We start from the raw sequence: 144179 nt of genomic DNA on the forward strand, positions 1-144179 counted from the left end.
TCATGTTTTGCTTATTTTAGTAATATAAGGTCATAGGTTATATTTTAGCATTTTTGTTAAAGTTTAAGCTACGTTTTAACAAGGTACGTGTTACTGCGTCGGTTTTCAAACACAGGATTTCAAAATACTGTAGAAGATGTATTCTTCTTTTTCCGAAAATGATAGGTAACAGGTTTAGAAGACATGATTCCGAGAAAGAAATAACATACATCAACAGATACCAAAAAGAATGCTATTACTTGATTTTTTTTTCCTTTTTACTAAAACTGCGCCACGGGCTTATGATAATTAAGTACCTATAAAGTTTTAAATTACCTATTGTAGCTCTGTAAGTTTGCATGATTAAATATGTCTGCTGTATTATCGCCCATCATTTTTTGACACATTTAAAGCTGTGTTTACACTAGCAAAACTCCCTTGCGAAAGTCGCTCAGGTGAAATTTCGCACTACCCAATACAGAGCTAAAAATAGCGCGAGTGGGGCCAGCTGCCTTCGACAAGCCTGAGCGCTTCTGACAAATACAGTAGAGACAATACACGACGCTTACGGATTTAGCCTTGTTAAAATGGGAGACAATTCGACGGTGGCGTTCCTAGTGACTTGACCTGAAAAGTCGCACTAAATTCAAATATCAATGGAAATGCATATACGAAAATGGATAAATAAATTACGTCTAGAAAGAATTATTGAGATATTAACTTCAAAGTTGCTAAAGCAATTCTGGATAAATGAATGAAGAATTATTTAAAAGGTTATTATTTCATCATCATCATCATCTTCCTTCCAAGTATTGGGCCATGTGACCCGTTACGGTCTTGCATTTTACTTTTTGCAAGACTTGAAAGCAGTCAAATGTCCTTCCGACAGGTTGCTAGCCTGAAGGAAGGGTTATTATTTAAAGACTGAAATTAGACATATAAACAAGATATGAAATGGTCTGCTGTGAAATGGGTTGATCTTTCATGTATGCATTACTTTTTTTGCTTTAGCATTCCTGCCTGAACTTTTATAGTTAGATTTGTCTTTTTTTCTCATTTAAAAAACATTCCTTAGACACATGATTTAATGAATTAACATTTAAAAGCTGGACAATTTTCCTCTTAACATGAAGCCTACTAACAGAAAGAAAATTATAAAATCCCGGCTTTAATCTGAGAAGAGGGATAAAAGAAAGAAAAGTGATGCTTTGAGGAATACTTACGTACAATTAGAGTAAAAATGTAACATACCCTTGGCTGTATAGTCGAGGATTTTTAAAGTCACTGGCTGGAAATGATCTGAACAAATCTTATAATTCTTATATAAGCATAACGTCCCTTCTTTCTTGTACACCTTATCCAAATCACTTCTGTGACATTTCAAAACCCACAGATCACACCTACAACACCACATCGGTATTGAAGGTTAACTGCTGCACTATACAATAAAATATGCATATTATATTTTAAGCCAGTTAAAATATGGGTCGAGCAGGTCAGAAGATTATGAAGTACTATAAAAATCTCTTTGTCACTGGAAGAATATATATGCAAACACAATATTACTTACATTTTCTTGTCACGAGGGTAGCGAAAGAAAGACGTGCATTCTTCTCTACTTCATAGTTACTGCAGCCAAACACAGCACATACCTTTCCCCTCATGTTGAGAGGAGATATCAAGGAATGACACACGCTACTATTTAATTATGTCAACTCACTGAAAACGCATAAATAACACCAAAAACTTCACACACAAACACGTGCTCTTATGGCAGAATCAGTAGTTTTCAGGTCAACACGCTAGAGAGAGCTCTAATAGCTGTCCCTCGATATCTCGCTGAGTGTCGGGTATTGTCTCTACTGTATTTGGTGATAGCCAGTGCATCATTCGGCAAAGGTCATAGCAAAAGTCCGTGCGCTTTCTGCCAGTCTTGCTGTATTATTTCCCATCACTACATAACGTAATATTCTGTCACTATGTCAAGCCGGACAGGCCCATTGCCTAGGACATGGTGACTATTCACTCTTTCATTCCACAAGAGGCACTTTGTGCTGCAACAGTGAGATTGGAATCTGTTATGAAAGTTGTACTGATGTGTGTAAATTTTGTCCGATTTCACGGTGTTAATCATCGTCAGTTCAAAGGGTTCTTACAAGATCTCGAAACGACTTACGGTGATATACCCTACCACAGCACTGTTCGCTGGCTAAGTCATGGAAAACTTCTTAACATGTTTTTTGCCATTCGCGAAGAAATTGCTCTTTTCCTGGAAATATGCTATATCCGCCTTAACAAATAGAATATACGAAAATCTTAATTCTTCTCTGCTCTCCACAGGGATATTTCTCGACCTTGAAAAGGCATTCGATAGTGTGTCACACCGCTTGCTCCTCCAGAAATTGGAAAAATACGGCTTTAGGGGTAATGTGCTGGATTTGCTTGAGAGTTATTTGACAGATCGAGTACAGTATGTCAAAATTAATCAACATCTAAGCACACCAATGAGGATAATAAAGGGTGTCCCACAAGGCACAGTATTAGGTCCTTTATTGTTTATTCTATTTATTAACGATCTAGAGAAAACAATAGCAAATGCCGAACATACACACGTCGTAACATATGCAGATGATACAGTCATTTATGTTGAGGGTGATAGCTGGAATCTCGTCAGACAGAGAGCAACTCGAGCACTGCTTAAAGTTAAAGCATGGTTAGATAATAATGAATTATTTCTAAACATTAAAAAGACAAAATTTATGAATTTTTCTGTAACAGATACACGAAACGATTTTAATGAATTAATTGTACACAACATCAACTGTAAATTTAATTGTAACTGCTACAAAATTTATAAAGTAAATAATGTTAAGTATTTGGGATTATTAATTGATTCGAACATGAAATGGAAAAGTCATATTACCGATTTAAGAAAGAAAATCAGAAGAACTGTTTATATATTTCATAATTTAAAATACATATCCAGTATAAAATTGTTAAGAGAGGATTATTACGCTTTAGTTCAGTCTATTCTTAGCTACGGAATTTTGGCATGGGGAGGAGCCTACAAAAATGTAATCAATAAAATACAGGTTGTTCAAAACCTTATATTACGAATAATGTACCAGAAAGGAAGATTATACCCAAGTAGTCAATTATATGCTGAAGCAAATATATTTAATGTAAAACAGCTCTATGCCCTTGAAATATACAAATATATTAACAAAAACAAAAATATAATTGAGAACATTAAACATGAATATTCAACACGCAGTAAGATGAACCACCGTTGTATGTTATACAAACCCAAACTTAGCATAACAAAGCGCAATTTCTTGTACTTCATTCCAAAATTCTTTAATGTCCTTCCCGGTTCTTTACAAACTACTTTATTAGGTCAGAAAATGAGTCTGAAGTGTCTTAAATCCTTTGTCAGGGATAATAAAACTGTTATGGAAGAAATAACTAAATGAGAATATCACGTCACCATATCCAATTTCTATTCAATGCTCCACCATGTGCTGTTGATCATATCCGTCATTCACTCATACCCATACTCGTATTTCAGGCATCATTTAAAATATATTTCTCACTATGTAATTAATATTCTAAATTACCACACACAAGGTTTCACCTTACGTGGTATTTTACTGATATCTACTCGACTCTGATGAGGTTGGTGTGATTTTATATAATAATAATAATAATTTATTTAATGTGTGCAAGAGATAGTTAGTAGTTCAATTTATTTTAAGTATTAATATGTTGATAATATGTCCTACTACTTCTGTAATATATGTGGTTTAGTTATAAGATTAATATTTCTCAAGTAATAATGTTATTAGAAGAGTTATGTATATATAAAACAGAGTCCTGTAAATATGTAAACGACATGATGAATGAATAAATACTACTACTACTAAAAAAAAAAATATGTCTGTCTAATCCAACATGGATAGCAGATTTGGCATTTCTTGCAGATATAACAATGCACCTCGACCACCTGGATACGTCAATGAAGGAAAAGTTCATCGCAAATATGTACGATAAGCTGTTTGTTTGAGCGGCAGATTCGATATAGAGATTTAACGTTTTTCACTCATCTTGCCGCTTTAAGAATGCCTCCTGAGACCTCTTTGGACAAGTATCTAAAGAAGATCATAAGGCTTCTCCAGTCTTTTGAAATGAAAATCCAAGAGCTCACTGTCTTTGAAGAAGAAATGCAATTATATTAAGCACTCCTTTCTTAGTTACCTCTGATGACTACTCGCCGTCAATGCAGTTGGGAAAAAAAAGCATGGCGCAACAGCCCCGAAGGGCCATGCCCTACCAAGCAATCGCTGCTCAGTCCGAATGCCTGCAGATTTGAGGTGTCATGTGGTAAGCACGACGAATCCTCTCAGCCGTTATTCTGGGCTTTTTAGATCGGGTTGAAATAATAGACTTACAGAATTCTACCCTACTAAAAGACACATATTACAACACTTTGGATCTATCATGATGGTATCATTCACTTCAAGAAACATTTCGCAGGCTGCACAATAACGCAGCACAGCTCATGAGTATGTTTGGGTCCACATACTGTTGCGAGCAACTTTTCTTGGCCATGAACTGAATAAAATGCAAAGACAGATCAATGCTTGGAGATCCAATATTGAAGAATGCTCTGCGCATCATGTCAGCAAATGTTTCTGATCAACATAGGTCAGGTACAACAAGCTCTGGAGATCCTCTTCTTCACAATCACTGGATTGATTGGCTTGCATGGTAAACCACTGACTTTCTAACTCAAGGATTTTTCCTTTTTGCCAGTGATTTAACGTCACACTAACACACGGAAGGTTTCCCGGCAATGTAAGTATGGGAAGGTTAAGTACAGCCCCAGCATTTGCCTGGAATGAAAATGGGAAACTGCTGAAAATGACCTTCAGGGCTGCTGACAGTAGGATTCAAACCCACGTTCTCCCAAATGCCAGCATGAACCCAAGGTGGCCGGTTTGATCCTGCCTCAGTCTTGTGGCTAATGAAGGTGCTCAGATACATCAACCTTGAGCTGGTAAATTTACTGTACCAGCATGTGAAAGAACTCCTGTAGGACAAAATTTCAGGCACAACTCTGTCTCCAAAAAAACCATAGTAGTTTGTGAAACATAAAATAAGACAATTTATAAAATATATCTTCACAGTCAACTATTTACAAACAAACAACAATTGTTTTACTAAGTGTCTGGCAACTTTTTCATCTTAATATTTTTCACCACCTTTCACCCTAATTTACATTTCTTACTGTGTCAGCAAAATATTATTATCGAACATTCTTCCATTGATAAGGTAAGTAAAGCTGAGTGAGAAGCTTCTGGCAACTTTTTCATCTTAATATTTTTCACCACCTTTCACCCTAATTTACATTTCTTACTGTGTCAGCAAAATATTATTATCGAACATTCTTCCATTGATAAGGTAAGTAAAGCTGAGTGAGAAGCTTTTAAGTTTAAGGAACTAATCTTACAGTGACATAATTCAAATGTTATTACGTGTCAATACAATACATTTTTAACATACATTCTTCTGTTATTCTAAAGAATGAAATGAAGATATTAAACTTTAGCTTCACATTCACTTCTGTGGGATGGCCAGTGTTGTACTTGACATTCCCTGAAAAAACAAAAGAAAGAACATTTTTTAAAATGTTATATATTAGAGCTGCACAAAAGGAAAACAGGAAAAATAGCACTCCAATAAAATATTACAAGCCCAGGTGTTAAGTATTTTATTAGTATTATTCTACAGTAGCATAATTAAAATATAGTTAAGAAATGACTTACACTCAGCAAGGATAAAGTCTAAAAATGGCTAAAGTAAAATTAAAGGCCCTGGAGGAGTCAAAGCAAGGCTTCTATTATCCTTAATCTCAGCACTAAGCAGGATGTGATAGTCAGCTCTATTCATGCCCGTCTTTGTCCCCCAGGAATTAATTTGGTATTCTTGTCTCATGTACACTGAATGAGCTCCAGGGCCATGTGTGTATCTAATAGCAGAAGTCCCATTTCTAAGTTTTTTGACTTCCTGACAAGCAATTGGATGCCTTGCTATCCCGTGAGATAATTTACAGATATTGGAATATCATGAAGAAAGTGTGATGATTTCTTTAGCCATATTACATGGCTTTCTCAGTTTGGTTCATTGTCTCGCATACCAAGCAGCTGTTCTGTTGACCTCATGAAGGTGTACCCTGTTCCAATGTTCAGACCAGGACAAGGCTTGGATAAGTTGTAAATTAAATCTGGAGCCAGAGGTAGAGGCTTAACCCCTATAACACCAGCCTGGCGTATACAAGGGTGAGTAAAATAAAAGTCTTAAAAGAGTAGTACAGATTTGAAATGTCACACCATAGTTCTGTCCGTTGGTAGTTCTGTTACAAAGGCTTTAACAAATATTTTATAGGGGGCAGCACCATGCAAACAAGCAAACACCATCAAAGTACCAGTGTAGCAATGGCTGCACTACTTCAGACAGTGGTCAGTTTTTCAGTACTGAAAGTGTGAAACCTATTGAAGTTCATTGAGGATGATGATGCATGTTTGTCTCAGTAGCATCATGACATTGCTTGGCCCCATATTCCCCATGCAAACAGTTGCAACCTCCCAACACCTGCATTTTGAGCGTCTTCCATATTGACTGGACTTTGTCTGTATTGATTTCCATAAGTTTGAGCCAGTCAATAAGGCACTGGAAAGAAAAACATTCCATTCGGATGAAGATGAAAGAGGTGCACAAGTGGCTGTGCAGATAACCAAAGGATTTTTCTTCTAGAGGAATCCATGCACTCTAAAAATGCTAGAAGACTTACACTGAATGTAACAGCTGCTGCACAGAAAAATTATACTTTATATCAATCAATAAATTGAATTTTTTTAATGGTTTTCATTTGACTTGCCCTTGTATTCATAACTATAAAGAAATAAATGAATATCAGAACTGGTGATACTAGAATTTTCTATTCATTTCTTTTTGAGGTTTAATGTTACTAGCAACTCTCTGCTCTAGCAATACTATTCGAAGCTGCTGTTCAGAAAGTTTTAGGTTCAATCCCCAGCTTTGCTCGTGAGTTTAAGATTGATTTGAGTTTCTGAAATTATGTTCTCTCACCATCATTAGGACAGCCGAGGAGGAAGTCACTTAGCTCCAAGTCTGATAGTGTGTGATCCATTTGATTCCATTCAAATGAGATTTTTAATTCATTTGAATTTGATGATTGTTGTTTGGGTTGGTGGTGGTGATTATTGTTTTACAAGGAAATACAACTAAGCAACCATCCTCTATTAACACTAATCAGAGAGGGAAAAAATTGAAGGGGTCCGACACTTCGAAAAATAAAGGTAGGCCTATCAACCAAAGGAAGACAAGGGCCTCCAGTGCTGTAATACCGTCGGGGTCAGAAAAGAACAAGAGTTGACCAAGGCAGGTCGGATATTATCGATGAAAGTGAGGAGCCTGGCACAAGTAAGTGGAAGCAATGCCAGGACTCAGCTAAGGCCTCATGGTTGCCAACCCAAGCTCCCCAAGTTAAGAGCCCCTGGGGCCCCTCTTAGTTGCCTCTTACAACAGGCAGAGGATACCTTGGGTGTTATTCTACTGCCCCCACCCATGGGGGATGTTTTATGGGGTAAACTAACAAGATTATCTACAGAGTGCCTGGGAGTGATAATACCGTATTGAAAGAAGAAGGAAAGTCTTACAACCCTACACATAATGATGTTGTCAGACAGTGAAAGAGCAGGTCTGCGAAATGTAAGGCAAGAATGAGACGTTTTCAAAAGTAGTCATCTTGTTTGAGCTTGAGCCAATAAATTGTTAGGAATTATTTAAAGAGCCTCTGTGACTAATTTTTATGTTTTACAACGATACCTAGTTACCGGGCGAGTTGGCCGTGTGGTTAGTGTCGCATAGCTGTGAGCTTGCATCCAGGAGATAGTGGGTTCAAACCCCACTGTCGGCAGACCTGAAAATGGTTTTCCAGGGTTTCCCATTCTCACACCAGGCAAATGCTGGGGCTGTACCTTAATTAAGGCCACGGCTGCTTCCTTCCCACTCCTAGGCCTTTCCTATCCCATCATCTCCATAAGACCTATCTGTGTTGGTGCGACGTAAAGCAAAATATCAACAAAAAACCTAGTTCCACATATATTTTACAGTCATTCTACCACATCATAAATATCATGAAGAAAATACATGTCTACTATCTATATGAAACTTGCCAACGGGAGAAGTGCCACTTTGCCCAATCTCACATGCAATATTTTGGCCATGTCCTAACATCTGAAGGCTTAGAAAGACAACCGGAGAAGTATCGAGCTATCGAAGAAACTGAGCACCCGTGGACCAAGCGACAAGTATGTCAGTTCCTTGGCTTGTGTGGATGATATAGCAGCTTCGTGCCACACTTTGAAGAGAAGGCAATACCACTCACTGATCTTCTCCATAACAACTGCCCGTTCCGATGGACCAGCAAGGAAGAGGCAGCATTCCAAGGCATTAAAGCTGCGATGTGCAATGCTCCCGGTCTAGCCCATCCCGATCCTCAATGGAAGATGTGCCTGCAGGTGTATGCCAGCGACTCTGGCCTAGGAGCAGTGTTATTCCAAGAGAGGAGTGATGGCGGAAACGACATCATCGAGTATGCCAGCAGAAAGATATCTCCAACTGAACAACACTACTGCTCTGCCAAGAAGGAAGCCTTAGCCATGGTGTGGGCCATGGGCAAATTCAGAGGCTACTTGGAGGGAAGGAATTTCCAGCTCTACACAGATAACGCCACTCGCAAATGATTGAACTCGGTCTCTGGCTCAAAATCTAAATTGATACGATGGGCTGTGTTAATCGCAGAGTTTGTTTTGATGCATGTCACGTCCCAGGATCGACGGACATAGGAGCAGACAGTTCATCTAGGCACCCGGTGATGGAACCTGAAGCTAGGAGCACCATTGTCGACAGGGAGTTCCCACGAAAACACCAGAGTGAGCCCAAGAACCTGTCCTTATGACCATCAAGAATGAACGTGATCTGGAAGTAATTAAACAATGGCAAGAACAAGACAAGCCCTGTAGGACCATGACACAGTGGATTAGGAGACAGAACACCGATAGTCGACTTGTCCTGAGGGAATTCAAGATGTGCTACAAGAACTTCCAGGTTGACGGAAGACTCTTAATGTACAGATTGCACCTCTCCGACATTCCTGCAGTAGTGGTGATCCCTAGACAGCACACAACGGACATCCTCGAGAAGTTTCACGACAGCACAGAAGCCAGACATCCAGGAGGTGAAGAGACATATCAGTCTAAACGACGAAGATTCTACGGGGTCAACACGTGGAAAGGCATCCTGGACTATGTGAACGGGTGCTACACCTGCGCCTGCACCAGGGTGAACAACAGGAATGCAGATTCCACACAGCGAGGAAGACGGCCGCAACGCCCATGGGAGGTCATAGCCCTGGACTTGATGGGTCCTTACCCTAGAACACCAAGGGGTAAAACAGGACTCCTAGTAATCACCGACATCTTCACAAGATGGATTGAGGCCTTCCTACCAGGAGCCACGACGGGGCGCAGCACCAGCCTTCTACAAGATGAGGTGTTCAGCCACTACGGTTATCCACGGTACTTTCTGTCTGACGGCAGAGAGGCAACCCTGACCCCCGACATGGCACGTTCCGGTCAAATTGATGAAAGCACATCCAGCGATGTCGAGGAAGAGAGAAGATACAATCTATGACCAAGGCAAAGTTGATGAGTGTGATAGACTGTTGAAATTGTTTCAAGTTATAGGGGGTATACTGATGCAAGTGTAATACACTGATATAACTTGAAAGCAATATTCTTTGACCCATGGGTAAATTAAGGAATAAAAGGACTGGATCTTTAATAATACTTGAGGGGTTGCCAGGTAGAGACGAGATTAAAATTTAAAACATTTATTTAAGGAGTTAGAATTTTTTTTTTCGTGAATGATACATGAGATTTAAAATTTCTTGCAATGTATTGAAAAATAAGAAAAATTGAGAATAAATAATTTAATGATTAAATTAATTCACAGAAATAGGCATACAGTATCTATTTTTAAAATAATTAAAATTATGGGTGTACATTCAGATAGCAAGGTAAAGTAATTCTTACAATGTAGCCAAAAAATAAGCAAGTTCAAGAACTTACAAAAAAAAAAAAATAAATAAATAAATAAATAAATGAATTCATGTTAAATTAATTTATTGAAGTAAGAGTCAAATATCTATTTTTAAAATAATTAAAATTACGAACACACACTCGGATAGCAAGCTACTGTAATTCTTACAGTGTATTGAAAAATAAGCGAAGTTGGGAGCTCACATCAAAAATAATAAATGTTAAATAGATCCATTCCTTAAGAGTTAATTGTACTACTGGCCAGTAAGTTTAACTAGGTAGGCTACAGTTAATCTGGTTGAATTGAAATTTGTTTCCAGTCGCTCTACATAAGCATTTGAATCATCCCGGAAACACGGTCACACACAAAATTTAAAATGTAACAATGACAGCAAATAAAATTTTACACGCATAAATAATTTAAATGAACAGACGAGAGAATTGTTGGAAACAAAAAATAATATTCCCCAAATAAGTTACAGATTATGAAGGGAAAACAATATTAATATTCCACAATTAATTGAACAACGATACACACAATGAAGCCTACAGCTTCCCAAGCCAAACTATCATAATTCATTAACAACTGGCAAAGCCAACAAAAATATAGCATACATGGGAGATAAGATAAAATTAATGTGATGCAACAAATAAAGAAAGGAAAAAGAAAAGAAAACACAGACATTAATTAGACAGAGGAGTGTAAACAGATGAATAATTAAGGAAAGGGAGAAACAAATTTCAATTTGCTATGACCACAATATTACAATAATAATGTATAGTTGATTGAATTTATCATTTCATTTAACAAAATCTTAATAGAGGACCAAAATGCCTGTTATTAAATTTAAAATTTAGGAGACCTTGGAAGTATGGTAATGGCGCTTGAGTCAGAATATAAACCCATCCCTGAAAGGAGTAAAAGAATGATCCCATAACGAAAAATAAACTAGCACACGGCATCATTCAATTCATAACTGCGCAATAGAGACTACAAAACATGAACCGGGAAAATAGAAAGAAATCCACTAACCAAAAATTAATAATAATAATAATAATAATAATCCCAACAACATTAAGAAACAGAAAAGTTAACACTACGATAATCTCAATTAAACAAAACTAATGGAATAATTTTATTTCTTATAGGCGGATATACCAAGTTCCAGAATATCCCCATTATCAAATTACAATTAGAATGTTGAATTTTATAAAAATCTTATTACATTTTGTAAAAAATCTTGAGGATTCAAATTATGGTATTAAAATGTCAGATGCAGAAGAGATCCCAGTTTAATTTAATGAATGAACCGTTGCCAACAGGTCCATGAAAGGTAGATGTAATTTCAAATTACAGTTGCGAGGTTGACTTGATACAATCCTACTTAGATTCTTCTTCTCCAAATAATTCCCAGCAGTAGAACAGTTTTGAAATAATTAAAAGGTATCAGTACTTACATCCTTAGGTATCCAAATTTATGTAATCCAATAGCTTACATTCTTAGGTCATGTTTGAAATGAAGCACACACTCCCAGTAATTCAGAGGTCAACGTTTCACAAAATAGAATAAATAGTAACATTTCAACCACAAAAGAATTAAGGCAAAAGCCTTAATTTACATGGCTACTAGCCTGGAGTGTCAGACTCAATCATGTCTTCCACAATAGAGTACAATCTACCTCTATCTTGTATGATGGCTCGAGGACAAGTTCTGCTACCCGGAAGTAGCTGCAGAGCACAGAGCAGAAGTGAGTAATATACATGCGTGCACTTATTGATCCACATATTGAGCTAATAGAATGATCACAGCTTGAACGTAATAATTGCGCATAACAGTTTTAAATATAGAGTCATTGTTCGGTCACACAAATTAACGGCTATTCAAACAATGGATGATGAGGGTACATAAAATCTCCATACACAAATAAATATGTCCAAATAAGTAGGGTTGCTTATATGCATGTCACAGAAGAAAGAAAGACAAAGACAAATCTCCTTCTCCAAAATCTTTCCAATGAAACTAGCTCTGCATTGAGATTTTTACTGTAAGATGTTTTACACAGTAAGTAAAAGTAACATAATCTTCAAATTCTGCATTTAGAGCATTTATAAAAAGTATGTAATTTCAGTTTGATTTGGTATAAAATCTCTTAATAAAAAATACCAAAGCAAGTATTCATACTTTTCCAGAAAAATAAATATATGTAGAATTATGAGACCAGGTAAAATTATTTGTCTACTAAGGGTTAAAACATAATACTACAATACATAATTGATGCACGTACCTGCCACAGTACCAAGTGACTTTGCAACGTGAACAACGTTTGGTTGCTTTATCCCCACAGAAGGAGCAGTTTCGCTTATCCTGAGAGAGGGCTTGAAGAACATCAAGATCATAAGTGGAGCAGAAACTGCAACAGATTTAAGTTATTACGGATACATAATAGAAATTGCAATAATCAAAAACTAAAGAAATTACTAGTGAGGATTTTAAAACTATTATGGTTGCTCATAGCACATTACAATACTCGTCTAGTAATATCAGATTTTAATGTTATATAAGGCTACCGACGACAAATGTATGTCACAAAGGGAACATGGAAAATATTTGTCATGACTAGAGACGGGAATTTGCCTATTTTATTCCTGTATTCATAAACGTAGGCTTTTGAGATATAAATCCGTTTTAGGGTGTTTTTAGCTATATTTCGTTGGTTTTATTGTGCCTATAAATGCCTATTTCAGGGGTTTGTGCCTATTTGGAGTATAATTGCCTATTTGATGCCTTTTGGCTGTATTTTAAAAAGGCCGATTTTCTTCCAGTGCATTATATTGTAGCTAGAGTGCTTGACAGAATTATCTTCTCTTTTCTCAATACCTGTCTACCCCACGAACAAAAATGGGAATTCTCAGAAGTCACCAGAAACTGTTCTAGGGAAATTTCCATCAGGAGAAACAAGGAACAATTTGACCTCGAAGACTTCAACTCCTCCAACCTCCTAAGACATATGCAACAACCAGTCAATGTCGAACTACTGTATGTTGCACAACCCAAATGCCCTGTATCTGCCTTTCGATGCGAACTGTTGTACGCATACGCTTTATGTTCAGAACGTGTTGTGGTTTATTGTGAAGAAAAAGAAGTGTGTTTTTGGCAATGCCCAAAGAAAAATAGTCGAAGTCCTACTGGCTGAAGCCATAGATCACAGGGGATCCCAATTTCACTACGGATGGAAGGGTAGTCTGTCAAGCTTTCTGTAAGGAGGTAAGTTCCTTTGTTCCTTTTATCTCTTTTGTGATTGAGAACTACGATCGCATTTCATTCTAACATTTATAGGCCTATTAATCTACGTATTGTGGCAAGTTGTTTTGTTGCAATGCTGTATTAGTTGGGAACTTTCAATAATTTATTTTGCTAAAATATAAATAATCGTTAAATTACTGAACGAGGAGTTAGAACGCCGGTGGTCTCTTGTTACAAAACCCCATGGCACTATAGCCCTTGAAGGGCCTTGGCCTACCAAGCGACCGCTGCTCAGCCCGAAGGTCTGCAGATTACGAGGTGTCGTGTGGTCAGCATGACGAATCTTCTCGGCCGTTACTCTTGGCTTTCTAGACTGGGGCCGCTATCTCACTGTCAGATAGCTCCTCAATTCTAATCACATAGGCTGAGTGGACCTCGAACCAGCCCTCAGGTCCAGGTAAAAATCCCTGACTTGGCCGGGAATCAAACCTGGGGCCTCCAGGTAAGAGACAGGCACACTGCCCCTACACCACAGGGCCAGCTCGCTTGTCACAGAATGGATGAAAATTAAATCGGTATTTTGTACTGTGATTCATTTCCTGTGAAAATAGAGATTTACAACTGAATTGCAATTTTTAAAACTGCCTTTAAAAAATAATTAATTCTATTACACGCTAACCCTTCGCGAAACACAGGTTGCAGATCCAATGTAGCCCGGCTAGGACAATACCACAGCGTGTTTTACAAGGTTGCCAAGACTATCTTTACAAAACCAGGCCAGTGAAAAGACCGTTGGTCTGGATTTTTGAGGTCCGGTTATTAACCGTTGTGCTTGGGGGGGAGGGATGGAGGGGGAAGCAAAGAAAGTCTGAGGAGTGTAAGCTCCCAGGTTAGCGCCGCAAGGTCACCAACAAGCCTCTAGCATCCCCTCTAGAGTTATACTAAACTGTGACAAAAATCGCATGCCACGACAATTTCAAATTACGTGGTTTTTAATTTTCAGCCGAGCTGAGTGGCTCAGATGGTTGAGGCACTGGCCTTCTGACCCCAACTTGGCAGGTTCGATCCTCGCTCAGTCCGGTGGTATTTGAAGATGCTCAAATACGTCAGCCTCGTGTCGATAGATTTACTGGCACATAAAAACCTCCTGCAGGACCAAATTTTGGCACCGTAAAAGTACTTGGTGGGACGCAAAGCAAGTAACATTATTTATTTAATTTTCAATTAGGGTGGCGGCCTTGTGGGCACACATGATGCAGGATCTATTCTAGACAACAGAAAATAGTCTTCATGCCAGCTGACCTGACTGACCAAAGCCGGCGAATAGCAACAAATAAAATGTTCACAAATCTGAGATTTATAGTGCCTCCATTTTCATTCTTCTATATAAGTAAAAATACTGCTAGAGGCAGCTTGGTGGGACCTTGACAAGCATGAAGGACGGATCTCTCCGCTACGCTACTCCAGTATCGTTTCACATCTTTTTTATTATATTTTTCACCCGGTGAATTCAACACGATACTGCCAAATTATAACTGAAAATCCTTGAGAACATATTTCCATGTAAATTACGAATTTCCTTGTTTCTACTTTAAAGTTTTTTACTTCTAGAAACATCATCTCTAATAGCTTCTTTTTATGAAACAAATGCATGGTATATACTAAGCATTATTGCCAATTATCCCAACTGTAGAAATTTAAGATATAGGGACAGTGTAATTTATGTCAATTTTATTACTTTTCAGATTAAATGTGAGAAAAATACCAAATAGATCAATGTAGAAATACTGCAATGCATCTGATAAGAGTACAGAAATCTGTATCAACGCAGCCTTTCTAACAGTCCACTTTGGGCAGCGATCAACAACCATTTTCTTCAGACCAATGCACTGTAATGTTGGAAGCTAATATGCCCCTGCATAAACAGGAGCATCTTCAAATTTCAACAAGCTGCCGGGAGCAATCACCAAGTTGGAGAAGTGTGGCATGCCCCTGGTGGGGTCATTTAGGGTTGTGGAAGAAGTCAGGGGAAGTTCTGACCGAACCTCTTGGAAGGCAGCCGCTGTCAGCAAAATAAAACCTGATGAAGTGACTTTATTGAAGTTTTGTCCAATCACTTCTTGTGATGTTGAGAGATCTTTCTCTCAGTACAAAAACATTATGCATGACAGGAGAATAAGATTGTTACCAGAAAACATTGAAACGTTGCTTGTAATTTCCTTTTATAGTAATTGCGTGTGTTATTAGATTATAAGTAATTTTTCATGCCTATTCTGTTGCCTATTTTACACATTAGTGCCTGTTTAAATGCCTATTTTGGATAATTTAGGAGCCTATATGCCTGCCTATTTTAACTGTTTTTAGTGCCTATAATTCTCGTCTCTAGTCATGACTATAAGGAGTTCATGGTCCATATAGTAGTTAATTCCAAACAAAATTAAAGATGAGAATATATTTAATACATAGAGTACATTTGTGCACATGTGGCAGTATTGGTTCTTTATTGTGATTTAAGCTCAACTCAGCCACCATTCTCTCTTTAATTAGAGGAAGCGATGGAAGAGGTCCAACACTTCAAAAAATTAAGGTATCAGCGAAAGAAAGAGAGGAGTCCCAAAGGATCTGCAAATGAAAGAGTTCCTAGACCTCGCAAAACTAATATCATCGAGGTTGGAAGAGAAGAAGAGTTGGCTGGGGAAGGCCAGATAGGAAAGATAAAGGTAGGAGACTGGCACAAGTAGAAAAATGCCAGGCTTAACTACAGGCTCCATGGTCACCAATCCACTTTCTCAAGCCAAGAGCCCATTTTATTTGCCTCTTATGACAGGCAGGGGATACTGTGGATTCTATCCCTCCCATCCACTCTCAAGCATGCAAAGAAACAAGAACATGCTATTTTGGACACCAAATTCATAGAGAAAAAGGATACATTTGTGAATTGGATAAAATGTGGGAAAAGGGAGCATGAGAAAGAAAATAAAAAAGACAAAGACAACCTTTACATCATTATACATTGTCATCTTCACATAGGTGAACACTCTCCCCATCAATCCCAAAGTAACATCTGCTTCCCAGCATCATCAGTATGACAGGCATCAACAATCATGGACCATCTTGACCGATATTCAATCTTTGTGTGGAAAGTATAGGATATAAAAGCCATTTTAACACAGGGAAACAGGAGGGGCAAAAAGATAAAGGTGAGTACAGATGGTAAGAAATTAGAAACATTAGGACAAGCACAGAAGGAAAAAAAAAAAAGCCACCTAGCAAGTTGGCTATGTGTGGTATGGGCCATGTAGCTATGACAAGCACAGAAGGAAAAAAAAAAAAAAAAGCCACCTAGCAAGTTGGCTATGTGTGGTATGGGCCATGTAGCTATAAGCTTGCATTCGGAGAGACAGTGAGTTCAAACCTCACCATAGGAGACCTGAAGGTGGTATTCCATGGTTTACTGTCAGATAAATGCTTGGCTTGTGTCTTAATTAAGGTGAAGGATGCCTGATGATCTGGTGAAGGTAATGTGAATGATTCGTTCATGATGTGATGGGGAGTGGGTCCTGAGAAACATTCTCATCTCCTGGATTACTAAATCAGCAGCATCCCTCAATTAAATTCACCACTATATACAGGTGGATATACATATTGTTGCTTGTTGTTTTAAGGGGCCTAACATCGAAGGTCATCCCCGGCTATTTAAACTGTACATCTTCTCTATAGCCATCTATGCCAACGAACTTGAACTTGTAAACTCCCAAAGAATTTCGTCTTTTACAGGCTCTACCATCAATTTGTTAGCTCACTCTCACGGACTAAAGACAAACTGAGAGCTGAGGAAATTTCATTTTTGTTATTGGTAAACCATTTTCTGAGGATTGTTTGTTTTAATGTACTGAAGTTGTCTATATTTCAGTTAGTTCCTCCTCTATTGTAATCTATCTATCAGATGCTTGCAAATATGTTCGCTAGCCTATCAAACCTGGGGGTGTGTACAGGAATCCAGCCTAGTTGCAAAGTGTAGTTACAATTTAATCTGGAAGCTTCCCCCACGGAACTATAAAATCAGGGCACTTTAGGGCCGTCTTGTCTGAATTGCTCCAGTGCTCAAGAGTACGACCTGATGAAGGCCTAGGAGGCAGGGGCACGGCCTGCTTGAAGAACATCCAGTGATACATGGTAATGGCAGAATTTACCTAACATGTGATAGTACCTGCAGGTAGTTTGGGCGGAAGGTTTCAGCTATTTTCTTTTAATCTAATTTTGTAAACTGGTGGTTTAAATGTAGGATTTTCAGCAAAGTCTGAGGACTCTGTTTCTATTCCCTACTGGGAAATATGTAATGTAAGGGAACGCAGAGTGGTGACCCTGCCATTTCCCATTCAACCTTGCAATTAGGTGACTAAAGGATTTCAACCTCTAAATTTTGTAAATCCTGCCTTGGCTTTAAATATTCCTCCTTTAGTCAACCCCTTGTAGTATGGGATTAGCCTCTGTATCTTTGAGCCATAAGCCCACTTAAGGTTTTAGTAATTTCTATAAGGAGTGTTGGAGTTTTGCCTCCTTGCCTTTTGTTAATGGCCAGTTATGTGCAACCTTTTCTTTTACTCTTAAAGCCATGTAGTATGGATAATTGTGCCCATGTTTGTCCTGTATTATTCATAAAGTAACTGTTCTTCATTTTAGTTCCCTTTTGGAACAGTGTCTACTATTATTGTTGAACAATAATGAAAACTTTGAAGTGGGGTCACCCTATGAGTTGCCTATGGAGTGCGTCATGCGAAACTGATTGCCTCTTCGAGGCTAGACTCTTCCATTTTGGAGCTCATACTCCTGTGCAGTGTACCTGCTTGGAGCAAATCTTTTTCTTGTAAAATATTGTACCTGTCTGGAGCAATAATGCTCTTCTCCATGTAATTTAATGACTTGGTAATTATCACAAGTTTTTTAATCTGATTTCAGGACTTCTAAGTCCCCGATATTGTTAGAACTGACAAGCTCATTATTAACCTGTTCTATTGTTTTGTTATTCATTCAGATTTTCTATCTCTAAATTTTAAGAAATAAAATTTCCCATTTTTTAAATGTTAAATGCTGCTCTAAGTAATTCCTTGTCCAGCCATTCAACCCAAGTGCTTCCTAGTCCTCTGTGACACGGAAACCCTGGAACAAGTGGTAGCACAGCATGGTTGAATGGGCCTGGACAAAGCCCCTTTCAACTATATTTCCTAAATTTAGTATTCAAACATTAGAAATTTTTCAGTTTTCCAAATTTTCTAAATTATGTAGCCCTTCCTTTCATCATGTCTGGCACCAGAGATGTTCTTGCTCCTTGATATTTACACAAGAAAGAGCTTATTATTTTATGAACTAGCATTTAGAAAGGCTCAGTCTGGTGGCACGATTGCGACGGATGCATCAAGATTAAAGAATTCTTTAGATCTACCTATGTTTATGGAGAGAAGGAAGTTGGTGAGTCTTTATCCACAATCACCATCAACATTGCCGACCTTGCATCTGTCGTTAGTTTTTTTGAAGCAGGTGAACCTTCCGGTAACCAACTTAAATGTGTTCAGGCTAGGTTGTTTCACTTCTATAATAGAGTGGGGGATCTGTTGTCTCTTAAGCTGAGCGAAGAACATTGTAGTATGGCTAACTCCTTGTGCCAGCATATTTCTGAGCTGTCTAGTAAAGTGAACCAATTTTGTTGTCTGGGTTTGTTAGTGGGAAGAGTGATTAAGTTGCCCCATTAACTATGAATATGGAAGAGGATCCTAATAAGTCTTCCGATAGTGGGGAATTGGTTGAACAACAGCAGGTGTCTGCCCCATCTGAACAGCTTTCGTAGCAACTCACCCTCTGACTGCCTCATCAGTATTATTCCCAGGCTTCAGCAACTTGCCACATCCTTTAACCATGTTGCTTAAAGGGATTTCAAGATTTCCTGTCAACTCCACTAACAACGTCATTTCTTTTTTAAGATTTCTTATAGAATTCCAAGATCACACTTTGGTATTTACTCCTTCACATTCTCAAATCTCACAACTAATCTATCCCTACACCATTGGTGTCTTGTCAGACAAGATAGTCAAAGCCATATCAGAAAGGTGTTCCATTGAAACATTTCATGCACACTTGCTGGCTAACTGTATCCCTTTAGAGCCTTGTCATCATTAATTTGGAAATACTATTTCACAGTTCAGAGGCTAGCTGAAAATCTAGCTAATTTTATTCAGGATATCAAATTCTAAACTCGGGTATTTGCCTTACATTATTCTGAAGGTCAAATAGTACATACCACAATCCAAGGGATTTCTCCATCTTATCGCTCATATTTGAGTTGTGGTTCCCATCCTCAAACATTTAGGGAACTTGAGGCCATGTCAGTTTCTGCAGAGGGACTGAAATATGCTGACACACTAATAGTTGCACGTGATCCATCACCTTCTTCTAATATTACTCGGCCACCCCCACGTAGAACTTTCACTCCCTGTAAATGTTATGCTTGTGGGATCTGTGGACCACTTAAGGAATAAGTGCCTCCTATTAACTGCCAAAGGTTCTAAAGATAGATCTTCTGCCTCTTCAGGTTGTTTTTAGTGTGGTTCATTCATGCACTTGGCAAAGAATTGTAATTCCTCAAATACTACACCTTCTTGTTCTACCTCAGGAAATAACAGTAACAGGATTTGACTAGAGTGCCTGGCTGAGTCCTCTTCCCAGTTTGTGTCTCCAGGCTCAGCCCAGTTTAATTCCGATTACACCATTTCAGGTATTGAGAAACTAAGTCCGTCTAAAGCGTTCTTTGAAGGTCCTAGAGAATGCTTGAAAAATGCTTCTGATGCTCCATGGTTTGTGCCATTCCTCAAAATTGAAAAAAACAATGAACCTCCTCAGCTGAGTGGCTCAAACGGTTGAGGTACTGGCCTTCTGACCCCCAACTTAGCAGGTTCGATCCTGGCTCAGTCCGGTGGTATTTGAAGATGCTCAAATATGTCAGTCTCATTTCTGTAGATTTACTGGCACACAAAAGAACTCTTGTGGGGCAAAATTCCAGCACCTCGGTGTCTTGAAAAACCGTTAAAGTAGTTAGTGGGATGTAAAGCAAATACCATTATTATTAGCAATAAACCTGTCACTGACCTCTAGATTATGGAAGTATAGCATCCATTATAGCAGAAGAGTGGTATTCTAATTTAAAGTACTGTTGTAAATATCCTGAATATGTTTCCTTCAGTGTACAATGTGTTTCGGCCAACTCTTCCCCTTTAGACACTTTAGGATTCATCCATGGAAAAATTCATATTTCTAAGTTTACCTGGAAATTTAAGTTCTTTGTTGCTAAAAATTTGTCATGCCCTGTGATATTAGGGGCAGATTTTATGTCTCATTCAGGTCTTGTGTTTGATCTTCACAGGAAATCATGTACTTTCAAGTTTGATAGTAATTTCCATATTCCCATTTTGCTGTGTAATTCTGCATCATGTTTGCGTGTTTTTCCTCCTCAGAGTGAGATGACGTTAAACCTTAGGCATCTACCTGAGGATCAGGCTGTCAGCATTCGTAAATTATGTCAGTCATTTTCCGACATATTTGCGGAAGATCTAGGTGTGACTGACTAGATCGTATATAAGATACAAGTCACGGATTTGATCCCCATAAGATTTCCTCCTTACAGGTTGTTGGAATGATGTATGGACCACTACTTCAAAAGGATCTGTTACAAGAGAATTATTTTTCCCTGAAATCCAGCATCGACTCCAGTGTAAAAATCTTATACTGAACATTGTGCTTACTCAGTACCTATCAGGCCATGGTAAATTTAAGTCATACTTCGAGCCATTTGCGATTAAGACAGCAGATGGTTACTCTTGCTTTTGTGGATCATCTCAAACTGTGCATCGTCTTCTATTTGACTGTCCTGTTTTTGGAAGAGCAAGATTTATTCTAGATTGCCATTAAAACTTGTGCAATAATGAATTGGCTTAACCTCTGTACTCTATCTTTCAAAGACAGTGGTGTTATTCTCACTTTCACACAGTCATTAATCAAATTTTCAGTAAGCTTTCATGACAATACTCTATGTGTGTAAATAATGTATATATTGATTTGGAAATTGATGGGAAATTCAATAATAATAATAATAATAATAATGATAATAATATAGGTTGTTACCTCCTAAGATGAAGTCCCTCAAGAAAATTATTGATAAGATGTTGAACGATGGTATCATTTGCCTCTCTACTTTGGCATATTCATTGCCTATTTTTCTGGTGCCAAAACCACAAGGCGGCTTCAGGCCAGTAGTTGATTACAGGGCGTTGAACCATAAGTAAGTTCTCAGTCAGTACCTCTTCCTGACTTTCATTCATGCCTTTTCTGGTTTTGTAATGCTAAATTCTTCACCATATTAGATCTCAACCAAGCCTATAATCAGATACCCCTTGCCGAAGAATCAAAACATCTGACGGCTTTTGCTACCATCTGGAATCTGTACGAATACAACCGTGAGCCCTTCAGGCTCGCCATGGGAGTGGCAATTCTCACTAGATTGCTAGATAGGGTCTCCTCTGACATTAAATTAGAATATCTGTACCATTAGTATTTAGATGATGTTGCTATATTCTCAGAGACTTTTGAAGAACATCTAGCTCATCTAGAGGAAGCACTCAAACACCTTTGTAAAGCAGGTTTGATGGTTAAGTTGTCAAAAGTATCCTTTGTTAAACCATCATTGTCTTTCTTGGGGCATATAGGTTCCCCTGATGGGGTTTCGGTAGATCAATCTAAAACTCAGGCTATCCGTAATTTCAAGCCTCTGAACTCGGAAGGCGGCCCATCACCTATGCATCTTGTATTATCCGCACACTTTATCTTGGTGCATTTGTGTACGGGGGTGAGGAGTAAGGAAGGAGCTGTCCCGGTATCGATAGTGCTGCCTGGTGCTGCCAACTGAATGAAAATGAAATCTGAATTGAATCAAGAATATGATCGATTGATATGAAATTTCTAAACCGTTATCATCTTAAGCCAACAACTATGTCACATACACATTATATAATATTATAAAACATTTCTCGATGGGAATCTTGTTCCTAGCATGAATTCTATACTTTGGCTTTGTTGTGTAAACAACAACAGTACTAGTACGTAAAGTGTACGCCAGATGTTGCACAACGATGCTTAAGCGATTCATAGTTTGTGTTTCAAAGGTTGCCAGTACAAATCTCGAAGATCGCCGAGGTCGACCGATTCAGCACTAGGGTGTAAATGCACCAAGATAAAGTGTGCGGATAATACCTTGTCACCTCAAGAGGCGTAATATTTCATATATGAACTAGAGGGACTCGCTGCGCTTTTGCCTTGGAAAAATTCCTTCTTTATCTCAAGCATGTCAAGTTCGAACTAGAGACCGATAATCAGCCTCTAAGTTGGGTGCTTGCTAGGCCCCGTCCTACCGGGCAAATTGCTCGCTGGGCATTTAGAATTTCTGCATTCCAATTTGAGGTGCGGCACATTCTGTGACCTAAGAATGTGGTCGCAGATGGGTTAAGTAGGATGTTTTCTAGCGATTCCATAAGTTTTTCTGATTTTGAGGAAGGTCCTCTGCCTTCTCTCCCCACATCTTCTGGTGTAAGTGCCATCCTTACTGATGCCCCTATGTTATACCATGATATTGCTAAATACCAGCGTGAATATCCGGTGTTGGCTCCCATCATTGAAACCCTTTCTTCTGGGGAACATGTCATCCCTTATGTACTGAGGAATAGGGTCCTGTGTTGTCCATCAAGGCATGACCAAAAGATGAAAATTGTTCTTCCACCTATTCTAGTACCTAAGATCTTCAAATATTACCATGAGACCCCATTGAGGGAGCATCTGGGCATTTTCAAAACCAGACAGAAAATAAGAGAGCTGTTCATCTGGAAGGCCATGGATGGCAAAATTAAAGAACTGGTTAAGGCATGTAAAACTTGTCTGATTAGCAAGCCCACATTATCTACCACAGTAGGCCTGTTGTCAATGCACCAAGCTTCTTGCTCCATAGAGTGATTGTACATTGATTATGTGGGACCCTTCTCATAATCAAAAGGGAATGGCAATAAATTCACTCCTGTGTGTGGATGGTTTTACCTGATTTTCATGGCTGTTTCCTACTAGGCTTGCTACTGCACAAACTACCATTTCTTGCCTTAATTCTATATTTTCATCATTTTAACCACGTCAGTATATTGTTTATGATAACAAGTTCCCACAAGTTCTCGACAATTTCTCTTTATGTTCAAGTCGTCCCAAACAATCCATCATCAAATTTGTGGTCTATTAATGAGCTCTTACCAGAGACAATAGATCCAGAGAATATTCAGGATCTATGAAGGGAAGTTAGGAAAATTCTTAAAGCCTCTCTGCAAGAGTAAAAATGAGGTAAGACCGTGGACAAAAACCCATCAATTTAAACGTTGGAGCAGGTCATAGTTAAAAATTTTGCTCCTGCGGGCAAGCTTGCCCCCAGATTTCATAGACCTTATGTTATTTTGGATTTTCTACTCCTGAACCCTTCTAGTGAGTAATCCGGAGATTGAAAGGATTTTTCGTGTTCACCTGTCTCAAGTATACAGTCTGGTGAAGGCCTTTCTCATTGCTTCTTAAATACCACCAAGTGATTAAATTACTGAATTAATTATATTTCATTCCTTAGGGTATTATATAAGTTTAAATATTACAGGAAGCAAAGATAAGGAGGACTTCTGCTCCTTTTGTCCATCAGAAATTCTGTATGTAAACATGTACTTTCTCATATGATCAAGTTCTACCCTTAATTTTAACTATTGTTTTCTTGTAAATATTAATTTGTAAAAACTTTCCCTTCTCTGATTTCAATGTATTCTTCCATAAACCACCTCTGCCTCCAAACTTGATCAGAAACTCCGTGTTGCCCCTCCTCCAAAGTCACCAGCCTTGATCTATACTACATGTAGCACCTTTGTACGACAGTTACTTTTGCCACAAAATTTGCATGTTACAATGTCCAACATGACACCTGAGGCCATGTGAAATCGACCTGGGAGAGATGCTGGTGCGGGGTTTGGGCCCGTCTCATTTCGACCAAGACTCCAGAAACTACCTCCTTTCGGTCTGTCATCGTGTTAAGATGCTGGGATGCAGTACTCAGCCTCCCACTCTATCCATGGTGGGACCTTAATCTTTGGTCTTGGCCTCGCATCACCTCGGCTTCAGGCCTTACTGTATTGGGAGGGTAACCAAGGGGTCCGAGCGTCCCATTCACACGTCGGCAATGGCGGCCGCTCCTGCCGTCAACCCTGGGCATTAGAGCCCGGACTTGGACTACTTTGATGGTGTTATAAAAACAAATCTTCAAGAAACCGAAACTAATAAACAAGAATGGACTCTTAAACAAGATATACTCCAGGTTACCAATGTATTTCTCAAAATGAATGTGCTATGTACTTCAAGATTTCAAAACTGCTCACCCCACTGTAAAACCTTAGGGGCTGGACGTCTGTACCATGGGTACACCTTCCCCGGCTATTTAAACTGTGCACCTTCTCTACGGCCATCTATGCCAAAGGACTTGAACTTGTAAATTCCCAAAGAATTTTATCTTGTACAGTTAGATGGCTCTACTGTCGATTTGTTAGCTCACTCTCATGGACTAAAAACAAACTGAGAGCTAAGGAAATTCATTTTTGTTATTGGTGAACCTTTTTTTGAGGATTGTTTTTTAATGTACTGAAGTTGTCAATACTTCAGCTGTTTCCTCCTCTATTGTAATCTACCTATCAGATGCTTGTAAATATGTTCTCTAGCCTATCAAACCCAGGGATGTGTATAGGAATCCAACCTATCAGCAAAGTATAGTTACAATTTAAACTGGAAGCTTCCCCTACAGAACTATAAAGGCAGGGCACTCTAGGGCCGTCTTGTCTGAATTGCTCCAGTGCTCAAGAGTACGACCTGATGAAGGTCTAGGAGGCAGGAGCACGGCCTGCTTGAAGAACATCCAGTGATACATGGTAATGGTAGAATTTATCTAAACATGTGATGGCACCTGCAGGTAGTTTGAGGGGAAGGTTTCAGCTATTTTCTTTAAATGTAATTTTGTAAACTGGTGGTTGCAATGTAGGATTTTTGACGAAGTCTGAAGACTCTGTTTCTAATCCCAACTGGGAAATATATAATGTAAGGGAACGAAGAGTGGTGACCCTCTGCCATTTCCCATTCAACCTTGCAATTGGGTGACTAAAGGTTTTCAACCTCTAAATTTTGTAAATCTTGTCTTGGCTTTAAATGTGCCTCTTTTAGTCGCCCCTTTGTAGTATTGGATTAGCCTCTGTACCTTTGGGCCATTAAGCCCACTTAGGTTTTTAGTAATTTCTATAAGGAGTATTGGTGTTTTGCCTCCTTGCCGTTTGTTGATGGCTGGTTATGTGCAACCTTTTCTTTAACTCGTAAAGCCATGTAGTACTGTATGGGTAATTAAGCCCATGTTTATCCCATATTATTCATAAGGTTGCCTGCTGTCATTTCTTGATGGATACAGCACTTTTGCATCCATCCCTTGGCACAGGCCAGAGTAAAGTGTGGCTTCCACCGAAGTCCCAGTCAACATCCATGGCTGTGACAATATGGAAGTTGCTGGGGTATGGGTAGTGCTGAGTAATGACATTCAGAGCATGACTAGTGCATCTGAGTGTTATGAAAGGTGCTGCTCATAGGGTCAGTCGTGCTGCAATAGTACTTTCTGACCGAGTGAGGAAAGCAATGGCAAACTACCTCACTCCTCATCTTGCCTAGTGTGCCTCATTTTGGTGCTGCCATTGGTTTTTGGGGTTTCCTTATAACCGCATAACCTTTGGTGGTGCTATTTGAGGATCCAACCAGCCTCTGGGCTGATGACCTAACAGACAGACATTCATAAGGTAACTGTTCTTCATTTTAGTTCCCTTTGGTAACAGTGACCACTATTATTGTTGAGCAATGATGAAAATTTTGATGTGGGGTCACCTCATATGTTGCCTAGTGCAATTTTAAGTGCATCATACAAAACTGATTGCCTCTTCAAGGCTAAACTTTTGTATTTTGGAGCTCGGACTCCTGTGTAGTGTACCTGCTCGAAGCAAATCTTGCTCTTGTAAAATATTGTACCTGTCCAGAGCAATAATGCTCTTCTCCATGTAATTTAACGACTTGATAATTATCTGAAGTTTTGTACCTGATTTCAGGACTTCTAAGTTCCAGACATTGTTATAGCTGATGAGCTCATTATTAACCTGTTCTATTGTTTTGTTATTCAATAAATTTTTTCTATCTCTTAATTTTAATAAATAAAATTTCCAAATTTGTTATGTTAAATGCTGCACTAAGTAATTCCTTGTCGAGCCATTCAACCCAGGTGCTTCCTTTTCCTCTGTGAGCCACAGAAACACTGGAATAATAATAATAAAATGAAGGTAACTGAGGAATGCAGAGTAAGTGTGGTAATAAATTCTGTTATTATTGTATAGGATGGTTATGATCTTTTTCTGAAACATATGCTTTTGAAATATGTGATTTAATGAGAATGTTGAAGTTTAAATTAATGGTAAAAAGTACGGTAATTTGTTAATATTGGACCAATTGATTGTTATAAGCTTACCTCTTGGCCACTTGCATGAGCTCTTTTTCATCAGCATTGTAAATTATTTCTGCTTGGTTCTTTGCAATTATTTCCCATTCTTCCTTCTTTCTGTTAAGGAGTGAATTTCTAATCTATAACAAAAAAATTTGTTCCAGTAATAATGAACATAATACATGAAGGGAATATGAAACAAAGTTCAATAGCATTCACAACAACAGTTTACTCTTTCAGCCCTAACAAATGCACCTTCATTAGCAAATTTGTTCAGTGACCACCTGTTTGCTTCCAAGCCCCATGCACAGCAGGGTTTGGTGAAATGTAATTTCAGTAACACATCTAGTAGTCCCTGGTTTATTTCAATAATGAGCTACTCCACTGTACTATATCAGTTAACCCTTGTGAAGCCAAGGTTCACCTTTCACATCAATGGCATGTGGTGTTTTGCAGTTTCCACATCTGTTAGTTGCAGAGTTGTCATTTGTCCATTTATAATTGTAACCCCTAAATAAGGAAGGTTACAAGTAACAGGAATAAAAATAATATTAATGTTTGCTACCGTTGTGCATTCACATAGTTGCACACTAACACGAGACATGACAATATGTACGAAATTAAAACTATAAGCACATTAAGCACAGAAAATAATAACAGGATAACCAACATGACGGCTAACAAAGGATAACAGGGAAGCGGCTGGGAACCATATCCAGGCGGTGGAAGGTATTGGCAATGCTGAAGAAGCGAAGTCAAATGTAATCCTAAACTTCACTTAACAAATTTAGATAAAAATTAAAACGTAAATAAATAACAAAATACACCATTAACATTTAAAAACAGAATTCCAGCAGTAATTACAATTTACCCCAAGGGTAGCATTTAGTTATCTAATCTTATACCGGAACATCGCACACAATGTTCCACTGTTCGTGCCAACACTTTTAAAACACATGAAACATTCGGAAAGAAAGAAAAGGAAGGTAACGTTACACAATTATGAAGATGTACATGTAAGAAAGAGAGCAACGTTTAAAATATAATCTTGGTGCAGAGCACCTTCAGTAGGTAGCCCCGTCAAAAGCACTTCTGAGAAAGGGTGCCCGTCCAAAAGGTGAATACTCCAAGATGAAGCGGAATTAATGAGACAGCCCCAGGGTGAAATTTACATATTATGATTACATCGAAAGGCGTCGAATATCTAATTTACAAAACTCAACAAAAGGGAATTGTCTCTTTACAAATGTGACACGACTTACCGAAAAGGCTAAGTCATTCTAATAAATTTTGGAAGCTGAAGGAAAACACGGGTAAGCTCCGGCAAAAGAAATTAAACGGGATACTACATTTGAAGCCTCCGTGGCTCAGATGGCAGCGCGTCGGCCCCTCACCGCTGGATACCGTGGTTCAAATCCCGGTCACTCCATGTGAGATTTGTGCTGGACAAAGCGGAGGCGGGACAGGTTTTTCTCCGGGTACTCTCGTTTTCCCTGTCATCTTTCATTCCAGCAACACTCTCCATTCTCATTTCATAGCATCTATCATTCATTAATAAAAATCACTTTGGGAGTGGCGACGCCATCGTACTAACAGCCTATATCTGCTTCATTCATTACATCCCTGACCCGGACAATGACTGGAAAACAGGTTGTAGGTTTTCATTTTTCACTACATTTGAAGATAACCTGAAAAATAAAAAACAACTAAGTGCTTACCTGTTGGAGGGGCCAAGAAGACCCGTTACCTTGAAGGCAACCTTTCCCTTCACTGGTCAAACAGAAAAGACGCCTAGGAAGAGCAAGGCTCTAGCGAAATGCTTCTCTCCGGAAATTAGGAAGCCTTACAACAGCCAATGAGCGTCCGGTCTTTTTCCTTCACCTACCAATCACATTTAAGTTTATTTTCTCCAATTAGGGCCCAGAAATTAATGCTGACCAAGAACACTGAGAAGCATCGCGAAGTTATGAAATTGATGCAATATCCGGAAATATCCATGCCGATCTGGCATGTGTACACTACAGTATGTTTCCAAAATATTGCATCTTACTTTACTTTTCTCATGATAAAGAAACAATCTTGAAGCCATACAAAAATCAAACAATTCCAAAATTCACATACCGAGGAGGGACAAACCAATGCATAAATGCCAAATTAACCCATAAAATATATACAATTCCTCGCCATCTTCCGAGTCCAAGTAATTAAGTCCAAATAATCACTACAATAATACACTTTTCCCATAGCAGCATGCTAACAGCCCACACACTCTGCTGTTTCATAAATACTTTTATCTTTGGCGTGATAGCAAATAATCAACCCTTTTTATAATTCGGATGACCGAGCTCGATAGCTGCAGTCGCTTAAGTGCGGCCAGTATCCAGTATTTGGAAGACAGTGGTTTCAAGCCCCGCTGTCAGCAGCTCTAAAGATGGTTTTCCGTAGTTTCGTAATTCGAATGAATTGTCCCTTTTACACAATGACAGCACTGAGTGACATGTGTGCAAACGGCCTCTTGCACACCTCATATACCCATGATAGCACCAATGCAATCTTTGAAATCATCATGCATTTTCTAAAATTCAAGATTTTGTTTTTCAGCAATGTGTACCATTTGCATTGAGTTACAGTGGAGTTATATTTTCTAGTAATGCCAGCAAGAACTCTAAATTAACTGGCTGTGTACCCACCAATGAAGTCAGTAGCAGTGATTATTTGAAGTCGTCCTCCATTGATTTCTATTTACTTCTACAGATAAATAAAATCTGAATATATAATATTGTGTGCAATTTTACTCTTGAGGAGAAAGTACAAAACTGTCACTCACCTGAGGTAAAATTTCAACAATTATTGGCCGATCAGAACTTTTTGTTGGATTATGTATTGCTATATGACAAATCCACTGTTTGAATGGGATTAATGGAGAGAGCTGATCTAGTAGTATGTCATTGAGATAACCCTGCAACTAGAAATTAAATTTAGTATTATTATAAGCAGAGTCATGACTCTGTTAAGTTATTAAAGAATATCCTAAATGGAGCTTACTTTGATGAACTGGTTACGTCGATATTCAGTTAATTCATAATGCGCAGCACAGCGTGGATTTATCAACAGCTGCCGAATCCCCAGCCAAGCCTGTCCCTCAGTTCTAGTTAACTTCACTAGGTCATCTCCTTCAATTTCTTGCCATTTGCCATCTAAAATTTTTAAGCAGGAATGTTATTATTCAGTTAGTTAACAAGCAAATTATTGATCAATTTTGTGTGGCTACTGCTAGTCAAGTGCAGCCCTTGTAAGATAGGCACTCCGACAATGACGGGTGGCATTTGCCATGTATGGGAAACTGTGAGATAATGTGGTGGAACTCAATATTGTGTGTTAGTTGCAATAATGTTGGGGAAGGCACAGATACTCCATCCCTGAGTCATGGGAATTAACTATTTATGATCAAAATCCCTCAACCCAGCCAGGAATCAAACCCCTAGACCTTAAGAACCGAAGGCCAAAACTCTGACAACTCAGCCTTGGAACTGGACAATGAGCAGCTAGGATCATAGGATTTGGCTTAAGAATATCAAGATGTGATTTTAGAGAAATTCTGAATCACTGATGACAGTTCCGTGAAGAACAAAGAGTTCAGAAAAATGATGCTAACCTGAGAGTCACTGCAGTTCAATTTGCTGTAAAAATTAAAAGACATCCAAAATTGTAAATATTTAATTCTAATCTACAACAACAATATAAATGAGAATAAAAAGGGATAAGATGTACCAGCACTCTGTTTCTCCCACATTCAGCATAAATCTACTTTTCTAGGGAATAGAGAATATCTACCAGAATATCAACAGTCACAATGAAACCCCAATAAATAAAAGTCTAAGTCAAAGTGGAGTTCTGTCTCCTCTTCTTTCTTCTCTTCACAGCTGTGATGAATGAGATTCAATAAAGAGGTGGTCTTGTCATTGATGATGGTAAAAATGAAGTCATTATTTCACAGCAAATTACAAGACTAGATCAGAAATGACAAAGAAATAAAGCTGCATAGTCAATCAGAAAAAGTGGAGTAAACAAATGTTATAGCTTTATAATAGAATTATAATTTAACGCTTAAGCTGTGACATTTGACTATAGTTGAACTAATTTTATAGATATTAACAGGGCCTATACAACTGCGATTAATCATCCATGTATACAAGATTTATAATTTTAACCCCTTTTTACCATTTAGTGATATTTGACTTTAGTCCACTTATGTCTTGTGTTTGTTCCCTTTTCCTATAAATATCTGGCTTTCTTCTTATCCTAGACTTATCCCATTTGACTATAGTTGAACTAATTTTATAGATATTAACAGGGCCTATACAACTGCGATTAATCATCCATGTATACAAGATTTATAATTTTAACCCCTTTTTACCATTTAGTGATATTTGACTTTAGTCCACTTATGTCTTGTGTTTGTTCCCTTTTCCTATAAATATCTGGCTTTCTTCTTATCCTAGACTTATCCCACATCAAGACTGAAGATCTGTCAAGATGGCCCCTCAATGAGAGTTGATTACTGATGATGCTGGGAAGCAGAAATGAGCATGTTGGGGGCTGAGAAGAGATGGATGCAGAAAAACTGATTGATGAGGAGAGAGACTATATATTTGAAGATGGCAGTGTGTGAAGATGTGGAGATTATCTTGTCCTTTTGTGTTTCCATGTTTGTCCTCAACTCATACTTCTGTTGCTCCCTTTTCCCACACTGACCTTCCATTGTGTTCATCCTATTATATGTCTTCCTTTCTTATAGCACACTCTTTTGGTCCGCAGTTTTTTCAAATTTTTTGATATTTAAAAAAAGTGACTATCTGCTGAAATGTATTTTGAATAAATACATTTATAAACTACCTGAAAAAGAAAATATTTTGTAATAGAACTACACCTGAAAAAGAAATAACTTAATTAAAATAAAATGACATATTCGTTCATGGTTCATGGTGTGGGTTACTGTAGTCACGTCCTAGTTCGTGAACCATGGGCAACAGCAGATTGGCCTAGTAAGTGGTACTGAGAGTCGGGATACCAGTTGCTATGGAATGGGAGTGAACATCTCAGACATATTCTGAATCATGGCCCTCCTTGTGCTCAGGCAGCTAGGGCTGTACAATCTGCCGGTGGTCCCTAACCCATTAAAGGAGAGATCCTCACTTGGACTATGTGTAAGTAGGGTAGCACCCTGCTTCATGAATTTACTGAGCTCAGAACATTTTAAGCAAGCCTCGGACCTATGGGAGTAACGGAGTGGGTGGGGGCGGTAGAATAACACACACGGTATCCCCTGCCTGTCGTAAGAGGCGACTAAAAGGAGCCCCAGGGGCTCTGAACTTTGGAGTGTGGGTGGGCAACCACAGGGCCCTTAGCTGAGTCCTGGCATTCCTTCCACTTACTTGTGCCAGGCTCCTCACTTTCATCTATCCTATCCGACCTCCCTTGGTCAACTCTTGTTCTTTTCTGACCCCGACGCTATTAGGTTTGCGAGCGCTAGGGAGTCTTTCATTTCACGCCCTTCGTGGCCATTGTCTTACTTTGGCCGATATCTTCATTTTTCGAAGTGTCGGACCCCTTCCATTTTTCTCTCTGATTAGTGTTATATAGAGGATGGTTGCCCAGTTGTACTTCCTCTTAAAACAATAATCACCACCACCACCGGAGAGTACGGGTACTAGATCTGTTATGTTTTCTATGTTCGTGTATATTTCATCATTAGATCTTAATTTCCATACTTCTGTTGTTCAGTCAATCAATCAATACTGATCTGCATTTAGGGCAGTCGCCCAGGTGGCAGATTCCCTATCTGTTGCTTTCCTAGCCTTTTCCGAAATGATTTCAAAGAAATTGGAAATTTATTGAACATCTCCCTTGGTAAGTTATTCCAATCCCTAACTCCCCTTCCTATAAATGAATATTTGCCCCAGTTTGTCCTCTTGAATTCCAACTTTATCTTCATATTGTGATCTTTCCTACTTTTATAGACGCCATTCAAACCTATTCGTCTACTAATGTCATTCCACGCCATCTCTCCGCTGACAGCTCGGAACATACCACTTAGTCGAGCAGCTCTTCTTCTTTCTCCCAATTCTTCCCAACCCAAACATTGCAACATTTTTGTAACGCTACTCTTTTGTCGGAAATCACTCAGAACAAATCGAGCTGCTTTTCTTTGGATTTTTTCCAGTTCTTGAATCAGGTAATCCTGGTGAGGGTCCCATACACTGGAACCATACTCTAGTTGCGGTTTTACCAGAGACTTATATGCACTCTCCTTTACATCCTTACTACAACCCCTAAACACCCTCATAACCATGTGCAGAGATCGGTACCCTTTATTTACAATCCCATTTATGTGATTACCCCAGTGAAGATCTTTCCTTATATTAACACCTAGATACTTACAATGATCCCCAAAAGGAACTTTCACCCCATCAACGCAGTAATTAAAACTGAGAGGACTTTTCCTATTTGTAAAACTCACAACCTGACTTTTAGCACCATTTATCAACATACCATTGTCTGCTGTCCATCTCACAATATTTTCGAGGTCACGTTGCAGTTGCTCACAATCTTGTAACTTATTTATCACTCTATAGAGAATAACATCATCCGCAAAAAGCCTTAGCTCCGATTCCACTCCTTTACACATATCATTTATATATATAAGAAAACATAAAGGTCCGATAACACTGCCCTGAGGAACTCCCCTCTCAACTATTACAGGGTCAGACAAAGCTTCACCTACTCTAACTCTCTGAGATCTATTTTCTAGAAATATAGCAACCCATTCAGTCACTCTTTTGTCTAGTCCAATTGCACTCATTTTTACCAGTAGTCTCCCATGATCCACCCTATCAAATGCTTTAGACATGTCAATCGCGATACAGTCCATTTGACCTCCAGAATCCAAGATATCTGCTATATCTTGCTGGAATCCTACAAGTTGAGCTTCAGTGGAATAACCTTTCCTAAAACCGAATTGCCTTCTATCGAACCAGTTATTAATTTATTAATTTCAGAGGGCCTGGGATTTTTCTCATGATTCTCCTTTCTAGTACCTCAAGCTTATCTAATCTATAGTTTAGTATATCATATATATATAGTAGGCCTATTATCATTTAAAATTGCATTGTAAACTATGCAGGGAATCTTAATGAGTATCTAATGGGCTGCCTATTCTATCAGTAATTTTCTGTTAAGTCATTTTTGCTAATGTCAACACTTTTACTTGCATTTTTTTTTTCTTTTTTTTTTTTTCATTGGTAATTTTCTGGTATATTATTTTCACTTATGTCAACTCTTTTGGAACTGTACTTGTAGGTTTTATTTAATCTGGTGCATAAATTTAGTTTGGCTTGGCCTACGGCATTGTAGCTTTTTACTTAACGTTTGAGTTCATTCAAATTAAGCTATTATATTTACTGTTATTTTTATTATTGTTATATTATTATTGTGATTTAAATTCATTTTGAAAATATTCAGGGATTGTCTAATGAGCTTTTAATGGGTTGGCTCGTTTTCCTTTCATTTTTCGTTATGTCATTTTTTATGTAAACGCCTTTCATGGAACTATATTCATATTATTATTGTCGTTGTTGTGTATTCTGGATTAAATTTGTGTTAAAGTTCTGATTGAGTGAAGTAAGAATCAAATTAAAGTGTAACAAAATTATTTTTGTTGATAAATGATATTATTTGTAGTGATTATTTGGACTTGGAACGCTGTGGGGAATTTTATATATTCATGTGTTAATTCATGTGTTCATTTATTTATTTGTTTTTGTGTCTCCTGTGTGTTGGAATATGTGGAAGTGTTTGGTTAAGAAACCGCTTCAAAATGACTTAATTATTGTGAAAAATTAATTTTTAAAACATTTAAATGTAAGATGACGAGGTTATGCATATGCATTATGCTTTATTGGCCATAATGCATTATGTAACCTCGTTGTTACATACAAACACAAATGAAATAATGATACATGATAATAATGATAATTATAATTAAGGTAGACTTAAAAAGTTTGGACACAATCAAAAATATTAAAAACAAGCGTACATTTGCACAAGAAAACAACAAACAGTAACGATCAGGTTAAGCAACATGACAGCTAAGGAAGGAAATGGAAAATGGCTAGGAACCCTATCCAGGTGGTGAAAGGTATTGGCAATGCTGAAGAAGCGAAGATTCCATTTCAATAAATAGTTTACTTAATCATTTAAATCGAATTAACACGCAAATGTGGTCAAACAAAATTACACTTTTAAAACGGGAAATAATTCAAACAATAATTACAAAATTACCCAGAAGGTTCGAATTCAGTTATGTTACTTTATGTAACTTTAGGACGGAACATCTCACACAATGTTCAAATTTCATGATGTAACATTTAAATCGCATAATACTGTCAGAAAGAATAAAATGTAAGTAACATTATACAGTCAGAAGGATATACCCGGAAGAAAGGAGAACACAACATCAAGATTATTATCCTTGTGCAGAGCATCTTTAGGAGGCAGCCCCCTCAAAAACACTTCTGATGAAAGGTGCCCGTCCTAAATGTGAATACTCTAAGATGACGCAGAACAATGAGACAGCCCCAAAGGGGAAATTTACAGTTTACAATTACATCGAGAGGTGTTGAACACACAATTTACGAAAACAAAAGAAATGGGAACTGTCTCTTAACAAATATGACGTGACTTGCCGTAAATGCTAAGTCATATTAAGAAAATTTGCCGACTGAAGGAAAAGCAGGTAAGCTCCGGCAAAAACAGAAATTAAACGGAACACTACATTTGAAGATTACTAGCCGAAAAATGAAAAAGCTAAGTGCTTACCTGTTGGAGGGGCCAAGAAGACTCGTCACCTGGAGAAGGCAACCTCTCCCTTCAGCGGTCAAAATTACAAGGCGACTTCGAAGAGCTCGGGTCTCGCCAAGAGCTCCTCTACCAGAAATGGTGACATCGTGAAACAACCAATGAGTCCCTTATTTTCCTTCATCCGCCAATCACAAATAGTTTTATTATGGCCAATAAGGGCCCAGCAGATTCTGCTGATCAAGTACCTCTTGTAACATAGAGAAATTTCCAAACTAATGCAATATAATGCAACCGGAAACTCCTGGAAGCATCCTACCTAATCTGGCATGTGTGCCACAGTATGTCTCACAAATATTTCATCTTACCTTAAAACGTTTTTAAGATTAATTTTTCACAATAATTAAATAATTTTGAAGCGGTTTCTTAACCAAAACACTTCCACATATTCCCACACACAGGAGACACAAAAACAAATAAATAAATAAATGAACACATGAATTAACACACAAACATATAAAATTCCCCACAGCATTCCAAGTCCAAATAATCACTACATTATTAACAAATTTAAACACCGTCCCAAAACCACGTTAACAAAAGATAAAACCAAAGCCACTGCATTTTCCACTTTTACTTTCACTCAAGATGCTTATAAAGTCACCAACATTCTTAAAAACACAACATGAAAATATCTCTGTGGATTAGCGGTAGAGTGTCGGCCTCCGGATCCCAAGATAGCGGGTTCAAACCTGGCGGAGGTAGTCGGATTTTTGAAGGGTGGAAAAAGTCCATTCGACACTCCATGTCGTACGATGTCGGCATGTAAAAGATCTCTGGTGACACATTTGGTGTTTACCCGACAAAATTAATTAAATCTCAGCCATAGACACCCAAGAGAGTTTTGGTTTACTCGGTCTGCCATCTAGTGGGCCTAGAGTAAAACGGAATGTCAAAATTAACGAGCAGACAACCAGATGGCGTCAACTTGAAATGTCTGCACACGGTAGCTGAGGCCATACGATTATTATTATTATTATTATTATTATTATTATTATTATTATTATTATTATTATTATTATTATTATTATTATTATTATTAATTAGAACCAATAACAGAAATCTTGATATATTACACTACTCTAACTCATTAAATAAATCTAATGCTTTTTCTAAATCTGTAATATACAGATTCAAATGCAACAACTGTAGCTCTTCGTACATCGGACAGACCGGATGTAACTTTACTATCAGATACTCCTAACATGTCAATGCCATAAAATACAACAGATTCTCTGCAATAGGACAACACATACAAGACCCTGAACATAATTTCACCAAAATTGAACAGGAAATCGAAATTATTAACAAAAGCCCCCTTCTAAACACAACTGAAAATTGTTTTATTCACATTGACCAATTCGTCAACCCTAATTTCAATTTAAACAACATTTCTGAAAAACCCAATATTCTATACGACTTCCTCATTCTCATTTTCAAAAATTCTAAATTTCCAAACACAAATTCGCATTTCCATGCCTTACACAGTTTCTACCCACGTTTTCTACCTCCAATAACCCATCCTCCTGCCCCACCTTAAACTACTACTCCTCCTTTATTTCCCTATCCTATCTTTTCCTTTCTTCTTTCCATTTCCTGCTCTATTAATCAACTCCTATCTATTTCAACCCTATTTATAACAAAAAAAAAAAAGAATCTGATCCACAACTATTTATCTTCTATTAACATCTTTGTTTTCCTGTTTTTCTTTTCCGTATTGAACTGTGTATTATAATATCACTTATGGTTCAGATCATTACATCATTACATTTAAGTTTAAATTTATACTTTATATACTTTATACCACTTCAAGAACTACTGGCAAAAATGAGTGCAATTGGACTAGACCAAAGAGTGACTGAATGGGTTGCTATGTTTCTAGAAAATAGATCTCAGAGAATTAGAGCAGGCAAAGCTTTATCTGACCCTGTAATAATTAAGAGGGGAATTCCTCAAGGCAGTATTATTGGACCGTTATGTTTTCTTATATATATATATATATATATATATATATAAATGATATGAGTAAAGAAGTGGAATCAGAGATAAGACTGTTTGCAGATGATGTTATTCTGTATAGAGTAATAAGTAAGTTACAAGATTGTGAGCAACTGCAAAATGACCTTGATAATGTTGTGAGATGGACAGCAGGCAATGGTATGATGATAAACAGGGTTAAAAGTCAGGTTGTAAGTTTCACAAATTGGAAAAGTCCTCTCAGTTTTAATTACTGCATTGATGGGGTGAAAGTTCCTTTTGGCGATCATTGTAAGTACCTAGGTGTTAATATAGAAAGGTCTTCATTGGGGTAATCACATAAATGGAATTGTAAATAAAACCTATAGATCTCTACACATGATTCACATGATTATGAGAGTCGTTAGGGGTTGGAGTAAGGATGTAAAGGAGAGTGCATATAAGTCTCTGTTAAAACCCCAAATAGAGTATGGTTCCAGTGTATGGGACACTCACCAGGATTACTTGATTCAAGAACTGGAAAAAATCCAAAGAAAAGCAGCTCGATTTGTTCTGGGTTATTTCTGACAAAAGAGTAGCGTTACAAAAATGTTGCAAAGTTTGGGCTGGGAAGACTTGGGAGAAAGAAGACGAGCTGCTCGACTAAGTGGTATGTAATATAGATGTTGATTCCCATAGGGAATCTGAAATATTTGTCCTGAATGAGTAAATTTATAATTTATAATAAGTGGTATGTTCCGAGCTGTCAGCAGATTGATGACGTGGAATGACATTGGTAGACGAATAAGTCTGAATGGTATCTTTAAAAGTAGGAAAGATCACAATATGAAGATAAAGTTGGAATTCAAAGGGACAAATTGGGGAAAATATTTTAAAGGAAGGGGAGTTAGGGATTGGAATAACTTACCAAGGGAAATCTTCAATAAATTTCCAATTTCTTTGAAATCATTTGAGAAAAGGCTAGGAAAATAACAGATAGGAGATCTGCCACCTGGGCCACTGTCCTAAATTCAGATCAGTATTGATTGATTGAGTGACCTCCTGTGGGATTCATTAAGTGCTAATGGAAGTTAAGTAGTGCAAATAGGAATGAATTTTTTTATATGTGTTTAGTTTAGTCACCATATTCTTTCTTTTTCAGGTAGTTTACAAATTTCTTTATTCAAAATTAATTATTTTTTCTTTTGCTAATTGCTTTACGTCACACCGACACAGATAGGTCTTATGGTGACGATGGGACAGGGAAGGGCTAGGAGTGGGAAGGAAGCGGCCGTGGCCTTAATTAAAATACAGCCCCAGCATTTGCCTGGTGTTAAAATGGAAAACCACGGAAAACCATCTTCAGGGCTGCCGACGGTGGGGTTCGAACCTACTATCTCCCGAATACTGGATACTGGCCGCACTTAAGCGATTGCAGCTATCGAGCTCGGTCAAATTTAATTTTGGAAAACTGAAGAACCTAACAGTTATAAATTAACTGGGTTGAAACTGAAAAGAGATGGCTTCAGATATCACAAAACAAAAACAAAAGTGTTTTCATGTTGCATATTGTATATAATTATCTGTAGCAGTCATCTCTGTTGTTATCAGATAACAAAGTCTGTCACCACTGTCTTATTAATGCTGCTGTTTCTTTGTTAAAATATAATTCACAATTTTTATTATTGAGTCAGTTCCTATTACTCGATGGAACAAGTAAAGCACACAAAATACAATATTTGAAAACATTACTTTCTTTCCTTTCATTTGCAAACAAGTCCAAAAATACTTGTACAGCATAAGGGTTAAAGAGCTTCAGATTTCAAATTTAAGAGTGAAAATTAAAGAGCCTATCTTAGAAAAAGAAGAAGATCAAAAATCGAGGAATATAAAAAAGAAATAAATGTTACTTTGCCATCTGTCAACTCTGTTCAAAAGTACTGTCTAGAAACATGAAGTTTTCTATTTATAACAATTATTTTAGCAGTTCTTCTTTATAGTGCAAAAGACTAGGTAATGAGCGAGAAAATCAGCTGAGCTCTAATTAACTTCAAAAACAGAGTCTTGTGCAGGATCCTGGGCCCAGTTAATGGCTTTGACAGGAGGATTCACAGCAATCAAGAGATTGGAACTTTATTTAATAAACTAGATGTAACTGCTCTAATGTGAAGCAGATGTGTGGGATTTGATTAGCACATGTTATCTTTTAGACTTCTCTACAAGTAAAAATCACATGGTGTGAGATTAGAGCTTTGAGGGGGCCACAAGACTTTACTTATCAGTCTTTTTTCAAACCCTTCACTCATTGCAGTTACATAATTAGCTACTGTGTGAGATCTTGCAGAATCTTGCTGAAACTAAACATAATCTTGCTCAGCATCAGTCAGTTCTGTGAAAAACATCCTCAAAATTTGTGTTTTTATGGTCTCTGTGGAAAATATTGGACTGATAATAATTTTAGAGCAGAACTTCCTTAAGAAAATTATCTAATTTTCAAAGCTCCAAATGCAATTGTTATACCTGGTAACTTGCCCACTTACATTTAAACCAAGGTTCATCAGAAAATTATAAAAGTATTGGGTCTACTAAGCCATCATTTACTAACTGGAATAATATTTGCAAAATTGCACTCAGGAAGCCAGATCTTGAGGTTTCAGCAAATGAACTAGTGTTGCTTTACATGATTTTATGTGCAACGGTTCGGTACCATGTAGTGCAAGTTTGGAAATTGATTCCTGTGGAAAATGAATCAGACTAACTCTGATTTTGTCTACCTTTTCTTGTGTTAGTGCTGTACATCTACACCTGTGATCTTTATTGAGCACTGAATGTGTAGATTTGCATTTGCTTACCAATATTTCAATTGCACTTTTTGAGGGTGAATTAGCTTCAAGAAATGTTTTAGTAAATTTCCTTAAGAGTCCAGTGAGTGGAATCAAGTTTAAAATACACTTAGCTTAGAAATACATGATCTTCCTTTATTAATCGTCTAACCATCCTGAAGCAGGTAGCAAACTCAACCAGAAACAGAAAGGAGACGGGAAATATTTGTCTATCATTTGTCAGCACCCAGTTCACAGAGCCCACTCAGAGACAGGAATCATTTGTCTGTCATTATTCAGCACTCACAAGGAAAGTCTTTGAGGTGTTAAATTTTGCATGCTGGTAGCTGAGGTAGAGTATATTCCAAAAGAGAAAAAACGTTTGTGATGATTAATATTTAATAATGTTTATTTAACATTGAAAGAGACTAAAATATGCATGGAAACGCACTGTGCAGTAGCTTGTAGCTGAGGTAAGGTTGAAAGGGACAGTCACAGTCATACAGTTGACTGTTAGTTTGTCTTCACTTTCTGTACACTTCTGTTCCCTGATTATCCCTAGTGTTAATAAAGCGAGGATCAAGGAAGACTACAGTGTCATCATTTTCAAGGATGAAGTGTTTGCTGCTGATATGGCTTACGATTAAACCTGTAACAACCAGATTCAACATGTGATTACACCATGCTATCACCGAATTCCAATGGGTAATTTCTACAATCATCCTGAATATACAAGGGCAAGTCAATAAGTATCTGAAATTTTGCTCCAATTGTCTTCAGGTTGGCTCTGTGGCGTTGTGTGATCACCAGCTGCTAGATGGCACCGTTGTGTTTGTCTGTGGTAGGTTTCAGCGTCATCAGATCAGCACAGCTTGAGCTGTATAACTTATATATCATATATAGTAAAAGCCTATTTTGTTTCAAAGTTATGATAGTTGTTTCCTTCCTGTCACTTTGTAGGCAACAGTGTTGTAAACAGTGAGCAATGTTCGTTGGATTTAACACCTTCATCCCTTGGGATACCGTGTCTGTGAGAAACAACTACAGGCTGTTGTGAATATGGAACTTCTAGCTCTATGCTAGTTTATATTCACTTCTTTTGTGCAATATTACCTGCCACAGAGTATTAAGTTGCTCATCAGTGAATGCTCTGCTGGGTGAGTTGGCCAAGGGCACACAGCCATGAGCTTGCGACTGTGAGATAGTGAGTTCGAACCTCACTGTCATCAGCCCTGAAGATGATTTTCAGTTGTTTCTCATTTTCACACCAGGCAAATGTTGGGGCTGTTCCTTAATTAAGACCATGGCCGCCTCCTTCCCACTCAAGGCATTTTCTATCCCTTTGTTGCCATAAGACCAATCTGTGTTGGTGTGACGTAAAGCAAATTGTAGTGAATGCTTTTCTTTTACATTACAAGATATTAGAATCTGTATTGACGGTTTTCACTTTACAAAGGAAAAAATTAATGTATCCTCCTATTCAATACATAATTCCATCATTAGATGGAGTAATAAAATTTAAACATGTTTTGACTCATTTGAGCCATCTTCAGTGAAATAGGGAGGTTAAAGTTATTTACGTAATACATAATACAAGCTAAAAATGTGCTAAAAACTTTTTTTAAATTCCTTCGTAAAGTGAATGCTCTTCTCCTGACTGAACCTATGACATGAAATAAATAGGATTAAATATTAATCTGTGCCCATATGATTTTCACTTTTGGAGTGTACAAGAGCTACTAGCTTGCATATTATGAATGGAATTGGAGTGTAACACCTTGAAGCCTTCCCTTGTTGGCTCACCCAGCATCACGTGGCTGCTTTGCTGCCTGGAAATGCTCACTCATTATGAGGTCTGTGTGACTGGCAGCATTTTAATTTGAAAGCCCTGTACATCTCCATTTCCTGTTGAAGGTAGAAAGCAGAGATTAGCTGAAATATACAGAACATTAAGATCTAGGATTGATGAGAAGATCTATGAAAATAGAATCAAGTAAATATGTACAGTTTATGCTTGTTCTCTCCTCTGTATATGTTTGTCCTTACCTCTATTTTATTAAGTTCCCTCCAACCTGTCATTGTGCTTATTTTGTGTATAGGTTCATATACTCCTGCCTAGCTTCATATCTTTTTTAGAAATGTCAACACTTCAGTTTTATCCTTCTACTACCTGTATTTATATAAATCTATACTGCTATCTTAATTAAAAAAATAAAAAATGGTGAAACATGAAGTTGTAGCTTTCAACCTGATCAAAGAAAATTACACAAATCTTACCAATATACTTTTGTATTTTTCCTTTTGCTGTCTTTCTGGTCCATGGAGATGTTATAATGAGATGTTGGAATAACATAGGAACATCATGGGTAGCATACATTCTTGATGTAGCACTTAGTGGCAAACTAGAAGGAAAATAAATTCTTAACTTTCATTTATAAACTTTCCATAGGTATACCCTAATTACTAGTGAATGAGTGTCATCTCATAGAAGTTTAAACATTTTGTGGTAGTTACAAAAATGAAAAGAAAAGTAATGGAGTGCAGTCGTACAAAGTCAGGTGATGCAGGAAATATTGCCTCTTGGGTCCAAACATAGGTTGATAGAAAGTAAAATTTATACTGGATGTGGCAGAGGTAAGATAAAATTCCTCCAGGATGTCCTGTTTTCCACATCACATCAAGTCTAATATAGCTCTACTACCATTTGATTTATAAAATAGGATATAGAGATATGACACAGAATATTGTTTTTAAAATAATTTCAGTCCTATTAATTCATTGAATATTTGACTTTCTTACATAACATTTAAAATGTTGAACACATTTCTTTTATCACCATACATTACTTCCTTTGAAAAGAATATCTTGTTAAAATTACATAATCTGAACAAATATATTAGGGTGGAAAATCTGAGGTCACCATAATTGGTTTTGCAAGAATAGCACAGAGAGATAGAAAGATAGATACATTATACCTCATTTATAATGAATTTACAGCTAAAGCACCTCCATTACACAATTGCATTGCAGTATAAATCTATATGTAATAACAACAACAACAACAACAACAATAAATAATAATAATAATAATAATAATAATAATAATAATAATAATAATAATAATAATAATAATAATAATAATAATAATGAAAGATGAAAACAAAACAAAAGTAATGGAGTGCAGTCGTACGAAGTCAGGTGATGCAGGAAATATTATATTAGGAAATTAAGTCTTAAAGGAAGTAGATGAATATTGTTACTTGGGTAGTAAAATAACTAATGATGGCAGAAGTAAGGAGGACATTAAATGCAGGCTAGCACAAGCAAGAAAGGCATTTCTTAAGAAATTTGCTCACTTCGAATATTGATATAGGAATTAGAAAAATGTTTTTGAAGACTTTCGTTTGGAGCATAACAATGTATGGAAGTGAAACATGGATGATAACGCTCTCAGAAAGAAAGAGAATAGAAGCTTTTGAAATGTAGTGTTACAGAAGAGTGCTGAAGGTGAGATGGATAGATCGAATCACGAAATACTGAATCGAATTGGTGAGAGGAGATTGTTGTGGCTAAATTTGATGAGAAGAAAAGATAGAATGATAGAACACATCTTAAGACACCCAGGACTTGTGCAGCTAGTTTTTGAGGGAAGTGTAGGGGGTAAGAACGGTAGGGGTAGACCAAGGTATGGATATGATAAGACAATTAGAGCAGATGTACGATGCAGCAGTTATGTAGAAATGAAAAGGTTAGCACAGGATAGGGTGGAATGGAGAGCTGCATCAAACAAGTCTATGAACTTGATAACTCAAACAACACCAACAATAATAATAACAATAATAATTATAATCATAATAATAATCATACTCATAATAACTCATTTAGGTGACCTCAATAGTCAGTTGGTGAACCATAGGTGAACATCCAGGTCTTGTCCGAACTAATTTGCAATGGGGAACACTTCATCAACACCTACAAGCAGATGAACCTTAAAATTATTTTGTAACTGTCTTCAGTCTGCTGAAACTAATTTTGAGTAATAAATGTATAAACTACATGAAAAAGAAAACATATGGTTACAAAATTATACCTAAAAAAGAAACAACTTAATTAAAACAGAATGACATCTTTTGTTCTTGAAAGAACATCATCAGATTCTACCAAATCACTCAAATATTTAGAAATATATAAACATTTATATTTATGAAATTTCTATTATGCTAGAGTGGGGAGAAGTGAGGACTTCATTCCACATTTCGAGTTTTTAAGGATTTAAACAGAAATACACATACATGTTTATATATTCCTAATTATTTGAATGTGAATTGATAGAATCTGATGATGTCCTTTCATGAACGAAACATATTATTCTATTTTAATTAAATTGTTTCTTTTTCAGGTATAATTCTGTTACCATATGATTTTTTCAGGTAGTTTATAAATGTACTCATTCAAAATTAGTTTTGGCAGATTGAAGAGCCTAATAGTTATGTATTAATTAATTAAAAACAATTAAAATATGTAAAAATTATGACCACCTGCTTCAAAATTAATCCTTGTAAGTGTATAATCTAGTACTCACCTAATGAACTGATTGGTGAAAGTCAGATAGATCATATTGCCAACTCCCACCACATTTTTTTTTTTTTTTTTTTTTTTTGGGAGAGATACAGAATGTGAAAGTGCGAGCCCGCCTGGTGGCCATGATTGTTAAGGCGCTGAAGTCTAAATGGTCTGATACCGAGGTTAGCCGGTTCGAGTCCCGTTGGTCGAAAAAAATTTCACCATCAGAATGTTGGCCAGCAGGGTAGGGGAGGTGGTGGTATACAATTTGTAATCACTAGATTGCGTGCAAAAAGCCTGGATTAAATTCCAAACCTCTCCGCAGTGCTCATATGGAATGAGGGCATATGACGCTGTTGATGGCGATTCGTCCGTCGGATGGCGACGTTAAGCCTTGAGCAGACCCCTTGGTGCTATTCGACAGCAGTAGGCTATGTGCTGGCACCGGGTTTCACCCTCTCCCTACTATCATATATTATGTCATTCATTTCATCTCATTAACTCCTCTGACGACAAAAACAGAATGTGAAAGTGCTCAGATGTGCTAATATTGATTTGGACCATTATCTAAGGTTAGAGTGGTGGTGATGGTGATTATTGTTTTAAGAACTACAACTGGAAAACCATCCCCTATTAATGCCAATCAGAGCATGCAGTTTGTACCAAAGTCAATCACAGATCCCAGATGCAGCAGATCTATTGAGTTTGGATCAATGAACTCAAAATAAATCAAAATGTCATTCATGATTACCAGAAAAAAGTTTGAGTCTCTAGAATCACATAAGTGAGAATATATTTCCAAGAAGGTTCAGGATGCTGCTACTCTAATGATCAATTTAGGACGAAAAATAAAATACCCACAGTGGACTGAACAGTGCGATGAAACTCTAAAAAAAACTATCTTAAGTCTAGAATCACTGGAATGAGCCAGAAAAAATTGAAGAATTCCTCATCCAACAAAAACTGACTGCTAATGTGATCCATAAAAAAAGAGCATACTTATGAAAAGGCTCAGCTTGAGCCCACTGAAGAAACCTTCAGGAGGGATAACACTTATGATTTTTACCATACTTCCAAATCTGAACTTGCCAGCTACCGAACCCCCTCGCTATGTTTCCAGGATGACAATGCAATCTTATTCTGAATAATCATGACAATTGTGAATGATTAACTCAACATTTTGTGTTCTTACTCAACTGCCCTCCTCCAGTATATAAGATTGCAATTTCTGGTCCATCCTTCATTTCACCTGATTCTCTTCCTCCTAATTAAGAAGTAAACACCCAGAAATAAGACATCAGGCAATGATTCCATAGTTTCCAAACTTCTGATAATGGCTGTTCCCAATTTTGTTGCTAAAATGGAAGAACTCTTTCACGATATATGGGAATCGGAAACTATTCCTAAGGAGTGGCAATCAGCTCTTATATGTACTCTCCATAAAAAAAAAAAAAAGGCAATAAGGCATATGTGAATACTATAGAGGCATATCTCATTCATTTCAGTTGCTTGTACAATCCTTTCAAAAGCACTTCAAAGTCGAATTGAACTTATTGTTAGTCTGCAGATTGATTCTCGATTCACATCAAAATTCTGAGAATGAATATCATCTGAGGTCAAATGTAGAGCTGGACTCTGTATTTGGAAAGCTCTATCATGACAATGCACACATTGCTTTTTAGTGTCTTCAAAAATGTGATTCTCCCAAACATCATGGGGTCTTCCTCTAGGTCTTTTGTCAGTGACAGTATGCTCTTAGGTTTCTGTTAACAGCCATTCTCTTCATATGACCATACCACTGCAGTCTCTTTTGTTCTGGTGTTTTAATCAGACTTCTTTCCAATCCAACTTGCTCTCTTATATCTATATTAATATGATCCTTTCTTGTCTTTTGTAGACCAGAATGAAGAAACTTCATTTTGGTATAATAATTTAATATGATATCTAATGTATACACTACTTAAATTAAGGAGCTACTCTAAGTCCATTCATTCCCCCACCTGGTGGCCATGATCAGGTGTCAAGTCTATATGGTCTGACACTGTGTTTAGCCAGTTTGAATCCTGTTGGTGAAAAAAAAATATATATATATATATATCATCAGAATGTTGGCTGGCAAGGCAGGAGAGGTGGTGGTATAAAATTTCTAATCACTAGATTGTGTGTCAAAAGCCTGGGTTAAATTCCAAACTTCTCTGCGGTGTCCATGTGGAGTGAGGGCATATGACGCTGTTGATGGTGATTCATCCATTGGATTTGGATGTTAAGTCTTTAGCTGACCCCTTGGTGTTATTTGACAGGAGTAGGCTATGTTACAACACTGGGTTTCACTTTCTACCTACCTCATTATCATCATCTTGCAATCAGAAAGAGCCGGAAGGACATGAAGTTCTCAATAAACATTATAAAATTTCCTGAAAATCCTCACTGGTGTAATGTGGAGATAATCCCATATCGCCAAGTAGTATTATAAGCTTTCTCCAGGTCAAGAAACATGGCAACTAGGTGTTCCTTCCAGAGAAAGGCTTCCTGAATGGCGCTCTCCAGTCTGACCAGGTGATCAGTGGCAGACCGATGAGAGCGAAAACCACACTGCTTTCTTTTCCATGGCCCACACAAGTCGCTGGTTCACCATCCCTTCAAATAGCTCCCTTCAAATAGCTTACAAAGTCCATTTGTAAGACATATTAACATATAACGATCCAGAAGTTTTGGATCTTTACTTGGCTTGGGAATTGGTATCATAATTCCCAACAGAGGAAGTAAGCAGACGTGGGAAAAATCCCCATGACAGCTAGGAACCGAACCCGGGACTCTCTAAATGAAAGGCAATGGCGCTGACCATTCAGCCTAGAAACTAGAACAAACATGTCTCCTTTAAAAATTATCCATATGTGGTTATAATCTGCCTGTCCCGTAGTGTAGGGGTAGGTGCCTGCCTCTTACCTGGAGGTCCCGGGTTCGATTCGCAGCCAGGTCAGGGATTTTTACCTGACCTGAGTGATGGTGAGATAGCAGCCCTGGTCTAGAAAGCCAAGAATAACGGTCGAGAGGATTCGTCGTGCTGACCACACGACACCTCGTAATCTGCAGGCCTTTGGGTTGAGCAGCGGCCGCTTGGTAGGTCTTGCCCTTCAAGGGCTGTAGTGCCATAGGGTTTGGTTTGGTTATAATCTAATATTTATGCAACAAACTATTTGGTCAAATCAATAAGTAACCACAAAATAGTGCTGGTAAACTTATATAAAACTGTCAGCCAGTGATTTCTTGTACTTCCCCAACTGAAGCAATACTGAAAGTAAAGTAGGATAAGGAAATTTCAGCTATCCAGAAAGCTGCAACTGATTGGTGTTAAAAACCACACTGCAAGTGGCTTTCTCAGGCTCCATCCAAAACCTTCTGAAACAGTTACACCAGTATATTGACTGAAGAGAACTCTAGTGTGAACGGATCAAGAACCATTAGTTGGTAAGTTAAACACATTTTTTTCATGCAGTTTCAATCCTGGAACTTTTATGAAAAATGCTGTATTACCATAATATGTCAATCCACAAGTTCAGACAAGTACAGAACCAAAACTGAAGTCATTTATTGATCGTACAGCAGAACTATATAGACTTTCTAGCTTGTGAGATATACCACCTTATCTGAAACAATAAATATACCTTTCAAGCTTATCAGCAAGATAATTTAAGATGGAAATACTTCTTATTCCAATATCAAAAGCAATTTCCAACTGCTGACGTTGGAGTTGTTCAATGATGCTTCTTTCCTTTATATCTTCATCATCAGATAGTTTCTTTGACAACATTTCCAAACGTGCAACAGCAAATGCACAATAATCTATTAAGTCTACGACGGTCTCCTCCAATGCTTCACAACTATCATGATGGAAGAGGATGACTTCCAGTAAGGCTATAGCTGTTGCCTCATGATAAAGCTGAAACAAAGTATTAAAAAATGTTATACATTAGTTTTAAATAGGATGCTCAAAGAGACAGTATGCCTACTGTGACACATAGAAGTTGACAAAAATATGAATCCTCTTTACAAAAACTCTAAGTTCAAGGCTCAGTTGACTTCTGTTTTCCTTCTCGTTTTCTAAGTTACTTGAGTTCAGCATTAAATAAGGATTAAGCCCAATTTTGCAGTTGGAAGGTAGAAAGGAAAGGAGGAAATTAATGGTAATAAAACTTAAAAGAGTGTAAAAGCAAAACACAGCAGCTAAAACAACTTCATGGCTGCCATTCCGCTTTGTGTCGATACAACTGGCTTTTGCAAACATGTGTACTAATTTGTAAGACTTGCCATTCCCTCTAATTTACAGAGCAGATTGTACCATTAGGGATTCTTGAAAGTAGTTAGATAATGTGCTTGAGTTCCATTGTGCAATCTCAGAGGAAATTTTAAGTCAGGTTTACCTGTGAATATCTGCAAACCAGAGAATGTTCCCCAGTAATTGTCACTGCCTGGTGAAATGGTTGAGTTATCACACAATACAGCACTAAATTCTTAGCTAGTGTCCTCACTACAAAAACTACTGTCCAATTCCATCTCCTAAAAAGTGGCTTCAAATTACACCTTCAAAATTTCAGTATCACTTGATTTAACTCTCGATCCCTTTTCAAGTTCTTCTTCCATCACTTTACCGGTAATCACGGCTCACTCAGCACAGAATACATATCACTTGAATTAAATTCTTATCAGACAACTGCAAACTATCATGAAAATGTTGAATGGAGCATAAACCAATTACTCACAATACAGAGAACAATGTGCCACAACAACAAAGACTATACACCTGTAGCAGTGACATGCACTTTCTTAATTCAACTGCGAACCTAATACTCCAGTATAGGGACATATAAATGGTAACTTTGAAGATAAAATATATCTATGCTTATCATCTCAGAAATTATGCACAATTCTAGCCCATTACAACCTGAAATATGTATATCGTATTTCTGCAGTTTTCCTGTAAAAAACAAATATAAACCTCAATATTAATGTGTTAAACCACATCAAACCAATCAGATCTAGATTACTCCAAGTTACATCCAAGTACTGATTATTCTACCTTATCATACAATCAAGTAAAAAATGTTAGGAACATGAAAAGGAACAACTAATAGGATAAACACAATAACAGCTATTATGGGAAGAGGGAACAATAGACTATCCTTGACCCCGTATCAGGAAACAGGACTAAAGCACTCATGCAGGAGAGAGAGAGAGAGAGAGAGAAATAGACACTCATGCATACGCACACACACACACACACACAGAGAGGGAGCAATAGAAAGAAGAGACAAGAACAAAAAAGGACAATGACAATCTTCGCATCTTCGTCCACTGCTGTCTTCAAATAGATGGGCTCACTCCTCAACAATCCCAGTTTGTTCCGCTTCTTCCCAGCACTCAATATCAGCTCATTTCTCCTTCCCAGTTTCATAAGATGTTGACAGATCTTGAGTCCTATTGTGAGAAGTGCAGGATAAGAAAAAGCCAGATAAATTAGGAAAAAAGGAAGACATAAAAATGAATGTTCATCTCTGCTCTTCTGATGAAGCTGGGAAGCAAACACAAGTGTGTTGGGAACCGAGAAGAATTGGATGTAGAGAAAAGAACTAGGATTGATGAGGAGAAATTTCATCCATTTGGAAGACAGCAGTGTATGAAGAAGAGGGGATTGTCCTTATCCTTTACTGTTTATAAAAGGAAGGCTTAAAAGTGGTCTTATGACAAGAGTTGCAAGTGTGACATATGCCAACCAACTTGTAAGAAATTTACACATACCAAGGATCATTTTCAAAGCCAGTAGTGGTTTAATATATAGACTTATGGAAAGGAAGGAGTTAGCACTTCTAAGGTGCACTGCTATCTGTCAGAAATTGCCCACCAACTTTCCAGCACTATCTGATCATGTTGCAAAATAAAATATGGTAAACTTTTCACTAGGGCAGATTGGGGATGTTGATGTTTTGGTTTGATTCAGCATGAGGTGAGAAATAGTATATCACTGTCACACTAGCAGCGACTGCAGTTGGTAAGAAATTATCACCTCATCTTATAGTGAAGTGGAAAGGAAGATTTCTCAACAAAGGTGGTTATTAGGGTACAGAAAAGCACCTTGATGACAGATAATCTAATGATCGATTGCCTGAAGACCACCTGGGGTCAACATCTGGTGCATAGCTAAAATTACCATCTGTGTTAATCTTGGGATCTTTTAATGATCATCTAATCTACAAAATGAAGGATATCAGAAATAGGAGAACAAACTAGCAGTAGTTCCTAGTGAAATGACATCTATTCTCCAGCCCTTAAACATCTCAATCAACAAACCATTAAAGGATGGTGTAAGGAAAGAATACAAAGCAGGGATGGCAACAGGCGACTTCAGAAATATGCCTTCAGGTAGGGTAAAACAAAGCTTCTTATGGGGTACTCAGCTATTGGGTGCCAAGGACAAGAAAGGGTATTCCTGAGGATCTAGTTGCCTGGGTTTCCATGAAGTGCTCCATTAGAACACCCTCAATAGTATGGGTGTGGGCTTAAGAAGAAAACAGCTTCAAGTGTAATGAGGCTGCAGATGATATTCACACTGACAGCAATGCAGACTCCAGTGGCAAATCAAATGACATCACAGAGACCAGAGTTGATACCTGGTACAGAACTGTTCATTCTACCTATTGTTTAAAAGAATTTTCATTTTGTGGTATTTCTCGTGATTTAAACAGACCGTAAGAAACTGACATGTTCAGTTGTTATAGATAATTAATTTCGTATGGCTATGTCTAGCCAGGTGCAGCCCTTGTAAGGCAGACCCTCCGATGAGGGTGGGCGGCATCTGCCATGTGTAGGTACCTGCGTGTTATTGTGGTGGAGTATAGTGTTATGTGTGGTGTGTGAGTTGCAGGGATGTTGGGGACAGCACAAACACCCAGCCCCAAGCCACTGGAAGTAATCAATGAAGATTAAAATCCCCGTCCTGGCCAGGATTCGAACCCAGGACCCTCTGAACTGAAGGCCAGTACTCTGACCATTCAGCCAGAGTCGGACAGTTGTTATAGATGTGAAATGAGGAATAATGTTTATTATTATTATTACAATATAAACAACAGTTTGAGAATGTTCATTTTGAATGTGAATAAAAAGTGCACCCTGATTATGAGCAGCCAATAATTAGATAAGAGGTGAACCTTAAATTGGGAAAAACACAGTAACCTTTATTATTCATTCTTCACTTAACCCTGCAGAGATCATGCTCATTTTTAGGACACAAAAGCTTGCACTGGGTCTGTCAGACCCATCTAAAAAATTAGGAATATGTTATATTAGAATCACAGTGCATTTTTTAGAAACTAGCATATGTACCGGTTCTTCACATGGGAATTGGTAATCGATTTCATGATTCCTTAATGAATTTATGCAAAGTTACATGCCTGTATTCAAACATTTAATATGGCATGTTAAACTGAAATTTTTCTACGAAAGCACGTGGCAGTAACATGAATTACGATAAAGCTGAACAAAGTGGAGACAGAATGGTGTAGATCAGAGAGTTTTTTGAAAGATACAGTCCTAGTCCCAGGTCCCTATTTCTCGGTTACATATTGTTATTCATCTGAAACCGGGAGTGGCACTGAGGCTGAACAATCAAGAAACAAATCGTTGACGATAACCTCCCTTTTTATCTATTCTATTGAAAAGAATAAAATGGCTCTATAGTTAAACCATGTAAGCCAACTTCAAATGACATGACAGCTTGTAAAACAGTCCATTAATGATAACTCCCTTGTTATCCTCCTACCGAAAAGGTACACATGTGAAAAAACTAGAAATTGATTTCCATTAAGGTTGGTCATGTATATTTTGTGGGAGGGTAAAATAACTCTTTCGACTTCCAATACTCTCCCAAAGCAATCCAGGATTTAGAAATAATATTGACCCAACTACCTACCCAAGGACAGATATAAAGTTAGGCAGAAATATATAGAGCAGTTTTCCAGTTATAAGAACTCAACAAACAAACAAACAAACAAACTAACAGACAAATCGACAAAACAGCTAAAAAAGTCCCCTTGAACTTAGAGCGGAAAATGGTCTGTTAATGACATCTCTCTTATCAATCCTTGTATCAAAATGACGCACATGAGAAAAAAGTTTAAAAATTGATTTCCATTAAGGCAGGTAAATTCCCATTAAGTTTGGTAGTGTATATTTTGTAGGAGTGCAAAATCAAGGTTAGATTTCATATAAACCCCCAGTCAGTTCAGGGATTTATAAAATATTGGGCCTAAAACCTACCCAAGGACAGGTGGATTCTAAATATGAAGTTTGGTAGAAATATATCCAGTAGTTTTCAAGTTATAAGAACTCGGACAAATGGTCAAACAAACAGACGAACAAACAGACAGACAAACAGACACCAAAGCTAAAAAATATGCAGATGATCATTATTACACCTGAAACAGATAACTGAATGAAAATTTCACCAAAATAGTCAATGTACAGACACGCGGTCGTTACGATTTATTTATAAAGAAGATAAGGAATCTGCTCCACGTACAACACCTTTTGGGCTTTGTCCACAGGACTTAGCCTTTAGAACAGTCCGTTAATGATATCTCCCATATTAATCATCCTATCAAAAAAGTGCACACAAGGAAAAAGTTTTAGAAATGGATTTCCATCAAGGTTGGCTGGTTCTCATCCAGGTTCGTCTGGTATATTTTGTGGGAGAGTAAAATCACTGTTTTGGTTTCCTGTAATGCCCTAGTCCACTCTGGGTATTTGAAATGCTATGGACCTTAAAAGCTATCTTTGGACAGGGGCATGGTATATATGAAGATTGGTTAAAATATTTCCAGTAGTTTTGCATTTATAAGAATTATGCTTTACACGCACCCAGTTTTAGGCTAAGTCCGCTCGAACTTAGAGCGGAAAGTGGTTCGTTAATGATATCTCCCTTATTAATTCTTGTATCAAAATTATGCACATGAGAAAAAAAGTTTTAGAAATTGATTTCCATTAAGGCAGGTCGATTTCTATTAAGGTTGGTTGTGTATATTTTGTGGGAGTGCAAAATCAATGTTTCGGTTTTGTATAAACCCCCAGTCATTTCAGGGATTTAGAAACAGTATTGGCCCTAAAACCTACCCAAGGACAGATGGATTCTAAATATGAAGTTTGATAGAAATATATCCAGTAGTTTTCAAGTTATAAAAACTCAGACAAACAAACAGACACACAGACACCAAAGCTAAAAAATATGCAGATGGTAATTATTACACTTGAAACAGATAACTGAATGAAAATTTCACCAAAATAGTCAATAGACACATGGTCATTATGATTTTATTTATATAGATAGATAAATATTTTCTCCGGATATTTTACACACTTTATCCTGTATTTTCAAAATTATTAACATAATATAATGGATGCATAATTTGATGAATTATGGCTATGTTATTAATATAACAAAATGTAATACTGAACTTCAGAAAGGAGAAAAATGAAGTATTGCAATAGAACATAGAAACATGTGGCTACTTCAAAGATGATCAGTGATATGCTTCGCAGTTATCCTATTCACTAAACATTGGCATTCCTCAGACATTCTTGACACAGAACTGATGTCTTCTCCTAATACAGGAATGTTTAATACCTTCTGCAGAAATAAGATTTTCTGTCTTTCTCATGCCATTCTTGACTTCTGCTACATTTTAATTTTTCAGGCTGCTCCTTAAGATGGGTGTAGTGGTTTGTCCAGCTATCGAAACTTTCAAAATCAATCAGAGAAAAGGGACCATCATTGGTGAAGGAAACAATGAATGAATATTTTATTTCCTATATTCATAAAGAAAGAAATATTTTATTCAATAAACAGAGATTATTTACAAGAATATGCAAAGGAGGTTGCATCCCTCTTGCAACAGTTACAACATGAAAGCTTGCAGCAGGTCTCCAAGACCCAATCACTCAGCAATGGCTTCTTTACTCTGAGCCATCAAAACTCTCAAGACTAATGGCATAGAACCATGTCAAGAAGCAGGTTGTTTTAGGAAGGTATGAAAGAAGGAAAGTCTGTAACACGAAACAATCTGTGGCAAAGAATGTAAACTAATTTGTCTGGGTCTCTGTGACCAGCACGAGCTCTGCAGGGTTATGGATGTATCAGCATATCTAATCATACAAGGAATAACTAAAAATCTACAATAGCACCATATTTCAAAGAGACTGAACTTCTACTCTATTTCTTTCAGTGTCCACCTCCCTGACCAAGTAGGGAAGCAAACAGTTTTGTAGCTTTAGTGACTACGGTGCTCTTTTATCAATTTGATGTCAAAAGATCCACAATAAATTACTTCAAACCCACCTATTTTGAGTATTGCAGGAAGATCCTTGTAAGTTATCATTATGCTTGACATTTTAAAGAGCGGCAAGGCAGGAACAGTGTGTTGAAAGTAGCTAGCAAATAACGTGAACAACAAAACGGCAAAGATCCTCAAACTAAACGGAAATAGCCTAAAGGTGCACGAAAGAGGAGTGCTACAGGAGTACAAAGTATGTACCAATGGACACCAGTGTATAAAGTGAATTTTGTCATAAAAATTCAGAAATGGGCTAGCCCCGATTAGTGAGGTTAGGTAAGTACAAATACATATCGCTCACCAAGAGAGGTAACTCTAGTAACCTTCTTTTTTTTTTTTTTTTTTTTTTTGCTAGTGGCTTTGGCTTTATATCTCACCGACACAGATAGGTCTTATCGTGATGATGGGAAAGGAAAGGCCTTGGAGTTGGAAGGAAGCGGCCATGGTCTTAATTAAGGTACAGCCCCAGCATTTGCCTGGTGTAAAAATTGGAAACCATGGAGAACCATCTCCAGGGCTGCCGACAGTGGGATTCAAACCCACTATCTCCCGGATGCAAGTTCACAGCCGTGCACCCCTCACCGCATGGCCAACTCGCCTGATACTCTAGTAATCTAGGAAAGGGAAAGTCTAACTGTAACAGAAGTGGACAAACATTCAATGCCTTTGCCCAAATTGACCCATACCAGAGAGAAAAAGTATAGATACAATAACTGCAGATAGACATTTACTGCTATCGCATGAGTTGGTCCAGACAGGGAAGAGAAACTAGCTGCAACAGAAGCGAGCAGCCGTTCACAGAATTCACATGAGACAAAGTAAGTATATATGTAAGCTGTGCTTAAAATCTTTTAGAAGATGCACACATATACAGGAAAGCAGAAGAATAACTGTACTATAGGCAAAAAAGTCATTCACAGAACACACACGAGGTAAAATAAATGTATATTTAAGCTGTGTGCAAAATCATTAACACGAAAACACAATTAAGAGTTTGCCATGACGCTCAGTAAGGCTGGTCACAATGCATGCAAGGGGTGTACAACAATACTCAAGAAAGATGAACTGTCATCACATGCAACGGGAATTGTAAGACACTTTATCACATAGAGTGCATGGCTGTCTCCATGTCTGCATGTAACATGCTAAAATCAAAGAAGAACAACTTCTTCTGGTTCTGCTCAAAGTGTAGACACCAACTAGGTTGCCTATGGCATCAACACAGCACCAAGGCATGCTGTTTTAAAAACAAGGAAACATGTTCAGAAATAAAGAAGGAGGTGACCAGGTGACCAAAATAAGAACTATCATCAACTCCCTCGGAGAAACGCTATTAAACAAAGTGGCTCTCATGCTCGAAGTGCAGGTAAAGCAGTCAGAATTCCTGACAGACCATTCAAAATCTTCCAAGACCCATCATTCCCCAACAATCAACCAGAATACAGAAGAACACCAACTAACATACTCAGAAAAAATCCAAAGCCAAATACAAGGCATAATCCATCCACAAGCTAGCGCATACAAACCGGTCTCCCAAAATCATACTGATTCTGAACAGACCGTGAACGTGCTGAGAGCAGCAACTGACAAATAAGATAGTTGTCCCAAATATAAGTCAGACAATATGGGAAAGGAATAAGTACAGAAAGTAATACTCTGAGAGTTCCAGAGAAGCTGGCATGATTTTATATTGGAAGATTAGACAACACCACACCTTATGAAGATATAAGGAAATGCTTCTCAGAAAACCAGCATAGATGATGTTCGAGAAATCATGTCCTTAAACTGCAAAGTACAGAACAAGCCATTTAGAATCACTGTCCCATTTACTAAAAAAGGACACTGTAGACAATCCAAATTTCTGACCTGAAGGGGTGACTTTTCACCCCTACAAATTCTACTAACAAGCCAACTAGCTCTTATACCAGTTCACTCATTGACCATACAAGCTTCAATGATAAGGCAAATGACTCCAACCTAAATATCTTGCTTAAAATCATATTATAGAATGTGGAGGGACTTAAATCATTACTCTCCATAGAGACAACCACTAGATGAGATGTGTATGATGTGATGCTTACAAAGACCTTTACTACTGATGAAGTTGGAATCGATGAATATTAGGGAGCCCACATTCTAGCAAGAAAGGGAATTAGAGGGTGTCCCTAAGCAGATGTTAGCTGTTTTGTTAAATAATACCTACAGCCAATATGAACAGTCCTCAAATCACAGTTCATAATGTCCACTCAGCTCATCAACATAGTAATAGCCTACTTCAACCCAAATACAGGTGCAGAGAATATAATTGATAGCCTTGGAGAAGCCATTGAAGCATTTAATGATGACAAGACTCTTAGGGTAGCCAGAGAATTTAACTGCTGAATCAACAAGAGAGACATGAAAACTGACAGCATTATAGATTTCGTAATGAATTTCGGCCTGAGACTAGTAAATGCAGAAAAGGAGTACACATATATGACACACAATGAAAAAAGCATGAATGGTTTAGTATTCTTTAGCAATCAAAGGATTGGCCAAGTGAAACAAAGGGTTGTACTCAATAAACCAATCAAGAAGGATCTCCCAGTCCAAACCCACCTCCATCATATACAGCTATATACGGACAAACTCATGAAAGGTCTGGAAGCACCAACAAAGTACTCAAGAAAAATTGACAAGGAGCTCTAGGATATGGAGAAAAAAGCCATTCCAGAAATAGAGGTGTTAATTAAGCTAGGAAATCTAGATGAAGCTATGACAAAATTACAGCAAAGTCTACTGTCATCAACTGTCAAACCAAACATTCAAAGAACAGTTAAAAGATTGTTTGACAACAAATGCTACACCCTAAGACAGGAGATACTGATGTGCCTTCATGAAGCTAGATCTAGATCTAGATCTAGATCTAGAAACAACCAGTACTGTTTTCAAAAATATGCTGAGACGAGAAAGATTTATGAAGAACTAATAAGGATGAAAAAGAAGGAATACATCTTTTTAGAAGAGAAAAAGCTGATCAAAGGAGTAGAAGAAAAACCCTACAGAATATTGAAACCAAATAAAACTATACCTTATACATCATATACAGCTATATACGGACAAACTCATGAAAGCTCTGGAGGCACCAACAAAGTACTCAAGAGAAATTGACAAGGAGCTCTAGGATATGGAGAAAAAAGCCATTCCAGAAATAGAGGTGTTAATCAAGCTAGGAAATCTAGATGAAGCTATGACAAAATTACAGCAAAGTCTACTGTCATCAACTGTCAAACCAAACATTCAAAGAACAGCTAAAAGATTGTTTGACAACAAATGCTACACCCTAAGACAGGAGATACTGATGTGCCTTCATGAAGCTAGATCTAGATCTAGATCTAGAAACAACCAGTACTGTTTTCAAAAATATGCTGAGACGAGAAAGATTTATGAAGAACTAATAAGGATGAAAAAGAAGGAATACATCTTGTTAGAAGAGAAAAAGCTGATCAAATGAGTAGAAAAACCCTCCAGAATCTTGAAACCAAATAAAACTATACCTTAAACATCTCTAATCGGTCCTCAGCAATGGATGGAACACTTCCGAGACCTGGATGGGAAGGCATCACCAAACGACTTCGAGATAACAGAATTACCAGAACAAACAATGCAGCTTATTACAGTAGATGAGGTGAGAAGATGTATGCAGGAATCCAAAGACAAAAAAGCCTGCAGGTCCAGGTGGGATACATAACAAGCACTTAAAAGTAATGATGGCAGACACAATAAGTACACTGGCATTACTGTTTCATGAATGTCTGAAAAGGAAAATGATACTCAACATTTGGAGACAGGCAATATAAAGGCAAAGGCAGTAAGGATGACTCAAGCTCATACCAAGGAACATCACTGGAGTGCAATATTTTCAAATTATTCTCAAAGACCATTCTACACCGTTTTAGGCCAAGAACAATAGGAGAGATACCATCCAGCCAGTATGGATTTGTGGAAGGTAAATCGACCTTACAAGCCATTGAAGAAGTCAAAGTTGAAATAGATAATGCGCTGGCACATCCGTCTTCACCACTTTACACCATTTTTATCGACTATGCCAAAGCCTTCAACAGCATTAACAGGATCAACGTTTATAAGTAACAGGAAAATACTCGTACAAAAACTGGAAAGAACACTGTCCACCTTACAACATGATCTGGAAGCCATAAAAATTATACCTAATATAAACTACGTGAAATATGATGATGGAATCTCTTCCTCACCACTTATAATGCAGATTAAAGGAGTCCTACAAGGGGACCCAATGAGCCCTATACTATTCAACTTGATGACAGCTGATATCATAAATGTTCTAGAGTCTGTAGAGGTGAAACTCATAATGTATCCAAAAACCCCACTGACATCCAAACTGCATTTAACAACCTCAGAGCATTGATATATTAACAATTTGTTGGTTATTTTGATCCACCTTTTCAATACAAATTACAGTTTGTGTTGTTAAGTTGTAATGTTACAACACTAATTTACCTGGACATGTTTCGCTTTTATTCATAAGCATCATCAGCCTATACAATTGTCTCAAGGTTTGTCATATTTGGATTGTTGTTACAAATTTCATTACATTGAATGTAAATCTAATTTCATTGATAACAATATTTAAAACACAAGAATAATATACACATTAAAAATTATGACAATATGATTTGCAATGTTAAAATGGAGTAACTCTTAATTCTAAAACACATTGACGTCCAAAACACAGTTTTTACAATTTGAAAATTTGGCTAAAAATTGTTTGCAATATTAAAATAAAATTGATTCAGCTATAATTTTGGTATTAAAATTTGAGTCATAAATATAAATATTGGATGTTAATATGTAGGAGCTATAGTTTCTGAAGTGCGTTGGTTTCTAGAATACAGTAACATTTCAGTATTGAGAATTTTAGTTAAGAATTGTGCTCTCTAAATAATGTTATTTAAAAAGACTGTAATTTTGCATTATGCGTGATTAGTTTTGATGATAATCTAGAATTGAAGTCTTGGGTTCGTTGGAAAATGGCTTCTAGATTTGATGAAGCTTGCTGCTGCAGTTTGGCAATTTGATCAGAGGAAATATTGACATGTTTAATTCTTGTTTGTAGCGGCCAGACTCTCCGTTGGAAGTTGATTGTTTTGATGTAAGTTATGGTTAAAAGGGGCTTCAATCCAAATTTTGAGTATCTGATTATGTTTCTTTCAATTTATAGAATGGAAGAAGCATCTGGAACAAATGGAAATGAACTTAAGTAATATTGTGTGTATGTTGTGCTTGTAATGTGAGTGTTGATGTTGCATTATCACTTACCCCTTTGTCTGCTGCTACAGAATCTTGTGGACCTTATTGCGTTACTGTGACTATTGTCTGTTGTGGCTCTACTCCTTGTGTTGTACGTATGAGAGAGTTTTTGTGAAGGGCGGGTAGGGGGTTGAGGGGAAGAGATGTTGGGCGGGGCGTTTGCTATTGACGTGCTATGTGGTAGGGTATTCTTATCTGTTGTCGAGGTGGGGGTAGAGGACCATCCTGCAGGCGGGGCGTTAAGCTTTGGCGTGTTATGCGGAGGGGGACTTTTTTGCGTTGTCGAAATGGTTTCAGTTGTGAGTGTATTTAGATTGAATATTTTAAAGAATTTGCTTTTATCTGATTTGAGATTTCGTAATAATGTTGGCAACTGTTCTATTAATGGACTTTTTATTTCGATCGCGTCATTCAAGTTTTTACCTTTATTGAAATATTGATCCAAATAAATATATATGTTTTCGAATTCTGTCATTAACTTCCCCTTTTCGATTCTTTTGATTATTGTAAGGTCTTTGTCTATTGAGGTGTAATGATGGCCGGTTTCTTTCATATGATTACTCATTGCGGAGTATTTATTGTGTTTTAAGGCGTTAAAGTGTTCCATGTATCTGGTTAGGAAACTGCGTCCAGTTTGGCCAACATATGAAGATTTACACTGTGCGCATGTTAGTCTATATATTCCGGAGCCTTGAAATTTGTTATTGTAGGCATTTACTGTGTTATGGTTAAAAAATAAGTTTTTGTTAGTGTTGTATGTTTTAAAGGCTATTTGCATATCCCGTTTTTTGAGTGGGTTTGCTATTTGGTGAATCTTTGAACTGGTGTAAGTGAAGGTTGCGTATTTGGATTTTTTAGTCTTTTCCGGTGTGAGGTTTGTGGCTATTTTGAGTTTTACTTTGTTGATGATTCGATTTACTATGTCTGCTTTATATCCATTGGCTAGTGCTAGTTCTTTTATAAAATTTATTTCTTTTGTAAAATTCGCGGGTGATAAGGGTATTTTGTAGGCTCTGTAGACCATACTGAAAAAGGTTGCTTGTTTGTGGGATTTGGGGTGGAGTGATTCTTATTGTTATTGGCGTGTGTGTTGGTTTTCTCTATATCTGATAATCAAATTTGGATTTCAAGCGTGTTACAGTAACATCTAGATAATTCAATGAGTTGTTTTTTTCGTCTTCTTTGGTAAATTTTACGTATCTATTGATGTTGTTTAAAAATTCAAGGATTTTTTCGCTGTTGTTTTTTCGGCTGTCTATTATTACAAACGTATCGTCAACAAATCTCAGCCAAAGACAGATTCCTTCTATGTTTAGTTTTATTATGCTACGTTCTATGTTATCCATATAAATATCTGCTAATATTCCTGAGCTGGGGTCACCCATGGCTAAACTTAATTGGTGGTAAATTTTATTGTTAAAGGTGAAATAGTTGTTATTTAGTACGAATTTAAGTAGTGTAATAAATTCTTCTACTTCTAGTTTACTTAAGTTGCTATATTTGGAAAGGTTTGAGTTAATAATTTCGATCGTTTCTTTAATGGGGATATTTGAATACATATTGGAAATGTCAAACGAGCTCATTCTATGGTGGGGTTGTAAGTTGAAGTTTTTTAATCTTTCGCAAAATTCAATTGAGTTTTTAATTGAGGAGTTACTCTGGAACTTATAATGCTTTTTGAGGAACTGATGTATAAATTTTGATATTTTATATGTTGGGCTATTTCTGCTGTTTATAATTGGTCGAATGGGTGTATTGTTTTTGTGTACTTTAGGTAGTGCCTTTGCCTTGGGTAAACTGGACGCAGTTTCCTAACCAGATACATGGAACACTTTAACGCCTTAAAACACAATAAATACTCCGCAATGAGTAATCATATGAAAGAAACCGGCCATCATTACACCTCAATAGACAAAGACCTTACAATAATCAAAAGAATCGAAAAGGGGAAGTTAATGACAGAATTCGAAAACATATATATTTATTTGGATCAATATTTCAATAAAGGTAAAAACTTGAATGACGCGATCGAAATAAAAAGTCCGTTAATAGAACAGTTGCCAACATTATTACGAAATCTCAAATCAGATAAAAGCAAATTCTTTAAAATATTCAATCTAAATACACTCACAACTGAAACCATTTCGACAACGCAAAAAAGTCCCCCTCCGCATAACACGCCAAAGCTTAACGCCCCGCCTGCAGGATGGTCCTCTACCCCCACCTCGACAACAGATAAGAATACCCTACCACATAGCACGTCAATAGCAAACGCCCCGCCCAACATCTCTTCCCCTCAACCCCCTACCCGCCCTTCACAAAAACTCTCTCATACGTACAACACAAGGAGTAGAGCCACAACAGACAATAGTCACAGTAACGCAATAAGGTCCACAAGATTCTGTAGCAGCAGACAAAGGGGTAAGTGATAATGCAACATCAACACTCACATTACAAGCACAACATACACACAATATTACTTAAGTTCATTTCCATTTGTTCCAGATGCTTCTTCCATTCTATAAATTGAAAGAAACATAATCAGATACTCAAAATTTGGATTGAAGCCCCTTTTAACCATAACTTACATCAAAACAATCAACTTCCAACGGAGAGTCTGGCCGCTACAAACAAGAATTAAACATGTCAATATTTCCTCTGATCAAATTGCCAAACTGCAGCAGCAAGCTTCATCAAATCTAGAAGCCATTTTCCAACGAACCCAAGACTTCAATTCTAGATTATCATCAAAACTAATCACGCATAATGCAAAATTACAGTCTTTTTAAATAACATTATTTAGAGAGCACAATTCTTAACTAAAATTCTCAATACTGAAATGTTACTGTATTCTAGAAACCAACGCACTTCAGAAACTATAGCTCCTACATATTAACATCCAATATTTATATTTATGACTCAAATTTTAATACCAAAATTATAGCTGAATCAATTTTATTTTAATATTGCAAACAATTTTTAGCCAAATTTTCAAATTGTAAAAACTGTGTTTTGGACGTCAATGTGTTTTAGAATTAAGAGTTACTCCATTTTAACATTGCAAATCATATTGTCATAATTTTTAATGTGTATATTATTCTTGTGTTTTAAATATTGTTATCAATGAAATTAGATTTACATTCAATGTAATGAAATTTGTAACATCATCATCATCATCATCTTCCTTCCAAGTATTGGGCCATGTGACCCGTTACGGTCTTGCATTTTACTTTTTGCAAGACTTGAAAGCAATCAAATGTCCTTCCGACGGGTTGCTAGCCTGAAGGAAGTAAGACCATTGGTGGGGCTGCCACCTCTCAGCTAATGGACTAGCTGAAATCACAGCATTTCCTCCATAATGGATGTAACGGTTATACCGCCGTGACTCTGTCAACAGGGCTGGGAACAGGTTTTTCATCTCGGGAAGGTGAGGTTGGCGTTTGGGCAGGAGAGGTTATGTCATAATCATCATCATCATCCTTCCAAGTACTGGGCCATGTGGCCTGTTATGGTCTTGCATTTTCTTTCCATCGCTTCATTGGACGTCCTATAGATCTCTGTCCTCTTGGTTGATAGCGTAGGATCTCCTTTGGTAGTCTTCCAGATTCCATCCTTTGAACATGACGTTTCCAGTTTTCTTGGTAATCATAGATGTAATTGATTACTGATTTCACATTCAGTCCCTTAAGCACATCTTCATTTCTTATACGATCCCATTTCGTATAGCCTGCTGTTCTGCGCATGAATGTCATTTCACGTGCTGTAATTCTGGAAATGTCTTGAGTTCTTATTGTCCATGCCTCACTGCCGTAGCAAAGCGTTGGTCTGGCTAAAGTGTTATAAAGACGTAAGCGAGTGTGTTTTTGGACAAGAGATGGCTTCATGATATGATTTATGATTCCTGTTGTTCTGGTAAATTTGGTTATTTTTGCAGAGATATCAATTTCCCCTTGGTAAGATAAATTGTATCCCAGATAATTGAATTCGTTGACTCTTTCCAAAATTTTATTATCTAAACAGATTTTACTTGGGATAGGGTCCTTCCCCTTAAAGGCCATTATTTTGCTCTTTTGTGGTGAAATGATCATGTCGAATTTTGAAGAGACTTTCTGGAGATTAAATACTGACCACTGAAGATCATCTTCTGATGATGCTACCAATGCAACATCATCAGCAAAGAGTATGGCATCTAGATGTGTGAGATATCTGCTGACTGGGATTGATCCATGCTTTTCATGTCTCCATTCCTGTATTATGTTGTTCATATAGATTATGAACAACAAAGGAGAAAGTCCACAACCTTGTCTCACACCTCTGCTGATCGGTTTCCATTCAGTCTGATGATTACCTAACTTTATTGCAATAAGGTTGTCACTGTACATGTTGTATATGTTATCTATTAACTGTTGTGGGACATTATCTTCTGCTAAGATATTAAGAAGTCTGTTCCTATTAACTAGGTCAAAGGCTTTCTTAAAATCAACAAATGCTATGTGAGTTTCCAAGTTAAATTCCCTGCGTTTTTTGACTAAGATTTTCAAGGTAAAGTAAGCATCAGCACATGAGCGTCCCTTTCGAAATCCATGTTGTTCATTTCCAATCACATTTTCATAATACCTGAATAATTTTTCTCTGACAATATTTGAGTAAATTTTGTAACCTGAGTTGAGTATACTTATCCCTCTGTAATTTCCACAATCTTTCACACTGCCCTTCTTATGAAGAGGAATAACTATAGCTTTTTGCCAATTCTCTGGTGGTCTGTTGCCATTCCAAATTAAATTGATGAATTTGAGAAATCTTTGCTTGAAGGTGTCACTGGAATACTTGAATAATTCTGCATTTATTGAATCTTCTCCAGATGCTTTTCCATTTCTAAGTTTTCTGAGTATTAGCTCCAGTTCTTCGAGTGTAATGATTTCCGAAGACTTGTTAAGAGATGTTGGCAGAAGAAATGGCTCAATATTTGAACCTCTCCAAAGGTTCCAAAAATAAATGAGCCACTCCGTTAGAGGTATTGCATTAATGCGTATGTCTTCTTTTACATCATTATTTAGTTTCTTGAGTATTTTATAGGTCTGTGGTTGTGGTCTTGTTATATCAGTCTCCAGTTGTGAAACAAAGTTTTCCCAACTCTTTCTGTGCTTTTTTCGCACTTCCCTTTTTGCTATTGCTCTCTTGTGGTGATACTCTATTTTATCTTCTAATTTGCCAGTTGACAAAAATTTTTTATAAGCATTTCTTTTGTCTGAAATAACCTTTTCAATCTCTTCATCCCAGATTCTTAAACCCTTTTTCCTCTGCCATTTTTTCTTAACTCCCAAACTCTCAAAAGCAGACTGCTTTAAAATTGAACACAAATTAGACCACTCCATTTCCACATTGTCACTAACTGGTGTCATCTGTGTAAGTTCGTTAAGTCTGTTCTGGTACAGCCATTTTATACTGGGGTCTCTTAATAGGTTAACCTTATAAGAAGTTTTAATTTCTTGTGTTGTTTGTGTGTTTCTTTTATACCATCTAGGCCTCAGACGAATAGGTGCTACTAATAGATAGTGATCAGTTTCCAATTCAGGGCCTCGATAGACTCTTGTATCCAAGACTAAATCTGCCGATTTACTATTACAAATTATATAATCTATAATCGATTTCTGATTTCGTGCAGACCACGTATACTTGTGGGTGTCCTTGTGTGGGAACATTGTGTTCATAATCTTTAACTGATTGAAGACAGTGAAATCTATTAATTTCGTTCCATTGTTATTACGGGTTGTTTCTCCGTGGATTCCGATGTGATTCTGAATTTTCTCATTACCAACTCTGGCATTGAAGTCTCCCAGTAATAGTAGCATATCTTGTTTGTTAATTTTATTGACTATCTTTTGCAGATCATTATAGAACCCATCACTTTCGTTTGAATTGCCCTCCACTGGAGCGTATACCCCTATAACTGTAAGATAACCCCTGAATAGTTTTAGTCTTAATTGGATAATCCTTTCATTCCAAAAAGTGTAGTTATCAATTGTTGATCTTAATCTTTTGTGTACCATGAGCAGTACACCCGCCTGTGCTCTAGTATCTCTGTCAACCCCACTGTAAAACTGTAAATAATTTACTGTCTCTTTTGATCCCTGAAGCTTTCTTTTTGTTTCTGAAATTGCCGCAATTAAAATGTCTTTTTTTGCGAGAATGTCGTCCAGCTGGTCATCTTTGTGTGAGATACCTTGTACATTCCAGGTAGCACATCTAAAAGTATTTTTCTTCTTCCAATCTTTGTCCATTTCACTGTCCTTTTCAATGCCAGGAGAGGTTATGTATTCCACATAAAGTTAATTTTAGATAATATACAGAACAATAACAAATAGGTAATATGCCAAGTTCTTCATGATATAGATAAAATACATATAAAGTGTATAAAATATCATAATTTTAAAATATTCACCGTATAAAGAAACTTCAATCTTCAAAGAATATAAAAGACTTGTTTATAATAACCATAGCAACTGTCACTAATCCTTCACAGCACCATAATTTTCATATTTTCCAAAAAAAACTACTATAAAATTCAGGACACCAGTAAGTGTATATTACAAAGATGACTTTTAAGTTTCATAACAACAGCATCAAATCTATATCAATTCAGAAAAAACAGAATTATAAAAGTACTAATACAGAGCTTCTCATACATGTAATGATATAGTCATGGCCACCAATCCAAATATGACAAACCTTGAGACAATTGTATAGGCTGATGATGCTTATGAATAAAAGCGAAACATGTCCCGGTAAATTAGTGTTGTAACATTACAACTTAACAACACAAACTGTAATTTGTATTGAAAAGGTGGATCAAAATAACCAACAAATTGTTAATATATCATAGCATAGTTCAATACGGGCCTAAAAATGAGATTAGTTACATGTAACTCAGAGCATTGCCCAACAAGAAATCATTAAACATTAACGGTGCCAAAACAAAAGTGGTGAAATTCAGAAAGGGAGGAAAACTGGCAAAGGATGATGTATTCAGAAATGGATATGATCCACTTGAGACTGTGACATCATTCAAATACCTAGGTATTACTATTACACTGCAGACCACATATACAACATTATACTCTGAACATAAAAGAAAATGCGGTGGCAGCAACCAAAGTAATGTACGAGATCCCCAAACCAAAGAACTTCTCAGTAGACGCTGCCATAGAATTATTCAAGCTTAAAATTGCTTCAGTTGCTACATACGGTATACAAATACTATGGCACAATACTTTATAAATAATTAAATCCATTACCAGTCAAATTTTTCTTGAATTTTCTTCACAACATGTTTCAGAGTCTAGACTCCATCATCAGGTTGTGAAATGGTGACATTCAATTCCTAAAAAATGACATACCGGTAGATATTGGATCTGATAGTTTGCTATTTAGTATAACCTTCACTGTTGTTTTGCATATTTTTATGCACCTAACACACAAACATTCATCTCAAAGAACAGTTCTAATAATTGACAAAGCAAAGGAACAGAAATACTTTTAGATCTGATGCTTTCTCAATTACTTGAATTATATTCGGGATCTCTTCTGTTTCTCTTGTTGACATTAAAATCAGTTCGCTCTTCTTGAATCCAATACATCAAAGAAAAAGAAAGAAAAAGAAAAGAAAAAACTAAGTGCTCATTCAGTATTTGTAACATCATCCTGTTGGCATGACTTATACCATACCTAATTGCAACCTGTCAGTTGCTGATACATTTAACATTTATTTTTCACACTCTTGTGCAAAGGCATGAATTTTGACCAGACCATTCACAGGACTACTGAGAATAATCCATACATCCATACTGTCTGACATATTTTACTTTCATCCAATATTTTTAGTACTTCAAACAATTTTCATTACATAACATCAAAAATCAAGATTGGTATGAAAAACATAATCATATGTATTCTGAAAGTGAATATTGTTCTTAGCTGTAATGACTAATGTTAAGTGAAGTGAAGCGAAGCTGTCCAACTCTTGAGATGAATGATCAGCATAGTGGTCTTCAGTTTACAGTGCCCCAGGTTTGATTCTTGTTCAGGCAGAGATTTTAACTGCTTCTGGTTAATTCCTCTGGCTCAGGGGTTGGGTTTTTTTGGTCGTCTTAATACATATCTTCATTTACATATAACACATCATACTACAAACCACCACAGAAAACCAAGTGAGTTGGCTGTGCAGTTAAGGTCGCGTAGCTGTCAGCTTGCATTTGGGAGATGGTGGGTTCGAATCCCACCATTGGCAGCCCTGAAGACAGTTTTCTGCAGTTTCTCATTTTCACACCAGGCAAATACTGAGGCTGTACCTTAATTAAGGCCATGGCCACTACCTTCCCAATCTTAGCTCTTTCCCATCCTTGTGTCACTGAAAACCTTTGATGTCTTAGTGCAGCGTTAAACCACTAGCGCGAAAGAATTCATCATAGAAAAACACAATTGGAATACACACATGGGGTTGCCATTAGGAAAGGCGTCCAGCCATAAAACTAGGGTTAGTCCACATGTTTGGGCCGATGTCCTAGATGTTAGGCCCCTTTAAACAACAAGCATCATAATCAAGTCCACATGTTGTGCCGTCCCCAAGTACAAGTTGGGAAAGGTAAAGGAGGAGGATGAGAATAAGAAAAAAAAGAAGAAGAAGAAGAAGAAGTGAATTGAAGTGAAGCTGCCAATTATATTATAGAATAGCCAGAATGTCACAGCTCAAAATGCTTACAAATCAACAACAACTACAGATTACTTCAAATTTTTCTCATGTCCACAAGCTATGATCAAATACAATAAGTGCGGTATTCAGTACCAGTAACATAAAGGGGCAATGTTAGTACCAGCAGTTTTGAAGCTCTAATGCAGGGCTGTTCAAATACTTTTACATGCAGGGTCAGTACTTAACTTAAGTGAGGACACGGGTCACATGTAGAGTTTTAAAAAAATTATATAAAATATAATATTTAAGAATGTCAAAATGAAGAAAGAGGTTTTACCCATTTTTAAATGAATTTATATGGTACTAGCTGATGTACCCGTGCTTCGCTACGGAATTCTACATTGTGTACAGGATTGTAGGTTAGGTAGAGTACACGTTGTGAGCAAGACTGTATTAATTGCATAGCTCTTAACGTTACCCTGGAAACGTAACGGAGATATCACCAAACGTCTTTTCTCATATGACGACCGCGTTAGGGAATTTTCATTGTAATGGTAGGCCCACTTGCCTACCATCAGTCACAATGAACATAGGTCATTACAATGACGTCAGTAGGAATGGCACGAGTAAAAGCAATAATTTCACATGAAATACTCGATCAAATGAAAAACCACACATTTTTTCACTTTTAATGAACAGTACTACACTGCTGATCTAACAGTCCAAAGTTCCCAAGCTGGAATGACCGGGCTGCAGACAGCCGTGATCCGTGAACACTCTTAGTCATTTTTCGGAGAGGGGTGTTGGAATAGTGGGGAGTCCCAGGGCAAAAACTATGCCCTTTTACTTATCTGTTTCCTAGGAGTACCCGATGAGTCGGAAAATCTAAATTCACCACACTGGTGGCGGAAAAATCTGTCTGACTTGGAGGCAATTTTTTCCTCCAACCCAGAGGAGAAACCACCTCTTCACTGCTAATTTTGAATAAAATGAATGCAGAATTCAATAAAAGTGAAGACGAAGAAGTTCTTTTTAAGAAACAGCTCTTTTCAGGATTGAATTTGAATTATTTAGTGAATTGTGGTGCTATAATTTGGAATATGCCTAAATTGTAATTCTAGACCAGGTCATACTACTACTACTACTACTACTACTACTACTACTACTACTACTACTACTAAGTGAGCCTTTGCCTTAAGAGTGCACACTGCTCAGAAAATGTATGAACCAGAGGAATGACATGCTAAAGAAGAAAGTTTTCTAACTCCCCAGCTATTTCCTGTCAATATTCAGTCAGGCTGTTATACTCGGTACGCAGCAGTAATCCCATCTCTCAGAGTTGAGCGGCAGCATAAAAGACAAAGAACATCACAACAAACAATGGTCAATGTAATGTTATTGTTGATGAATGTTATGCGCTTTCAATATTGTAGGCCTTCACATTTAGTTTTCTTCCGACTCTGAAATACCACTCTTATCACAGTCAGTACGGTAAAAGAGAATAAAATATAAATGGTCTTTTGCTATGTAGTACTTTTCGATAGGACCAATAACATAGGTATTTAAAAATTAAATTTTAGGCGCCTTCCCCTAAACTACAATGTTATACAGGGCGAATAAAATTGTTCATAACTTAGACTGTAGTTTCTCATTTCCCAACTCTATATACAGACTTTCATTAAATTCTGTTAACCCATTTTCTCGTGGCTCGGCATTGATATGGACTTGGCAACAAAAATACAAATTCATGAATATCTGTGTTATCAAAGCCGGTACGGTGACAATGTATGAAACAAATGATCATAAATTTAATTCTATATAACTTTAGTTATGTAGTATTTATCGATAGGACCACTAATAATCTAATAATTCAATTTTAGGCCTTTCCCTAAACTACCGTATCACTCAGCGTGAGTAAAATGATTTATAGCCTAGATTGTAGTGGCTCATCCCCCGCCTTCACATACCAATTTTCATTAAATTCTCCTCAGCCGTTTACTCATGATGTGTGTACATACATACATACAGACAGACAGACAGACAGACAGACAGACAGACAGACAGACAGACAGACAGACAGACAGACAGACAGACAGACAGACAGACAGACAGACAGACAGACAGACAGACAGACAGACAGACAGAAATTACGGAAAAGTAAAAAGTGCATTTCCTTGTTACTATGAACATGACCGATACAGAAATACCATTCTTTTCAAATTCTGAGCAATGTACAGACAAAACTCTTATTTTATATATATATATTAATCAGTTTTGCTAAGCTAGATGTTATAGGTCTAAAAATACATGCATAATTACTCACTTAATGAGAAGTGTGAAACTTGTGTTTTGAACTTAATAAGTTGCTTGTGTCTGGTGATAAAGTTGACCATACAGAAGTAGGGTAATTAAGATGGGGTTAAACATTAGCTAGATTCTTTGGTCTGTGAGAAGAAATAACACATATTTATACAAGAGGAAGATCACACTTATGAATAGATCACACTTGTGAATTGTTAGGAGACCCCAATTCATTGTCCTGCCCAGCATTTCTAGTTCACATGTCTTGAACCTGGTACTATAATGCAAAGATAAACTTACTGATGGTGCATATAATGAAGTTAAATATTTTTTGTTGAAACTGAAATTGCCTGTTATAACCACTAGAAACGGTACTCAAAAGTCCATTATAGTAAAATAAGAGCAGTTCAGTCGGGCCACAGAAAGAGCCTTGGCAGGCCAGATGTAGGTGGCCTTGCTCTAATGTATTGCTTCTACCAGTGTCTTCTCCTCACAGAAAGCTGGGGACCATCATGGAGTAGTTGTCCCAGTTTTGCGTTTCCCATATCAGGGTTATCTTAATGTGCATGTCAAACCACTGTATAGGTTTTGAGCCCACGATAATCTTCTCTGCCCACAACCAGATTTCTCTTTTGTATTGGATTCCCTGCTTTCTTAAGATGTGATTGAGTAGGCTGCTTTCCTATTTTTCATGAAAGTTAGGACTTTGCACGATTTTGTGGTATGTTAGAGTATTTCCTTGTTAGTGACGTGCTCTACACGACTGATTTTCTAACATGACATGTTTAGCCCATTTTGTCAACTTTGAACATTTTAAAGATATTAACATTAAAAGTCCCACCTTTACAATACTTTCAAATACTTACTGTGTTTTTAATGTTAATATCTTTAAACTGATTTTCTAAATTTTTAACTTCTGGAAAAAAAAAAAAAAAAGTGGTAAGTTGTAAGACTGATTACATTATACTGTGGCATAACAAGATCTGTTTTAAAAGGAAAATCAATAATATACAGCTATATCACATACTTACAATGAGATATGGCATAAACGCTGTCTTTGGATTAGGTTCAAATTTTAAAAGTAAAGGGAAAACTTCCTCTCTCCACACAGAAATGCAGATGGCTTCATACACAAGGAAGGAAACCTGAAAGAAAAATGACAACATATCAGCAAAATTCTTGGATGTATTCTTCTCTTCTAGGTTATTACTGGAGTTTTTGTTGTTCTTTTTATTATAGAGGCCAAGAAATGATTTGAAATTAACTCTGGTTATGTAGGATATCTAATAAATTGCTTTGTTGTAGTGTCTATCATAATGTTTAAAGCATCTATGCCTGAAGTTGAGACAGGTGCTCTAGCACTTGAAACAGAGTACTATTTCAGCTCATGGAGGAAAATTGTTATGAATCATTTACTCAACTTCTGACTTCCCACTGCAATGGGAAAGTACTTCTGAGCGTATTGGTTATTAATCTGGCAAAACATATGCTCTTCACAAGAATGTTGATAATTATCTCTTATTCAGACTTATGATCAGGGTCCTCTTCATGTATGGTCATGATGGGCAGGTGGCCAGACAGCCCATGAGCTTAGTGGTCCCATGAAAATCTATGCACAAACCAGAATTTAACACTAATTTTCTGATCACCAGTCTCAACTTTCATATTTCTGCATTTTATATTGCTTGCAATGTTATGGAGGTGGAATAATGCAATGCAGTTAACGTCTGCCTGTTCCAGTAATTATACACTGCCTGACAAAAAAAGTTAAGCACCCAGAAGGAGTGGTCCAATATTATCCCATTCTGGTATACATGATGTGTAAGTAAATGATTAGATTTACAAGAATCTGTAAGGTGTAGAACACCCACCAGAGTGCATTCGTGATGGCACCGTCTTGTTATTGATAAGTTGTTACCAGTCAACTGCTATGAATCAGACAGTTAAGCAAGATGTGCAGAGAGGACTACGTACAGTACGAAGCACCCGCGATGCCTCGCAGACGCGTTAGACAGCCTGTCCATCAATTGACAGCACTTGACAAAGGGACTGCATGAGCCTGGTTGGTCGTATCGTGCAATTGCCAGGCGTGTGGGCCATTCAGATGTCACAGTGGCCCGATATTGGACTCAATGGGTACATGAGGGCACCCAATCACGTCGTCCAGGTTTGGGTCAACCATGAATCACCACTCCATGGGAGGACCGTCTTATATTGTGCCAAGCATTGCAATCCCATAACTTTGGCACCCGCCATCCGCGAACATGTACTGGAGACTTTACAACATCCTGTGAGTTCCCGCACAGTCTCGACGACTCGCATCCTCGGATTGGGGTCCTACCGCCCCATGTGTCAGTTGCCATTGATACCAAAACACCAATGCCTGCGTTTGGAGTGGTGTCTTGCCCGGGAGGCATGGACAGAGGATGACTGGTGTCACATCATGTTCAGTGATGAGTCCCGCTTCTCCAGAACCTCCGATGACCATTGTGTGCGGATTTGGCGGTGTCTAGGGCGGAGGGCAGATCCTGCCCATATTGTGGAAAGACACACAGGTGTAATCCCTGGCATCATGTATGGGGAGCCATAGGATATGCATTCAGGTTATCTCTGACAGTGCTTTGGCAGACTTTGACAGCACAACGATACATCACAAACATTCTGCGTCCGCACATCCTACCCCTTATGGCACAACACCCAGGGACAGTGTTCCATAAAGATAATGCACGTTCACACACAGCATGTGTGTCTGTGGACAACCTAGAGCATGTTGAGTTCCTCCTGTGGCCAGCAAGATCCCCGAACCTCTCCATTATTGAACACGTGTGGGACGGCATTGGAAGAGGACTCCATCCCAGTACCAACCTGGGGGATCTGGAGAGACAGCTGCAACAGCTGTGGATGAACTTGCTTCAGGAGAGGATCCAAAGACTGTTTGACACCATTCCGAACCACATAAGGGCATGCAGTGCGGCCAGTGGTGGTGCGACATCCTACTGACCTGGTGCCAACATTCCACCTGTAACTGCCAATGCCTTTGTCTCTTTCATCCTGTATTGAAATCAGTTCAATAAAGGCATATGATCTTTCAGCATATGTAGTTTCATTCACTTTCAACCACTCCTTCTGGGTGCTTAACTTTTTTTGTCAGGCAGTGTATTTGTGTGGTGAATACTTAGGAGAAGAGAGGAAAAAGAACTGTGATTTATTATATATTGGTGATATTGCTGTTAGCCACTTAGCAGAAATTAAAAATAATATTCTGAGCTGAGTGCAGAAGAGAAAACAAGTTGCAGAGGAGATAGAGAAAATGAGCAAACTTCCCGAATTAACTTTAACTTCTTGGTTCAATCCAAGTGCAATGTACCATCCACATCGACCAATTCTATGATCACTCCTGCACCCAGTTCCAGCAGATATTCCAATAATTGTACCATACTTTTTTTTTTTTTTTTTTTACTTAATGTCACACCGACACAGATGGGTATTATGGCGACAATGAGATAGGAATGGCCTAAGAGTGGGAAGGAAGTGACCATGGCCTTAATTAAGGTACAGCCCCAGCATTTGCTTGGTGTGAAAATGGAAAACCACAGAAAACCATCTTCAGGGCTGCCAACAGTGGGGTTCGAACCTACTATCTCCCAGATGCAAGCTCACAGCTGCGTGACCCTAACTACACAGCCAACTTGCCCAGTTGTACCATACCTGTTCCTGCAGCTGAGGGCATTCTATAATAGGAAATATGCAAATGTGAAACTGTAAATGAGTTTTTGATCCAAGGCATAGATCTGGATTTATGGAACATTAGCAATAATAAATCATTCATGGTAATTTCACAATGTGGGTTTGTTTTATTTCTTGATTTACCAACGAAGTTCTTTTTTTTTTTTTTTTTTTACCAAGGCTCATTTAATACTGACCAAATGTTTGTGCTGATTAATATTTGCTGTTCATCATGTTTGCTGAATGTCAAAACACTTATTTTGTTGGTGGTGCCAATTTAAATTAATGTTATTGATAATTTACACTTTATTCCTGTGAGTGATTGTGCAGACAGGACCCAATGGATTGCTTTGCCCAGGGGCCTTTAGTGCTGTTAAGATGGCTTTGCTTATGACAACAATCATTTGTAAGAACCAACTAATATTACTCGCACATAAATATTTTTCTTAAATCTGAAGCATAATTATTTAGTAGAATATATTTTTATTTATACCAATTAAAGTAATTTGTGAAATATAAAAGTTTTATCATACTATTGGTAACATTTAAGATGAATACTATCCAAGCAATGTTCACTCCCCTTCAGGCATCCACAGGTGGTAGTGGGACCAGATAAATTTCATGAACAGTGACATTGGGGATGTTAACATACAATACAGACCAAAGATGAAGTCTTCAATATTAAGTGGGGATGTTCATAACGACAAATAGTCATTTGAACCAAACATTAAATCACATCATCACTTTCAGTCTATTGCTTGATTTCTGGTGTCATCTTAACTTAAAGCAGTGGTTCCCAAACTGGGGAATGTGAGAGATTTACAAGATTTACAGTTAATTTAATCATTAGAAAAAATAAACATGTGTTCTAATAAACAGAGAAAATCTCTGCAGTGACCAATGAATGCTTAAATCTCCTCAAACTTGCATTTTTAAAAAAATCCAGTTTCTTCTTTACAGTCATGGCACTGGTTTTGTCTGATTGTCTTTTGTTCAGTTTTGTTTTATGCAGTGTAACTTGTTTTGTTCTTTCTGATTGTCTTTTGTTCTGTTTTACGTTATTCAGACATTACAAAATTATATATTCATTGAGTGAAATGACAGATATACGGTACACTATATGTATGGCCTAGCAGATGGGAATGCGGTAGCAGCATGTCAACTTCATGCAAAAAGGTACCCTGGGAGGCAATTACCTTATTTAAAAAGGTTTGCACAACTCCACCAACGCTTGCGAGAGACAACACATTTGAGAGCAGTGCTTCAGATGTTGGGAGACTAAAAGAGGTATGAAACTGTGCGTTTGAGGAACGAGTTCTTCGTATTGTGGCCAAAACCTCATCATCTAGTACAAGAAGAATTGTGAAAAGGGAAGCATTAGTCCCATGGCCATCTGGAAAATTCTCTATGAAAACCTTCTGTACTTGTGTCACCGTCAACGGGTGCAAAGATTAAATATGGCAAACTTTCAGCCAAGAAGAACTTTCTGCCAATGCATGTTACAGCAATGTGCTGTGTTCATGCATTTCTTAGCATTTACCGTATTCACTGATGAGGCTGACTTTACACATGATGATATCTTGAATTATCTTAACCCTCTTGGAGCCAGGCGGTAGTGCGAGCACCCGCCCTTAAAATTGCCGAAGCCGATCAGGTCGGCCTTTAAAAATCCAGTCGTAAGTTGCCAGAGCCGATTACATCGGCCGGCTTAAAATACTGTGATATACCTTATTTTGTGGCAACCTATAGTGACGTGCATACTTTTGTGACAACCTATAGTAAAGGGGCTACAAGGTATTGTGTGCCTGACCTTGCTTTGGCAGTTCGAAGAGGGTGTTCTAGCTTTCACAAGAGTCGTTTCCTGTGTTTACAAATACCACTAACTGGTCAGTAAGAGATTGCTCCTTGCAGTGAGTGGATTTGTGACAGCAAAATGGCAAGTGGTTCACGTGATATTTTTTCAGCAGGTATTGATGATGATAAATTAATGCAGTTTTTGGAACAGTGCAAAGTTAACGCGGATGATTAATCGGATAGCAATAGTGAATTTAGTTCAGAAAGTAGCAACGAAATTATACTGGACACGACCCCCGGAATCACCGCAGCTAAAGAAGAGACGTTTATTTGTTTCTAACGGTACTAAAGCTACTGTTAATATGGTGATAGATGAAACTAGTGATGATGATGATGATGATGATGATTATGATGATGATGATGATGATGATGATGATGATGTCCCTGGAGATTATTTTCTGAAAATTTCTCCCAATGAACCCGACAACATTCCTCAACCATATGTCTCCTTCATGGAACTCCTTGAACCTAAACATGCCCCTCTGTCTGATTCTCTGCCCATATCATACTTCAGTTTACTTTTCACTTTCTCTCTCCTAAACCTTATAGTCACATATAGTCCTCTATCATTACGTAAATGCCGGTCCCCTCGGACCAAGTGTAGCATGTCTGCCTCTCACACGGAGGTCATGGTTTGATTCCTGGCCAGGTCAAGAATTTTTACCTGGGCCCGAGGGTGGGTTTGAAGTCCACTCAATCTAAGTGACCATAAGTGATTGCAATTGAGGAGATATCTGAGGCTGAGAGAGGGTCCCGGTCTAGAAAACCAAGAATAATGACCGAGGAGATTCGTCTCACTGACCATGTGTCACCTCGTAAACTGCAGGTCTTCGAACTGAGCAGTGGTCGCTTGGTAGGCCAAAGCAAATTAGGGCTTAAACGCCATAGATTTTTTAATTACCTATATTCTGTTGTATTGTAAAATTCTTTTTTCAAATAGATTCTTGAACCGAAAACGAGAAAAGCTTTTTCGGAAAACAAAAACTATAATATTAACTATTATTTTTTATTTTTTATTTTTTAATAATTCACAATTATTTTTTATACTATGTAGTCCGCACATAGACAATTTCTTGTCAGTATTTGCCATAAATCGATACATATATGCGAATTTTATTGATGAGTAAAATTAGTAAAATTTGAATTTTTATTTTTTATGTTTTTATTTTTCTTGTTCAAAGTTCTATATAATTGTATTCAGAAATACATTAGACATATTTACATATATTCTTTTGAATCGTAAATTATTTTTTCAAAGTAGATATTGAGAGAGAAAGTATGAAAATGTTTTTCTCTTCCTAAAAATATTTGTTATCGGTAACTATAATATCAACAATAAAACGTTTTTCATTCTTTATATCACTCTAAATCAGTAGTTTATTCTTTGTAGTCGATATGTAGAAGATTTCTTGCTGGTATTTACCATACACTGGTAGATATACGTGAATTTTAAAATACAGGTATTTCCACTAAAAATGGCCTGGCACTTTACAGTAGTAGAGTGGAGGCAGAGCTCTGGCCTCTTCCAGCTGATGGTGAGTGGCCGACCAGATCGGCTCCTGGCTTCAAGAGGGTTAACAATCACATCTGGGCTCACAAAAACCCTGAAATGTAATGTTGTATGGCTTTTAGTGCCGGGATATCCCAGGACGGGTTCAGCTTGCCAGGTGCAGGTCTTTCTATTTGACGCCCATAGGCGACCTGCACGTTGTGATGAGGATGAAATGATGATGAAGACAACATTTACACCCAGCCCCCGTGCCATTGGAATTAACCAATTAAGGTTAAAATCCCTGACCCAGCCAGGAATCGAACCCGGGACCCTCTGAACCGAAGGCCAGTACGCTGACCGTTCAGCCAACGAGTCGGACACAACAGAACAAACATCAACAGAGGTTCATCCTCAATGTGTGGGATGGAATCATTCATGATCATCTTACTGGTCCCTCTTTCTTCCTGCAATGTCTTACTGAAAAAACATACGTGCGATTTCTCCGAAACAAATTGCTTCATGTACTTGATGACGATGTAGCTCTAGACATCATCCAATGAATGTGGTTTATGCACAATGATGCTCCACCTCACTTGATTGTGATATTTCTCCAGTATCTTGATAACCATTTCTGAACAGATGGATTGATCGAGAGGGATCCATTGAATGGCCTGCCTGATTGCCAGATTTGAATACAATGGACTTTTACCTCTGAGGACATTTAAAATCCTTGGTGTCATCAACTCCTGTACCTAATGTTGATGTTCTGAGGGAGCACATCCAAAATGGACTTGTCCAAATACGTAACACTCCAGGACTTTTCAATATAGTATACCAAACGCAGGCTCAGGGGATGCATTGAAGCAGAAGGAGGTCACTGAGAGCAATTTCTGTTAATGTATGTAGTTAAATGTATCACATGTACCATTATCAATAAACCTATGCAAATCCCTCACAAATTATTTTTGAATCCATGTTCATATGACCTTTTTGTAATGTTTCTATGTCAGAAATATATCCTGAAATTTATGGACACCAATTTATATGCACCCTGTGTAAATCTTTAGAATTCTTCGTGTGGTCATTTTCTGCATATCAGTACCAATTGAGATGAGAAGGCACATGAAATTGGAACGTCAGCTAAGTATACTGTTTGAGATGATGATGAAGAGGATGAAAGATTGCCAGAAAATGATGGAGAAGAAGATGGAAGAAGCCCAGAAGGAGATGATGAAAAGGCCATAATATGATGGAGGAGGAAATGAAAGAAGCTCCATGAATGATGAAGAAGAAGGAAGATAGTTCAGAAGAAGGTAGAAGAAAGCCAGAAGATGGTAATAATGGAGGTGAAAGAAGGTCAGAAGATGTAGAGGACAATGGAAGAAGGCTAGAAGAAGATGGAAGAAGGCCAGAAGAAGATAGAAGAAAGCCATAAGAAGATAGAAAAACACCGCAGGAAGATGGAAGAAAGCCAGAAAATGACGGAGAAGGAGGAAGGCCAGGAGACAATGAAGAAGATGGAAGAGGGCCAGAAAATGCTGGAAGTGAAGATGGAGGATTGGAAGAAGGTGGAAGATGGCCAGAGAGAGATTGAGGAGGATCTTCATGAGATCTGCAGGTCAACACTCTGTCCTAAAGGCCTTGTCCAGAAGACTGCAAGTTCTGCTCCAAGAGGGAAGGCAGGCTCAAAGTTTCATGTCAAAAGACCACTGTGGAGTTCAAGAGAAAATGGAGCCATGACTCTGGATGGAAGTGCAGAGGGACTGGCATCATCATCATCATCATCATCATCATCCCCTGCTCCCCTTGGCCTACTGGCATCTACCCTTCAGTGCACGAGGCCACGAGATGCTTACCAGCCAGGACGCTGTTTGGAAGAGAATTGTACCTCCCGGTGAATGTCAGGTTTGGCCGACCTGAGGACCATCCAACACTAACCGACCAGTACTGCCTGGATCTGACAAGGTGATTGGAGGATTTACATGCCACTGTCCAGAACAGACTGAGGGTAGAAAAAAAATGAAAATGAAGGCATGATACGACCATCAAGCGGGTGCCACCAAAAATCATGAGAATGATCTAGTGTGTCTGTATAATACTGTAAGGAAGAGAGGTTTGTCTCCCATGCTCTAAAAGGTGTAGAAAGGCCCTTACCATGTTCTGAAGAGAATAAATGATGTCATCTATTGGATGCAACGGAGGCCAAAATGTAAAATAAAGGTGGTACATATGGACTGATAAGCACCTTATCAAGGAATATAATTGATCGGGTTGAATAGATCTCAAAGGGGGCAATGTCATGCTCATGCAGCTCCCTTTGGTATTTCCTAGAAGGGATGAGTGAGTCAGGCTGGAGACCTCCCACCCATGAGGGTATGAGCTGGCCTCTCCCTCTATTATGCCTTTCATTTGGTGTCTCTGTGGATTTTCTGGAATGCAAAACTTGAACATTCTCATCCTGGCTGTTCCCCAAAGATATTAGAACTTCATCACCAGGCATACATAGAGGAAGCTCACTGCGAGCAAGTGAGTGGTCAGTGTTTTACCAGAGAGTTGGTAGTTGGTGGACTGTAATAGTGTTGTTGGAGCAGAGATGTGAGTATTGAGAGAGTGTCATCAAGGTAAAGGGTTGGAGCAGTTGTTGTTGTTGTTGTTGCCATCATTGAGTGTGTCATAGTGGTGCTGGAGAGTAGCTGAGTTGGTCTTGTGTTATTATCGAATGTTACATGTGGAGTAGTTCAGTGTGTGGAGCAGTAACGTGAACTGATTGTATGAAGTATTGGACTTGCCTGGAGTTGAGCCAGGCGTACAGTTATTGTATAGCCAAAGTTCATGTGTTTGAGCCTTGTCTGCATGGAGCAGCTGAATGAAGAGACTGGTGCATGTGTAGCCAAGTGAAAAGTGAGAACCTCAATCAAGATTATAGAAGGGTCACCCATTCCAGGTAATTATCAGTCAGCTTGAGACCTGCTGTGAGGCAGAATGCAGACTTTTGCAAATAGCCACTAATTAGCAAACTATTATCATTCATTTTCAAGTATTATTTTGCATATGTATGTGTGTGTACTGATTAGGTCATCCTACATTAAATTATATCAATGAAACAGACAGTGTTTTATTCATAACAGTATAGATGCCCATTCTGCAGATGAAGCTGGGAAGTGAAAACAAGTTGGTCAGTGGTTATGAGGAAATGGTTACCCCCTATGGGTGGGAGTGGTAGAATAACATCCATGGTATCCCCTGCCTGTCATAAGAGGCAACTAAAAGGAACCCCAGAGGCTCTTAACTTGGGAGCATGGGTTGGTGACCATGGGTCCATTAGCTGAGTACTGGCATTGCTTCCATTTACTTGTGAGGCTCTTCACTTTCATCTATCCTATCTGACCTCCCTTGTTCAACTCATGTTCTTTTCTGCCCGGAGGGTATTAGGTTTCTGAGGCCTAGGGAGTCATTAATTTTCCTGCCCTTCATGGCCCTTCTCTTTCTTTGGCTGGTACCTTCATTTTTTTCAGACCCCTTCAATTTTTCTCTTTGCTTAGTGATTGCCTAGTTGTACTTCCTCTTAAAACAATAATCACCACCACCATCACCACCTAAGGAAATGGTTCTAATATACAGTAAATTAGATTAGTGATGACAGAGCCTGTCTTATGAAGTTTGGAGTGTGTGTGAAGAAGTAAAAGTGTACTCATGTATGTTCTTGTCTTTCCCTTCTGTTCCTAACTCAGCTGAATAGCTTGTCGCTCTGTTCTTCCCTTCTAAGTTAGACACCTATTTCAATCACCATTCTAATCATCTATATATATAAAATAAGAGTTTTGTCTGTACATTGCTCAGAATTTGAAAATAATGGTATTTCTGTATCGGTCATGTCCATAGTAGCAAGAAAATGCACTTTTTACTTTTCTGTAATTTCTGTCTGTCTGTCTGTCTGTCTGTCTGTCTGTCTGTCTGTCTGTCTGTCTGTCTGTCTGTCTGTCTGTCTGTCTGTCTGTCTGTCTGTCTGTCTGTCTGTCTGTCTGTCTGTACACGCATCACGAGAAAACGGTTGAAGAGAATTTAATGAAAATCGGTATGTGAAGTCGGGGGATGAGCCTCTACAATCTAGGCTATAGATAAGTTTACTCACGCTGAATGAAATGGTAGTTTAGGGGAAGGCCTAACATTGAATTCTCAACTATTTATGTTATTAGTGGTCTAATGAAAATCGGTATGTGAAGTCGGGGGATGAGCATCTACAATCTAGGCTATAAATCATTTTACTAACGCTGAGTGAAATGGTAGTTTAGGGGAAGGCCTAAAATTGAATTCTCAACTATTTATGTTATTAGTGGTCGCATTTTAAAGAAAATGGGTATGCAAAGTTGGGAAATAAGTTGCTACAATCTAGGCTATCAATAATTGTATTCATGCTGAGAAAAATGGTAGTTTAGGGGATGGCCTGAAATTTAATTCTCAAATATTGTTGTTATTAGTAGTCCTATCTTGATGAAAATCGGTATGCAAAGTCAGGAAATAAGTCGCTATAGTCTAGGCTGTAAATTATTTTATTCACGCTGAGTGAAATGGTAGTTTAGGGGAAGGCCTAAAATGTAATTCTCAAATATTTCTTATTAGAGGTGTAATCGATGAATGCTACATAACTAAGGTAATATAGTATTAAATTTCCTATTATTCATGCCTTATACATTGTTACCGTATTGGCTTTGATCACAAACATGTTCATGAATTTGGATTTTTGTTACTAAGTCCATATCAGCGCCGAGTAACGAGAAAATGGGTAAACAGTATTTAATGGAAATCGCTATGTAAGTCGGAGAATAAGAAACTACATTTTACAGTATAAAATATTTTACAAATCACAGAGTTGAAAGAAAACTAAATGTGAAGGCCTACAATATAGAAAGCTCCTAACATTGATCAACAATAACATTACATTGACCATTGTTTGTCGTGATGTGCTTTGTCTTCTGTTGCCCCCCATCTCCGGTAGATAGGACTACTGCTGCGTACAGAGTATTTTTTATTTGATTTATGTCGCACCGACATAGATAGCTTTTATGGCGACGATGGGATAGGAAAGGGCTAGGAGTGCCTTAGGCCTTAATTAAGGTACAGGCCCAGCATTTGATTGGTGTGAAAGTAGGAACCCACGGAATACCATCTTCAGAGCTGCCGACAATGGGGTTCAAATCCACTATCTCTCGGATGCAAGCTCACAGCTGCGCACCGCTAACCACACGGTCAACTTGCCCAGTCGTACAGAGTGTAACAGCCTGCCTGAATATTGATGGGAAGTAGCTGGGGAGTTAGATAACTTTCTTCTTTAGCATGCCATTCCCCTGGTTTATAAATTTTCTGATACTACTGGTACGTAACACACTGGATCATCATAGCATTCGGGCTATTCAATCCCTACTCTGAGGCACTGATTGGAATGAACAGTGTGCATATTTAGCGGAATAATGGCAGATGAGTGTTCATGGCAATCTGCGGCCTGGTCATACCAGCTCTGGAACTTTGGGCTATTAGATTGGCACCGCAATCTAACCGCAGCACTGTTCGTTAAAAGTGACAAAACGTGCGGCTTTCCATTTGATCGAGTATTTTATATGATAGCATTGCTTTTAATCACTACATTGATACTTACGTTTTTTTAATGACCTATGTTGATTTCAGTTAAGAAAACCACAAAGTCAGTCTTTCTGAGAATCCCGTAGCGAAGCACGGGTACATCAGCTAGTAATTAATAATTAAACTCAACCTTCAGTAGTAGTAGTCCTCATCAATTTGTACTGAAAAAGAAAACACGTAATAGGAGAAAGCCCATTATTGCAGTGAAATTTAATTTGTATTCTTATTTTTACAAACCTTAGTGTGAGATATAAAAGCTTCTTTCACAGATTCTTCTCGTAGGGATCCTGCCTCAAGGACAGCCTGTTGGTGTAATTTCTGCAATCTTTCATGAACACCATACCACCTGGAAATACCAGAATCAGTTACATACAAGCCTCTATTGGAGTACTTAAAAATAAATTATTAGACCATTTTAATAAGTGGTCCCAAGTTTGTTATACTGGTTACAAGTCTGAAGATTTACATGACAAGAACGACCCACAGAGAAAACAGCATATACTTTTTATTTAAGTGGTAAAGTAAGGTAAATAACCTTAATATGGATATAATTATTTATTGTCCTCTGAGGATAAGACATTTACAAATTCATATGTACTTGACCTCCAGCACAGGTGATGAGGATGATCAGATCAGTATCAAGTTTCGACTGGCCTTAACTGCTAGAGGACATACTCAATGGAAGTGCTCATTTTTACAGTCATTAAAGGAATATATGGAATATAACCTAGGGGATAAGGTTGAAGTTCAAACACTAACAGAAATCAACCTTCAATAGGCCTACCTCCAAACAGGAAGATGATAATTAGGCACCTGGCTGAGACAAAAACACTGATATAATGTCCGGCTCCATGGCTAAATGGTTAGCGTGCTGGCCTTTGGTCACAGGGGTCCCGGGTTCGATTCCTGGCAGGGTCGGGAATTTTAAGCATAATTGGTTAATTTTGCTGGCATGGGGGCTGGGTGTATGTGTCGTCTTCATCATTTCATCCTCATCACGACGTGCAGGTCGCCTTGGGAGTCAAATCAATAGACCTGCATCTGGCGAGCCGAACTTGTCCTCAGACACTCCCGGCACTAAAAGTCATACGCCATTTCATTTCACTGATATAATACATACAGATGTTGAAAGCCCAAGTATTGGCTTAAGTTAAAGATTCTAGCCTTTAATTTTGAATGAACAGAAAGTTTAAAGACAAATGATTTTGTTAAATTAATACAAGAGTTAGGGCAAAAGTCATGGCAACTATTTTTTTCTTGAAGATACCAGTCCAGTTGGAAAATGTAGTAGTGGTTCCTTAAACTTTCGAATGAGATCATTGTCACAGGGCGAAATGTCTGGAGAGTACGGTGAGTGCTCCAATTCTTACCATCCCCAACGTCGCAGTAGCTGCCCTACACACTGCTTTATGTGGTTTTGCATTGTCGTGCAGGATTATTGCACTGTCCACAAGATCCGGACGTTTCTCCCGAGCGCCACGTTGTACCCGTCGCACCAGGAAGTCCCTGTAGTACTGTGCGGTCACTGTTCTGCCATGTGGAACAAAGTGGCAAACAATGACACCCCTCACGTCATATGCGATGATCACCAGCAATTTGACTAGGGAAGGATTCTGACGGACCTTCTGACTCCTTGGTGATCCAGCATGTTGCTACTCCGCGGACTGACGTTCCAGTTCTGGTTCATGTGTCCTGGCCCAAAATTCATCGATGGCGATTATTCATGACAAGAATTGATCTCCATCCTGTTGCCAGCATGCAAGGTGGTCGGAGCATATTGCATAGCGCACCCACCTTTGAACTTCCATCAGTGCATGCGGTACCCACCACGATGCGATTTTGCGCAGTTGCAGCTCATTACGCAATATCCTGTGGACGGTGTGTTTCTCGATGCCACTTGCCCTGTCTAACTCCAGTAGCGTCCATCGTCTGTCTTCATCCAGGAGCTGCTCGACGACGGCACGTGCCACGTCGATCCGCACACTGACAGGTCGTCTCAAACGTTGCTCATCACTGGTTGACACACGTCCTTGCTGAAACTTTCTTACCCACCGTGCTACTGTATGGTATGGTAGGGCATTATTCCCAAGGGTTTCCACTAATTCACTGTGACATTCCATCGCATTCCTCCCTCGGAGAACGGCTATTTTGATGTAAGCACGTTGCTCAACACGGATTACTTTCATATCGCATGACACTCACCAACTGACTGATTTCACAGCCCTTGCTGCGCTACTACCAGCTATCACAGAGCCATCTGATGTTCTGCTTACACACTATGCCTGCAGAACTTCCACACGACACATATACGTTTGTGATCCATTCAGATATCTACAAGAAAAAAGTAGTTGCCGTGACTTTTGCCCCAATCCTCATATATTTTTTTAAAGCAAGTAGTTTATAACCTACAACATGGGATGCATATTCATTGTACTTCAGCACTCAACCAAGCAGGAGATGATGATTGGTTTATATCTTAGTATAAAAAACAAAGTCATCTCCTTACTGGCCATGAACACCCCTGGAGGGGTGGAAGGAAAAGGCTTCCACCATCCGTAATCTCGGCATTTGGTGGGGTGGAGTGGTTAGTTCTATGCCCGGCCACCTTTGCCCCCAGGAATTAACCTGGTACTCATTTTTGGTGTAGGCTGAGTGAACTTCAGGGCCATGTGCATCTCCAGAAGTGGAAATCTTGTTTCTTAAATACACGACTTCCTAACGGGGAATCGAATCCACGTCCTTTCGGGTGAACCGAGCACACTTTTATCACCTCGACCAGGCAGCCCCTTATATATCAGTGTAAACAGTCACAATGCTTGACTTACGACAGATACTACAGTATCTTTGTAATTTCTATATTTTTAAGGAACTATGGATATAATTGTTTGAGCTCTACACTCTTTTCAAAACTTCACAAAGTAATATGAAATGTAGGCCTATTCTAATCTTTCTAGTAACTGCAATGCATAAGAGCAAAGACAAATCAAATCAAATCAAAATCTCTTTATTTGCAAATGAGGTGTCTACCTCGGTGGCAAATGGTACACTAAAATACATTATTGTCAAGCACTAAATATTAAATTAACAAGAGAAGAAAATTTTTCCTATAATACAATATTATACAATTTACGCTAACAATGTTTACTATTAAACACACAGCTCGTCCTTAATAAATTTATATTGTTTACAAAATTCTACTTATAATATCTCCTGTACTACTTACAAATATAGTCAACTGATATACAGTATGTGGAATTACTTCTTCAAATGATACTATACAACTGGTATAAGATTAATATTTACATTGCATTTATTTATTTACTTTTTTTTTTTTTACCCGTTCTGGATCCTAAGTAGCATAACGACCAGCTGCGTCTTAACCAGAGCCCCTTTTGCCACCACTTTTCAGAGTTCCTGAAGGGCCTTCACAGCTACCGTAGCGGTCCCAGGGCCCTCGAAGTCCCCACTGTACTTCACCCCTACAGGCAGTCCCCTACTTTGGCTGTCCAAACTCCTTAGACCAGGGGATGGAATTAATTTATTCACACACATTTTTTTTTTTATTTACAATAACCTGCACTGGTCGAATGCCCTCTAACACTTCATTTATTTTCTCTGTTGCTGTTTATTCTCTTCTTGAATATCTGTACAGATTTTGGAAAAGGATCAAACACTACCCCTGGTAAACTGTTCCACTCCTTCACACCCTTCCCAATGAATGAAAATTTACCCCAATCGCTTCTGCTAAAATTCCTTCTAATTTTATATTTGTGGTCAGTCCTGCCGATATAATTATTTTCCAACTGAAGCCTCTCACGGATATCTCCCCATGCTTCTTCTCCTGTATAGGCTCTGTATAATCCTGTAAGTCTAGTTTTCTCCCTTCTCTTACTTAAAGTTTCCCACCCAAGTTCCTTTAACATTTCTGATACACTACTCTTTCTCCTGAAATCCCCTGTTACAAATCTTGCTGCTTTCCTCTGCACACTATCTATTTCTTTTATTAGGTATTCATGGTGAGGATCCCAAACACTGTTTGCATATTCCAATAATGGACGAACCATACTCAAGTAACTTTTTTCTTTTAATTCTTTGTTGCATCCTTTAAGTAGCCTCATTATGACATGTAATGATCTGTATGCTTTCCCAACAATGTCATCAATATGATCCTTCCAGTGCAAATTACTTTCAAATCTCACACCTAAGTATTTGCACTTGCCATCTTTTGGGATAACTACCTCATCCAAAGTATATTCAAATTCAGTTTTAAAGCTCCTGTTTGTAAAAGTTGTAACAGTTGATTTGCCTCCATTAACCTTCATTTAATTTAATTTTCTTCAACCCATTGTTGGATACTTTCAAGGTCCCTTTGCAATTCTGAACAATCCTCAATGTTATTTATTTCTCTATAAACAATTATGTCATCTGCATACAATCTTATTTTTGATGTTATATTGTTCCCTAAATCATTTGCGTATATTAAGAAAAGTAACGGACCGATTATACTACCCTGTGCAATTCCCTTCCAAACTTTCTCTTCCTGAGATACATTATTTCCTACTTTGACTTTCTGAACCCTTGAATTTAGAAATGCTTTTATCCAACGTGTAACCCTTACGTCCAATCCTATTCCCTCCAATTTCTTTAATAATATTCCATGTTCCACTCTATCAAAGGCTTTGGAAAGATCTATGGCTATGCAATCTAACTGACCTCCTGAATCCAACTGATCTGATATGTCCTGCTGAAATCCCACCAGTTGTGCCTCACAAGAAAATTTCTTTCTAAATCCATACTGGCTCCTCATGAACCAATTTTTATCATCACATATCCCTCTGATGTACTTCGATATTAAACTCTCCAGAATTTTACAAACTATACTGGTCAGGCTGATTGGTCTGTAGTTCTCTGGTTTCCTTTTATCACCCTTTCCTTTATAAATTATACCATATTTACAATACCATATTAGAGCTGGTTGTAACTGGAAAATACATCAAACAGTTTATCACCTTACAATAAGAAGCATATGTTAGATTAGCATCATTTGCATCCTCTTCTTGTAGATATTGCTCAACTGGAGTAGAACTAGGGCCTGCCTCTGTCGTACAGAAGGAAATCCTTGGCACATTTTCTCTCATTACTTACAGTACTTTTGAAACATCCTCTTGATATTGAATCTGTACATTTAAGAAGTACCCAACTGGCTCCATTGTAATTTTCAATTCCTCCACAAGTTGCTGCAGGAACCCCTTATTATGACACTTTATCTTAGCTAATACAATGCTATCATCTACATACAATACTACTATTAACTTGTCCTACAGCTCTTTGATGAAATACTTTCTGAAAGAACAAAATCACCCAGCACATTCTTCAAACTGCTTCAGCCCGTGCAAACATTTCTGTAGTCTGAAGATTTTAAATTGTCATGCTAATAGGCTACTGTAATATGCAATGTATAAACCAGATTTTACGACAACTAGTGATGAGAAATTTTGCAAAGAAGACAGGAAGACAATGAAATTCAGCTAGATCTCAAAGCAGCTGGACTCGAGATAGCAGATGCAAAGAATAAAAATAACACCCTTCTTAAAACTCACAATTTTTTATCAGAAATTACACATAGGAGGACTATAGCAATTTCAGACAAACTGAGAAAATTACAATCCAAATGAATGAAAAAATACTGGGCAGATCACGAAATCCAAACAGTACAACCTTCATGATGATGATGATGATGATGCTTGTTGTTTAAAGGGGCCTAACATCTAGGTCATAGGCCCCTAGTACAACCTTCAAAGGGAAAGTGAACTTGTAGTGACTCAAGTGGTCCAAGGCCACCAATAATAATAATAATAATAATAATAATAATAATAATAATAATAATAATAATAATAATAATAATAATAATAATAATAATAATAATAATAATAATAATAATAATAATAATAATAATAATAATAATAATAATAATAATAATAATAATAATAATAATAATAATAATAATAATAATAATAATAATAATAATAATAATAATAATAATAATAATAATAATAATAATAATAATAATAATAATAATAATAATAATAATAATAATAATAATAATAATAATAATAATAATAATAATAATAATAATAATAATAATAATAATAATAATAATAATAATAATAATAATAATAATAATAATAATAATAATAATAATAATAATAATAATAATAATAATAATAATAATAATAATAATAATAATAATAATAATAATAATAATAATAATAATAATAATAATAATAATAATAATAATAATAATAATAATAATAATAATAATAATAATAATAATAATAATAATAATAATAATAATAATAATAATAATAATAATAATAATAATAATAATGTATACTCATGTCCAGAAGATCTCTGATGTCATGCGGAGAAGAAGAATTGCATTTTATGGCCACTTGCTACGATTGAAACCCACACGATTATCAAACCAGATCTTTACCTATTTTAAATATAAGAAGACCCTGGCAACTTGGTTCAAGGAGGTGTGAAGGGACCTACAGGAGATGGGGATCATGTATGAAGATATACAAGAATGCAACCCACTCAGGAGGAAACTAAAAGACCACCAGGATTTTCAAGAAAGGCCAAAGTTGAAGATGGGAAAGATGTGGACGGAGGAAAAAAATAAAGCAACACCAGCAACACCGGCAATGAATGAAGGAGCACTGGGTAAAGATCAAATCCCAGAGAAGACAGCTGAAATAACGTGGTCCTTAGTAGGCCGATACGAACAAAGAATAATAATCATAACTGTAATTTATTTTCATTGGTTCACATTTAATACAGTTTATGTTCACAATTCTGCAGCCCTGTAATTTGTAATTAATTCAAAGGCAGAATAATGAGATTTATCTTACACAACACGAGAATGACACTAGAAATAATGTGGTGAGGAATTTATGAATCACCTATTCACTTACAACTGCAATCTAATTTCATCCCAAAGTAGTACGATGCTGACAGGCCAATTGAAACAATTTAAACATCCATCCATACAATGCTAGATGGCCAAGTATCTTGGGAAGCATTCTTTAAAACCATGGCTGCTATGCTGTTTTGGAAGATAGATAGAGAGGTGTCATTTCATACATCCAGTATACAGTAGATCAAACTCTAAAATCAATCAATCAATCAATCAATCAATCAATCAATCAATCAATCAATCAATCAATCAATCAATCAATCAATCAATCAATCAGTTATAATTTATATGCTTTTAGGGCTTTTGCCTAGGTGGCAGATTCCATATCAATTGTTTAACTAGGCTTTTCTTAAATGATTTCGAAGAATTTGGAAATTTGTTGAATATTTCCCTTGATAACTTATTCCAATACCTAACTCCTCTTCCTATAAATGAATATTTGCCCTAATTTTCCCCATGAATTCCAACTTTATCTTCATATTATGAACTTTCCTACCATCCACAATGTCACTCCATACCATCTCTCCACTGACAACTTGGAACATATCACTTATTACAAGTTATAAATCTCAGCAATAGCCACTGCTAGTCGGACAGGAAGTGTCACAAGAGCAAGCCAGCTGCAAGAGAAGCAAGGGATTGAGTAAGATTAGTACCCCCATTTATTACTTTATTTTTCATAAACTTTTCAACTAAGATACTTTTCTCATTACAGGCTCTCAATCCACCATTCTCAACCCTTTAATGAGCAATAAGGTCCAACAACAACAGAAAGAACAATCTTGAGAAGTCCCCCTCTTCTGACCCACATAACAGTAGGTAGCCCTGTTTTACTTAATTTTAATCACCACAAGACAACGAAGAAAATAGTCTGACAACTGATCACATCAACAGCATTCCATGAAACCACAACTGAATTTTTAATCCCAAAAAAGAACATTACAAAAAAGTTATAATCAAGTCAGTGAAGTTTGCATAGGTTGCACACACATTGGGCATTATAGACCATGGGCGCCCATGCCTGGGGGCAAAGGGGGGCTGCGGCCCTCCCATAGCTCTCAGGGAAAGGCAAAAATCTAATTTAGTCAGGTGTCTTTCTTTCAAGAAAATGATTTAAAAGTTGGTATTACTTGGATGTTAGTACCGCCCCCCACCAACAGGCAGGGGATACTGTGGGTATTATTCTACTGCGGAATACAAGTCGCCATTCATATTCCAAAATATTAAAAATGCTACAACCCCCAGGTCTAGGACCCCCCTACAAACTGTCATATGGGCGCCCATGTTATAGACTGAGCAATTCATGCAAACCCAACATCCTTATAAGAAACATTGGATTGCACTAGTATATAATCAAACTTTTTAAAAGTGTAGCAGTCATATCAAGGATGTTTTTATAAGAAGTATAGTATGTGAAAGCATAACATTTTAGACAGAGCAATTCATGTTAGTCTATTTTAAGCATTTTATCATAAATAAAGCCTAGAAACCTAGCAAACAATTTTGATCATATATATTAGGAACAGTGGCTGAAGATGCATAAAAAATTGGCAAAACATATACTGCTTTAAAAAAAAAAAATTTAAAAAAAAATTGTGAATATATTTTGTATTGAACAGGTGGAAACCTTTACTGTGTTGTTACTCATATGTTATTCTCAGTTCAATAAGGACCAACAACATGAAATTTATGACCCTTAATACTGTAATGATGTAACATTAGTTATGTACTGTAAATGAATAAAAAACATATAATGTATTGAAAAGGTGGACCCTCAAGAAACATTCTTTCAGAAAGACATATCACTTAATCAAGCATGCAGCCAGTATACAGTATTTGGGAGATAGTAGGTTTGAACCCCACTGTTGACAGCCCTGAAGATGTTTTTCCGTGGTTTTCCATTTTCACATGAGGCAAATACTGGTGGGCTGTACCTTAATTAAAGCCATGGCTGCTTCCTTCCCACTTGTAGCCCTTTCCTATCTCATTGTCACCATAAGACCTATCTGTGTCGGTGTGACATAAAGCAACTTATAAAAAAATTTAAAACTTAGTCGAGCATCTCTTCTCCTTACTTCCAAGTCTACCCAGCCCAAAGTTTGCAACATTTTCGTAACACTTCTCCTTTGTTGGAAATCACTAAGAACAAATCGTGTTGCTTTCCTTTGGATCTTTCCAAGTTCTCATATCCAGTAGTCCTGGTGTGGGTCCCATACACTGGAACTATACCCTAATTGAGGTCTTACCAGAGACTTATACGTGCTGTCCTTTACATCCTTAGATTCATTCATAGATTCAGCATTGGTAGTCTTCAATTCCACCATACACAGAAACCTTTCCTTGACTTCAACATGGGATTTTTCAGCATATTGAACCAACAAAGATAGTTCACTAGTTACTTTAGTTATTTACATTGGTAGATTCATCTGCCATTATAGAAAAGTATCTATTTTACCCTTTGATAAGGGTGCGCTATCACTGAGAATAATTTCGTCTTGGGCATCTTAAACCTCACCAATACCATTTACTGGTTCTGAAGCTGTGTTCCTGCTAATATTATTATGTAGATTATGCACCTTGAGATTGAACCCAGTTTTCAGGATCACTGTTATCTTTTAGAACTATTCTTTTAATTAGCAATTCATACTTTGTTGTATGGGTGATCTCTTCTTTGCAAAAGATTTTTTGATTAAAGTTGAGAGAACTTGACAGTTCAAAGCCTTTTCTTTGTCACATTGTTTAATTAACTGTGCATGGACAAGATTAATCAATCCCTATAAACTACAGGTTTCGAGAGCAAAAGCTTTTGCATGCTTTTCAGAATGCACATGCTTTTCTAATTTCCTCGTACTTCTCATAGCTTTCCAAAACTTAATAAAAGGCACAATTATGAACACACCACAGTCTTTTTAAAATTTTTAATTTTTTTGGTGTGTGTATGGCTTTGAGATCAGTTTTTAAATGAGTTTCACAGAATTTACAAAATGCACCACACCGATTTCAGTCAAAATATAGCCATTCATACTTATATTCCCATTTACACTGACATTTGAATTCATGTTCATGACCACTTTGTTCTTGTGAACTTGTGTTCTCATGTTAGCAACAATATCCTTGTTTGAACAACACTGAAGAACATCTTTAACTTTCACCTTTTGTATTACGATCACGTTGCATGAATGATCTTTAAAATGTTGTTTCTTCGGAAGGAAAGAATTGTTTGTATGAAACAAAAACTAATACTGTTTGACGAAATACGTGTGTAGAAGGCAGACGTCTGTTTGAAGCTTTGGCTTAATTCTCACCAGATTCTCCGCAGATTAAAATGATGTCTGTGTATTTGTCGCTGCTGAACACACTAGCCACTATCGATATGCAGACAGAAAATGCAGTGCTGCTGTACACTAGTACATACACCAGCCTAGTACTATACGGTCGTAAACTAGGTTTACTAATCCAAGGGACTGCATTAGACGGGTAGCGCTGAGGAACATGCTGCGAGCGACCGTCCAGTTGTTATCTCTTCATATTCTAACATAACCTGCCTGCTGGCAGTAGTGCCCCTGTAAAAATCAGTTGGTAGACACTCCATTCATCATTTGTGCATGCGGGACAGTTATAAGTGACGAATTATAATCATTATAAAATATCAAAGCCATTTCTTATTAACAATGCTGATGTAGTTATTTTATTATTATTATTAATTATATACAGTCGTATCAGCACACACTTTATTAAAACATAACCGGTTTTTGGACACTAAGGTCCATCAAAACAGTTATAAGTAGAAAGTACGGTGCTCACAAGCTGCCTGGTATATAGCCTCCCCTCCCCACGATATCCCATGAACCCGGGTACTTTTTGTTTTCTGTAAATTGTTTTGCCCCCCACCCCCACCCAACTCTTCTAATTCTCAATTACCACTACTGTTTGTGGCGAGGTAAAGGGGATATTCTCCCCCGGGTCACCCCCTGAAATCATCACTGTATGTTACCATGTCATTAATATTTTAAAAGTGCAGAAGACTATTGTTATAATACTACCGAAGTTTCTCCAAATTTGCATCTCCATTTTGACAATAATTAACGTGTTTGTGTTAAATCTTCTGTTTTACATAACAAGTGAAACTAATAATGAATTGAGGAGTGTCTGTTTAAAAGATGCCATTCCCACCCTAAGAAAGTTGTGGGAAAATGCATGGAAACACATAATAAAAAGCACATGGAACGTATCCATGATCGGGTATGGTACTACTTTTAGGTAATCTTTCTGGTCTGGATTGCTCATGGTACGGTATTCGATATTATTCAACTAGGTACTGCAGTGCATGTGGACGAAATACTACATTTTTTGAAGTGGAAATAGCACATTTTGAACAGACGCTCCTCAATTAGTCTCCTGCCGAAGCATTGCCTTATTCGCGTACATAATAAGCAACTAGATATTCCTGTCTTAATAATGTTCTTAATGAACACTAAGTAAAAGGCCGAATTCTTGTGTTATTTTACAAATAATTACTGTAATGTTTTAGGGCCTGTAGTAAAATTGGACAAGTTGAAATAAAAACTAATATTAAAACTTTAGAAAATGTCTTGGGCTATTTAAGTTAAGAGAGATTACAGGTATTTCAAGAATCATTAGTCCACTAGGAGGCAGCAACATGATCACGATCCTTCAGTCCAGCAGTAATCCGACACTGAAATTAATGACGAGAGGCATCCCTCTTTGAAAACGTTACCTGGTAGGTGGCCCTAGCAATACCAGGAGATTTCTACCTCAGGACTGCCTTCATCCAGAAGAAGAAGAAGAAGAAGAAGAAGAAGAAGAAGAACTGGTGGTCACTTTCATTCAGAATGGGGTTTCGACCCTTAGTCACAAGTGAACTGCTAAAGCTCGGGTTTGGTGACTCTCTGATGTACTAGGGTTCGCCAAAGAGTATATATCAGGGCTGGCCACAACGAGGCTCGCGAGTCAGTCTCATGCGGCTCTTGACATCAACCTTAGAGTAAAATTAAATGATATTATTAATGGAAACTAACAATATCTCGTGGCCGGCGGCAGTCAGTAGCAGCGATGCGCGGCTTAACGTTATTAGCGCTGTAGGTCAGTGGTGAGAGATGAGAGGTGAAGATAGATCCGGAGCCTTCCGTTAGATAGTGCTTTGAGCGGGAGGTATGTCAGTGAGTCAGTGTTGTGAGGTGAAGCCAGTCGCATTCACGTGTAGGCAGTAACGAGTGCCGATAATTTTCTGTGTGGAGTTGTCGTGTGCTGCTTCAGTACAGTTGTGGCCTGGTGTCAGAACAGTTGCGATGCTGCCTAAGAAACGTAAATATGAAGAGAAGAATTGAGCTTTTAATACCGACTGGAAGGAAGAATTCGGTAAGCCAACGTGTCTTTTGTGTCAAATAACTTTGTCACAGTTCAAGGCCAGTAATCTAAAACACCATCATGACACTAACAACAACGGTTTCAACAAAGATTTTCCTGTTGGCTCTCAGTTAAGGAAAACCAAACTGAAATCACTAAAGGAAAATCTTCATTATCAGAGTAGGGTTATGTCAATTTTTACCAAGGAAGCAGATTTGACAACCAAGGCTGGCTTCATCTGGGCTTTTAATAATGCAAAAGCAAAAAAGCCTTACACAGAGGGAGAGTTTATTAAGAAAAACATGGCATAAGTTATTTCTGTTTTAGAACCTGAAAATAAAAAACTGCAGAAACTGATAATGAAATGCTTGCTGCTAGATACTCAGTAGAGGGGTGAGTTTCTGTTATTAGTGAGGTTATTTTAAATTATTTACAAAAAGTATAAGCAAGTGTTCAGCATTAAGTCTGGCTCTGGACAAGTCTACTGATATCAAAGATAAACCACAACTAGCCATATTTGTGAGATATATGTCAAAGGATTTGCAGGTGGTGGAAGAACTTTTAGACCTGGTTACTTTGAAGGATACTATTCATGGTTGTGACATTAAAGAAGCCCTGGATAGTGTTTTACAGAAAATCTCAGTGCCTATCGGTAATATTGTCAGCATTGCTACCGATTGTGCACCATCTATGGTTGGCACGAAACAAGGGCTTTTTGGGCTTTTAAATGCTGACACATCATTTCTTGATTTCCTACCTGTACATTGTATTATTCACAGAGAACATTTAGCAGCAAAATACTTTCAGTGCCCGCATATTACGCAGGTAGTTCTAAAAATTGTGAACTGTATTCGCTAATGTGCCAAAACACACTGACAGTTCAAATCTTTTATAGAAGATATGAACAATGCTGAGCTTCCTGATAATGTATCTTGGCACTGCTTAGTAAGATGGATATCAGTAAGCAATGTTCTTGGCAGATTTCTTTAATTACTTGATCCAATCAAACAATTTATGGAAGAAAAAGGAAAATCATTCCCTGAACGTAATGACCCCCACTGTTTGTTAGACTTGGCTTTTTTACAGATGTGGTCCAGCATTTAAAAACCCTAAACATATCTGTACAAGGAAGAGAGAAACTTATTTCTCATTTGGCCCAGACTGTGTTTAGCTTTCATAGCAAGTTGAAGCTTTTTGGGAAAGACTTTCAGACTAAAACATCTTCTCACGTCAAATGTTTGAAGAAAATTACTGAAAGCCTTCCTGACGTTCAGGTGGAAACTGAAGATTACATGAGTAAAATGTCTGGCCTTGCTGAAGATATCAATGGCAGATTGAATGAGTTGAGATCACTTAAACCTTCATTATCATTCCAGAAAAATCCTTTCTCTGTTGATGTTGTGGGCGATGGCTGCCCTGTTTTATCACAAATAACAAAGGATACAGCAGCTGTAGAGTTGGAGCTACTAGAACTGCAAGAGGACGAAAGACTAAAAGGACTAAAAAAAAGTGGCGTGTCTACCATAGAACTTTGGAAGAATGTTCCAGAAGAATAATACTCCCTAACAAAAGAGTGTGCCAAAAGACTTATCTGAATCTTTGGGACTACTTATGTGTGTTAATTACTGTACTCAACGCTTAAATTCATTAAATCTAAATATCGATGTGAATTAACTGATGAACATTTAAGTGTACTTGTGCAAACTGCACCTACCAATTATCTGCCAGATTTCAAAAAACTAACAGCAAAAATAAACACTCGAAAAAGCACTTCACAAAAGTAAAATCTCATTCCTTGATGTGTACCTGACCAATAATGTTCTGTGTAGTGTAGAACATAAATGTTCCTTCATTTGTTATAAAATGAAAAACTTGTCTTCATTTTATAAACCATTTTCTAAACATGCTCCCAATTTTGTCTCCTAAATTTGCGGCTCCCAAAATTAAGGTTAGTGGCCACCCCTGGTATATATAGTCTGTCCTCAGAGACAGTGAGTGTTTCCATACACAATGGATACCATTTCTACAAACTGTGCCTCCACTACTACCACCAACACCACCACCACCACAAACGCCACCAGTTCCAACATCAACAGTGCTACAAACACCACAAGCACCACTGCTCATCACTCTGTTATATGCTCTTCCAAAGGCCAACCACCTCCTTGTCACCTGCTAGTTCAGCCAGCCCTAACACAATGGGATTCTACTTGAGTACAATACAAATGTCTTCATCCACATCACGCTCCAGAATCTGAACCGCCCAGAAAACTGATGGTCACCTCTACTCCTACTCCAGGCTCGAATCAAGGTTTACCACACTTCATCGACAATCTGCCACCAGCAGGACCCTACCAAGGACTACATTCCAGCACTGATAACTCCTCTGCAACAGCCGACTTCATCCAGGAGCAACACTCAATGGAGACAGCGCCGATTCCCCCTAACACCTCTTCAACCACTGACTTTGCCACCCTCTCCCAAGCTCCCTGCCCAATCTTAAATGCTAGATTCCTTCAACATCGCCCCCAGGGCACACATAGCTTTTCCAAGCCATATTCTGCATCCTACATTGATACCATATGAAGAGAGAAGAGAGAGCAGACATCAGACCTATCTCCAATGGATATATTTCATAAAAGTCAATGGTGAGGAGGCTGCTGCTAAACTAGTCAATACCAAAGTGGCTCCACAACTAGGCTCATCCTCCCCTTTCCAGCACCTTTCCCAACCCCATATCAAGACTCCTCCCCCACACCCCAGACACAGTCTTTTTAGTTGCATAATCAGGGGGGTCGACCCGGAGCTCACCGACGATATAATCCTCTATGAATTTAATGCAGAGAACATCTCAGCACAGAAAGTCTTCCGAATTAGGAATGAGGTTGGGCCGACCTTCCAGTAGGATGGGTGATACTTTTGTTTGGCCTTGCTGCCATACTCGCACGCAAGCGACCTGAATGTGCCGTAATGAAGCGCGTGCGATTTCAATTTGTTTTACGTCGCACCAACACAGACAGGTCTTATGGTGACGATAAGATAGGAAAGGGCTAGGACTGGAAGGAAGCGACTGTGGCCTTAATTAAGGCCTATAGTAATATTGAACAAGGTTTTCAGAAAACTAGCGTTAAAACTTTCAAAAAATGTCTTTGTGTATGGTGATTGGTCTATTTAAGTTGAGATACGGTTTTCCAAGAGTCAGTAATCCACTAGCATGTGCCTTTTGTGAACATGGAAAAACATGGAAAACTATCTTCAGGGCAGTCCACTGTCTCCCGAATGCAAGCCTACAGATACGATGTAAGTTACAATCTGCATAGCCATCGATCAATCAAGCAATCACTACTGATCTGCATTTAGGGCAGTTGCCCAGGTGGCAGATTCCCTATCTGTTGTTTTCTTAGCCCTTTTTTTAAATGAGTGGAAAGAAACTGGAAATTTATTGAACATCTCCCTTGGCAAGTTATTCCAATCCCTAACTCCCCGTCCTATAAACGAATTTGCTTAGTCGTGTGATTTCTTAAATGCTTAAGCATAGACTATTGTAGCACATATTGTGGATCATTATTAAAGTCTGTTCCTTGCTGTGTAGTGCATTTTCAGATCTCGGAAGGTTTTACAACTACTACTACTAAAACGTTTTTATTCCATCCCTGAAGGGAACGGCCAGCTTCCTAGATGGTAACTCTGTCTCTCAGGCTAGTGAGATATGATACGGTGAAGATGTTCAGAGAAGGTGAGGGAGTTGGCGGCCTTGGCCTACCATTGGTCCATGCATTTTACCTCGGCCACATGCTGTAATGCTCCTTTTAAACATAAAAAGAGAGTAATTTGCTGGCAGATCGTTAGAGTTACCGGTGCGAAGAAATCACGTGTGGGCATTTGTATTGGAGATTTAATTCTAAATCATTTGTGTACGCTCCTTTCGTATATATAACTAATGGTTTACCCGTTTATTTTGGTTTTCATCAGATAAAGCATGTGCCAAAACAAAGAAAAGCATGTTCTTTTCATATGGAAAACTTTTAGCATGAAAGAAAATCACGCTTATTTTCCCCCTAGGAAATTGATTTCCCAAGTAGCCTACACTTGACAGGATGATGATGATGATGATGTTTGTTGCTTAAAGAGGCCTAACAGCTAGGTCATCAGCTCATAATGGTACAAGGTGTAACGAAATGAAAATTAAAACTTTGAAATGTATCCACTGACTAGAATCTAAAGCAAATGATGATGAGAAAATTACTGTGAGACAAACAACAATCAGTGGATTCAATTCACAATGTCTTAATTACTGGGATGATGCTTGTTATCTACAGGAGTCCAAAATCCAGGTCACCTGCCCCTCATAATGGTATTAATCACTAGTAAAACAAAACCACAGTATTCCTGCTACAGTGGTACAAATCACAGGTAATGTAGACTCATGGTGTTTCTCGTATGGTGGTACTAATCACAGGTAATGTAAACCCATGGCATATCACACACAATGGCATCACTCGCACGCAGTACAAACCCATGGCATTTCACACTTACGGGCACCATCCACAAGCAACGCAGACCCATGGTGCCCCACATACTACTCTCGGGCAACGGCAGACCAATGGTTTTCCTCAAATAGTGGTACTAAACACGGGGATGAGCCAAACCTGTGGTATTTCTCATATAGTAGTACTAACCACAGGCAATGTAGACCCATGACATTGTACATAAAGTGGTACCACTCATAGGTAAAGCAGATGATACTGAACACAGTGGAATGGACGAACGGAATACACATGATGATCTCTTTCACAAGCAACACTCAGACCAATAATATTCTGCATAGAATGGTACTGCTACTATATAACGTAGACCCTCGTAAGGTGGTACTAGTCGCAAGTAACGTCGACCCATAGTGTTCCACATGTAATGGCACGAATCACAAGTAATCGCATGGTTATAATGTCATCATCTCTCGGTCGCCCCTTTTAATCATCCCTTATGACAGGCAGGGGATACCGTGGGTGTATTCTTCGTCTGCGTCCCCACCCACAGGGGTACACTTGATAGGCTCCCTTTTAAAAGTATATTTGTTTAGCCGGCATATTCACTTTTAAGGGTCCCAGATGCACATTTTCTCTGATTTACTTAACATGTTTTTCTCACTAACCCCCGTAACAGACAGCATGACTCTAAGTAACCTATATGCTGTTAACCGAAGGTATCAACTACACAGTTTAAAAAAATTAGGGGAACATGTTTTTTAATGTCTGGTATGTGAACGTTAATTTGGTAGATAGGGTTCCAATGGTCGTACAGCATATCTTGAGACCTTAGCTACTCAGGGTATGTCAAAGTTATACTCCATCTGTAGATGTAGCCATGCATTAAAATATCAGGTGACCCCTCAAAACAAAGTGAATAGTGGTGCATCCATGTGTCATTGTGAGGTATACAGACTACTGAGGTCATTTGAACATGTTGTACTTAAACCAGCACATCCCATGAGACATCTTAACGAGGTTCAAGTTGCAAGGGCCGTAACTTCGATCCAGGAAGGATGGACTTCATCATGTTGCTGTGGATCTCAATGTCTCTCCGTCAGTTATTCAACGCTTGTGGAATCGCTACAATGAGACAGGCCAGTTCACAAGGAGGGCTGGAGAAGGTCATGCGCACATGACAACCCCACAGGATGGCCGATATCTGACCATCTGTGAGCTGTGGCGTCATTCAGCAACTGCCAGAGAACTGCAACAAGACCTCAGGAGGGTCATTGGAGTCACAGTTCCTGACCAGACAGTGAGGAACAGGTTAAAAGAAGTGTCCTTATGACCCAGACATCCTGTTCGAGTGCCCTGTTTAACGCAGCAACATCGTGCAGCTTGCCTTCTGATTGCCTGTATCCACGTCTACTGGCAACTTTGCCAGTAGAGACATGTGTTGTTCACAGAGGAGTCTAGATTTCATGATACAGCGTGATGGTCGTCAATGTGTATGGTGACGCCATGGTGAGCAGCACATGCCAAATGTTGCCCAGGAAGGCAACCGATTCGAACAAGGTTCTGTGATGGTGTGGGGTGGCATCAGTATTATGGCCGTAAGGATTTTGTCGTCGCCCGTGGTAATCTTACCGCTGTGGGGTACATCAAGCAGATACTGCTACAGCATGTGTTGGTTGCTGCATACGGTGTTGGCCCTGAATTCGTACTCATGCACGACAATGCCAGGGCTCATGTAGCGCACATCACCAGAGCTGTCTTGCGAGAACTGAACATTCAAAAGATGGACTGGCCAGCAGTGAGTTCCAACCTCAATTCCATAGAGCATGTGTGGGATAGGATTGACTGCAGTGTTCGTGGGCATTGTATTCCACCTCAGACTCTCCAAGACCTTGAACAGACTCTCATTGAAGAATAGGAACTGATACTGCAACGTGACCTCCATAGGTACCAAGCTGTGATAAATGCTCGTGGAGGACATACTGAGCCCTTATTGAAGTGCTCATTTAATTAATCAGTCATCTATTCAAACTTATAAAGAAGATTTTATTTTATTAAGTACTAGTAACTGGCAGGGAATATCTACATTCAGCAGCAGATGTCGAAATTTCTGCAGGGAGCTTGGAGCTCGGATTTGTTTACTCGCCAGCTAAGTTTAGAAGGAGGAATTTCGACATTACGTACACAAAGCAGAACAAGGAAACAATAGAACTCTAACGGCCAGACCAACGGACAACATTGCGGAGACCCGACGAGAGGCTAGAGGAGCTGCAAATATACGTTTGAAGTAAGCATCGGGTATGCGATGTGTTGAGCCAATGAAATTATAGAGCCACAGTCAGTTTGGCTAGGCATTGGTCTATGCGAGTGATGGCCCCGATATAGGATACAATGGCATCTTAGAGGACGAATTGATAAAACCGAGGAGCGCGTGGGCTAACTACCTTATTATTCAGCGAGATTCATGCAGGTAATATCGTGAGAAGAAGTTTTCATTTACGTGAGTGATCGTGTGGGGACTTGAAATTTGGCTGGAAGACGCTCAGTCTGCATTTATCTATTCAAGTTTTCAAATACTGGGAGAGTGGCATTTAACTTTCATTTTCCAGAGGGAGAGAACAGTTTCATTTAATTATTTCGGATGCATAGTAGCCTGCCTGTGTAAATAGTTTCCCAAGGACATAAACTTTACAATTTCCAGTCTTACATATACATGGGAAATATCTGACCTAGTTACGGTGAGATAAGAGGAGTTGTTCCGCTAGACAGAATGAGAACTGGTTTCACGGTCAGTGGAAATTACCCCAGCCGTATTACTATACTAACCGGTAACCGGCAGGTTAATCTTGACATAGTCTCTACATCGCAAACGATGGGATGTTTTAGACGACATCCAGAAGCAGAAGCAGCAGCGGAAGATACATCAATTTTCTACGTCAGGTTGGAGACAAAAGGATTGATCCAAGTCTTTTCTGAAGGCATCATCATCGATATAGCTGGCTAAAACACGATTTGAGCCGGCTGTCCTGAAAGGCTGGCGGCGATAAGCCAACGAAATAGATGAGTACAGTATTTTCAATCTAATTATGTGAGAGTGAACGTGTTTTAGTGTTGCAAAGGGGGATAGGTTAGTTTTAATATTTAATTTCAGTAAATTTTGCTTTGTTTGGAAGGACTACATCCTATTTAAAGTAAATGTTGGGAAGCTTGCTAATGTAAATATAATTGCAACGTAAATGTGGACCGATTGCATAAGGTCACAGCTTACTTTCTTACATTTTTATTCAGAGTTATTGGCTGAGTGGTTAACATCTTTTTACGAGTCTGTTTCTTATTTTTGCCTCATTTATTTGGATTTGTTTTGCTTCAATGTTTCAGACGCAGTGTACGTCTCGGGGCTTAAATGGAAATGTAAATAAGAATTTAAATTAAAGTCAGGAAGGACTAGACTAAAGTATTAAGGAGAGCTCAAAGTGTACGGAAAAATGCCGTCACGTTTTCTGGGATTTTCTTGCATGATGTGTGAGTATGTGCGAGATGGTAGAGTTTGGATCCACAAATTTTGATAGCGTCATCTTCGTAATCATTTTGAATATCAAGATGAGCGTAAGTTAGTGTTTGACTCACGAGTTCTTCAAACGCAGTTTCGTATTTCAAGTTCTGAATAATTAGAATCCATTTTCTGTAACATTTATTATTATTATTAATGCGAGTTTCTCGATCGATTGTCTATGTGGCAGCAAATACAGTCGAGAGTCGAGACAATACGCGACACTTACGGATTTAGCCTTGTTAAAATGGGAGACAATTCGACGGTGGCGCTCCTAGTGACTTGACCTGAAAAGTCGCGCTAAATTCAAATATCAATGGAAATCCATGTACGAAAATGGATAAATAAATGACTTCTAGAAAGAAAGTATTATTGAGATATTAACTTCGAAGTTTCTAAAGCAATTCTGGATTAATGAATGAAGAATTATTTAAAAGGTTATTATTTAAAGACTGAAATTAGACATATAAACAAGATGTGAAATGGACTGCTGTGAAATGGCTTGATCTTTCATTTATGCATTACTTTTTTGGCTTTAGCATTCCTGCCTGAACTTTTGCGGTTATATTTGTCTTTTTCTCATTTACAAAACATTGTATCATTACATTAAGACACTTGTCAATAAAATATCGGCACATTCCTTACACACATGATGCAATGAATTAACATTTAAAAGCTGGACAATTTTCCTTGTGACATGAAGCCTACTAATAGAAAGAAAATCTATAAAATCCCGGGTTTAATCTGAGAAGAGGGATAAAAGAAAGAAAAGTGTGAAAATGTTGTCGATAGTGATGCTTTAAGGAATATTTATGTACAATTACAGTAAAAATGTAACATACCCCAGGCTGGATAGTCGAGGATTTCTAAAGTCGCTGGCCTGGAAATGATATGAACAGATCTTATCATTCTTATACAAGCGTAACGTCCCTTCTTTCTTGTACACCTTATCCAAATCACTTCTGTGGCATTTTAAAATCCACAGATCACACCTACAACAACACATCAGTATTGAAGGTTAACTGCTGTACTATACAATACAATATGCGTATTATATTTTAAGCCAGTTAAAATATGGGTCGAGCAGGTCAGAAGATTATGAAGTACTATAAAAATCCCTTTGTCACTGGAAGAATATATATGCAAACACAAAATTACTTACATTTTCTTGTCACGAGGCAAACGGAAGAAAGACTGCGGATTCTTCTCTACTTCATAGTTACTGCAGCCAAACACAGCACATAACTTCCCCTAATGTTGAGAGGAGATATCGAGGAATGACACACGCTACTATTTAATTAGGTCAACTCACTGAAAACGCATAAATAACACCAAAAACCTCACACACAAATACACGTGCTCTTATGACAGAATCAGTAGTTCTCAGGTCTACCCGCTAGAGGGAGCTGTAATACCAGTCCCTCGATATCTCGCTGAGTGTCGCGTATTGTCTCTGCTGTATTTGGTGGCAGTTTCTTAATTTCAGATTATGATATTATTACAGAGTTGGCCACTATATTATTCATGTTTAACTTTACGAACGCGAGTGTTTTGATTTGTGACCAGCACGGTCTTGTTTCTTTTCATGCAAGCGAATATTAGACGACGTCTTTTTATATACTTATTCAGTTTCGGCAACTTTAGGACATGTGATATGGCTTAGTGTGATTTTGAGTAAGAGGACGCGTTCCTCATTTGAACGGCCTGCAATTTTTCATGTTTGTGTGACTTGCCTCGGGTAGACTGTTGAGCAACGTGTGTAAAGGGTTGGACCCTGTGTTTTGACGATTGCTGCATTATTTTGGGAGACTGAATCTCCACTTTTGAGTCATTCTGCCGTGTGTTGGCGAGGGTGATATGTACGTCTACCGAGGAGAGTTTATTTTAGCAGCCTATACTTTGTGATGATTTTGTTGGTTTTTGTCCATGTCACTACGTTTTACAGTAGATGAAATGATTTTTATATCGCGAAGTTTCGTTTGGTTTTTCTTTTGTGATATAACCGCGCTGAGGAACACATGTGTCGTGTGATTTATTTTAGGAAGCAACGGTGAATTATGTGTTGAAAAGTTAAAGCTTACTCTGTTATTTTTATGAATTTATGTCATATAGGCCTAATTTATTTCAGGAATCCACGTCGATTTGTGCGTGTTGTTGTTAAGTCCACCAGTTGAATGCTTTTGTGTCATGCAATTTATTTCAGGAACCTACGTTGAATAGGAAGTGTTGCTTAAAGTGTAAAATTATGTTTCCTTATATTTTCCATCGAGGCTTTGAGTGAATGAGAGTTGCGTGAATGCCGCATGCTTTCTTGGTGAGCCCTTGAAAATATGACATGTTATTGTTTCTTTGATTGTGTATATTTGCCATTTATGTCATTTTATTTTGTGTGGTTCCGATCCACATTGTTTGTTGTGCTCACGTGATTGCTCATGATTCGAGGTGTATATATTTTGGTAGGATGTTTTACCACTCAGGACGTTGAATATTGTGCAGTTAGGTTAGTTTTCGTCTCCCCTTTTTGCAACATAATCACGTCTTTTATTAAGGTTAGGGACCCCACTGCAATGTCAAGTGTGCAGGAAAGGGGAACGTACTCGTCTACAGTTGACAGTGTTAACAAAAGTAAAGCCAGGAGCGTGCTACGAGCACGCAAGTCCAAGGTGTAAAATTAATAAAACTTAAGATTTGTTTCGTTAAGTACCTATGTGTGTTGGCATATCTTGTACATTTGTAACATATTTTTGATTCTCAAGATGGAATATATCAAGTTGAAAGAAAAATTCTGAGTCATGTAAAAATTTGGACCCTTTTGATATTTTTGCTTCTTTTTCATTTTTCTTGTTTATTTTAATTAACAGGTTTTCCTCCATAACTGACGTCATGCTTCGTCTTGCTTTATTTGTAGCTTTTAGTTGACCTCATCGTGTCTATATTAGCAAATACAGTAGAGACAATACGCGGCACTCAGCGAGATATCGAGGGACAGCTATTAGAGCTCTCTCTAGCGGATTGACTTGAGAACTACTGATTCTGTCATAAGAGCACGTGTATTTGTGTGTGAAGTTTTTGGTGTTATTTATGCATTTCCTGTGAGTTGACATAATTAAATAACAGCGTGTGTCATTACTTGATATCTCCACTCAACATGAGGGGAAAGGTATGTGCTGTGTTTGGCTGCAGTAACTATGAAGTAGAGAAGAATGCGCGGTCTTTCTTCAGTTTCCCTCGTGAAAGGAAATTTTAAGTAATATTGTGTTTGCATATATATTCTTCCAGTGACGAAGAGATTTTTATAGTACTTCATAAACTTCTGACCTGCTCGACCCATATTTTAACTGGCTTAAAATATAATACGCATATTTTATTGTATAGTGCAGCAGTTAACATTCAGTACTGATGTGTTGTTGTAGGTGTGATCTGTGGGTTTGATTTAATTCAGGAAAATACATATGCATATGAGTGTGGCTGGTTGTGTTCCAAGTTACCCCATTTGGAATGCCGTAATGCGTTGTCAAGCACTGAAGAAAATAAGGGTGATTTAAGAAATGTACATATTTTGTTGAAACAATATGATGATGCAAATTTGCTTTACCCTAATGTAATGGCATTATGGCAAGTATTGCTTATAGGGAAAGTTTGAATGTTTTTGAGGCTAAATTTATAGATTTTTCTTTCTGTTAGTAGGCTTCAAGTTAACAGGAAAATTGTCCAGCTCTTAAATGTAAATTCATTGAATCATGTGTGTAAGGAATGTGGCGATATAATTGTTGACAAGTGTTTTAATATGATGATACAATGCTTTCAAATGAAAAAAATGAAAAATCTAGCCGTGAACGTTCAGGCAGGAATTCTAAAGCTAAAAAGGTAATGCATAAAGGAAAGATAAAGCCCTTTCACAGCAGTCCATTTCACATCTTGATTATATGTCTAATTTCAGTCTTTAAATAATAACATGTTAAATAACTCTTCATTCATTAATCCAGAATTGCTTTAGCAACTTTGAAGTTAATATCATATTAACACTTTCTTTCTAGACGTAATTGATTTATCCATTTCCGTATATACATTTCCATTGATATTAGAGTTTAGCGCGAATTTTCAGGTCAAGCCACTAGGAGCGCCACTTGCGACTTGTCTCTCATTTTAACAAGGCTAAATCCGGAAGTGTCGCGTATTGACTAATCTGGGGCAAATTACCTTGATGGTAGAAATGGGGACAATACCCCATACTGTGATAAAAATCCACCCTGGAAGACTGTTATCACATCGTTTTCGCCCCTATTTGGACATTTCCGTTTGTGTTCTGAAAATGAACGCGAATCCATCGATGTTCTTTTGTGTACTTCAACGGTAAAGAATAAAGGTTTAGTTGATAATATACCTGGTTGTGAGGTCTTGTTTTGTGGAGCATGGCATACGTTCAAAAACATGTTCCCCTATGTTTTGTACTGTGTATAAATGTGTCAAATTTGAGCTCGATCGGACAAGCAGTGTTTGCGTGAAAGAAGACAAACAAACAGACCAAAATTCATATACGGTATATTTATAAGTAAGAATGTAGTCTTACTTTCTGCACTGGTACCTACGCATTTCTAATTATTTTGAATAGCATGTAATTGTTTAATGCAATACCGGACGGTAATGAAAGCAATGTTTTTTCAGTGTATTCGGTATCCAAGGTTCCCCAAGCATTCCAACTTCTTGCATACATTATTTTAGCAACATGATATAACAAGCGTTTTCCCGTCATGTTGAGTTTATCACAGTCTGTTGAACTAAAAGTACGTTCTTCGTCCGGGTACATCATGCACGGTAGGTCTAATTGGAGGTTGGCGACATTTCGAAGCCAACATTGCAATATTCGTTATCAAGACGACTGATATAAGACCACCTACTCGATCGGAGGTGATCACTTGGTCACTTGGCAGCTAAAATCGACTATCGTACGTAGTTGATCTCCCTGCTTCGCCTTATAGTGTAATAATAATAATAATAATAATAATAATAATAATAATAATAATAATAATAATAATAATAATAATAATAAATGCAGAGGAAACTTCGCAAATAATCAGATGTATTTAACGGGTACACCACCTCAAAAGATTTAAGGAAATCGATAACGATTTCAAAAGCAGCAAAACATGAAATTCTTACTGGACGTTTAAGGCTGGTGTATAGGGTAGAGTAGCGAGGCGATTAGTGTAGATAGTGGAGTAGCTACGTTACTCTACTCTACCACTGTCTGGTAGAATTGACGCTCGTGCCGTTCATACGGGAGTAGAGTAATAGCACCATGTCAAGGCGTAAGCATATCGTAAGGAAGTGTTTAAAAACATTTACACTGGGTGAATTGGCATTGCGGTTATGGATGCGCAGCTGTGAGCTTGCATCCGGGAGATAGTGGGTTCGAACCCCACTGTCGGCACCCCTGAAAATGATTTTCCTTGGTTTCCCATTTTCACACCAGGCAAATGCTGGGGCCGCTTCCTTCTCACTCCTAGGCCTTTCCTCTCCCAACGTCACCATAAAACATATCTGTGTCGGTGCGACGTAAAGCTAACTGTAAAAAAAATGCAAATATATCACTGCAAGAGATTAGTGAAGCATTGGAAGAAGAAGCAAATGAGGAAAGAAGGGAATGGGTAAGAGGCTGGCTTAGTAGGAGAGATACACTCGTGGTATCAGCACTAATTCTGAGAGAACTTGCGAGAGAGGATAAAGAAGAATACAAAAAGTTTCATTTTTACTCCTTGCATCCTTTAAATCTCTTAAGAGAGGGAGTGTAAATGTGTGCTGCACCCCCTCCAGACTTTTTGGATTTACGAATTTTCATCAGTTCCTGGTTGTAGATACATCGTAATTTTTTAAATTTTCTGTTTTAGTTCCATTATACCAAAACTCTCTTTACCCGTTTTCCTAACCAAGTCCTGTTCCACCGCCCGCCTCGCTTTGTTGTTCCTGTAAATAATGCTTTTCTAAATAATAATGCTAAATAATTCTTTTTTCACGGTAAAGTTCTACAAATTTGAATGTTTCTTCTTCCATTCATTTCATATTACCGCCAAACAAACGCACAGATGCTCAGTTTACTGTACGGAATACCGTCCGTACACACATGGAAATTACATAGTCGAATGACGCACCAACTGAAAAATCGAGCAACCTCAGCCTTCTCCGCCAGCTCTCGAAGCTCTGTTCCGGTGGAGGGGGAGGGAGAAAGGTATCCATTACCACAGCGGAAACCCACTCTGCTGTACTGCCTATTAGGTAATCTACTCTACCTGTCAATATCCCAGTTGTTTATACCATGTTAGTAGCTCTACTATCTTCTTTTCTCGCCTCGCTACTCTACCAGTGTAAATCAGCCTTGTGGGGAAGAACTGATAAACTACAAGCGGCCCAGCCTTTGTTTCCGTCACCGTGATGGAACACTTGAGCCAACTGTGAAATCCTGAAGCAGTACTTCGAGAAATTACGCGACTGTGAACCGTCAGCAGATAGACTCCAATTTCATTGAATCGCATCAAATCAGAACTCTGTTCCACTTACACATGAGGAAATACGAAACAATTTTACACCTCAAAAACAACAAAGCGCCAGGGGAAGATGGTATAATCGCATAAATGTTCAAGATCGGAGATGAACTCTTGCCATCGTTGCAAATATATGAGAAAGCGATGTTTTACCAGCAGATTTGAAAAAAAATGCTTTGATCTACACACTACACAAAAAGAGGGACAAGACGGATCCAAACAAGTTCCGAAGTATTTCACTTCTTCCAATGACCTACAAAGAGTTATCACGTGCCCTGCTTACCAGACTGAAACAACAGACAGAACATTTGATCGGCGAATACCAGGCAAGCTTCCTACCGGGCCAATCATGTGCGGAACAAATCTGAACATCAAGATGATACAGCAACACCACCAGTCGAACAGTACAGTTGTCACTTTCGTAGGCTTCAAGAAAGCCTACGACTCGACTGACCGCACCACCCTGCTAAATATATTTCGTGAATACGGTGTGGATAACAAAATAACTATGTTATTATAAAACACCTTGACAGACACATTCTCTAAAGTAAAATTGATGGGTGAAATCTCCGAACCTTTCGAAATTAGAACTGGAGTAAGACAGGGTGATGGACTGTCACCACTCCTGTTCAATCTGGTAGTCGATAAGATCATCAAAACATGGGAGAAAAAAATACCTGGAATAAGTATGGGAACACAAGATAAACGAATCAAAATAAAGTGCCTTGCTTTTGCTGACGACCTAGCAATAATTACCCGGACTCCCGAGGAAGCCACCCATGCCATCGAGAAGCTTCACGAGACCGCCATCAAGACCGGACTCCAAATCTCTTACGAAGAAACGCAGTACATAGACTCCAAGAGCCCAAACTTAGCATCAATTGTAGCCAAGTATGGCAGCATAACACAAGTTAAACATTTCAGCTGGCAACGAAAGTATAGCTAACAAAACACGTGCAGAAATACTGCGTAAAGTCTAAACAATCATCTGGAATATGTCCAACACGAAATTGCTTCCCACCAAAGCCAAATTTCGTCACTACCACACAGTTATTCTTACAGAAGCACTCTACACAACGGAGACGTCATCATTAACTATCAACGTCAAAGACATCGAGAAAATAGAACTACAGATACTGAGAAAAACATTTGGACCAAGATTCGAGATGGTATCTGGATGCGCAAAAGCTCAGGAGAACTGCATTCGCTGACAGAACGATTCACCTCACTTGCACGGAAAAGACGTACAAAAATTCTACGATCATATAGCACGAATGGACGAATCTCGCTTGACCATGAAAATCTTCCACATCATCAACGGAACCCGACAATCCAAAACACGTTCGCTGGTAGACACCCAAAGTGACCTCTCAGAAATCGATATTGACCCACTGGCAACTACACGGAATACATACACGCAGAAAATCAATACACTTAACTTCATACCCAAGAATCCTACAGGAAGGATTTTGAAACTCAAAAACGCATGGATGCAAGAAAGAAGACAGGCTCAAAGTGAAAGGACGAGGAAGTTTTGGGAAGATAGTAAGAAGAATAAGAAACCAGTAGGCTACTTAGTAATGGTTCTACGTACTCCTTAGAGGGCGAAACACCTAGCTTTACGTTCTCTAACTACTATTATGGTTTTCAGAGACGCATAGATGCCAGAATTTTGTCCCACAGGAGTTCTTTTACGTGCCTGTAAATCTACGGACATGAGACTGGCGAATTTGGGGAATAATACTGCTGGTTATGCGGATTTCTTCGCTTAGAGCATAACGGAGCTCTTTGCAACAGCCTAGTAAGGTGGTTCATTCTGCCGACTGAACCTGCAAAAATCTTCCAGAATAACCCTAGGTGGGGTACAGGTGTTGAGAGGTATAAGGGAAACATTTTTTTAAATGCCGAAACCGCTAGACTACTCACTACTATTCTCTGTCAATCACATAACCCCCTTTTTCACATTTATACTATCATTCTCTCCCCAAATCTGCCTGGAACCAGCGGAACAAAAGCAGGGTTCGGCTCTGTATTGTTAACACTTAATAGGGAGTGGGAAGAGGTTTGGAAGCTGGATTTCTAATAAAACTGTTCTCACTAAGAGTTACAAGTTAACTTTCCCGTGGTACAGATTTTTGTTTGTTCACGAAAACCGGTGTTAATGCGAATATATTAGGTAACAGTAACAACCCAAAACGTGTGTCTTATAACGGCGGAAAACAAGCGTTAATGTTCTCTAGAAACAAAATTTCAAGTCTTCCTCTACAAATAAACTTGAAATCCAGGTTTTGGGGATGCTGCTTCTGAAAATTTCTCAAGACCGATCTTCTTCTTCTTTTTTTGCTATTTGTTTTACGTCGCACCTACACAGATAGGTCTTATGGCGACGATGGGATAGGAAAGGCCTAGGAATGGGAAGGAAGCGGCCGTGGCCTTAATTAAGGTACAGCCCCAGCATTTGTCTGGTGTGAAAATGGGAAACCACGGAAAACCATTTTCAGGGCTGCCGACAGTGGGGTTCGAACTCACTATCTCCCGGATGCAAGCTAACAGCTACGCGACCCTAAACGCACGGCCAATAATATCCGCGGGGAAAAATGCTGTAGTAATGTTGTGTGGTATTCTATATTCTAAAAACTTAAGTGTGTGAACCCTTATCACCGAACTCCACGAGCCGCCGCTGTTCGGGAACTCGCCAAACTCGACTTCTCTCTCTCTCTCTCTCTCTCTCTCTCTCTCTCTCTCTCTCTCTCTCTCTCTCTCTCCAACATCGTGCGAGCGTCAAAGACGTCTTCGAAACGTGTGGAATATGGCTCTTGATCTTCGGTGAGATGATAATTTTCGTGACTGCTCTGTAGTTGATGGTAGTGGTGGTGGTTCTTGTTTAAAGAGGAAGTACAACCAGGCAACCATTACCATCCTCTATATAGGCCCTAACACTAATCAGAGAGAAAACATGGAAGGGATCCGACACATCGAAAAATTAAAGTATCGGCCATAGAAGACAAGGGCCACGAACGACGTGAAATGAAAGACTCCTTAGAGGTCTCAGAACCTACTGTAATACCAACGGGGCCGGAAAAGAATAAGTGTTGACCAAGGGAGGTCGGATAGGATAAATTAAAGTGAGGAGCCTGGCACAAGTAAATGGGAGCAATGTCAGGACTCAGCTAAGGGGCCCGTGGTCGCCAATCCACGCTTCCAAGTTCAGACCCCCCGGGGCCTCTTTTAGTCTCCTCTTAAGACAGGCAGGGGATACCGTGGGTGTTATTCTACCACCCCCACCCACATGGGGAGACTGCTCTGTAACTGGATAGTCTATCTTGCATACAGAAATGTGTGAATTATATTTGATTGACTGACTTAATTCGTTTGATTCCGTGTACACCGAGCGGGATGGCTACGTGGCTAGGGTCACGCAGCTCTGAGCATTCGCGTTCGAAAGATGGCGAGTTCTTACGCCATTTTCGTGACCCTGAAGATGGTTTTCCATTGTTTCCCATTTTTACACCTGGCAAATACTGAGGCTGTACCTTAATTAAGGCCACAGTCGCTTCCTTTCCAGTCTCAGCCCTATTCTATCTCATAGTCCTAAAAGACCTGAGTCGGTGGGGCGTAAAGCTAATAACAAAAATATAGCCTAAATAAACAAATAAATTTCTTCGTACAGAAGATAGGGCCTCTGAGAATGGCCTCCATTTATGTCTCAACTTATCTCCACGATTTTCCGATTTTTCCTTTTCGTGGCTAAATTCCTTAATAATAGACCATCTGTAATTCCTTTTCGTTTGTGTACGAATAAATCTCTGGACAATGCTAGTCTCCTAGTGGGGCTGCCACTGAAGGACTGTAAACGAGTCTTTCACAGTGTTTCAAGAGTTCTTTGAACAACGCTGAACCATAGTCCGTCTAGAAAAAAATTGACTCCAGCCCTTTCGATGTTCACTGTCCTTTTCAGCCTCTAATCACACTGATACATACCGTCACTGTTGTCCAATCTCGCGGTGGTTTGTTATTTAGTCTGGTCGCTCACCCTCGTTCGATACCAGCTGGATGGCCAATCAGGATTCGAAGATCTCGCTGACATCGCTCGTGGGATCACCGAAACACGTAACTTACGCATTTCCACCCCGCCAAGGTACCGCACCATGAAAGAGGTTATGAACTACAGACATCCAAGAATTGCCAGTTTTGAAGGCCTACCTTTCCTGCATTTTTTTCCTTCCAGTGTACTGTGTACCTTACTCGCTATCGTTCATACCGCGTGACGTCAGAGCGCTCCGGCCAATGGAAGCTTCAACCGCCGGAGTAGCCTACCTTATATTCTAGTTACCTTGGGTCAATGCAATGTTATTGATTTATTTTATGAGCTTTCTGTATTGTAGGCCTTCACAGTTAGTTTTCTTTCTATTCTGTGATATTAAGGCGTCTTATAAAGTTATTTAAAGCGTAGATTGTACTGTAGTTCCTTATTCTCTGACTTTATATACCGATTTTCATTAAATCATGTTTACCCATTTTCTCGTGTCTCGGTGTTGATAAGGAATTAGTAACAAAACTCCAAATTCATGAATATTTCTAATCATAGCCGGTATGGTAACAATGTATAAGACATAAATGATCGGAAATATAATACTACATATAACTTTAGTCATGTAGTATTTATCGATACGACCACTAATAACATAATTATTTGGGAATTAAATTTTAGGCTTCTCCCTGAACTAACATTTCATTCTGCGTGAATAAAATTATTTATGACGTACATTATGGCGACTTATTCCCCGACTTTTCATTAATAATAATTTTGTGTGGCTATTTCTAGTCGGGTGCAACCCTTGTAAGGCAGACCCTCCGATGAGGGTGGGCGGCATCTGCCATGTGTAGGTAACTGCGTGTTATTGTGGTGGAGGATAGTGTTATGTGTGGTGTGTAAGTTGCAGGGATGTTGGGGACAGAACACACACACAGCCCCGAGCCACTGGAATTAATCAATGAAGATTAAAATCCGGGACCCTCTGAACCGAAGACCAGTACGCTGACCATTCAGCCAACAAGTCGGACAACGATTTTCATTACGACAGGACCACTAATAACGTAAATATTTGAGAATTCTCTTGTAGGCCTTCCCCTAAACTATTTCTCTGCATGAATACAGTTATTTATGGCCTTATTGTAGCGACTTATTTCTCGACTTCCCCTACTGATTTTCGTTAAGACACGACCATTAAAAACAAATACTTGAGAATTAAATTTTTGGCCTTCCCCTAAATTACCATTTCACCCAACGTGAGTAAAATTATTTATGGCCTAGATTATAGTGACTTATTCCTCGACTTTGTATACCGATTTTCATTAAGCTATAACCACTAATAACAAATATTTGAGAATAAATTTTAGGCCTTCCCGTAAACTACCATTTCAGTCAGCGAAAATAAAATTATTTATGGCCTAGATTGCAGCGACTTATTACCCGACTTTGTATACCGATTTTCATTAAATTCTCTTTAGACGTTTCCTCGTGATGCGTGTACATAGAGAGACAGACAGAAATGATGGAAATGTGAAAAAAGTGCATTTCCTTGTTACTGAGGGCACGACTGATACAGAAATACCATCCTTTTTAAATTCTGAGCAACGTACAGACAAAACTCTTATTTTATATACTTATAGATTTTTGCTACATTCTTGTAACGAGGACAATATTTTTCAGCACGACTTCCTGTACACCTGAAAGAATTATGGTCGCGTAGCTGTGAGCTTGCATTCGGGAAATGGTGGGTTCGAATCCCACCGTCAGCAGCCCCGAAGATGGTTTTCCCGTGATTTACCATTTTAGCGCCAGAAAATGCTGGGGCTGTACCTTAATTAATGCCACGGCCACTTCCTTCCCAATCCTAGCCCTTTTCCATCCTTGCGTCGCCGAAAACCGTCAATGTATTAGTGCGATGTTAAACCACTAGTAAGAACATGATAGTGTATAGGCTTTTGGGCTTATGCCGTGTCAAGAAAATAAGGTGAAATTCTTAACGTTTCGCAGAAAACTGTGCTCTGCGTCCTCAGAAGAAATATCGACTGTCCACGAGAAAGCCTTTCTCATGGACAGTTGAGATTGCACCGATATAAGGCTAACGAGTCACGAAATAGATGTTTAAATCTTTCGAACGGAAAATAGGGGACTGAGCTAATGGCAGTAACTAGGACTTTGAAAAGGACATCCTATGCGGTATGCAGGGGCGAAACGTTAGGGCTGCAGGGCCTGCGAAGCAGGCGGGCCCGCGCCTTTAAGGGACACTGCAGACTCCTCGAAAAAGACACGCGACCTTCTGCATGCTAACCCAAAACTCTATTTTCTGCCCAACCATACAGCACGACTTATACGTAGAGACAGAGGTAGTTACCATACATGTGGTTACGGTGTTGCCAGATTGCCACTCTTCAACATCCTTTTTCTTGGCGGATATACTCGCAGGACGAACTTTTGTGAGATGCTTTTTTTTTTTTTTTTTTTTTTTTTTTTTTTATTGTTGGCATATGAGGAGTCGCGCTGCGACGCCTAAGTACGCGAATTTCGCTTCACCTGTATATTCAACCTAATGTCATTCTGCACGGAAATGGTCAAGGCGGACTTGTAGAATCAGTCGAAATAGTTTGTTTTACAACTTGTACGTAGAAGAATTGCCACTGGGTTATTATAATTGTGTTGAGTGGAACACAGCACAGCTGTAAACAATGTTTGCCCTTGCCGTCAGTCGCAACACCACGACGCGCTCTTCACAAAAGACCTGTACTAAATTATATAAAAACTAGCTGATGTAAGTTACCTGTGCTTCGCTACGGAATTTTGTGCTATTTTGCTTTACGTCGCACCGACACAGATAGGTCTTATGGCGACGATGGGACGCGAAAGGCCTAGGAATGGGAAGGAAGCGGCCGTGGCCTTAATTAAGGTACAGCCCCAGCATTTGCCTGGTGTGAAAATGGGAAACCGCGGAAAACAATCTTCAGGGCTGCCGACAGTGGGGTTCGAACCCACTATCTCCCGGATGCGAGCTCACAGCTGCGCGCTCCTAACCGCACGGCCAACTCGCCCGGTGCTACGGAATTCTACATTTTATACAGAATTCTAGGTTAGGTAGTGTACATGTTGTGAGCAAGATTGTATTCAATTGCATAGCTCTTAACGTTACCCTAGAAACGCGACGGGGAATTATCATATGAAAACTGGATTAGGCCATTTTCATTGCAAAGGTAGGACCGCTTGTCTACCATCAGTCACAATCAGGCTGGGAAGTTTTCATTATAAAGCCTACAAAACACTATGCAGTATGGTCATATGTTCACTGAAGCTCGTAAATTACATCAAACAAACCAAACCCCATGGCACTAGGCACTACAGCCCTTGAAGGGCCTTGGCCTACCAAGCGACCGCTGCTCAGCCCGAAGGTCTGCAGATTACGAGGTGTCGTGTGGTCAGCACGACGAATCCTCTCGGCCGTTATTCTTGGCTTCCTAGACCGGGGCCACTACCTCACCGTCAGATAGCTCTTCAATTCTAATCACGCAGGCTGAGTGGACCTCGAACCAGCCCTCAGGTCCAGGTAAAAATCCCTGACCTGGCCGGGAATCAAACCCGGGGCCTCCGGGTAAGAGGCAGGCACGCTACGCCTACACCACGGGACCGGCCGTAAATTACATCAGTAATATTAAATATCGGCAATATTACCTGTATGAAGTCGCAGTTGGCCTCTTCATCGTATCGTATCGTAATCTGTTTACCCTCCAGGGTCGGTTTTTCCCTCGGACTCAGCGAGGGATCCCACCTCTACCGCCTCAAGGGCAGTGTCCTGGAGGTTCAGGCTCTGGGTCGGGGATACAACTGGGGAGGATGACCAGTACCTCGCCCAGGCGGCCTCACCTGCTATGCTTGAGAGGGGCCTTTTGGGGGATGGGAAGATTGGAAGGGATAGACAAGGAAGTGGGAAGGAAGCGGCCGTGGCCTTAAGTTAGGTACTATCCCGTCATTTGCCTGGAGGAGAAGTGGGAAACCACTTAAAACGCATTATCAAATAATAGAGGTCTTACGAAATTGGTTAGGATAATATCACTAACAGTTTGCTGATGTTCTTTGACCTCGCACTGTAACAAAACCCATTCTGAAAGGGGTTTCTTTTTGCTATTTGTGTTACGTAGCACCGACACAGATAGGTCTTATGGCGGCGATGGAATAGGAATGGGAAGGAAGCGGCCGTGGTGTGAAAATGGGAAACCACGGAAAACCATCTTCAGGGCTGCCAACAGTGGGGTTCTAACCCACTATCTCCCGGATGCGAGCTCACAGCTGCGCGCTCCTAACTGCACGGCCAACTCGCCCGGTATTCTCAAAGGGAAGACGTCGCAAGTCGTCGTATTACGTTCGTACGTTTGAAGGACTTCGACAGTAGGGCACAGCAGCTTAAACGAACTCCTGCAGGTGCTTCACCAGAGCAACAAAAGAAGGTTTTGGGTATCTAACTCCTCGTCTGTCCTGATGCATAATCAGTACCATTTAGCGGTTTCGAAGCTCTAGGCAGTGAGATGTTGCTGAGAAGAATGTCACACTCCCTCCTCTCTTCAACAACACGAACCTAGTACTCTCAAATTAGGATTTGATTTCCTCTTTCTAGTTTGATTGGAATATTATCGTCTGGATATCTGAGGTTGTCCAAAATTTCTAAACATGAAGACGTTTGTTTTGTGGTTGTCCGTCACAATTCTTATCACAAGGAATCCACTATCCTCCACGGCTTTAATCGCCTTCTGAAAAAAAATCCACAGCCTGTTTCCAGTCATTCGACCGGGTAAGGAATGGAATGAATGAAGCCCCCATCTAGCAGCGAGGATAGGAATTGTGCCGGCTGCCAAAGCCTGTCGCACTTCTCCGGGGCAATGATTAATGAATGACAGATGAAATGAAATGATATTCGAGAGTGTTGCTGGAATGAAATATGATAGGGAAAACCGGAGTATCCGGAGAAAACCCTGTCCCGCCACCGCTTTGTCCAGCTCAAATCTCACATGGAGTGACCGGGATTTGAACCACGGTACCCAGCGGTGAGAGGCCGGAGTGCTGCCGCCTGAGCCACGGAGGCTCCATCGCCTTCTGAAATAAGGTGTAACGGCACAGATGCGAGAATAATATGAGGATATCCAATTACCTCCTTTATTAGGTCCTTACCTAGATAAAGCCGACAGCCGCTTTTCTCTTAATTTCCTTTTAGACGGTATTTCATGGAGTCGTATCTTTTCTGGCTGCGATCCTCCTTGCCGAGATTGGCAAAATGGTACACGACAGTTGAATATTTCGGGGAAATAATCTGAAGTTTCACATCTACGAAAAATACACCTTGCACAAACGGAAAGAAACAAGTACCAACACCTTAAAATTACTTTTGAAATATCTACAAGCATAACTTGATTAATTCATTTTATAGTTCTACACAAGATAGGCTGCGTCTACTGCTGCACTCTTATGGCGACTTGGAGAAATATTGGTGGTCGCGCTTTCCTGTGTTAAACTAGTGGCATAGATCAGGCAGTATAAGAGGATCGAGAGGGCGGTGAGTCAATGTAATGTTATTATTGCTCAATGTTATGCGCTTTCGATATTGTAGGCCTTCATATTTAGTTTTCTTTCGACTCTGAAATACCACTCTTATAATAGTCGATACTGTAAAACTGAATAAAACACAAATGATCGGAAATTTTATTCTCTATAATTTTGTTATGTAGTAATTTTCGATAGGACCAATAACATAGATATTTAAAAATTAAATTTTTGGCGCCTTCCCCTAAACTACAATTTCATCCAGGGTGAATAAAATTGTTTATAGCCTAAACTGTAGTTTCTTATTCCCCGACTATATAGGCCTATACCGATTTTCATTAAATTCTGTTAACCCATTTCCTCGTGGTCGGCGTTGATATGGACTTAGCAACAAAAGTTTAGTTCATGAATATCTGTGTTATCATAGCCGGTACGGTAAAAATGTATAAGACATAAATGATCGGAAATTTAATTCTATATAACTTTAGTTATGTATTATTTATCGATAGGACCGCTAATATATAAATATTTGAGAATTAAATTTTAGGCCTTCCTCTATACTACCATTTTACTCAGCGTTAATAAAATGATTTATAGCCTAGATTGTAGTGGTCCAGACCCCGACTTTACATACCGATTTTCATTAAAATCACTTCAGCCGTTTTCTCGTGATGCGTGTAAATAAATAAATAAATAAATAAATAAATACATACATACATACATACATACATACATACATACAGGCAGACAGACAGACAGACAGACAGACAGACAGACAGACAGACAGACAGACAGACAGACAGACATTACGGAAAAGTAAAAAGTGTATTTCCTTGTTACAGTGGACATGGCCGATACAGAAATACCATTCTTTTCAAATTCTGAGCAATGTACAGACAAAACGCTTATTATATATATATATATATATAGATAATTACAACAATGAAAATTGATACCAAAATATTTTTTTTTTTTTTACAAAGTGATGTAAAGTTTCATTAAGAAGTCGATATAATAACAATCAATCATTTCAGTTTCGAACGAAACCTCTTTTGCGCGAAAGTAATAATAGGCTTACGAGTTGTGCGATGTGATATTATTCACATTTTATTTGAACAGATTTTGATTTAATTTTGTTCGTAGGCCTGTAAATTTTTGTGTGTGTGTTGTAATTGAATACATTTTAACTGAGACTTCGGTATCGGTTACAGAGTAGGCCTATACCGGTAGTTCTGTAGTTACTGTAAAATGAAACCCCGTGTCGGTAGATTTATCAGCACGCAAAATAGCATCTGGGGAACAACATTCCGGCACTTCGGTGTCACCGAAAATTGTAAAAAGTAATGGGACGTAAAATAACTTTATTATTATTATTATTATTATTATTATTATTATTATTATTATTATTATTATTATTATTATTATTATTATTATTATTAAAATCCAACACTCTCAGGAGCCACCCTTAGTGGAGTATTCAGCTGTATTTTTCTATCACACTAAGTCTAGGACTTTCCACGTTGTGGGTGCGGCAACCACAGTATCCCTAGCTATGTTTTTGTTGTTACCACGTACACTCCTATCATCTTCCTAATTGATCTATAATCCCGTTTATGTGATTACCCCAAGGGAAGTTTTTCTTTATGTTAACACTTAGGTACTTTCCCATGAGGAACTTTCACCCCATCAATGCAGTAATTGAAACTGAGAGGACTTTTCCTCTTCGAGAAACTGACTTTTGATCCCGTTTATTATAAAATCATTGCCTGCTGTTCATTTCACAACATTGTCGAGGTCTATTTGCAGTCGCCTACAAACTTGTAACTAATTTGTCAGTGGCGTATACTGAGGGCTACTAAGGCTGTCGGACTGCCTTCGTAATATACAAGCCGTACGTGGGCCGTACTGTAGAAAGCGCGCCAGGCCCATCATCTGATCAACTGAGGCGAGCTAAGCGAATGCTACAAATTGTACTTGTGAATGTAATTCATAAGGATTGTGGGCATTCTTTCGAAAATTGTGTCTGTTGAAATACAAATGTATATTTAAGTATATTGCACGTTTGTTCTTTAAATTTATCACATCAGGATTTACGTTAACAGCTGTTATTAAACGGGCTCAGAAACCCAGTGTTCTACTGCCTTAACCACTCATTCTGGCTCGAATGTAGGATTTCCCTATGATATGCCAGAAAAATAATATACTGGTACCTATATAAATAGATAAACAGTAGGAAAGAAAGAAAGCAAGAAGTGTAAAGTACTGCCTGCATCTGTTCGATATTTTTTTGCTAGGGGCTTTACGTCGCGCCGACACAGATAGGTCTTATGGCGACGATGGGATAGGAAAGGCCTAGGAGTTGGAAGGAAGCGGCCGTGGCCTTAATTAAGGTACAGCCCCAGCATTTGCCTGGTGTGAAAATGGGAAACCACGGAAAACCATTTTCAGGGCTGCCGATAGTGGGATTCGAACCTACTATCTCCCGGATGCAAGCTCACAGCCGCGCGCCTCTACGCGCACGGCCAACTCGCCCGGTCTGTTCGATATTAGAACAGAATATATGCAGTTCTTTGTTAAATAAAGGTTTTAAACTCTGACCATTATGATCTGTTTAATTTAAGACAGAAATAAACATGAAATTCCTGGGATATTCTCCCTTCATGTAATCGATCATTCAGTTTAAGGGACCTAAGAGCATCGAGTTGAGGTATATGTTACTATGTTATTTTAAAGGACAAAAGCATTGAGATTATTGGTGCCACGCAACATTAATCCGCATAGAAATAATTCGAACCCTTTGAAAAATCAGAAGCATCGTACAAAAACGCCTTAAAACTTCAATCATTTAATTAAAATCAGAATATAATAATTTCATGTGGCTATTTCTAGCCGAGTGCAGCCTTTGTAAGGCAGACCCTCCGATGAGGGTGGGCGGCATCTGCCATGTGTAGGTAACTGCGTGCTATTGTGGTGGAGGATAGTGTTGTGTGGTGTGTGTGAGTTGCAGGTGTTGGGGACAGCACAAAGACCCAGCCCCCGAGCTAGTGGAATTAACCAAGCAAGGTTAAAATAGGAATCGAACCCGGGACCCTCTGAACCGAAGGCCAGTACGCTGACCAATCAGCCAACGAGTCGGACAAAAATAAGAATAATTTAAACTATATTTTTGTTCTATTTACTCATTCGTAACTTCTGTAGTCTATGCATTAAATTCTATCTTTCCTCTCAACGGTTCTCAACCGGGGATCGTACAGAGGCGACCACAAGAGGCCTAATTGAATATGACATTGCTTCCGTATAAACTATTTGTGCCACGCTCCTCACTTTAATATTTCCTATTCGACCTCTCTTGGTCGACTCATGCTCTTCCGAACCCGACAGTTAACTTATTAGGTTGTGAGGCCAAGGGAGTTTTTCATGTTCACGTCCCTGTATGTCCTTCACTTTCTTTCTTCGAAGGTTAAGACTTTCTCTCCATAGAGAGGACGATTGTCTCGTTGTATTTCCCCTTAAACCAATAATCACCAGCACAAGTACTAGCTATCACAGATAAAACCGTTGCTAGAAGAAACTAGTAGCGATATGGCATAATGGCACATCGAATATTTCGAAACATACAGTACACCACCGCCCAGGTAATATGAGAAATCTGAGTTAAACTTACCTGAACGAACCTACATCTTCAATTTTTGTAGGTTCAAATGTTTCAATGAACGATATTACTTCACTTGGAAGTAAAATGTGTGATATTGTTTCTACCATTCTTCCCGTCTACTGCACACTGGCTGGCAATAACCCCCCAAAAGCAAACACTGTTATTTTCTTCCTCACTTGTATTTACGGGTATCCAAAATCAGCCGCCATTTGTAAACAAACAGAGCTCTTCAAGCAGAGCAAGGAGTAGATATGTCTACACTACTGAGATCTTGTAATACACATGAGTCTTCCCAAGTAGGTACATTGTTGACATCGGAGTTCAGAGATACTGATTGATTGATTGATTGAGTGATTGATTGATTGTTATTTTAAAGGACATAGCAGAATGATTATCAGGCTTTTTGCGGATGATGTTCTTCTCTATAATAGAGTAATAAATAAGTTTCAAGATTGTGAGCAACTGCAACGTGATCTCGAAAATGTTGTGAGATGGACAGCAGGCAATGGTATGTTGATAAACTGGGTTAAAAGTCAGGTTGTGAGTTTCACAAATAGGAATGTCATCTCAGTTTTAATTACTGCGTTGATGGGGTGAAAGTTCCTTTTGGGGATTATTGTAAGTATCTAGGTGTTAATATAAGGAAAGATCTTCATTGGGGTAATCACATAAATGGGATTGTAAATAAAGGGTACAGATCTCTGCACAAGGTTATGAGGGTGTTTAGGGGTTGTAGTAAGGATGTAAAGGAGAGGGCATATAAGTCTCTGTTAAGACCCCAACTAGAATATGGTTCCAGTGTATGGGACCCTCACCAGGATTACCTGATTCAAGAATTAAAAAAAAAAAAAAAAAAAGCAGCTCGATTTGTTCTGGGTTATTTCCGACAAAAGAGTAGCGTTACAAAAATGTTGCAAAGTTTGGGCTGGGTAGAATTGAGAGAGAGAAGGAGGAGCTGCTCGACTAAGTGGTATGTTCCGAGCTGTCAGCGGTGAGATGGCGTGGAATGACATTAGTAGACGAATAAGTTTGAGTGGCGTTTATAAAAGTAGGAAAGATCACAATATGAAGATAAAGTTGGAATTCAAGAGGACAAACTGGGGCAAATATTCATTTATAGGAAGGGGAGTTAGGGATTGGAATATTTTACCAAAGGAGACGTTTAACAAATTTTCAAATTCTTTGCATTTATTTAGGAAAAGATTAAGTAAACAACGGTTCGCCCGGAAGGACGTGGGTTCGAATCCCCATCAGGAAGTCGTAAAATTTAAGGCCGGCTTCGTGGTGTAGGGGTAGCGTGCTTGCCTCTTACCCGGAGGCCCCGGGTTCGATTCCCGGCCAGGTCAGGGATTTTTACCTGGGCCTGAGGTCTGGTTTGAGGTCCACTCAGCCTACGTGATTAGAATTGAGGTGCTATCTGACGGTGAGATAGCGGCCCCGGTCTAGAAAACCAAGAATAACGGCCGAAAGGATTCGTCGTACTGACCACACGACACCTTCGTAATCTGCAGGCCTTCGGGCTGAGCAGCGGTCGCTTGGTAGGCCAAGGCCCTTGAAGGGCTGTAGTACCATGGGGTTTGGTTTAGGCAAACAACAGATAGGGAATCTGCCATCTGGGGGACCGCCCTAATGCAGATTATTGATTGATTGATTGATACAGATCACTACCCCTAAAAGACGTATGACTTCTCGAAAATGGGGAAATTATAGTACCTGCGTAAAACATTTAACATCTTTAGAAAATGTCTCTCGCCGGGCTGAGTGGCTCAGACGGTTGAGGCGCTGGCTCAGCCCGGTGGTATTTGAAGGTGCTCAAATACATCGGCCTTGTGTCGGTAGATTTACTGGCACGAAAAAGAACTCATGCGGGACTAAATTCCGGCACTTCGGCATCTCCTAAAGCCGTAAAAGTAGTTAGTGGGACGTAAAGCAAATGACATTATTACTGTATTTAGAAAAGATTCTCTACAATATAAAGGATTCAGATTAAGGAGCGTTATTCTAAGCCAGGGATGGCGAACCTTTTGTAACTAGCGTGCCATTTTAAGTCTGGACTATTATTATCAACTGTCTACTGTGCCACTTGTTATTTTCGTTTGTAATGGATACAACCCCCGCCCACACTCACCACCGCCACCACAGACTTTCATCCCTAATTCCAAATTATGTTTCATAATATGTTATTATATATATAGTGTAAAATACCAAATACATGTGATTGCGTGCTTCATGGTCGCATTTTGCGAATACCGCAAAAATACGTAGTGGTTTGTCATTTATGTTAGGTTCATAACATGGCTTCACAACGTTCATTGTAGAAAATAGCTGCTTGCAGGCGTATGATGACCCAAAGTAGGTAGCGCTATAGCAAGTTTCTTCATGTCCGAAAACTTTTGTGGGAGGCTGTTCCACTGTTCAAGTATTAAGTTCTCTGGCTTCTGGAGAGAGTATTCACCATCCACAGCACACTATTTTCACTAATGCTTCATCAACTTGTAAGAAATTTTTCACCCATACATGCTTTCTTAAAATTCAGTCAACTCCATTTCTAAACTGTCAATATCTAACCACTAAAAAAAAACCTCATTTGTGCAATATGAAGTTTTGAAATAAAGTGCGATAGTGTCTCCAAATCTCGAAATTTGGTTAATTTATTGGCAACTATTTGTCTTACAAAATTCACAACAATAAACAGTTACTCACTAAGAATAATTATGCGATGCTGGCAACTACACAGAAGCCAAACTTCACTAATTCACTGATGTGGGTGAGCGAATGGCTCGTCGGCCGCATCTGACATTTATTTCACTTGACTTCCGGACCTATCAGTGTTCTAGTGTTGCCATAATGTACGTTCGAATGGAGCTAGAATTTAGATTTTCGGGATTTAATTCTTAAACCTGAAACACTATGACTGTACGATGCACGAGGTATGTATAGTTTATGGTACAAAACGTACATAAAAATTTAAATATGTGCATGTGGTGTGCCACCGAAATCATGTTCGCGTGTCACCTAATGACACGCGTGGCATAGGTTCGCCATCTCTGTTCTAAGCTGATAACTGTGAAAAGTGGTTTTGAGATGTTTGAGTTTTCCTCTGACATCTGAAATGCAGAAGGCAGAAGCTCCATTTAAAAGATCTCGTACCTTTATGGGTAGACATTGTTTTTCTTTTCTGTACTCTCAAAACTAGTCAAAACTAGTAAAAACTAGTCAAAACAGAAAATAATAGATGGTTGGTTCATTCGACTATTGACAATCCTACAGACGGTTTACCATGGTTTCACATGTTAACACCAGCTTAATGCTGGAGCCGCTTTCTTCCCAATCCAAGGCCTTTCCTAATACACCGTTCCTGAAAGCCTAATAAATAAATAAATAAATAAATAAATAAATAAATAAATAAATAAATAAATAAATAAATAAATAAATAAATGAATGAATGAATGAATGAATGAATGAATGAATAAATAAATAAATAAATAAATAAATAAATAAATAAATAAATATCTGACCAACATCAGAGAAGTACCCAACTTCATTTCCTTGGGGGTCAAAATAATACACAAGGCCAACTCATTCAAATATCTTGGAGAATGGATAACCCCAAATGTTAATAAGGACCTTGCAATGAAGAGTAGATGTACTAAATTAGAAAGAGCTTATCATCTTTAAGAACATATACAAGTCTAAATCCCTCTCCTTGAATCTTAAACTTAGACACTACAACACCGTAATAAGACCATCTGTGCTGTACGCCTCAGAATGCCTAAACATGACCCGGAAAGGACAACTCAGAAAACTTGAAATGGAAGAGCGAAAGATCCTCAGAAGGATTATGGGTCCCATTAAAGAAGGAGATGGGTACAGAATCAGGCACAACAAGGAACTATACAGTAAAATAGAGAGCATTACAACAGCTATGAGGAAGAGAAGACTAATGTTCTATGGTCACGTAGTCAGGATGGACAGCCAGAGACTCACTTCAATGATCTTCAACACTGTATCTAGAGGGAAAGCAACAAATGCCAAATGGACGAATTTAGTGCGGAAGGGCCTACAATACCTAAACATTGATCACATTGACATTTACAACCGAGATAAGTTCAGAAAGTTAGTCAAGACATCTGACTCTCTCCAGTCACTAACAACTAAATCACTGCGTCCAGGAGTAGGAGTGAAATGGACTCAAGAAAGAAAAGACACACATGGCGCTAGAATGAAAGAGCTCACCAGAGTTAAGAACCACGTGGTCCATCGTAAGCCTAAACGAAGAAAAAGAAGAATAAATAAATAAATAAATAAATAAATAAATAAATAAATAAATAAATAAATAAATAAATAAATAAATAAATAAATAAATAAATAAATAAATAAATAAAAAGAACAAGCATACATGGTATTATCTGCTTATCGTAAAATGTGAATAAACGGACCGACTGCCTAGGAATCCACAGCTTTAGAGCGTGGGTTCACGACCACGGGGCTCTAGTTGTATCTGATGTTGTCCCAAGATCCTTAGAATCATCTTTCATGTGTGGCCTCTCTTAGTCAACTCTTTTTCTCTTCGTTCCCTGATGATGATTTTGTGTGACCAAAAGACCCCTTTTCCAGTGGCGGCGCGTGACTTTCGTCACTGAGGGTTCAACAGAAGAAAATAATTTCACCCCTCCCCCTTCCACATCTCCCGTCGTGGGCCGTAACCTCCTAAAATAAGATGATAGAAGTTTTGAAAATGTGATCCAATACGAGAGAAGCAGATTATACATGCCGATATTTACCACATGCAAAATAAATGTTTCACAATCGACTTACCCTATGCAGACAGCTTATACAAAAAATCCATCCTGCTCTCCTTGAGGGATGCAAATTTATCTATAACTGCTTCGTTGAAGTCCACAGAGTCTCGAACAAAGTCATTTTCAATTGACAGCATAGCAAGAGCATTAAGTCTATCCTCGGTCATTGTGCTGCGCAAGAAAGTCTTTATTCTCTTCAGGGTTGAGAAGCACTTTTCTGCTTCAGATGTCGTCATGGGAATAGTAATAACTATATTTAAAAGTTTTATGCTTTCACCAAAGACACTTTGCAACTTATTTTCTAAAAGAAACTGTAACAAAGTCGTAGCCCCAGAAACAGTTCGAAAATCATTTCTCATGTATAATATTTCAAGTTCGGTTCTCAGTTTCGGTTTGTCGAGAAATGGGTAGGCCTCACACGCTTTGTACAGAAGTGAGTGGGGAAACTGCTTCTCAAAGCTGCCGAAATTCTGAGCTTGAAACAAGTTTGCTGCAAGAAGGTGGTTTGTGAATTGAAACCATTCCTTTGCTTGAAGAATGACTGTGTCACAAACTTCTTTTGCCGCAACTCGTTTCGAGGTACGCAGCGGCCCTCGTGAACTGGCGGGGGCAGTATATCATGTTCGTCAGCGATGTGGTCAATTTTATTTTCCCGAACCATTTTTATAGAAAGCTCGAAACCTGAAAGTGCGTCTTTGACTTCCAACGGATCTGAATTTCGCTTTTGTAGCTGACTGTATAAAATGTCCACATGAGGCATTATCTGATGGAAAACAGCCAACCAGAACTGAAATAACGGGTGCTCCAATTTTAAACGCAAACCTCTTGCTTGCGATATGGTGTTAGGCTGTCGAGAGGTAGTTTCCAGTTGATCCAGGCATTCGATGAGGGCATCTCTGTTCTCGTAAACTATTTCAACGGTCCTTGATTTAAAATTCCACCTTGTGTTTGAAGCATGAGGTACTCTTCTACCAACTACTTCGGTCAATACACCTGATCGCTGCGGGGAGTTATGAAAGAAGCTGGGGATTTCACTTAAATCTGCAAAAAATATACGGACATCAGTATTCTGGTTTGTCGCTTGTGCCATGACTAAGTTCAAAGAATGGGCATAACAGTGAACATAATGTTTTTAATGTAGTATTTAATCGTTTAGCATAAATACATGCTATAAGAGATTACTGTTGACAAGAGATAAAATAAAAACAACCAAACAAACAAACAAACAAACAAAATTATTAGTACATAATAATACAAGGCAAAAATAATCACTTACTAAGGACGAGATTTGAAGTCGACCTCCTGTAGGCCCTTCTGTAACTAGAATAAGTGAGGAAAGTTTGTAATAAAGTGCTGGAAAAGATACACACACAGATAATAAAAAAGAAAAAACAATTGTTCACTAACACAAAGGGATGTTCCAGTTTTTCTTGTCAACTCTTATTTTCTTAGTAATGCTTGTTATACTAAATATTTCATTGAGAAGTAAATTGGCAGTTGATTAAAAGAAGTACTGAGCAACAATAGCACTCGAGTGGAAATTCGTACACTTTGTTTTATTTTATTTTTTATATACACGAACACTCACTGATCATCTTCAGATTCTTCTCTTGGCGAAAGTAAGAGATCTTGAGGAAGTCTACTTTTAATCCGGCGTGGTAGTGTGGATCGTTTTCCAAGGACGAAGAACACAGCACCAGGCACATTTTGGAGTTTATTGAAGAACATCTTGGCTTACGTTGAAATCACGTGTTCCAGAGTGTCTAACTGAAGTTCACGATGTAATTGTTTGTTTCGGACGTACCAAGGAGCGTTGGTGATGATATGGAGAAATTTGTTTTGGAATGATTGGAGACGTCTGATAGTGGTTCTAGCCGCTCCTCCCCAGACTGGACAGGCGTAGGTGAATAAAGGACGGAGCAGTGATTTGTAGAGAAGTAATCCACATTCAAATTTGAGGGAAGATTTCCTGTTTAGGAGAGGATATCGTCTTCCTAGTCGTGCATAACTTAGATTTAATTTCTGATTTATATGGTATTTCCATGGTAAGCGACGGTCAAGGAATACTGCCAGGTACTTCACGGCCTTGCCGTTAGGCGTCCATTGGATGGCTGTTCCATTTAGGAAGATTGGTGGTGGGAGAGGTGGACGTCGAAGAGTAAATATCATGGTTTCACATTTTGGTACATTCAGTGAAATTCTCCAGTCATCTAACCACGTTGATATGGTTTGCAGAGAGGCTTGCAGTAGACCAGTAGCAGTTAAAATGTCATGGTGGGATGTGAAGACAGCAGTATCATCTGCATACATTGCGATGTTGACGAATGGAGGCGATGGAATGTCATGGGTAGAAATTTTGAAGAGGGGTCGAGCAAGAATAGAACCTTGAGGGACTCCGGCATTAATGAGCCGAGGTGTTGAATGCGTGGAATTGATACGTACGCGAAAGATACGCTGACTCAAGAAACTGTAGATGATGCTGTATATATAATGTGGGATTCCGATTGTGTGCAATTTGTATAAAAGGCCTTTGTGCCAAACTTTATCAAATGCCTTTGTAAAATCTAAGAACGCTGCAAGGGTGTGATATTTGAACTCGAAACCTTGCGCAATGTTTTCCGTAAAACGTAGTAGCTGATGAGTTGTCGAATGCCGTTGACGAAAGCCAAACTGGTGATGTGGAAGGAGAGATGTGTCCTCTAAGAAATTATTTAGACGTTTAAGGATGATTTTCTCAAATAATTTGGATAACGTTAGTAATAAACTTATTGGTCGATAACTCATGGGTAGTGTCGACGTTTTCCCAGGTTTGTGAATTGCAATTATTTCTGCATGCTTCCATGTATCGGGGAAGTACCCAAGACGAAGGTCATTGAATATAGATGCAAGAAATTATAGTGCTTTTCGAGTGAAGTACTTTACGGCTATGTTAGGGATGAGATCATGTCCAGCAGCTTTCTTGACGGGCAGGTTCTTGATCAGATTTCGTATTTCTCCCGGTGAGGTAAATTTGATTCTTTCCGGAAGTGTAGGGCAGAATGTTGGAAACGCTTATATTTCACTGTTATACTCGTGGTTGATTGGTGGGTTTGGAGTGAAGGAAGCTTCAAAAACATCTGCAAGTATATCATATTTTTCAGAATCACTCAAATAATGGGTATCAGATGCTTTCAGAGGAGGAATAAGGCTTGGTTCATGCAGTATTCGTTTGGTTTCCTTCCAGAATATACAATCATCAGGTGACAGACCAGAGAGATGGTGCTGGTACGAAGCATAACGGTGATTATCTAAAGTTGTGCGTATTAATCTGATAAGCTGGTTTAATCTATGATGTTGCCACGGTAGGCGCTAAGCCTGCCACAGACGTCACATTTTATGTTTAGCCTTGATGAGTCTTAAAATTCTGAGAGAAAATGTTGAGTGAAGAGGTGGCTGTTGCTGTCTCCTTTGGGACACAGTAGCTGCTTTGAGTGAAGTAGATATAATGGTGGTGAAGTGCTGAATGGCATTGTCAAGATCGTCTCTAGTTTTTAGGGGCATATTTGGTTGAAGGCAGGAGTCAAACTGGTGGTGATAAATGTCCTAATTAATATAACCATGAGTAAAAATGCGTGGTTGTTGAACGAAAGTTTCAGCAGAAAAGGATGTAACTACTGGACGATGATTCGAATCCATTTCAGCCACTGGTCTCATATAAATCGGGAAGGCGACGTTTTTGATTAGGGCTATGTCGAGAATATCCGGCTGGTGATTGAAGTTAGATGGGTAATGAGTCGGTTCGTCTGGAGCAGTGACGTGGATGGCATGAAGTTCAGTTGCTGCTAACAGCTGTCTACCATTAGGAGTTGTTACACGACAGCCCCACATCTCGTTTTTGCTGTTTAGATCTCTTCATTAGTATGGTTGGTAACTAGTCTTGAAACAATAATCTTATATCTTCTACGTGGAGTCGAGCTGATGGGGGATTGTAGGCTGCTATGACTGCCAAAGGGGTTCCGTTGCTTAATTCAATTTTAACAGCACAAGCTTCGATAGTGGTTAAATGTGGTAGGAATATCGGATAATGTTTAAGTCTTTTCTTTATGATGACTGCCACTCCACCAGAGGCAACAGGAGCTGGGCAATCACATCGGTAGATGTTGAAACCAGGTGCTGTAAAACGTTCATGTTCAACGAGGTGAGTTCCAGATATGCATGCTACATCTATATTATGGCGAGATATGAACTCCAAGAAGGAGGCACGTTTCACCTTCATACCGTTAGCATTCCAGTTGAGAAATGTGAGATGGGAAAACAGAGGATTGGCACTAACAACCATTATTAAGGAGTTCTGAGAGTAATTTCATGATAAATGATTTGATTTGGGGGACGAAAGGCGTAAGAAAGGCTATAATCTGTTGGACAAGGTTGGAAGACGATGCAGGTTGAGAATAATTTTGCGGTGTATTCTGAGCTGAATATACTGGGGTTTGCGGAGAAGGTTGGGAAAGCGGGCGTTGCCATGCTGATGGGTTAGGGGTTCGAACTAGCGAAGGTCGAGATGGTAGCGGAGGAAAGTTCGTAGCATTATTAGGTAGTGGTGTGGGGGCGATACTGTTGGATTGGGTGCTGGTGAACATCGGTATTGAAAGAGAAGTACTTGCATGCCTGATGTTGTTCTTCATATTGAGATAATATGGGCAGTCTTTGTAATTTGCAGCATGATCTTGGCCCCAGTTGACACACGTTGGAGGTACTTGTCGTGGTTTATTTCATGCTGAATAGTGATGATTATTAGGGCATTTGATGCAGCGCGGACTTAACTTGCAGAAGTTTTTAGTGTGACCGAACCTTTGACATCGGGTACACTGTGAGATGTCTCGTGGTTTGCGACGAAGTTCGACCGAAATAATGACACGCTGAATGTGTATCAAGTCAAAAATTCTTTTTGCATCCTCCGTATTGTCCAATTCAACGGCGCAGAGGGGCATGGGCTGCTTATCTTTGAAAAGAAGCCGAGTAACTTTACGTACCGGTAAGTTAAGCTCTTGCAACTCTGAGTGAATTTCCGAGTCAGTAACAGAGTATGGAACATCACGAATGATAACTTCAAGTTTTTTGGTTGTAGGGTCATGGAAGGTATGAAATTTGGTGACGGAACGATAATCGCTGATAGTGGTAGTATTTATTTTGGGAACTTTGCCGCGCTGTTGTGTAGTGTAATCACTGCTGATTACAGTATTCAAGTCTCTAATAATTTGCTGATAATTATTTACTTCGTGGAGAAAGATTGGTGGCACGTTAACTTTAGGTGTTAATGAGGCAACATTGTCGCTTGCAGTGTTATCATCCATGCGTTCAAGAGGAGCATACTTATTATGAACGGCTGTGAGATCTACCATGTACTTATTGTTTAATCTTGCAGCTGATACAGTTAACTTTTTACTGGGAGTCTGAAAACCATCGTCCTGTTGTAACCGGGGATCGGGAGAAGCAAGTGCTTCGTGCGCACGTTCTGCAAGTTTACTTGGTTGTAAAATAGGTCGTGATGGGGTTGAAGACATAGAACGTAGATTAAGAAGTTCTGGACTTACATGCTGTTGTTCTCGTCTTTGAGAATGCTCCTGCTGTGAAGCTGCTTGTTGCTGTAGATTTGATGAAACATTCACTAAAGGCTGGTTTGTGTTGACTTTTTGACTGGGTTGAATTGGTTGCGTTGAATCCATGTCCGCTGACGACGAATAATATGTTAATAAACTTTATTTTAATATAGTCCCCGTATCAGGGTTTATTCCATTAGCCATGTTGAGAGAAGTGTAAGTTCGTAGCGTGAAAGCACACGAAGTTTAATTACACAAACATACTGAAGAACGAACACACAATACACGTTATGCTATAGGCCCTACTGTAAACACAAGCGAGAGGTAAGAGCGCGGAGTGACTTGTTTCGGCTGAAGCTCGTAGCGACTGAACATAATGTGCATGCTTAAAACCTTCCCTGATGAGACCTTGCACTCCTGAATGGCGACCACTCATTACATTTGCCCCATCGTAACTTTGTGAAATTAAATTCTCTGGGATATCCACAACATCGCTCAAAAAAGATTTTAAACACTCTGCTATTGTCTTAGCAACATGACTAGCGGGTGAGAGGAAACTCAAAAATCTTTCAACTGCCTTGCCGTTGGGAAGAACGTAGCGCAGTACAATAACTAATTGTGCTGTAGTTGATATCGCACACTGAGAATAACACGGCCACAACTCAAAAGAGGTAAATTTTACAGGAGAGAGATTTGAAAGTTTGCTTCTTGTATATAAAATCAGATTATTCATAAATCAAAGTAACTGTTTACTACAATTACTTCGGTATTTACACTTTTTAATTTGGTCTACATACGCTTTGATTTATGCAATTGTATGCGAGATAATCTGATTTATATTAATAAAATTTGTACTTGTGGCCTTATAATACCAGCAAGGTAGAAGATTTACTAACATTACTTCGAAATTGTAATGGAAAGTATGAATACCAACTTGCATAATGATCACAAGCACACTTTATTCTGCAACATTTACTACACAATAACTTAACCAAAACCAATTTTAGTATATTCAAAGTACAATAATTATGTCAACATAATTCTACAGCTCCTCCCATTGGTAATCAGCTTCCGTAAGGTCCGCTTGTCTGTCCTCTTCATTTTGATCATGAGCTTGTAGGCTTTTAAAGAACTGGTGATGAACTCTAGGAATGACACCAGCTGAACACAAGTCGAGGAGGTCCTTAAGCTTGCTCAAAGATATTTTGGGTGGACATGAATAAGCCTGTTCCAGAAGTGGTAAACTTGGACGTCCTCGCAGTTTTCCTCTTACGTGTATTGTTTTAAAGTCCTGGTCTTCGTAGTCTGTTTTGTAGAACAGAACGTTGGGTGAATCCTTTCTTGTTTCGATGATTTTGAAGGAATTCCATTTCACTTTCTGGCCATCTTCGTTGACTGTGAAATTCTTACCCATATTCTTCGCCAGTTGTTTAAAATCTTTAATGTCCTCCGTCGCAAGCTCTCTTACAACGTAAGGCTTTCCTTCTTTCTTAGCTAACTGTATCAGAGGCACCCACTGCGTTGGTGTATAAATTGGGCCTGATTTCAAACTCCTTGCTTTCTGCTTCTCGATTGTAGAATGCATACTATCTCCTTCGTTCTGTGTATGTCCAGCTATCAAATATTTATGGGTAATTTGTGGAATACTAAGTGTCTGTACAGCAAAGAGGTACAAAGATGCTATAAATTTATTCTTATTTTGTCCACCAGCATTATCTGAATAAAATACAACACGTTGATTCTGGCAATGTTCTTCTAAAAAAGTCAAAACACAAGTTCCAATTTCATTGACTCCACGATTAGCTATGGATTCGTTCCAAAAGAAACAGTACCCTTCCTTCTTTCCGATATCATAAACAGTAAAATTATAACAATTCAACTTTCTCTTATAGTACAAAACTGAAATATCACCACATGGTGCTTGAAGGACTGCCTGTAAATCAAAGCATGATACAGTCAATGACCCTTCCTTAGCAAGAACACTATCTTTGGATTTCTCTTCTCTACTTAGATCTCTGCAATGATCTTCATACATTGCTCGTTTCTGTTCCTTTTCTTCATCACTGGCATTTTTGTAACTTTCACAGAGCGCACACTGATCTTTCTTTGGCACAAAAAAAGAAATATTGAAGTCTGTATTGAAAGTTTCCCTATATAAACTGAGCTTCACTGAAGGAAGTCCGCTTTTGGTTTGATTTTCCAGATACAGTCGGTACATCTCAGCAACTGTTAAGCTACCATCTAGATACTTATACTCTTTACTTGTTTGAGCTCGAAGATAATGAGACTCTTTTCTGGGGAACGAGCGTATATGGTTTCTAACCTGTTCCTTCAACGCCTCATCAACATTATGCTTTGTGCGTTTTCCGCGTTTCTCCTTCTCTAAAACTCCATGTTCGTCAACTTTATTCCAGCAGTTCCTTATGAACTTATCTCCTACATCAAGAGTTTTCATAAAAAACTGCTTACAGACCCTTATTTTATTTCCATCTACAAGGAAGTAGTACGCAATATTACATCCCCTCTGGCTGCCTTCTTCTGAATATCTGTACCTTGGTTGCACTTTTTGGGAGTGACCCCTCTAGGAATGTGTCTATTTGCAGCGGCAAGTATTGCTTTAACAAATCTACAGTAGTTGTTGACAACAGGAGGAATCCATCTTATGCTGCTATCAAGATCAGCAGAGAAACTGTCACAGTTAGCTTTGACAAAATTCCACCGCGGAAGAGGAGACGATCTAATAATGGGGATTTGAGCACCTATTTCCAAAAGAACAGGGCGGTGCTAACTGTGTGGGAAGTTTGTGAGCACTCTACGAATAGCAGGTAAACTGTATCCCTGGTGATCAGTGGACACAAAACATAAGTCAGGATTGGTTTCTGTTTCCACCCTGCTGATTTAAAGGAGCCTTTTTCCTTTGGGTTGAAGATGTGCTGAATATTGGACAAGTCTGACCATTCAATAAGTTTTTCTCCACAAAGGTCATTTGATCTGTATCCCCATTGGGTGTGATGGCTGTTAAAGTCACCCACATAGGCAGCAGGATGTGCAAAGTTTGGAAGCATATTATCAGGCCATGGGATACCTGGAGGTTTATAAGTGTTCACAACTGTCAAGTTGTTAACCTGAGTCACAATGTTAGAAATGTTGTTCTCATGGTGTGTAGAGACTAGATGAGCATCCATGATGGAGTTGCAAACATAGGTCGCAGAACCGTATGATTGATGATAAGCAGCGGAATGATCCTGTATTGTTCATGTCCATTTTGATACATCCAAAATCACAGAATAAGGCAAAACTGATGAACACAACGCACAGAAGTTTCTCTACTATAGTCACTAAGGAATTCCCTCCAATTCAATGTAAATAATAAGTACATTATTAATGACAATAAGGAAACTGGATTTACATTGTAGCAACAAGAGCCCTCCATTCAGAAATGTGAGTGTAATAAGGCCACAACTTAAGATGCGTACCTGCACAACAGTGAATTGGTATGGAATGCAAGTATAATACAGCCATATGTCAAAATGTGGCTGTATTGTTCTCACCACTAAGATTAAGAAACCAAAATGTTATAAGGAATTATCTGCCCTCAGATGGAAAAAAATTAAAATATATGTATGGCCATGTTACACTAAATAGAGCATGACTAGATGATATTATTACTTGAATAAAACGAAAAAAATTTTTTTTTGAGATGTGGCCTTATAATTCTCAGTATGCGATATATCGGTGATCTCGTCTGTGAATACAGAAATGAAGTGCGCAGTTGTGATTTCCTTCTATATTTTCTCGCGGCAGATTTCAAACATGCACGAAAGCAATTCATTCTGAATGTCTTTCGAGGTGCCTTTGAAAACAGTAGCTTTGGACAGATGGTCCTTTAATACAACGTCAATTTCGGAACTAAAATTAACGAGGCCTCGAAATATGCCAGGATTCGACGATTCACTTTTTTCGTCATGCCCGCGCAATGCCAACTCAAACGGGCCACAGAACTTTACACAGTCGATAATTCTTGACAGCACATAACGATTTTTCCCTACTCGATCGTTGTGTCTTTCCACGGACTGTCTGTAAGCACAGTCAAGTTGCTGCCGGATATCGTGTCTTCCCAGACGATCGAATTCTAACTGGGCAAGCATATGAGATTTAGAACTTTCGTGTTTCTTTATTTTTTGAGACAAATGTCCTAAATCTACCACTCCGACTTTGGTCCAAGTCCCTTCGCTTTCATCACTCACGAAACATAAACACGGAAAACAAAACAACCTGTTAGTAACTTCGCACCCACAGATCCACTCGGTTCTTTTGTATATATCCATTCTGAATTTACGCACGATCTTTTTACTTTTACTTTTAGTCTGCCTAGGTATATCAAGATTAGGCATAGGACGCCCGGCATTCTTAATCTCAAGTTTTCGCTCAAGAGAGAGACAAGAAAAGTTTGTCTTCTTAAGTACGGTATCCTGACACTGTTCAAACTCGTAGCTCCTTACGTTTGAGGGGCACAAAGATTGTGGACGCAACTACAACGCACAGAAACACACACATGCACACGGACAAAAGATTGTAACTTCTTTATATCCCTAAAATTAAGTTTCTGAACGGCACAACAGTGCAGAAAAACACTCACACGCTTGCACAGCGTACAATAACATTACGAATTATGATAATTACTACGTACAAACGTTTACAAACACTAGTTTCACACTTGAAAAACACGAGGAAACTAGGAATGAACGTTCGCACTTTTCACAATGTTGGTAACTTAATTTTATGAACTAGTGTTAGCTGATCAATTAGCGTTTTCATTGGTATTACCCGTTACTCTATGCCTCAATGATTTTTAAGCTATGTTTCTCTCCAAAAAAGTAATTATTCCAAAGAAGGCAAATGAATAGATGTTAAGTAACTATAGATATATTTGGGACAAGGTATCAATTGGAATTTGGCAATTTAATATGACTTTTGGTAGCAATGATGCTGTTCAACACTAACGCTAATTATGTGCACAATTCTCTGCTGCCTGGTTAAATTCCTGTAAGGGCAACAGATGGCAGGCACATACTGAACCCCTAATTCTATGATGAGAATTTTTTTTCTCAATATTTATTTCAAATAAAAGTTACTTGTTTGAGAGCGGCCATTTCATGAGTCTGCCTGTCTCGTGGGAGCGAGTGCCCCCGTGTCGGGCTGGGCCGCAAGCTATTGAAATACCGTGATACTTCGGTGGACTGCGAATATTCAACCATTTTTCATATTCACGGAATTCTTCGTAACGAGAGATTTTGGCAACGCAGTAAATCATGAAATGAAGAATCTAAATTATTCTTAAACCCTACGTGAAGACAGAACCCCCAGGGTAAATATAAATGCAGTTAAGCCTAGAGACAAATCCGCGTCAGATCCGCGGACTAGTTACACGTGCCAAGGTCAATGAATGAAGAAAACCCGCGAAACGCCCGGGCAGAAATAATTTATTTCGTCTGTTGCGAGTGTGAGAAAATTATGAAATTAACGGCTAAATAAATTATAAGTGTCCGACGTCATGGAACGAATTTCAGAAAAATCGGTCTATTGGATGCGGAATTATAGTCCGTTTTGGTTGAAAGCGTCCTGCGCGAGAAATGGTTGCGCATGCAGTGGTGGGAGCTATCGTCCCCCCACTCCTACAGCAGGTCCAGTCGCCAGGCTAGCGCTGAAGTGGAAACGTCTCTCAAGCGGCGCGTGTTGTTACGTGCGGGCTAAGTTGAAATTACTGAAGTGACGAGCATGGCTTCTAGGTCCTCTTCTAAATCTGGGAGACCACTGCGAGGCAAGGCACGTGAAAGTGTTTATACCATGAGTGAACATATGAAACATATCATCCAGATCTCAATCACACTGAGTCGATTTGGGGAGATATCAAAGGAGAGGTCCGTGATAAGAATATATCTCACCGGGCGAGTTGGCCGTGCGCGTAGAGGCGCGCGGCTGTGAGCTTCCATCCGGGAGATAGTAGGTTCGAATCCCACTATCGGCAGCCCTGAAGATGGTTTTCCGTGGTTTCCCATTTTCACACCAGGCAAATGCTGGGGCTGTACCTTAATTAAGGCCACGGCCGCTTCCTTCCAACTCCTAGGCCTTTCCTATCCCATCGTCGCCATAAGACCTATCTGTGTCGGTGCGACGTAAAGCCCCTAGCAAAAAAAATATCTCAATTAATAGTAATACAGCATAATTAGTGTTTTAGCATAAAAATGTGTGCCATAGCATCTCTAATGCCTTCACTGTTCTTAAATGACGCGCTCCTATTCCCAATATAAATAAAAATGCTTATTCTGTACGAAATATTTCTCTGTCTTATAGATCACTCGTGACTTGACAGCAGACACACTCGACAAAAAGGAAGCTCTTTGCGGATATTGCTTGCACGGTATTCGCAAGACAAACGGAAAAAAATGTTGCGACCACGTAAAAGACACTGAGCAGGAATACTGGGAGCGTGACAACACCATGCATAAGGAATTAGACCAGTCCGACATCAACCTCGGTGAATCTTCAGATGACACTGATTCAGACGAGAGTGAAGATTATTCTGAATAATTTGTAAATAAGATCCCCTAACTCCGAATATTAAACAAAAGTGATCATAGAACACGTAAGAAGTCCGATAATATTTTTGCTCTGATTTTATATGAGACAGATTTATATTGTCTATTGTTCCGGAGCATTTTATTGCTGTTTTCGTTGTTTTTGTTGCTGCTGTTGCTGTAGGAGACCTGTTCTCTGTCATAACAATAGCAGGTTATTCAAGAGTATTATATATTATTATATTTCTTCTGATGGACAAGAAAAGTAGACATTGTTAATGTTATTATGAAAGTAGCTGAAGTATTTCTACTAATGCTTCTTCTCTGCATTTTCCCGACAAATTTGCATTAATTAATCTCTTTTATACGTATTTCACTAGAAATCACGTTAAGTAGATTATATCTCCAGGCTGTCAGTGGAAACAACTTCCTCCTATTCGTTAGGCGATTGATGAACTGATAGCGTGTACCGATGCGCCTTTCCTTGGTATACAGTACAGTACAGTACAGTACAGTACAGTTTCAAACGAACTTCCTTTATTCGCAGTATTACCAGTTGCAAGTTACTGTCTTATGTTCAATTGATTTTCTACCAAATGGTTCAAACCTTTCAATTTTATATAACAGATTTCATATTCGTAGGAATGTATAATAAGAATGTATAAGAATAAATTAAAGGCTACAGAGTGCCAAAATATTGACCTCCACTTTTACTATACACTGAGATTTATTTCACGTTGTGCCGAAAGCATCATCCGATATGAATTCTTTTAGGCATGACCCTCTGATTTCTTGACGTCACCAACATTTACGACGAAAGTTACGAAGTATTTCCGTACTGGAATAGAACTGAAATTTTAGAATGTTATGCTCAAAGGCCTGTGTAGTTAATTGGCAAGGTTTTAAGGCAGACAATCGAAATATAAGACTCGATTTGTACAATGTACGGTACTATTTTATTTTCACTAGTTTATCATATTAAGTAATTCCTACACCTTTGAGTTAGTGTGATGTATGTACACCAATGAGCCACTGCATAATGACCACCCCGACCCGGGAACGTATCGCGCCTAAGCTTTCCACACTATTTCAGTCAGTTCCCAGGGCTACGTCCGCTGCCTGAACTCGACTGTGTCAGCTGGAGGAAAGGTTCAAGTTCTTCCCCCACCACCAGCGCGAACGCTCCCATAGTTCCTCGTACACGAGGCCAGGCCACACCTCCGGTCGTCCAGAAAGACGCTTACTACGAAGATGGACTATAGCATATTGCATAACCAAGTTCTACCGTGTGAGTAGCGTCACCCCATAGAGTATAAAAGAAACCCCCCTCCGTATATTTCTCAGTGTCTGTCTGGTTTCTGAAGCGGCGGAGCTCACGCCCCTCGTCGACAGAAAAGGGTAAAAATTTGGACTCCAAATAACTTACTACATGTTCGTGGCTATGGTTCAAATATACTGTTAAAATGGAAGATGATAGAAATTTTCTCAGCTGCCGCTAATAGGAACTTTGAAGATTTAGATATGTGGTGAATATGTAATTGAGTTTCTCTTTGTATTCAGTGCGTGCGTATAATATTTTTTAGAGTCTGGATGAGAGCTACAGTGTCTGGTTCCTTATCTGTTGAAACACCTGGTCTTCTTAGTAGAGTGGACAAGTCAGTCGCCATTTGAGAAGCGAGCTCGTCACAAGGGTGACCACGTCAAAAAAGTGCGTTATAAATTGTTGTGTAATTTAAGTTGTATGTATAAGAAGATGATGATAAATTTTGCCATGGAGGGCTAGAAATAAACGAGGTTGCTGGCTAGATGCAGCCAGAATCCAGGACGATGGCTACAATCGCAGGTCTGTGAATATTTTATGTCTATGTTCTAGTTAGATTATTGTTTGTCCCAACCAAATTTTTCATTGCGTGTGTCGGGTTGATATTTTGTAATGAACAGGAAAATATATTATATTTTTGGTCACCGTGTGAAAATCATTAGTTTTGTAAAATTCGCATCAAGAAAATATAAAATGCGACGTTTAAGTCTTATGGTAATGTTCTTCGAGATATTGTCCGAAGTGTGGAAAATTAGGAAGGTGATCGTGATAAAGTAGTCGTGGCGAGTGCCTTAATTTCGAATATCGTTTGAATTCAGAAAATTTCGTCGAAATAGTAATAATAATAATAATAATAATAATAATAATAATAATAATAATAATAATAATAATAATAATAATAATAATAATGTCTAACGCGGGATAAAATTTTCCTATGTTAAAAGTGGATTTAACAAGTATGTTCTACAAGGATTGTGGGCGTTTAGAAAAATCCAGTGAAATTCGATAAAGTTATGTTTTATTCATGGGAAGTAAAATTTG

General features: G+C 38.5%; 1 protein-coding gene across 1 annotated transcript; it reads right to left on the reverse strand.

Moving 5' to 3' along the window:
* Nucleotides 1-5576: 5576 nt before the first annotated feature.
* On the reverse strand, nucleotides 5577-103473 carry Zmynd10 (zinc finger MYND-type containing 10). Its single transcript, XM_068228262.1, has 10 exons — nucleotides 103238-103473; nucleotides 84936-85044; nucleotides 73021-73134; nucleotides 48958-49232; nucleotides 43007-43131; nucleotides 30081-30232; nucleotides 29863-30000; nucleotides 27063-27175; nucleotides 12450-12575; nucleotides 5577-5634 (listed from the first exon to the last, which is right to left on the reverse strand). The coding sequence occupies exons 1-10, from the start codon at nucleotides 103471-103473 to the stop codon at nucleotides 5577-5579; spliced, it is 1446 nt and encodes a 481-aa protein (XP_068084363.1).
* Nucleotides 103474-144179: the final 40706 nt, after the last annotated feature.

Source organism: Anabrus simplex, chromosome 6, assembly GCF_040414725.1.
Source record: "Anabrus simplex isolate iqAnaSimp1 chromosome 6, ASM4041472v1, whole genome shotgun sequence".
Taxonomy (NCBI): Eukaryota; Metazoa; Arthropoda; class Insecta; order Orthoptera; family Tettigoniidae; genus Anabrus; species Anabrus simplex.

What these genes read in the sequence shown, in the direction of transcription:
- Zmynd10 (XM_068228262.1), bottom strand. Translation starts at nt 103,473, where the DNA reads ATGGAGGTCACGTTGCAGTATCAGTTCCTATTCTTCAATGAGAGTCTG. An exon ending in CTTGCTGATAAGCTTGAAAG is followed by an intron (nt 43,132 to 48,957) that starts GTATATTTATTG and finishes TTTTCCTTCTAG; the next exon opens with TTTGCCACTAAGTGCTACAT. An exon ending in CTCATGCAAGTGGCCAAGAG is followed by an intron (nt 12,576 to 27,062) that starts GTAAGCTTATAA and finishes AATCTGTTGCAG; the next exon opens with TTTCTGCTCCACTTATGATC.